Raw genomic sequence first — 121,896 nt, forward strand, 5'->3', positions numbered from 1 at the left:
ATTGTTGGCGCCGTGACCCCAGTCGGGCGAGTGGGTGAGCCTGATGAGGCCTCAGCTCGTGCGCGTGGAGGTGAGCCCCCCACGGGGCCAGCAGCAGAGCTCTGGGCTCGGATGTGCTGTGGCTCGTGCAGGGCGGGGGTGCCCAGATCAGGGCAGGCGGGCTTGCTCGGGGAGGCGTGTACGCAGGCGTACCGGCAGATGCAGGAGGCCTCGGGCCGCGGGAGGGCTGACCCGGTCATCAGCTGGAGCCAGCCTGGCCTCACGCCCAGAGAGCAGCTGGGGCTCAAGGCCTGAAGAGCTTCTGGCTCCAGTAGGAGGGGCTGCCCGGAGGCCCAGGTGCAGCAGGAAGGTTGTCACACAGCCAGAGGCACCTGGCAGGCCACCAGGCCCCTCGCCTGGGGCTTCACTGGGCCCACTCACTGCCTCTCCATTCCTGGGCGACTTCCTGAGACCAGCATCCAGGCTTCGAGGGTCCATCTCCAAGCCCTCTGGTCACCTGCTCTCACCACCAGGCCTGCCTCAACCTCCTTTAGCACCCCACCAGCCTTACCACACCACCACCGCTGCCCACACCCCAAAGTCTTGCTTTTTCACGGTACACCTTAGTGGTGCAACTGAAATATTGGTTCCTCCTCCTTCCAGGACAGGGAGAGCTTAATTTCCTGACTGTGTTATAAGGCAGGGGATAATTACATCCCATTCTTCTAGCACAGAAAAGATAAGATTTTTTTGTTTCCTATTAAAACAGGCTGAATATTTATATTCTGCCATAATTTCAATGCATCACCTTCTAAGGAGTGAGCTGTGGCCCCTGCCTTGAGATTCTGATCAACCAGCAGCAAGGAGTCAAGGAGAGCGCCCTCTGGTGAGGGAACTAGGGGACAGTTAGGGTGGCAGCAAGCAGTGCCAAAAGATGTCCGGATAGCAGCCTGGGGGCGGGACTACTGTGTCCTAGGACAGTCACTGGAGAATCAGGGTTTGGGCTGGGCGGAGATGGGACTGCAGAAAGACTGGAGCATCGTAAGAGCAAGCTGGCAGGAGAGGGGACATCCGGGTGGTCTGGAACCAGCTGGTGCTTCAGGGCCATTTCCCAGGAGCCCTTTGACTGGTCTGAGGGGGCTGGCTTGGAGGACTTGGAAAAAGGCAGGGATAGAAGGGCTACGGTAGTCCTAGGGAGCAGGATTCCCATCAACTGAGGGAGTCAGTCAGTGCTCCCTCGAGGCTCTGAATTCAAGCAATGATACCCAAAATTGGGACAGACCCAGAGCGCCCTGACAGGGAACGTGTAAACGCAAGGCACCCTCCTGGCCAGCAGCAAGCTGCTGCCCAAGTCCGCTGGTAGTGTAAGTGGAGTCTGGGATTTGGGGCACAGAGCAGCTGATGGACGATGGATGGAACACTCTTGTCGATGGTGGGCAGCTCAGAGAATCCTTTCTTCTCTGTATCCTCAGGGCACAGCTAGGCACCCTCTAGGAGTCTGCTGATTGGAGCAGACTTCTGGCAGTCTGTCTTTGACGCCTGCTCACCTCAAAACAGGCCTTGCCTTCTCTTTTAGTTCCTGCCTCTCAGAGGTCTGGCCTGAGTCCCCACCTGCCAAGCCCGGACAGGAGCTAGCTGTGTGTTTACGTGCTTGCTTGCTTGTGTTTCTTCCTTGCCTCCTTCCAAAAAGGATCTGAGATAACTTTCCACGATATGAACGAGATGGAAAGTGGATACGTGTAAAACTCAGGGTGTTGGATAACAGTTGGTCAGTTTCTTACAAACTAAATATATTCTTACCATATAATCCAGCAATCACAATCCTTGGTATTTACCCAGATGAGTTGGAAACATCCCCACACTAAAACCTGCACGCGGATGTTTATAGAAGCTTTACTCATAATTGCCAAAGGTTGAAAGCAAACAATATCCTTCAGTGGGTAAATGGACAAGCTGGGGTATATCCAGGCAATGGAATATTATTCAGCACTAAAAAGAAATAAGCTATCAAGCCATAAACAGACATGGCAGAAACTTAAATGCATATTACTAAGTGAAAGAAGCCAATCTGAAAAGGCTACATATTGTGTGATTCCAACTACATATATGACATCCTGGAAAAAGCAAAACTATGGAGACAGTAAAAAGATAAGTGGTTGCTAGGGCTTGGGGGGAGGGAGGGATAAGCAGGAGGAGAACAGAGGATTTTTAGGGTAGTGAAAACTACGCTGTATGATGCTATAATGTTAGAGACACGTCACTATTCATTTGTTAAAATTCATAGAATCCACCACAGCAAGAATAAACTGTAAACTATGGACTCTGGGTGATGAGGTGTGTGATGTGTGTTCATCATTTGTAACCAATGTACCCTCTGCGGTGGGATGCTGATAGAGGGGAGGCTGTGCATGTGTGGGGCAGGGGGTGTATGACAAACCTCTGTACCCTCCTCTCAGTTCTGCTTTGAACCTAAAACTGCTCTAAAAACAAAAATCGATTTTTTTAAAATCTGGGCAATGAAAAATACTAGTAAAGTGGAAAGGTAATGCCTGGGACATCCCTGGTGGCACAGTGATTACGAATCCGTCTGCCAGTGCAGGGGACATGGGTTCGAGCCCTGGCCCAGGAAGATCCCACATGCCGCGGAGCAACTAAGCCCATGCGCCACAGCTACTGAGCCTGCACCCTGGAACCCTCGAGCCACAACTACTGAGCCCGTGAGCCACAACTACTGAAGCCCGTGCGCCTAGAGCCCGTGCTCTGCAACGAGAAGCCACTGCAACGAGAAGCCACCGCAACGAGAAGCCCGCGCACCGCAACGAAGAGTAGCCCCCACTCGCCGCAACTAGAGAAAGCCCCCGCACAGCAACAAAGACCCAACGCAGTCAAATAATAAACAAATAAATAAAAATAAATAATAAGGAAAAAAAAGAAAGATAATGCCTGAAGGAAAGTTAATGGGTACATATTCAGTTACATATTCTGGTACATATTCTGTTTCCCTTCCCAGTCCTGTCCCCTTCAGTTACAAAATCAGGGCAAAGATTCCTAAGAGCAGAAATTGAGAAACCCAAGCAGTTAACATGTTTACTATACCAGGTAAAATAAAACAACTAGTCCTATATGCATCTGCATTTACAGATCTCAAAAATACAGAAGGTTGAGAAGAAAAGCAAGTTCGAAACATTGTTAACAAGAGAACAATAAAATATCTAAACACATTCTGTGAGGCTGCATGTTGCCTATGGAAGCACGCGGGATAAATTATGAAATCATGGCATGGGTGCATGCCAAATACATGACAGCAGTCGCCTCTCAGGAGCGCTGAAGGGGACAGGACTGAGAAGGGAAACAGAAGGGGCTTCAAATATTACCTGCAGTGTTTTATTTCAATAAAACAAGCAAACGAAAATGTCTGAAGTTAAATATCTGTTCCTTTAGGGTGTCAGAAATGTGAGAGTTATTATCCTTTGCACTTTGTATTTTTAAGAATTCAAAATAACTATTGCTAACTTCATCATAAAAAACTTTACCACATTCAAAATGGTAAGATCAAGCAAGCCAGTCAGAAGGCGGCTTTTCCTGGGGAAAATGTGTCTCCAGGCGCTCATAAACAGGGCACGTGGGATGCAGTCAGCAAGGGCCTCGATGACCAAGTGCTTTCAGTAAGCTCGGTGGCCAGTCCTTCCACATCCCTCGGGACAAACCAAAGGCATAAGAACAAAAGAACTAGAGAGAAAGGACCTGAGCTTGACCCCACCTGAGGCCATTTTAAATTATTTTATATGATACTTAAGAGAACCAGAGGGGCGGCCCTGACATCCATCCTCAAGGATCTGCAGGAACAGTGGCGACACTTCCTTAAAGTTCTCCGGGCCCGCAGGGCTGAGCTGCTCCACCTCCATCAATGGTCTCACTGCACACCCAGGCTCAGAGGCTGCCTTCTGTAACCATGAGGGACAAGGGGACTGCCAGCGACAGGATGATGACACGGCAGTTCACCCTGATTTGCCCAGGAAACGTCCCCTCTCTCTTGCCTAAAGAAAGCCCTTGTCCCCGTCATGTTGTTCTTTGTTCGACAGCAATTGCTAGGTCCACCCCGTGCCAGGCACAAGGCCAGGGACACTACCTTCCTAGACTTTGGGTCCCGGCATTGCCGAAACACTGTACTTGTAGGTGGCCCATGACACGCCACGCCAGCCCACACCTGCGTGTTTTGCAGAGGCTGCTTCAGTGGTCGGAAACATCCTTCCACAACTCCCACCAGGCTGACTCCTTCTCATGTTACATGACCCAGCTCAGGCATCACCGCCTCCAGGAAGTCTCCAGGGATTGCCTAGTGCTGGATTAGGTGCCCCTCATTCTGGTTTCTTCCCTCTAGTTTGTTGCATTTCCTCCAAGGAACCTGTTTACTAGGTTATTTCCTCCACTCAGCTGGACCTCAGGGGAAGAGGCCAGACCTTACTCATCCTGGCATCTCCTGAGCCTGGCACACAGCAGCCCTTAGTACTTACCCATAGAAGGGAACTCCATGAACAGACGCCTGCGCCCAGCCCTGCCTCGGAGAGCAGCTCACTGTCTATCTGTTGGGAGATGGTGTTAATAGAACAAATATCAGACATCGGGTGGGCTAAGTGCTCTCCCTGAGGTGTGCGAGGTGCCCAGAGGCAGAGGGGAACGGCAGCCTTGGCGGTCTAATACCCCTCCCCCATTTTCTGCTCATCAGTAAAAGCTGCTGAAAGTGAGCTTTGGGTCGCATCAGCCACCACTGCCGCGGGAGGATCCACAGGGGGAGGGAAAGAAGGGCACCGCCAGTGTCTCAGGAGAGCTTATAGTCCCACAGAGAATTCTTAAGAACACTTAGTGACGTTTAACTCCCTAGGTGACAGAGTCCAACTCGCAGATCATTTCCCTGCTGGGACCCTACTCTTATCCTGTTCCCCCCCTCAGGTTAACTTTGCATTCAGGGAGGTGACCCTGGCAAAGCACTTAAGTTCTATTAGCCTGTAATAGCCTAATAAATGCCTGTCATCCACTACCTGGAAATTTAGAGGAAAGTTGGGGTAATTTTTACCAATCTCTAAGTACCTCTAAGTAGGAAATTGGCTGACAAACCCATGCAGACATTCTAGAACGTCGTGTTCTTGTGTAATTTGGTCTCACTTTCTAGAACACTTATCCCTGTTGAGAACACGCTGTTGCTAGGTTACGACCAGTGAGTAAACACCCTGACTTTCTATTATTGTTTCATAGAATCCCAGCCCCTGTCACTTTATTAAAACGGCTCTGCTAAGGGCGCCCGTGATCTCCTAATCGGTCTCTCTAATGGACACTTTCTAGTCCCTCCCTTGCCAGACCTGTGGCCCACGAACTTGGGTATTTATCTCTGTGGCCTCTGGAACATTCCTTGGGCCTCTTTGCTCCTTCCCCTGTGCCCCTCCCCGCAGCCTGCCCCTTAAATGCGGCTGATCCCCAAGCTCCTCCACCACGGCCGGAATAGGGTGAACTGCAATTCTCAAGAGTGCAGGGCCTATGCCCGAGGTGGAGGGCCTCCTGCAATCTGCATCCCAGGCCCCCGGCTGGCCTCTTCCCTCTGATGCTGTCTCCCCAGGTACACTGGTCCAGGCCGCCCCATAAGCACAGGCCTACTGGGGCTTCTCCCCGAGCTTTTCCCCAGCCTCAGGCCCACGTGTCCACCTTCCTTCTGACGTCTCCACCAGGATGTCCTCGGCTCCCACAAAGCAACCTCCCTCACCTTCCCAGGAGATTGCATCCCCCATCTCAGTGAATAAGGTCACCTTTCTCCTTCAGTTACCCAAGGTAGGGAAGTGAAAGTCATCCCCCCACCAAAAAAAACCCACATCTCTATCACCTGGGCACGATGACTTCATGTATTTCTCCAAATCGCCCCCACTGTGACTGCCTTACATCAGACCCTCATCTCTCTCTCCTGGACTGCTGCAAAATTCACCTGGTCACTCTCCTTGCCTCCACCTGGATAACCCATCTCGCCCAGCCATCCAAGACTCAGTGCATTCCTGCCGTAATGAATAGCCTCATGCACAGCAATTTGCGCGTAGAATGAATTCCCCTCCAATGGAGGACAATTTGGCAATATTTGACAAAAATTTAAATGCAGACGCCCTTTGACTTAGCAATCCCACCTCAGGGAATTCATGCTCCGCACACATTCCTATGTATGAGGATATTAATTGCAGCCTTGTTTGTAATAGCGAGACACTGGAAACAACCTCAATGCCCATTCATGGGGTAAATGTTGAGTACAGCATGCTGGGTCCGTGGAACATTTTATAGCCAACGGAAAGACCATGGCAGCCCTATATGTGCTAATACAGGATGACTCACAGTGCAAAGAGTAGAACAGTGTTGTATCATGTGCTACCGCTGTGCTCAAAGGGGGGTATATCCATATACACTCATATTTGGATTCTGTCTGGAATAAAACACCAAAAAGGGACAGTGATTGCTTTTGAGATGAAGACTCGGGGATAAAGGCCAGGGGAGACTTGTCACTACATACTTTTTGCACCGTCAAAAATTCTTTACGCTGACCATGTTTTACCTTTTCAAATAAAAATACGTTCAACCCGTCTTGCACGCTGCAGTCAGCAACCTTTGCAAAGTGCAAATCTGATCACGTCACGCTCCCGCTTCAAACTCTTCAGGGGCTCTCCACGATGGGGTATCTGGGAGGGTCACAGTTGATACTTGTCCTAGAGTAATTAACATCTGTAAGGTATTTTTAGCACCTTTTCACTCTCAAAAGTGTCCTGAGTGGACGATACATTATATCCTTTCTCCATCGGTGACACTAAAGATATAGTCTACCCTCCATAACTGCAGTTGCACCTCTTCCTCATCTGGCCCATCTCCCCAGCCCCACCCGACAGTGGCCCCTGGGGTGCTTTTTAAACTCCAGAAACTATTTACTGAACGATTTACTGGTCCCCTGCACACAGGCTATTTTTAGCCCCCTTTGTACCCTCTACTGGGGAAACCTAGGTCCCCACCCAGCCCCAGGCACAGCCAGCCACTCGGCCCCCCAGACTCGGCCCCAGGCACCGCCTCCTGTCACTGCACTGTTCTGAAAGCCACACAGAGCCCGAAGCCTCCAGCACAACATGAAGCTTTTACGTTCCTGATTTCTCTGCTATTCTTGAGGGCTGCAACTGTGTCCTGTTTGAAATCGAAGAAAACGGTAAAGCACTGAATTCCAGCCCAGCTCCAGAGTCAGAAACACTTGATTTGAATCAGGAGTCTGCCACTTAGCTCTACATCCTTGGACCAGTTACTTCAACTCCCTGAGTTTTCCTTTCTTCACCTGTTTTTCCACTCAACCTCCAATTTTTTTTTTGAGATCTAGGAATGTGGATGCATGTAGTGCTAGTTGGTTTATTTCACCTGGTGTACTAAACACGTTAATTGAGCGAGTTTCTCTGTTTTCGCTCTTAGGAATCTCTGCCCTGACTAACTGAATATACACACAATAACTTTCCTGCGGGCATTGATCGAGTTTCTCTGTTTTCACTCTTAGGAATCTCTGCCCTGACTAACTGAATATACACACATTAACTTTCGTGCGGGCATTCTCTTTCTACTTTACCTATTTTTCTTTGCCCGGATTTTTTCATGTATCCACTTTTCATCTCATTTGTATTTGGGTACGCTGTCTCAAGCCCTTCTGGGGATGAGCAGGAAGGACACATAAGCAAGAAAGCACACTAACAACACCAGGCCAGAGCCCCCCCGGGGGAAGACCCAGAAGAAAAGGGGAGCCTGTCATGAGGTGAACAAGCATCAAACAACAGACAGCCAGAAACTGCTAGAATGGAGTCTCCCCACAGCGCTGCTGAGTGGCCCATGAACATACTTGAGCCTCAGTTTCCTCATCTGTAAAATGGGGACAACAAGGGTGCCTACTTCACAGAGTTGTTGTAAAGATGAAATAATTCAGGGAGTTCCCTGGCGGCTTAGTGGTTAGGATTCGGAGCTTTCACTGCAGGGAGCACAGGTTCGATGCCCGGTGGGGGAACTAAGATCCCACATGCCGTGTTGTGCGGCCAAAATAATAATAATAATAATTCATGAAAGACCTTACTACAGTGCCTGGCACATAGTAGGGACAATAAATGTTGGCAACACATGAACTGATACAGGATGTGGAAGCACTCTCAGAGCTCACCTAGAGACATCCAGCCCCCCTCACTCAGGACTCAGAAAGAAGTTACTGGAGCTGTCCTACCATGCTCGCAGGCTTTCCCCATGGAACTCTGACTCCCTCTAGGAAGATCACCTTCCTGCCTGGAAGACAGGACAACTGACCCGAGCTGGCATGTAGCCGGGTCCTGTCCGCATCGGACAAGCTTGTCCTCACTCGTGCCTGCTATCAAGAACCCAAAGGAGGGGCTTCCCTGGTGGCGCAGTGGTTGAGAATCTGCCTGCCAATGCAGAGGACACGGGTTTGAGCCCTGGTCTGGGAAGATCCCACATGCCGCGGAGCAGCTGGGCCCGTGAGCCACAACTACTGAGCCTGCGCGTCTGGAGCCTGTGCTCCGCAACAAGAGAGGCCGTGACAGTGAGAGGCCCGCGCACCGCGATGAAGAGTGGCCCCCGCTTGCCACAACTAGAGAAAGCCCTCGCACAGAAACGAAGACCCAACACAGTCAAAAATAAATAAATAAATATATAATAAAAATAAGTAAATTAAAAAAAAAAAAAAGAACCCAAAGGAGAAGGCATTCTGCAGGAAGAGGTGCTCAGGGATGTCAGAGGTTTTCTCTTCAAAAGAGAAAACCTGCCATTTTTAGAAGGCAGAAAGATTTTTAAGTGGTAGTTGAGAGAGTCCATTGAAAACCAAATTGTGCCCTCTTAGCGATGAGATATCTGCTCTTACATAGCCTGTGTGCACAGGGTCACAGGCTTTCGCAGACCTGATCAAGGCCGGGTTCTAATACTGGCGCTTCTGAGGCCAGTGCATCCCTGGGGCCTGGGGGTACAGAAGGCAGTGTTTCCATGGCCAGGGCCCATGTGGTCAGCAGACGGCTAAGTGGTCAAAGAAGGACGAAGTGAGGGCGAGCACTGAGCTCTGGGAGCAGAATCCAGCAGGGACTGCAGATCTCATGAGGGATGCACTAGAAAGAACGCAAGAGGCAGATGAATACCTCTTACTAGCAGCGGGACTTCAAACGTGGTATTTAACGTCTCTGAGCCTCTTATTTACTTACCTGTGCAGCAGGGGTGATGATAACCGTGTAGATTAAGAATACGGATGACAACGGGGTGGCACAGATTACAGTTACGTAGTACTGGGTTTCATCCCTCTCACAATACTTTTTAAATGCAGTCTTGCAACATCACAGAACTTTGAAAAATTGTGCGGGAGACACACTCTTACCCCTCACACAGCCCACCGTCTTTCTGGCTCCTAACTGTGTCAGTTGTCACTTTATTATCTCTCAGCTCCAAATTCACCCTGTTTGCCCACCTTGGGGATACGGGAGCTGGACCCTGGAGACATTTCCCCTTGCCAGCTGGTGCAAGGTTAGGCTCTGTCCCTAGAGGGCGCTGGAGGGACACTGCAAGGCCACGCGGGGGGAAAGGGCTTCTCTCCCGGCTCCCAGGCCGCCAGGAGGACTGGTGTGCGGCAGTCGTGGAGGCATTCCTTCTCCAGCAAACCTCGCCGCCACCCAGCAAGCCGCTTTCACTTTCGAGGACTAGCTCCAGCCTGCTCTCCCAGCCCAACAGCTTGGCCCTGGAGACCACTCTGGTCCCCATTCTGGCAGGTTTTGTGTTCCTGCAGGGGCCACGCCCTCTCCTAAAGGTCCCCATCTTGGGGACTCCAAGTCCATAGTCCCTTCCTTGTCTACTCCCCATCGGCCCCAGCGGGGGCAGCTGCTCCCCGCACCTGCTATTCCTGTGTGTGTGTGCCTTCGAGGACTCTTTTGCCCTTTTAGTGGTTGACCACATGGATTAGTGTCCTAGGGCTGCCATAACCAACTGGTGGCTTTAAACAACAGAAATGTATTCTCTCACGGTTCTGGAGACTAGAAGTCCAAAAGCAAGGTGTCCACCAGGGCTCAGTCCTTCTCGAGGCTCTGCGAGGACAGCCACCCAACACCTGTCTCGGCTTCTGGGGTTGCCAGCCATCCTCCGCATCCCTTGGCTTACAGCTGCATCACTCCATTCTCGGCCTCTGTCGTCAGATGGCGTTCTCCTGTGCATCTGCGTCCAAATTTCCCTCCTCCTATAAGGACACGAGCCATATTGGATTAGGGACCATCCTAATGACCTCATCTTAACTTGATTACATCTGCAAAGACCCTATTTCCAAATAAGGTCAGGCTCACAAGTACCATAGATTACGGCTTCAACACATCTTCTGGGGGGAGATACAATCCAACCGATAACACCCCCTTTTGCTAGCTGATCATTCTTTTTATGACATTTCCCCCGTGCAAATTACTGCTGTGGTCTCTGCTTCCTGACTCATTCAAGTCACCGTGCCTCTCATCTCTACCCCTCCAGCACCCTGACCCGCTCACTGCCTCTGCGCTCACCTGCTTGCAGCCCCATCCAGAAGGCAGCACACAAGACCATGTCACTTTGTTGCTTACAACCCTCCAGAGACTTCTTAGCCAGGATAAAATCCATGTTCTACCCCAGCTTTCTTTTTTTCTTTTTTTTTCTTTTTTTTTTGTTCTGCCCTCACTCATTCTATACCTACAGCTCCCTGCTCACTCACCATGCGCCAAGCCCACTGACCTAGTTTTAGGCCTCGAACCTGCCAACGCCATTCCCATCTCGGGGTCTTAGCTGTGCTGCTCCTTCGGCTGGGCCTGCTGTCACCCCCCCAAGACTTCGCCCACTGCCTCCTGGTTGTTCAGGCCTCTGCTCAGCATCTGCTCCAAGGAGAGGCCCCTTCTGAGCAGCTGGACCGTCCTCCTGGTCACCCTCTGCCACGTGGCCTCATTTGATAATCTTTCCCACATATATCTGTACCTAAGATCACTGTATTTGTTTGTTCTGTGTCTGTAAAATGTAAACCCCTGGGACGAGGACTCTGGCTTTGTCCTTGCCTACTGTCTCCAGCACCAAGTATGTGCCCAGCACACAGTAGGTGCTCAATAAATATCTGATGACTGACTACTGACATTTTAGAGTTTATTAGGACTGGAGTCTGAAGAATACTGTTATTACTCACCCAGTGTTTTCAAAAATCAGACTTTTACAAATAACAACAACCTAAGAGAAACTTTGCATTTTCTGTTTCCTTCTTAAAACTCAGCACCTTTGTCCTCTCTCCTCTGTGTTCTGGAAAATGCCGTATGGTCAGACCTGCAGCTGACTGAGGTCATATTCTGCTTTAGTGACTTTAGTGACCCTGTGTGACTTCCAGGCAGACAAGGCCCATCCTGCCAAGCAGAACTTCCACACAGGCCTGTCTAGAAGCAAGGCCAGAAACTAGAAGGTTCTCCGAGTACAGGTGCTGGTTTCTGAGAAGCAGCACTTTCAAGTACAGAGAAGATGGACAGTCGGTTGTGGCTAGGGCTTTGTTTCCCAATTTGTCACCTCTGTGTCCTTAGGGCCACACCTTTCACCCACGTCAATTATAGATCTCCTCCTGGAAATAAGTCCATATTCATCATCTGGGTCGGGTCAGAAGACCCTGCTTTGAGGGAAATGTACCCTGTCGAGAGATCACCTACAATCTTGCAGTGTTCCAACTGTGATAAATTTACTGCTAATTAAGCTGTTTTCTAATACAAGCCAACATAATCATTAAGAGAACAATCTTGATGGAATTAGCATTTGCTTAAACTCCTGGGAACTGTTCACAAGATACAAACCTACAAATGATTAAAGCAAATTGCCTGGAGGCTGCTTCCTCGGTTGGCGGGCTCCACCCAGATCAGCCTCCTGTATGAAACCTGAGAGGCTTCCAAATGGAGCTGTCTTGCCGGGAGGCTCGGCATGTGTGTCAGATCCCAGCAGACATGAATCCCAAGGAGATTCCATTCCTGCCTTCTCCACTTTGGGAGCTCAGGAGAAGCACATCCAAGTGGTGGGAGAGTGGCCAGTTCCGGGCAAAAGAGCCTCCGTGTGGACCTCGGCGCCCACCGTCACAGGAACTTTCTGAGCCTCTATTTTTCCTTTGTGAAATGGGGGTTCTAATCCCTACCTTCCTGGAGCATAAGGATTAGCGGTACGATAGGCAAAGTGCCTGGCACAGCGTGGGCTGCCGTCAGTGGCGCTGCTAGATCGGCATCTTTAGGGCCCGCGTAGGGGAGGGATCGAGGCCGCAGCCCAGCGGCCGCCCCGCTGTCCAGTCAGAACCCCCGCAGCCCCTTGCTCCTCACAACCCCATTCCTGGAACACAAGGTGGGCAGGGCAACCTGTTTGTTCTCAGCCTCCTCCCTGGCACCCAGAACCTGTGTGCGCGCTCTGGGACCTCCATAAACACCTGGAGAATGAACACGTGAGTGAACGAATGAGCAGCAGCTCCCAACACTAACCACCATCTTCGCTAACATGCCTCTCACCTCGAGAATTTTCTAGAGGGTCTCAGATGTCATCCCTGGGCCCCTCCGTTCCTGAGATCCATGCCAGTCTATCCAAGTGGTCCCCTTAGCTCTCCAGAGAAGCCCCGGTACAGTCTCTACCTCTCCAAACCCCTAGAGGTGATGACGTCCATGCCGGTAGAGCAGGTCTGGGCTCCCGGCAAAGACGGTCCATGACCTCTTGCCCTTCGGTCAGCATCCTTCAGGGTCTCAGGTGAAACTCAGAATAAAAGTCTAATTTTAAACATCCCTTTGCACAGATATAGAAATAGTATGAAATAAAACGCAAAATGCACGTGATTTCTGAGACAAAATGCAAGACTTCAAGGATATTCCTTGTTTGTCCTGCTCCAGCTCGGGCAGCTCTGCCCACACCTGTGCGTGCCTGTGACGTCAGGAAGCAGCAGGGGCTGCACGAACTTGCCCACCAGGCTGCCGGTTCAAATCCCAGGTCCGATACCCGGTAGCTGGGAGTCCTTGGGCAAGTTATGTAACCTCCCTGTGCCTGGGCTTCTGTGCCTATAAGATGAGGATAATAATTGTACCTGCCTCACCAGGTTGTCATGAGGGCTAAATGAGTCTGTATTTGTAAGACACTTCCAAGTGTTCCTTAAATCTTCATCTGTGCTTTCTGTCCCAACCTCACCCTGGCTTCATCTTATTTTTTCCTCTCCTCGTTTTATTTCTCTCCGATTACCGACTTTTCAAAAATCTTGTCATATTGAATTATCTTTACACACTGCCTCAAATACTTTGGGGAGCTAAGCAGGGCATAAATAAATAATATACGCTCTGTTCTCCTCTCTCTGCTGCGCTCCTCAGATATCTAGTAAGTCTTTATGAGAATGTCAGTCCTGGAGAGGGGGTTGTACCCAGCATGGGGGAGGGGGCAGCGTGCTGGTGGCAGAGCTAATGGAATAGGAGAGGGGGTGGGAGAGTGGTGACAGTCAGAACGGAAGCAAGGGGCAGAGCCAGGTCCTTAGCAGGCTGCCTCCAGAAGATTCTCCTTCTCAGCACCAAACCCAGGCAGGTTCGGTGTTCTACTGTTTAAGAGAGGCAGGGTCTCCTTGTTGTAAGGGGGACATATCATTATTAACCATTATTAATTTTTAAAGATGGGGAAACAGAGCCTCAGAGAGATGCTATCCTCTCTCCGTGCACACAGCTTGCTAGAGTGGGTGAAGGAGCAGGGCCTGGTGGGCTAGTTAGTCCCAGGTGGGTTTCCCTGGCCCTGCCTGCTACACCGAGGGCTTCTGTGCAAGACACACGTCCCTTCCTTGTTATATAGAGTAAGCCGTTTCTTTCTTTTTTTAATCCCCATAGAACACAAGTGGGAATAAAAAGGCACAATACTGAGAAAATGTGCTGGAATTAGATAGTGGTGATAGCTGTACAACCTTGTGAATATTAAAAAAACAAAACAAAAAAACACTGAATTGGACTCTTTTAAATGGTGGATTTTATGTCATGTGAGCTATATCTTAATTTTTTAAAAGCCTAAAAAAAATTTGTTTGAAATCGCAGAGCCCCAAGGCCCCAGTTCTATTCTAGACAAGCATGCTGCAGGCCTGATGTCAAGATAGTGTCCACAGCTGCAGTTGTAGGACGAGACAGCCTTAAAGGAGTGTGACCATCTGTAATTGAACTACAGGAGCCTTAGCTGATATCTGCTCCCTGGGAGAGAGACCCTCAAAAAAAGAGGGCTAGCTCCCCACTTCCATTCCATTAGTGACCAAAGTAATTTTAATTTATCAAAGAGACATATCAATGAGTTTAATGGTTTATTGAGTTCTTGGTGCTGGGGAAGAGCTAAGGTATTTGGGTACCAAAAAAGATGTAACTTTACCTCCCTGAAGGCAGCAGATGGAGGTGTGTCTTCAGCTGAGCTGGGTAAATGTGTCCTTCTTTCAGGCTCTAATTTGAGTCCCTGGGATACAGGATGACCCAAACACTGGTGAGAGTGGCCGCATCACCCCCCCTCAGAGGGCCCACAGCGCCTGCCCCAGTCCCCTTGGAGGGGATTCTGGTTTGTGGGACAGAAAGCTGACCCTCCAGCCAGGGTCTCCACTCCCCGGGGCAGAGCCGCTGGTCCTATTCAGAGTGGGCTGTTGAATTCGGTGTGGTTGACTGGGCCGGATGTGGTGACATAAATGCCTGGAGGGAAGGGGAACCCGGGCTTGGCCCCAGGTGATGCCGAGGTGCAGGTGAGGGGTAGAGAGAGGAGGAGGGGTGTGGACTGAGGGCTCGCCCTGAGCATCCTTTACCTCTGAGATGAGGGTTTGGGTTTTAGGGCCTCAGAAGTTCCTTCTACAGTAAAAGAAGACGATTTCTCCATCCCCACACACAGAAGTTTCCGGTTCAAGAATCTGGAGACTCCTCCTGAGTCTAGGCTAACTTCTCATCCAGCTGCCATGGTCCTAGATTGAAAGTTTTTTTAAAGAGACAGGCCTTTCTCTTCCAGCCCTGAGGGCAAGGTGAGGCCAACAGTGAGGGGCGTCTCCTCACCTCCAGGGTTGACACATCCAGCAGACAGCTCTCCAGGGTGTTAGTTCCTGGGGCCCTGTAACAAAGTACCACAGACTGAGGGGCTTAAACAACAGAGGCTGATGGTCTTGCGCTTCTGGAGCTAGAAGTCCAAGATCAAAGTGTCGGCAGGGTTGGTTGCTTCTGAGGGTCCCTCTTTATAAGGACACCAGTCATACTGAATTAGGAGCTCGCCTCCTCCAGGATGACCTCATCTTAACTAATTACATCTGCAATGACTCTACTTCCTAATAAGGTCACATTCTGATGCGCTGGGGGTTAGGACTTCAACCCATGAATTTGGTGGGGGGGGACATAATTCAACCCGTAACACCTGCTTGTGGGTTTCTGTTCTCAGCCCCCAAGTGTGCAGGCTGGAGAGCAGAGCCAGGCCCTGAGGTCCCCTCTGCCATCACTGTGGGTCTCTCCAATCAGTCTCACCTCTGAGGTAAACAGGACCAGAGGGGGACACCTGTTCTGTTCCCTTCGTGAGGAAAAGTCATGCTTACAAGTATCCATATTACTTATAAGGGCTTCACTGGTGGCACTGTGGTTAAGAATCCGCCTGCCAATGCAGGGGACACAGGTTCGAGCCCTGGTCCGGGAAGATCCCACATGCCGCGGAGCAACTAAGCCCGTTCGCCACAACTACTGAGCCTGCGCTCTGGAGCCCGTGAGCCACAACTACTGAGCCCACGCACCGCAACTACTGAAGCCTGCGCGCCTAGAGCCCGTGCTCTGCAACAAGAGAAGCTGCCGCAATGAGAAGCCCGCGCACCGCAACGAAGAGTAGCCCCCGCTTGCTGCAACTAGAGAAAGCCCGCCTGCAGCAACGAAGACCCAGCGCGGCCAAAAATATAAATAAATTTATTATTTAAAAAAATATATTACTTATAAGATGGGGGTGTCGCCTCTTTCCAAATGCCAGATTTGAGATGCTCCCTCTGTGCGAGAATTCGACCAGGCAAGGCAGGAGGCAAGACTTTGCTTCAGCTACTGCTGTCACTGTCCACACTGACAAATGGCCACTGTCACCTCATGCGGAACTCGAAGAAGTTCTGTCACAGAGAACCAGCCAAAACAGGAGGAAACAGGCCGAGGATCGAGTAACGCATTTCCCTCACCTGGGTTAATAGGATCATCTCAGGCTGGAACAGCACTTTACAGTTTCCAGGCAAGGTTGCAGCCCTTACTTAACTTGAGGGCTGAGGCTACGGTCCCGAGGAACGGTGACACTCGAGGGTGGAATCCAGGCCAGCGCTCTGCACCAATGTCCTCCCGGGTCCAAGTCAAACTTTGTTTAGGCTTAGTCCAAAACAAAATGGTTTGTTCACGAAAACAATGGCTTGATTTCGCTCCCCCAGAAAGGGATTCCAACGCACTTAGGAGCCCTACTTCCGGTTCCCCGCCCGCCTCCCGGCCTCCCGGGCCGCGGCGCTGCCCCCCGCCCGTCCGCAGCGCCACCTGCTGGGCGACGCCGGCCGCGCGGCTCCCCTCCCGCCGCTTCCGCCCCGGCCTGAGCCGCGGGCATCGAGAGCGCGGAGGACGCGGGGCTGCAAGAAACAAGCCCAGGAACGAAGCCCAGAAGGTGATGGGTGGGAACGTGGAGTCGCATTGGTTCACTGCGGGCCTGTAAGGTCAGGAACACGGGCCCTGGAGTCCGACGGTCTTGGATGTGCCGCCCGCCGCCCTCCCTTTCCAGCCCTGTGACCCTGAACCTTTCTTTGCTTGTCACGTCTAAAAGAAAAATAACGCGTCTCGGCTCACAGACTGCTTGTGCGGGCCGTAGGACCTCAGGCCTGCAGGTAAAATGTGAAGTGGCGGCTGACCCAGAATAAGTGCTCGAGAAACACAGAAGTATTGTTAATTTCATAAACACATGCTATAAAATCAGTTCATTCGACAGACATTTTTTGAGTGGCCGCTGTGTGCCGGCTGCTCAATGTCCAAAGGGAAGGGAAGAGCCTACCTCTCTGTGTTTATGAAACGAAGGACCCGGCAGACTCCCCTAGGCCACAGGAGCCCTGGTCTTTCATCCGGTCAAAACCTGTTCGCTCAGCACCTGGACTGTCCAGGCCCAAGGAGAGCACATCCCTCAGAGCCCCAGTCCGGAGGGGCCAGGGGCCAGTGGATGCCTGGGGCAGTACCACAGGGTGGTGCCTGCCAGAGGTCTGTGCCCGGACCCCCAGGAGGGAGGGAAGCCTTTCGGAGGAGGAGGCATACAAATCTAGAAGGTTCCAGAATGTTCTCTTTCCACTGAGAGTCTTTTTCTCTCCAAAGCACACAGCTGCGGGCAGCACCCGTGGCCCACATAGAAACAGAGCTTCCCTTTGATCCAGCTTGAGATTTTTATCTTTTTCATCTCTGCTCAGAAGTGGAGCCCGAATGGAAATGGAATTGCTCCCTCCTTTTGAAACCATGCAGCTGCCGCCGCCAGAAAAAAAAATTAAAATGCACTGGGGATTTTTCTTCAGCTCTGCATTGTGCTTACTGTATAAGCTGTTGGGATTCCGCAACAGTATTGAGAAAATTCATAATGCCGGGTTTAGATCTTCTTCAGACATTTGGGGGTTGCAGGAGGATGAGGAATTTATTTTAGAATTCTGTGTCTCTGTGGCATCATCAAAAGATAAGTGAAATACAGAGAAGCACTGGCGAGGGCTGGGAGAAAGGAACATTCTCTACCACGAGTGCCCGCGGCTTCTGATAACCAGACGGGGGCGGCCGCTCCAGGATCCTGGTACCCAGACTTCCGCTCCGAGACACTTTGTAGCTTCTAGCCCTGAGGACATGGTGTAACCTTTCCAGCCTTGATTTCTTTATCCACTTATTATCCTGGAGGGCCTGCTGTGCATCAGCACTCTGCCCAGGGAATGCTCACGGGCCTGAGTCACTGCCTTACCCTGCAGAAGCTCCAGACCGCCGTCACCGTGAGAAGGATGCATCACAATTCAAGGGGTCTGTGCTAAGTACACGGGCATTCGGGAAACTTCTGAGAAGGGGCTCAGGAAAGTTCTGAGCAGACTGCAGTCACCATTTACTTGACAGAAGTCAGGGAATGAGTCCTCCAAGGGCTCGTGAGGTCCCAGGGCCTTTGCCCTTGTCTGTGACATGTATTTCGCACCTGCAGGACTGATTGAAAACCCCCAGTGCGGTGGGATGCATGCAAGCTTGGAGAAATAACAGCAAAGAAGCCTTGAGAGACTGCCTCCCGGACATCCTGATCCCAGGAATCCCAAAGAGGGACAAGGTGGTGGCAGCTGTGTGGCGCACGGCAGTGGGGGGGGGGGGGGGGGAGTGGGCGGTAGGTGGGGAGGAGACCCTGAAACTCCCTCAGGCAGGAACCAGTCCGGACCAGATTGGGTCTGGAGGCCAAACTGACATCCGCCCCTCCTGTGAAGCTGGCCTGACCGCCGGGGCTGGGCTGGGTGGGCTGCAACCTCAGGTGTGCTCCCAAGGCTGCTTATTGAACCTGGTCAGCACCTGGTGACACATCCCGTCCAGGCTATGAAGAGGGCTGGCAGGGATCTAGCCCTGCCCTGTGTACAGGGCTGGCACATAAAACACCGTATTTGCAGCTGGAAGTGAGAGACTGTGGCCACGCTGCCGGAAGAGGCTTTCAGTCCAGAAGGAATTGGTCACCTTCTCCCCAGGCAGCGTGACTGGTGCAGCATATTCTCAGCACTCAGAGTGACTCTGCAGTGGTGGGAGAGCCCTTGCACATCAGCCAGGCCAGGGGTTTTCACCAGTCAAGAGGGTGCCCTTTACATAGACTACAATATAAACGGGGCCCCTGGAATTGGGCAGAGCTGTGGCCCCGGCCACAAGGTTCAAGGGAAGGCTGGGGGGGCGGGGCAGAGGGGGGTCACAGAGCCAATCAACTCGAAGCCTCTGTCCCCTCCTCATACTCCTCCTACTGCAGTAAATTCATCTATGGCTCCAAGTATTAAGTTGAAACTAACCCAGACGAACTGTTAAGTGAAAGGAATCGCAGAAAGAAAGAAATGGTCGAGGGATTCTTTCAGCAGGGGCCTGAAGCAGAGCGGAGGTCCCCGCACTTCCCCAATGGCCCTCCGAGTTTAACAGGTGGGAAGGACCACCTCGTGGCTCAGGGACAGGGAGAGGCTGGTTGACGCCTGTGCAGGACAGGGTCCTTAGTGACCAGAAGAAGGGAGCTGAGAGGTTAGCTGGGGAGAAATGAGATACTCTCCCGAAGGGCTGCTCTAAGTGGTTCATGCCCGGAGGAGGCCACCCCAGCCCATCCATTTACCTCTTGAAAAATCGGCCGAGGTAACACTGGGGACTGCACCGGAGTTCTAGTCTGCTCTGTGAAGTCTGTCTCTAAACTGAGGCTACTTCCTTGGACTATTTTCTCCATTTAACTGAATTTAGGTATCTTTCACAAATTTCTTTGCCTCCCTGGGCTGGATTTGGGATTTCAGAGTGAGCTCATGGATGCTCCTTCCAGAAAACAATCTGGAATAATCTAGTCTCTTAGGATGTGCTCCCTTGGCCTGCAAAGGAGGACATGGATGGCACGGCACAGCACGGGCACTTAGCGCCACCTGGTGATCCTTCTAATTATACTGGGGCGCCTCAGACAGGCGGCAGGTGAAGGCATTTGGACTTGATAGTGTAACCACTGGGCCACTGAAGTTTGATTTGTGTCACAGTTTCACCCGGCTTCTAATTCTCACAGGAATCCACAGCCAGGCTTTCGAGGTTACCTCCAAGTGAGATTCAACATTTAGTCACAAGGATGTACTGGCAGGGTAGAAAAAATGAAACATTCATTAAACTGCTTTGGACTTGTGTCATCAAGTCACACCACTTGGGATGTACTAGATAGTATTAATTTTTTTTAATTCTACAAATTATCTTGTGACGAGCCCTCCTGGATAGCATTACATTTTTTAAATTTAAGGCATTGATTCTGTTAAAAGTAAACATGTAAAATCCATCATAACCTTATAACCCTGCTTTGACAAGTCTTTGGGTTTAGTGTGTCCAGGAATAAAATAAGGAAGGGGCCTGGGCCTCTCTCAACCTCTGGAAGTCTCTGGAAAGCTCTGGAAAGTTCTGGGGAAGGATGGAATGGAAGAGAACCAGAAGAAGGTGAAGCAAGGAAGCACTTGTAATAGTTCAGGCCTGAGATGCTGGAACCTGAGCTGGGCTAGGATCTGTGTGGATGGAGAGGAGAGATGCTGCTTAGCTTTCAGGTTTGGCAGGATTTGGTGATTGATTCTGCGAAAGGAATAAAATGGTTTACAATTCCCTGCCTGCTAATGAGGGCAGATCCTGGTAACCACAGGACCTTTTGTTTGGAGAGCAGAAAGTCAACACCCTTGGTGTTAACGGCTTTTGGCAAAGTTCCCGGCAGTATCAGGCAGGGGAGGTGGGGGAATGAGAACTTGAAGAAACAGGACAGGGCCAAACTGCTCAACCAGGAAAGGGAGCAGGGATGTGAAACGTGGACATTCCAGAGGCTTCAGGAGCCAGTGGTCCTGGGGACCACCCCGGGGAGGGTCTCCACAGGACAGGGCCCTGGGTATCACGGGGCCCAGAAGACCCCTGGAGAGATTTGGTTCAGTCAGATGAGAGGCTTCAGGGAATTCTGAGACCTGCTGAGGTCAGCGCAGTAATGGGAACGGCCTGGGGACCCAGGCCCAGGACAGGGGAGGGAGGCGTCCAGGATGAACCCCCAGTTTCTCTCTCTGATGACCTGGCCCCTGAAGACCGAATTCTTGAGGAGGAGCCAGCTTGTTGGGGAGGTGATACAATCAGATGTCCCCAGATCACACCAACCTGTGGGTTTGAATGGACTTGTCCTATTATAACAGCAGAGTGCTGAGAATTCTCCCTGAGAATTTCCCCAGGGAGCTGCCGGCGCTGGGGGGACACTACCTGACCCGCAGAGCCAGAGCAGGAGGTCATTTTGCCTTTGTGCTCGTCCCTGAAGGAGGGATCTCCCAGGAGCATGCTTGTGCCCCCAGTTCTCAGAGGTCCCCATAAGAATCAGACCAGGGGAAAAACAGAGCAAGGCTGGGCCATACCCAGCATCGCCCTCCCCGGCAGTAACCACGTGTAAACGTGGCATTTCGCCTGTCCCCTCTCCTCCCAGGATGCCATCTGGATGTACGGGGGAGCCTCCTGTGTCCTGTGCAAGCGGGGGAGGGAGACGGAGCCTCAGTGATTTCTGCTGGGGGTGGGGAACCAGCACCTGCCCGTCCCAGCCCAGATTAGAGCAGGCTAACCGAAGACCCTGGAGTATTCTAAGGTCAGCCTCAGACAAGTCCCGGGCAAGCAGGGCATAAAAACAGTCCATGACCGATACTAGAGATCCAGCTGGAGATCAGGGAGATTTGGGGAGATTCAGAAAGGGGGGCCCTTGTCTCTGTCCTCAGGAAGCTCTCCTGAGACTTGCTAGAACAGCAATACCTAATAACTAAGGCTCAAACTCTGAAGTGACCACCATATTTTTCGGTTTTAGCTTTGCCTAGAAGCCCCACAAATTGTTTAGGAAGGTAAAGCCAGGCCAGAACATTAACCAAATGCCACTGGGTCGATATCCAAGCCTCCTGTTTGACTTGTTACAGGCCATAGAGGGTGGAGCTATTGCCCTGCCATGAAAGGCCTCCTTAGAGGAAAGACTCCCGGATGAGGAGCATATGCCCAGCTATCTCTGTTTGCTGAACTACGTTGAAAATCACTGATTATTGCCCTCAGCTAGGATTCTCACGGCCACAGAAACACTTACAATGCTGCAGAGGGAAAGCACTGACTTCTCCAGAAAGGCTTCTGCTTTCTGGATGTTTGCTTAACATCAGTTCAGATATTGCTGAGTAGGAGGTGATGCCCAGGTGCACAGCCAGAGGCCTCCCCTCAGGGGAATTGGGGACCTGGCCTTCCCTGATGCCTCTTTCTCTTCTCTCTGCCGCTTCCCAGGTATCATGCATTTATTCAGCACTCATTTATTGGGGACTCGCCTTGCAAGGGGTACTCTGTGCAGCCCCATGAGGAGTGATAGTTGATTGACTAAATCTTGCCCTCCACTTCTTACAGGGCAACGGTAGAGACGGAGGGAGCAAGACGAGGTGAGTTGGGGATGCGCTGATACTTCCAACTAAGAGGAAAGGCCAGGGGGAGTAGGCAGATTTCATCAAGGCTGTAAAGGATGGGCAATATTTCATCAACAGAAAAGTGAGAAAAGGGCATTCCAATCTGTGAATACATTTCCAACTCTGAATAAAATAAATCTCTGAAGGCTTTTTCAGAACATGGCCCTGAAATGCTTTGCCACTCTTCTCATTCAGAGATGGGTCCAGTCTCCTCCCCTTGGATCTGGGCCCTATGACTGCTCAACTAATGTCAGTTTCCTGGTCCAGGCCTTAAAGTGGCAGCTTCCTCTTCCTAACTCTTAAGATACTCACTCTTGAACCCAGCTTCCAGACCAGAAAGGAACCCCCAACTAGCCCATGCGAAAAGACACAGGGAGAGGCACCTGTAGGTGTTCTGGCCAAGAGCCCCGGCGGAGGTCCCAGCCAACAGCCAGGGTCAAGGTCCAGACACTGAGTGAGGCTGCAGGTGCTTCCAGCTCCCAGCCCCCGAGGCACCCTGGCTGCGGCCGTGCAAAGAACTGGCCTCTGGTAAAATGAGAATAGTGATTTCCAACCTGCAAGGTTTGTGTGAGGATTAAATGGAACAAAATATGTGATGTATCCCATCACCAGGGACAAATCAGCAGCAACAAATTTAGGGTCGGTGGCTTCCTGCAATATGACATGGGCTGGGGGCAGGAGGGACTGCAGAGAAACTGGGAAAACTCTCATCAAAGGGAGAAATAAGATTACGGTATGATTTTGGAGAAGAGTAGAGTTTAGGTAAAACTTAAGTGAAGCAGTGTATCAATAGGCTCAAAGCAAAACAGGATTTTGTATAAAAGGATCACCATCAGACCAGGGCTACAGAGTGGACTCAGGGTCCTATTTCCATAGAAACTACGAAGTTGAGATAAATATGTTCAATTGTGCCCAGAAAGCCCTGGGTTGGAAATAGAGGCGACTTCTCACTGTCACAATGACTCCGACCCTCCAGGCAAGACAGGGATGTTCTATACTTGCTGTATTGATCTCAGAACAGCAAAGCTTCTGATAATCTGTGCCTTTAGGGAACTGGATTTTTCAGCACTGCAGCCTTTTGTTGATTAACCAGCTTTTGCAGGTTCACATACGTGAATGCCAGGCACACTGCCTACATACAGTGAACGTTCAATAATGGTTTCCCCGTTTCCCCACCTTACCTCCTCTTCTCTCTCACTTTTCAGCCTAAGCTGCTTCTCTGGCCCAACCCCTGTGAGGGAAAAACCCCATAGGTGTCCAACCACCATGGCCATTGCGCCCGATAGGCAGAGGAAACTCCCCACGTGAGAGCCTCCATCTGATTCATGATAGCCCAAAGGCGTAAGCATCTCCAGCGCCCACAGATGGATGAAACGATAAATAAACTGTGGTCTATACATGTGACGGAATACTACTCAGCCTTGAAAAGGACAGAAATTGCAATATAGGCTATAATATGGATGGATCTTGAGGATGTTATGTTAAGTGAAATAAGCCAGACACAAAAGAACAAATGTATGTGTGATTCCACTTACATGAGATACCTAGAGTAATCAGATTCTGGGGCAAAATAGAAGGGTGGTTGCCAAGGGCTGGAGGAGAGGGGAATGGGCACAGACTTTCAGTTTGGGAAGATGAAAAAGTTCCAGAGATGGATGGCGGTGATGGTACAACAATGTGAATGTACCTAATGCCATTGATCCATACACCTAAAAGTGGTTAAAATGGTTAATTTTATGTTGTTTATATTTTACTACAGTTTTTAAAAAGCTTCTCCCCATTTTTCCTTACTGAGAACAAGACCCTGCTCTGCTATATTCTGAGCCTCAGAATGAATGAGAGGGACTTCCCTGGGGGCGCAGTGGTTAAGAATCCACCTGCCAATGCAGGGAACACGGGTTCAAGCCCTGGTCTGGGAAGATCCCTCATGCCACGGAGCAACTAACCCCATGCACCATAACTACTGAGCCCACGTGCCACAACTACTGAAGCCCGCGTGCCTAGAGCCTATGCTCAGCAACAAAGAGAAGCCACCACAATGAGAAGCCCACACACTGCAACGAAGCCCCAAAGCAGCCAAAAATAAATAAATAATTTTAAATAAATAAATACATAAATAAATAACAATTTTTAAAAAAGAATGAATGAGAAATTCAGACAGGAGCATCCCTAGGGAGAAGCCAGTGTACCCTGGAGGGGTCTGCCCCAGTCCTCTCCATTCTTACATTAGTCAAAGCAAAACTAAACTGTGTGACAAATTATTTCAAAATACAGTGGCCTAGAGCTGTAGGGTCTCCTTTGTCTCTAAAATAGCAGCTGCATGGCACTGGTCTTCACAGTCCTTCTGGACTCAGGTTCCTTGCCATCACTCTTCCACACTCCAAGGGCACTGCGGTGGTCTGCATGGTGGAAGCTGAGGTGCCCCACGGCTAAGTAGCAGCTGGCGAAGAGGGAAGGGAGTGCCAGGCTAAGTCGTTGAGACATCACCTGCCCTTTCATTCCGTTGGCAAAGGGCGTGGGCAAGTACAGGGCAGCCGGGCAGCCACGTACCCAGCTACAATTCTACCATGATGAAGGGAGAAGAGGACAGATTTTGGTGCTACACTAGCGGTCTCTACCAAGAGTGACTCTGAAACAAGAGTCACCCTCAACACTGGTGCTTGAGGAGAGTTCTTTGCTCCAATCCAGAAGGATGACGAGGATGTCTAGAACTCGGAATTAGTGCCTGGAGACCCTTGGACCCAAATGGAGGAGGTTTGCCGCCATAACTCTATCCATTCTATCATAACCGTGTCACCATCAGCTGTTAAGGGTGAGGCAAGTGGCTTGTTGCTAATAATAAAGTACACATGTCTGCAAACCGTTTACTATTTTATGTAGAGAGTAACCAGGTTAGCCTTTTAATGGCATCAGTGTCACTCGAGAAAAACCACATGGGCCTCCTGAGTGGGGGGGAAAGGCAGAGTGAGGCCCAGCAGCCTGGAGCTGTGTGACGTGTGTTTGCATACGTGAGTTTTACCCCTCAGGAACATCGGCAGGGCACTCCCAGCGTGAAGGGCTGGAAAGGCAAAGAAGTCTAAGAATAGGCAGCAAGATATAGGGGAAAGAGCATGAATCTGAGACTCAAGGAACTTGGGTTCTAGTCTTTGATCTGCCATTAACTAAGTCAAATGAGCGCATATCCCGAAAGCCTGTAATGTGCCAAGCACATGTGCAGAAATGTCCTTGGGAAGATCACGTGACGTCTCTCCCTGTTGGTCACTTCCACACCTGCCCCCATAAAATTAAAGGTTGAATTCAGTATCTGCTGAAACCTTCCTCAACTCTATGATATCCGATTCTGTGACATAAAACCTCACCCCCTGTGATCTCGGGGAGCGAAATGAATGGGACAAGAAGAAGAATTCACAGAGAAAAACCTCAGTCGCTGACACAGTCACCCTGCCAAGAATGCAGCTTGAATCTAATCACAAGAAAACAGCAGATAAGCCCAAATGGGGAAGGCTGTATCAAAATAAAGTGGGTCAGAGGGACTGTATCCTTTCAAAACATCGATGCCATAAAAGGCAAAGAAAAATCGTAGAAATACTCCAGATTAAAAGAGGTTCAAGAGGGACTTCCCTGGTGGTGCAGTGGTTAAGAATCCGCCTGCCAGTGCAGGGGACACGGGTTCGAGCCCTGGTCCGGGAAGATCCCACATGCCACAGAGCAACTAAGTCTGTGCACCGCAACTACTGAGCCTGAACTCTAGAGCCCACGAGCCACAACTACTGAGCCCACGTGCCACAACTACTGAAGCCCACGTGCCTAGAGCCCGTGCTCCGCAACAAGAGAAGCCACCGCAGTGAGAAGCCCATGCACCACAACGAAGAGTAGCCCCCGCTCGCCACAACTAGAGAAAGCCCAGCCAAAAAATTAATTGATTAATTATTTTTTTTAGAAAAAGGTTCAAGAGACATCACAACTTAATTAAACACCTGACCTTAGACTGGATCCCATTGGGGGGGGTGATTTTTTTTTAAAAAGGAGACATTAATGGGTCAACTAACAAAATGATATATTAGATGAAGTATTGTATCGATGTTAAATTGACTGAAGTTGATATCAGTTATTTGGCTGTGTAAGAGAATAACCACACACACACACAACACACACATACAAAGAGAACAACTTATAAAGCAAATTGGATAAAAGGTTAATAACAGGTGACTTTGGGAAAAGGGTATACGGGAACCTTTGTACTATTTTTATTCTTTATATATATATATTTAAATTTATTTATTTCACTTATTTTTAAGTTTTGGCTGCGTTGGGTCTTTGTTGCTACACGCGGGCTTTCTCTAGTTGTGGTGAGCAGGGGCTACTCTTCGTTGCGGTGCACAGGCTTCTTATTGCGGTGGTTTCTCTTGTTGTGGAGCACGGGCTCTAGGTGCACGGGCTTCAGTAGCTGTGGTGCGCGGGCTCAGTAGTTGTAGCGCGCAGGCTCAGTAGTTGCGGGCTAAGCACGGGCTTAGTTGCTCTGCGGCATGTGGGATCTTCCCGGACCAGGGCTTGAACCCGTGTCCCCTGCATTGGCAGGTGGATTCTTAACCACTGCGCCACCAGGGAAGCCCTTATTTTTATTCTTGCAACTTGTCTGTGAGTTTGAAGTTTTTTCCAAAGAAAAAGTTAATTTAAAATTTCTTTCTCAGTCCTTAAATATCTACCCAACTCTGGTCAGTATCAGAAATTCCCGCGCTTGGAAATATGTTCCTTTGATAACTTTAGAGGTGAGTTGTAGCGAGCACTCTCATAGACTGCGGGGAGAACTGTGAGCTGATTGAGGATCTGTCTGGAAGACAGTTTACCGATATAAATCAAGAGCCTTAAAATGATCATGGATGAGTGAACAGTTGTGAGATACAGCAAATACAGTAAAATATTATTGTAGAACTTGGGTGGGTGTGTGAGTGTTCCCTGGGAAATGCTTTTGACATTTCTGTATGTTTGAAATTTTTAATAATAAAACATTGGGAGGTGGAAGGGCTCATGATTCACTAAGGGTGAAGCCTGAGGAAATAGTCTGCTGATGCAATTTAAAAACCTGTGTTGCAGAATGCTTGTGATGGACACCAATGACCTCTCTTTTCCTGGAAGCTGCCCTTCTCTCTCAGTCATGAGAGAGGGTCTCCGTAGCCACGCTCCGTTCCTCTGGGCACTGTTGACTTAACTGGGCATTTAACCCACTCCTATCAGGTTTCTGTCTCCAGAAAGTTGGAATTTGGCTTATAAATTTGTGTTCATTCTTGGCTGGTCTGTTAAATGGGAAAAATGTCAGAATTTAAGAGTTATACTGTGGCTGTTATGGGATGAATTGTATCGCCTCAAAAATATGTTGCAGTTCAAACCAAGGACCTCAGAAATTATCTTATTTAGAAATAGGGTCTTTGCTGGTGTAATTAGTTAAGATGAGGTCATGCTGGAGTAAGGTGAGCCCTTAATCCAACACGACTGGTGTCCTTTTAAGAAGAGGAGAAGAGACACAGACAGACAGGGAGAGCTCATGTGACGATGGAGGCAGAGGCTGGAGCGATGCATCCCCAAGCCCGGGGACACGAAGGACTGCAGAAAACTTCAGAACTGGAAGATGCGAGGAGGGCTCCCCCTACAGGTCTCAGAGGGGGCACTGCCTTGCTGACTCCTTGATTTCAGACTTCGAGCCTCAGAACTGTGAAAAGATAAATTTCTCTTGTCTTAAATTTCTGGTCCTTTGTTATGGCGGCCCCCGGTGACTAGCGCAGTGGCCGTCCTCCGCCATGTGGACTGAATAGAAGAAGGAAGCAGACGCGTTAAGATATAGGGGAGGAGTGAGCTAGCGTCTCAGTCGAGGACATTCACTTTCTGCTTCCAGTCTCTTCCTGAAGACAGGCTACATCCCTCCCTCGGCTCTGAGACCCGCGCCTGCCCTTCACTTACAGAGCCCGTATTCTATTTCAGCCAGCTTGAGTCGCATGTTGCTTGTAACCAAGTTCTAATAACGAGAACCATGGTCAGTGCAGCCTCACTTATAACAGCAAAACAACAAGGGGAGCGGGGGGAGACCAACAGAATGGCTGACAACAGAGAACCAGTTAAATACATGGTGGTACGTTCATAAGAAAGGCTATTAAGCAGTCCATCAAAAATCACATTATTGAAGCTCATACACTCCTGCATTTTACACCTTTTTTCTTTAAACATTTTTTCTTTACACATTTTCCCCTTAAATGTGCTGCTGCCTCTGAATTACAGTGAGGTCCTTTTCCTCTGGGCGTAGAAAGTCATTCTTTTCGTCCCCAGATGTAGGAATTTAATTCCCCTCATTTCCCTTCACTCTAAGTTCAAGGCCACTGCCCTTTTTTGCCCCCTGGGAGCACCTGCGGCCACCACATTCTCCACAAGGAGAGGATGATGGAGTTTGTCACCTTCCAGGTGCAGAGCTGACACTATGTGTCTGGATAGCAATGGTGCTGAGACGGGCCCTTTTTAAGAAAGATGGCCCTCCATGACCCTTGTGCTCTCCGTTCCAATCTACCTGGTCCTCTTGGAGAAACAGAGGCAAGGTCATCACTCCCTGCTAAATATCGCAGAGCCCTGGCTGTCCTCCTGGGATGTGGAACGGACACAAGGCTCCCCACAGACACGCGCCCCTCCATGGAGCCTGCTGTACCTGCAGGCTTCCAAAAACGCACCGGCATGAGGGTTGCTCATTTCTTTTTTATTAAAATAAAACACATACTAGAGCCCTAATTATGCCAGGTACTGTCCCAGATGCTGTCACTGGCCCCCAGGAGCACTCAGCTGGCAGAGGGGCCAGACGAGAAAATGGCACATTATACTGTTCTGATCCAGAGAAGCCTTCTGGGGCCCAGAAGAATAACTTCTCTTTGTGTTTGTTTGATTATGGTGGTAAAATACACACAAAATAAAATTTACCATTTTAAGTACACTATTCAGTGGCATTAAGTACATTCACATTGTTGTGCAACCATCACCACCATCCATCTCCAGAAACTTTTCATCTCCCCAAACAGAAACTCTGTACCCGTTAAACAATCCCCATTACTCTGTCCTCTGGAAACTTCTGTTCTGCTTTTTCGTCTTTATGAATTTGACTAATCTAAGTACTTCATTGAAGTGGAATCATATAGCTTGTCTTTTTGTGTCTGGCTTATTTAATACATATAACTATTATACAGGTGTTAGCATAAGTGCTTTCAAGATTCATCCATATTATAGTGTGTATCAGAATTTTGTTCCTTTAGAAGGCTGAATAACACTCCATTGCATGGATATATCACATTTTATGTATCCATTCAACCATCCATGGACACTTGGGTCATTTCCGCCTTTTGACTACTGAGAATAATGCTGTAGTGAACAGTGGCATACGCTGTTTAAGAACATTGGCGTGTCTGTTTAAGTCTGTTTTCAATTCTTTGGGGTACATACCTAGGAGTGGAATTGCTGGGTCATATGGTAACTCTATGTTTAACTTTTTGAGGAACTGTCATACTGTTTTCCATAGCAGCTGCACCATTTTACATCCCTGCCAGAAGTGCACAAGGATTCCAATTTCTCCATGTTTTTGCCAACACTTGTCATTTTCTGGGTGTTTTTTGTTTTTTTTTTTTTCACAATAGCCATCCTAACAGATGTGAAGAGTAATGTCTGTGCTGAATTTGGAAGAATGGATAGAACTAATTAAGCAACAGTGGGGGGAGAAGAATGCCCACAGCAGAGCCAGCAGTGTGTGGGATGTCAGGACTTCATGAGAGTTCCAGGGACTGTGAGTAGAGTGGACAACTGGGGAGACCAGGGGGAGGCTGGGGCTCCAGGGAGAAACCAGACGTGGAGGGCCGTGGGGGCTGGGCCCAGGCAACGAGACACTCCCTAGAGCATCCGGAGCCCCAGGATAGCGTGGAGTGCGGTGCAAGGCCTAGAGGCATGCAAGCTCGGCGGGGATCTCCTGGTCCTCTTGTCACCTGTGGACCTTCAGGCACGATATTCCACCTACCCGACTTCCATGTCCTCCACTGAAAGTGGGGACACAGTTGTGATTTCATCACAGGATGGCTGCCAGGCTGTAACGAGACAATCCAAGTAAAAGAGTCACACAGCCTCTGACCCAGGGCACTCACTCCCTGAATGATAGCCACTATTATCAAGGGGAGCGAATTATCCTCATAGTAAAATGATGATGGTGCAGACATTTGAGGAAGGCACTGAGCATAACATGGTGTCAGCCCCAGCCGGGCCACCTGGAAGATAAGAGAGGACTAAGCCTCCCTCCTCAGCAAGCTCACGACCCCTGGCAGGAGGCTCTGAGCCAGGCCTCCTTACTGCACTTTGGAGCTGCAGAAGCCGGGTGAGAATCTGTGGTGGACTTTATAAATTTTCTGCCAAATGTTCCACTTACCCTCCCCACTTCCCTATGGGAAAATGATCCTTCACTGTTACCAAGTGAATTGTGTCGCCTCAAAATTCATATGTTGAAAAAAAAAAAAAAAAATTCATATGTTGAAGCCCTGGCCCTCAATGTGACTGTATTCGGAGATGCGGTCTTTAAGGAGGTAATTAAGGTTAAATGAAGTCATAAGGGTGGGGTCCTAAGCCAGTAGGACTGGTGTCCTTATGAGAGGGAGAGACACACGGAGGAAAGGCCCCCTGAGGACACAGACAGAAGACAACCTTTCTACAAGCCAAGGAGAGAGGCCTCAGAAGAAACCAACCCTGTGGCACTCGATCTTGGACTTCCAGCCTCCAGAATTGTGAGACTATAAATTCCTGTTGTTTAAGCCACTCAGTCTATGGTATTTTGTTATGGCAGCTCTAGAAAACTAATACAATCCCTCCTAGTTAAACTCATGTGCCCTGCTTGGTCCAATAAATGTGAAATGTGTGACTTCCAGACAGAAGATTTAAGAGCTTGTGTGTTGTTGTGTCAGGGACTCCTTTGACCTCAGCAACATTCCTGGTAGAGGCTACTCCAACACCTGGGTCCCAGAGTGAAGCTGATGTAGAGCAGAGCTGTAGACAACCCATGAGAGACAGGAAGGATGACTGAGAAATAAGCCTTTATTGTTTTAAGCCACTGACATGAGGGTTGTTTGTTACTGCAGCACCACCTAGCCCATCCTGACTGTTGTAGATGCTAAGATCCATAGCTCTGTGAGCTTGCATGATTTTTTTCACCTCTCTGAGCCTCTTCTTATATATAAAAGAGGCATGATAATACCTGCCTTGTAGGGTCATTATTCCTTCACTCAACACATATTCACTGAGGGCTGCTGGGTGTCAGCCCTGGGCCAGGCATGGTGGTACAGCAGAAGCAGCAAAGACACATAACCTGCCTTCACGGACTTCACAAATAAGACAAAAGGAAGTGAACAAATAAATAATTACAAACTGTGATAACCTCTTATGGTAGGCAGGATGAGGGACCCCCTAAAATGTCCATGTCCCAACCCCCAGAACTGGTGAATACGCTACATGACGTGGCAAAGGGGAATTCAGTTTGCTGATGGAATTAAGTGCTGCTGATCAGCTGACCCTAAAACAGGGAGATTGTCCTGGATTATCCGGATGGGCCCTGTAATCACAAGGGTCCTTAAAAGTGGGAGATGGGGACAGGAGAGAGGGAACAGAGAGAAGTGACATGAGAAGGACATGGCCTGACGTTGTTGGTTTTAAAGATGGAAGATGGTGTGGATTTTAAAGGTGTGGTCAGGAAGGGCCTCTGAAGACTTGAAGTGTAAGCGGATCCATGAAGGATGAAAAGGTGGGAAGAGTCGTTTGGGGGCAGATTTCATAAGTTAATGAAGGTCGTGAATTTAACCTCATGCTTGACTCCTAGGAAGCAACCGATGTATAGTGACTATGATTACAAGACATGTATGTGTACAGTTTTCAGAAAAAATCCAGCAGCTGAGAGAGAAGGCCATGCACTTTCCTGCCCCTGTGCCTTTGCTCATGCCATGCCCTCTGCCTGGAACACCTTTCTCTTCTTTCCCTGACTGGTAAGACCCTCCACGGGTATATATGTATGTATAACTGAATCGTCTTGCTGTACACCAGAAACTAACACAACATTGTAAATCAACTGTACTTTAGTAAAAAAAAAAAAAAAAAAGAAAGAAAGAAAAGAAAAAAAAAAAAAAGACCCTCCCCCGGTGTCACAGGAGGCAAAGTCAGATGGTATTCCAGTTCCTTCCTCAGGGCTTTCATTTCATTCACTTCTGAGCAAATGTAACACACACATGAGAATGTCCCCTAGAGGTACTTATTCTCATCCAGCCCCACGGCCTTCCTCTCCTCTCCTTTAAGGATGGAAAGGGTGCTACAGGAACTTGGGATTGACGGACAAGGGCAGACAAGCAATAATGACAATAACTGAGGTGCGGGGCTGGAAATTATAAGGAAATGAAAGGAAAAGAAATGTCCAGTTTATTCATCAACATCCCCACCCCTGCTTAAAAAAATTCTGGAGCAAGCACATACGAAGTTATCACCTATTACTTATTTATTATTATAATAATTATTATTAGCTATATGAAGCATGGTGGGAATTTGAGTTACTATTTCTGCTCATTGTACTAGAAAAAAATCAGGGTTTCTGGACAGTCCTCTCTTGCTCCTTAAATCATCTGTTTTATTCTTTTCTGGTCGGTGATCGAGCCTTTGAGGATAGAACAAGAAGAGGAGCCTTCTGTACTTCAACAATATTGCAACAATATTGCCTTTCTGTCTTTTCCGGGAACAGTGGCCCAGGGCCGATGTTTGATCAGCTCAGCCTCCAGCCAAAGTCAGCAGGACTTTTTGAAATTGTCTCCAATCTTTGTCACCCAACGCTGAACGCTCCATGCTTATTTGCTGAGCGCCCAAAGAGCCACACAGAATGTGGGCTCAAAGTTCTAGAATTCAAGAAATTTAGTTATGTAAAATGCTTTGATCTTTTGTTCTTAAAACTCACAGTGTTGATAAAAGTGAAGCTGTTGAGACTGGTCCCAGTCAACCTGCAACGGAGGGCTGGTCAGGTTTCTCCACGCACCACGCACTTCTCCACTTCTGTGCCTTTGGTCATGAACCTGCCCTCGCCTGGAACATCACCTTGCCACACCAGGAACCCTCTTCCACATCAGACTCCCTCAAGCAGAGCAAAGTGCTGGCTTATTCCATGATCCCAGACGACTTACTGTTTATACCTTGTATATACCTTCACTGTAGCTTTTTATTGACCTGCCTCCCTCATTGGACTGTGAGCTCCTTCGGGCGGGGAGCACCTCTTCATCACGTTAACATCCCCAGGACCTGCCACCGTGCCTGAAATAAGGGGATATTCAGTAAATATTTGTCGAGTGAATGAGTGAAGGAAGGAATGAGTGAAAGAGTGAGTGAACAGTGAATTTTCCTTTGTTTACACCTGTAACCAAAGCCTTCTTTGTACTTTAGCTTTTAGATTCAAAGCCCTAAGAAGAGCCAGAGGGACTTCCCTGGTGGTACAGTGGTGGGGAATCCACCTCCCAAAGAAGGGGACATGGGCTTGACTCCTGGTCCGGGACGATCCCACATGCCTCTGAGCAACTAAGCCCATGCGCCACAACTACTGAAGCCCGCGCGCCTAGAGCCCGTGCTCCGCAACAAGAGAAGCCACCGCAATGAGAAGCCCACACACCACAACGAAGAGTAGCCCCCGCTCGCCGCAACTAGAGAAAGCCCACGCGCAGCAACAGAGACCCAACACAGCCAAAAATTAATTAATTAATTAATTTAAAAAAAAAAAAGAAGAGCCAGAATGTCCTAGATGATAGCAAAGTGTACTGATAAACCTACCTTTTGATGGCTGAACCAGTGTTCTCTATATTCCCACACTTGGCCTTCAGTGCATAGCTGAGGGAAGCACCAACATACCTCACGCCATAGACTAACTGACTCTTTTTGTCTTAATGTACCACAATTCTCTTTGGTCCTGAGTAGTACTTATTAAGTGACCCCAGGCCTACTAAACAGTTTGTGGTTGTGAGATATATTGTTGGAGCTGAGATTTAAACTGTAATATAAACATACACTCGGGGCTTCCCTGGTGGCACAGTGGTTGAGAATCTGCCTGCTAATGCAGGGGACACGGGTTCGAGCCCTGGTCTGGGAGGATCCCGCGTGCCGCGGAGCGACTGGGCCCGTGAGCCACAACTACTGAGCCTGCGCGTCTGGAGCCTGTGCTCCACAACAAGAGAGGCCGCGATGGTGAGAGGCCCGCGCACCGCGATGAAGAGTGGCCCCCGCTTGCCACAGCTAGAGAAAGCCCTCGCACAGAAACGAAGACCCAACACAGCCATAAATAAATAAAAATAAATAAATTTTAAAAAAAAAGAAAAAACATACACTCAGCAACACCTTGAAAATACCTTGGGGCATTGACAGGGAAATGTGTGTCTGGTCTTTTAAATACCTCACTCTGTCAACCTGCCGATGTGATGTGGAAACGACCCAAGCGTCCATCAGGAGAAGAACATGTACACTGTGGGCTGTTTATACCATGGGGTACAACCAGGGTTAGGACTCGGCACTTTCACTGCTATGGCCCAGGTTCAATCCCTGGTTGGGGAACTGAGATTCTGCAAGCTGCAAGGCACGGCCAAAAAAACAAAACAACAAAAAACAGCGGGGTACAACGAGCCACGCCATGGATGAAGCTTACGAAGATAACGCTAGCTGAAAGAAGCCAGACACAAAACAGTGCGTGCTGATTGACCACGCTTGTATAAAGTGCCAAAACAGACAAGACTCACCTGTGATGATAATTCATGGTATTAGTTACCTTTTGGAGGGGGTATTAGGGGTTTTTCTGGGGTGCTGATTACATGGGATGTTTGCTTTACAAAAATGTCAAGGAACTCTTACCCTTGAAGATTTGTGCTCTTTTTTTAGCATATGTTTGTATTAGCCTGCTCAGAGTAACACAGACTGGGAGGCTAAAACAGCAGATGTTTATTGTCTCACACTTCTGGACACTGGAAGTCCAAAATCAAGGTGCTGGCAGGTTGCTTTCTCCTGAGGCCTCTCTCCTTGGCTTGTAGACGGCCGCCTTCTCACTGTGTCCTCACGTGGCCTCGTATGCATCTCTGGTATCTCTCCCTCTTCCTATGAGAACGCCAGTCCTATCGGGTTACAGCCCTGCCCCTATGACCTCACTTAACCTGAATTACCTCTCTAAAGATCCTATCTCCAAATTTAGTCATTTGGAGATTAAGGCTTTGCCATTATGGATTTGGGGGAGACACAATCCAGTCCATAACAAGGTTATATTTTAATAAAATGTTTACTTAAAGCAAAACAAAAGGCACAAACACAAACAAAAGAGTCCTTGGACTCCGAATCTTCCACAGGCAAGAGGCAGGCTTTGAAGGCTGGGCAGCCCCCTAGGAGATCAGGCTTCCTACCTCCCCCTTCAGATGTGAGTAGAAGACTAATCACCAGGAGAAGGCTCTGAGGACGGAGGGGGCCAGAGTTCCTCCCAGAGAGCAGAACTGGAACCTAATCAAGGAACCACCTTTCTCCAGTGTGGGAGCCTTACAATGTCCACCCATTAGGGTTTCAGAATTGCCCCAAACCAGGGACTTCTGTGTGTCTCCTATTCTCCTTTCTGAAAGGGAGCATTTATGATGATTATCCTGTCCTGTCCCAACAACATTCATTGGGAGTTTGGGGGTGGGGAGGATCCTCTTCTTTTTAGTTCATGAGCTCTACACCATGAGGACTCACATCCTGACACGGGGGATCAACACCTCACCCAGACACCCAGGACTTTGAGCTGGGTGCAGTGATGGACGCCCCTCCCCCTTGGGGAGGGACTAAGCATGCTTCACGCGTGGAGGAAGAGTAACGTGTATACACGGAGGTCCGAGGGTAGACTCCCGCAGAGATTGTCTTGATCCTAACCAATCCACCTTCTCTTCTTGGACACAGAGGACTATTTCCCAGACTCCTTTGTAGTTACGTTGGGGTCACATGGCTGGCTTCCAGCCAATGGAATGTGAGTGGAAGGATGCCACCAGGCCTGGCCAAAAGTACCTGCACAATCCTCCTCGTTCTCTCTTTGCTCTTTGGTCAGTCGGATGCAGAAGAGCCAATCAAGGACTCCAAGGAGGTTCTAGAACTGTGCTGTCCAATAGTTGCATGTGGCTGTCAATCACTTGAAACATGGCCCATCTAACATTAGATGTGGTGTAAGCGTAAAATATACACTGGGTTTCAAAGACTTAGTATGAAAAAAAGAATGTAAATAGCTCATTAATCATGTTTGTATGATTACATGTTGAAATGATAACGTTTGGGATATTTGGGGTTAAATTATATTATTAAAATTAATCTCGTTTTTTTACTTTTTCAATGTGGTTACTAGAAATTTTTTAAATTCTGTGTGTGGTCGTGGCTCACATTATATTTCTGTTGGGCAGCCCTGTTCTAGAACAGGGTTTCTCCACTTTGTCTTGCATTATCACCCCCCCTAAGGAGACTTTTAGACATCTCTTCTCCTAATTTCTTCTCTCCTATGAAGTCTGAAACATATAGATATACTGTTTATCTGTTTAAAAAAAATCAGGCATCTACATCGCTCAGTCTATATATGATCTTAATGTCTCACCATGTCACACAGCCCCCAGCACCACCCCTTCATCTGGCTTTTGTTGCCAGCTTCCTTTTCATGGTGTCAGTTCATCCCACTGTGCCCTCTTCACTCCCTTTGCTCTATGTGCCTTGAATGACTTTCTCCTCCTTCCAGACTCAGCTCTAGTGCCGCTTCCTCCAGGAAGCCCTACCAGTCTCCACTACCCCCAGACCCCATAAATGCTTTGGCCAGAATCAGAGCTGTTTTATGCATTAAGCACTACAGAGAAACAAACCATTAGTAATACAAAAAGAAAATGCTCGAGTCCGCTCTAAACGTCAGAGAGGAAATCACAGTGGAAAGATATTGAAGTCTTAGCCTGCTGTGCTTAAAATATTTCACTTTTGCACATTTTACAAAACACATGACCGTGTGAACTCATTGCTAGGGCCCCTCCCGGGTGAGGAAGTAAACCCTGTAAGTTAGGAGTTCTGAAGCTTAAGCCCCACAGGGTTTCTACAGAGAACTGAGTGCCTGTCTGTGAAAAGCTTTGCAGTCTTGTGCCCTGGTCGTGGGAACTTTTAAAGTAATTCAACAAAATAAATACTTGTTGAATTATGTTATATACAGTATGTGTTTAGCAAGTGTTTTATGACTGAATACTCGTTCGGCACAGGAAAAACTAATATGTCATTTGATAAGGTCGTAGATGCACTGAGGGCCCAAAGAAACTTACCCTCCCTAGGGACAAAGAGGATAAGGGTCGGGGCTGGGGGCGAACAAGGGATGAATGCGGGTTGGAAACGGACTCGTTATAAACAAGTGGGAAAAGAGAGAATCCTAAAGATCCGAAAGGTAAACCAAGTACTGTACTCCTGGAGAGAAAAGGACGTAAAGCCCAGGAGCGACCGTAGGGACGTGAGGAACACGCCGGACGGAGGGGCTGGCCTGCCCCGCCCCCAGCTAGTCCCTCCTTCCGTCGCTCTCCCCGCCCCCTCAAAACCCAAACCGGTAACCTCTACCCGGCTGCCTCCCATTGGCTATGCAAATGAAAGAAGTCTGTCGGGACCAATAAGCCGCGGCCACGGCTTGGGAGCGTCTTCCGGCCCGCCCCTGCCGCACCGCCCCGCGTTTGACTAGCGGGCCGAGGACTGGCCGTGGGGCGGCGCGGGTGCGGTACGGCGGAGGGGAGGCGGTGGCTGGACTACGCGGTGGCTGGACTACGCGGTGGCGCCGGCCCTCGGCATGGCTCGCCTGGTGCTTGGTAGGCGCAGGCCTCTTCGTCCGGGGGGGTGGCGGGGCACCCTGGGAGACCGGGAACCCCCATGGCGGGCCGCGGACGGGGGAGCGAGCGGATGCGTGGCCTTGGCCGGGCCCGCGCTGGCGCGGAGGGTCGCTGGCCCGGCCCACGCGGAGGACGCAGTAGGGGGAGCCCCTGGGGCGGTGGGGGAGCTCCGGGGACTGGGGCTGGTCTTGGCCGAAGCCCCCTGCGCGGGCCCTCGGGCAGAAGTGCGGGACGCGTGGGGAGGTGAGGGCGCCCTTGGCGGGGGCGACCTCTTCCCACCCGGGAGGAGCGTGTGCGCGAGCGCGGCCGGAGGCGGGAGCCCCGAGTCCGGGCTCGAAACCAGGGCGCTTGGGACAGCTCCGAGCCTGGGGCCGAGTGGCCGGTGCCGGGCTCCGGTGACGGGGCGGAGTGGAGCGGGCCGGCTGTGAGCGAAGGCCGGGAGCTGCCTTTGAGCCCTGAGACCGGCTATGGCTGATCCCTGGCCGAGGTTGGGTACTGGGGGGCCACCTAGAAGGGGGACCTTGTTCTGGGCCTCGCGTGTGTGCGGGAGAGTCACGGGCTCCTCACACCGAAAGTTGTCCTCACCACCTGTTTTATGGAGTTCCCGCTTCTAAAAAACCTGAAATATCAAAACCCGGTCCTGAAATAAATCAGGATAGTTTCCTTAAACGGCAACAGTACCTTCCTAAAGCGGGTCTTATGATGCAAGAGCACTTTAAATGCGGTTGCACTTTTAACAACTAAATTGAACCCAGACTTTCTGGACTTAGGTAAATGTCAGTTTTAGAGACTACAGTAGTGAGGTTGAGGATCCCGTTCCTTCCTGGGCTCCCCTTGGTCCCAGCCAAGGTGCTCCGACAGTGGAAACCTGAACACTGTGGATCCAGATAGCGGGGTTTGAGTCCCATCCCTCCGTCCCCCGCATCTGCTAGCTGTGTGACTGGGGGCTAGTTACTTAACCACTCTGGGCTAGTACTCCATAGGGTTGTTCTCAGGATTAAGGAGTTTATATATGTCTAAAGAGAGTAAACAAGGTAGAAATATTTGCCGTAATACCGTAGAGAGAATAGATGAGGGGAAAAGAACTTAGTTTCTGTTTAGTTGCCTGCAAGTGAATTCAGACAGGGCTGTGAAAGAGTGTATGATTCTTACAGTTAATTCATTATTATAATAAATGTAGTCAGCCTTTTGGGGCGCCCTCTCGGTTTCTAGATGAGTGCTTGGGGACCATGTACTCTTGCTAGCAGGTGTGGGACAGAGATGTTAGTGATGTGGATTTATAACATCCTTAATTACCTCGGAGGAATCATGGGAGGCCACAGATGGCAAAATCATCTGCTCACATAGATTCTAGACCCTTGGATGTTCCAGTTTCCCGTCGGTGCTCGTTATCAGCGAGTGGAATGGCCATGTGAATTTTAGAAACAGAACAGTATTGGTCAGCCTTGACCTACTTTATCATCTTAAGTGGGCTGAGGGGTTTTGTAGGGGTAGTTACTGACTACTTCTCTGCTGTTGGAATTTGTACATCTTCTAATGCTTTTCTGAGTAGCATGTTTGATTTCCTTCTAACCCTACTAGGTCTTAACTGCCTTTTAAGGAACTTAGGTCTTGAACCTTTACCAAGACATTTCCACTGACAGCCATTTATAAGGAGGGAATGCTCCTGTGAGAACCAGGCCACTTTATAGACAAGAAAACTCCAGCCCCATTACTAGGGGGGAAGAAAAAGCTCAAGTTCATGTTATACTGAGTGTCATTAGGCATGACCATCTTCGTACAGAAAGGAGGCACATTCCTGAGGTAGACAGTCCTGGTTCATCCTTTGATGACTCCGGCCTGCTTGCACAGCATGAGGAGAGTACATTCTTTATTGCTGGCCCTGATTGGCATGAGGAGGGAAAGAAGGTAATTCTCCTGCCACAGGCCATAGAGTGCCCCTCCTGGGGTTATACTCCTGTAGGCTCCAGTCCTTTGGTTAAAATTTGGGGTGGCATAGCAAGGTACTCTTTCTAATTATGTGGCCTTAGGCAAGTTACCTTTTCTGGTCTCCATGTCCTGTGCTAAAAACGGGCATGATGATACACACCACATCGAGTAAATGAGCTAATGGTACACAGTGTTGTATAAGTGTTGTTCTTAGTTAAGATGTCAGTTTTTGGAGGGTAGTTGGACAGATACATATATCAAAATGTTAGCCGTACCCCACTCCCCTTGTAAGCTTTTCTCCTAAAGAAATAATCATATTTATTTGAGGAGGGAAGAAGTATTAGAATTTTTAGCATTGGCCTGTTAATAGAAAAAAATGGGAACCATCAAACTATGTCAGTAGTGGATTAGGAACGTGATACAGCCATTAAAAATGGTTTCATGGGGGGTAATGGGTAATCCGTAATTACTTATGTAGAAAATGTAACTTATTTTGAGTGAAAAAAGGTTACAGAAGGGAATGTGTGTAGTAAGATCACATTTATATAAATTTTTAGGCCTCTGTATAGTGTAGAGATATGTTAGTTAAGAGTACCCACCAAAATATTAATAGTTCATTCTGGTGGGGCTGTTGATAGTTTTTCTTTTTTTGCTTTTCTCGTTTTTGAAACTTTCACAAGGAGCTCAGTATATTGAAAAACTAACAATTCATACAGATTTTTTTTTTTAAAGAAGATAAACGTCTTTAAACGTAGTACATCTCCATAGAGGATTTTCTAAGACCAGTCTTACTCTCAAGCTTACTCAGAATTAGGACTGTCTCTGCTTAGGTTCTTGATTTACTTGCTTTATTAAATACGTCAAACTCTGTAAACTTTCCTGCAGCAGTGAAGAGATTAAGCAGCGCCATCCAGTAGAAATGTAATGCCAGATTTGTACGTAATTTTAAATTTTCCAGTAGCCACATTTAAAAAGACAAAAAGAAGTAGGTGAGATTAATTTTAATATATGTTTATTTATCCAGTATATCTAAAATATCATCTCAAGAGGAAATCAATATCAGAAACATTAATGAGATAATTTACTTTTTTCCCCTACCAAGGCTTTGCGATTCGGTGTGCTTTTTACACCTACAGCGCACCTCAGTTTGGGGTAGCCATGTGTGGCCAGCGGCTGCCATGTTGCACAGCAGTTATCAAGGGAGCCTCACTTCGTTTGGCTTGACCTCCATCCACACTCACCCTTTCCCACCTCTTGAAATGGAAGAGGAGGTCATTCGGTTGCGAGCTACCCCCCCCCCCCCCCCCCCCCCGTCACTGACTCTGGGTTCCCTCCCCGCCTCCTAATTCAGGCGTTTTGTTACGTTATTCCCTGTACTTTAGCCTCTCCCACTCCGCATATTTCTTCACTATGTGCTCAGCTCACTCCCATCTTTAAAAAGAAAGCTTCCTTCTATCCCCCATTTGCTTACTGTCTCCTGCTCTTTCTAAGAAACTTGTTTAAAGAGTTATTGTATGATTTTCACCGGCTTGTCCCTTCCTGCTCTCTCCAGCCTTGTGCAGCCTGACTGCTGCTTGCTTTCACTACTGTACCTCAACTGCCCGGGACCCCGGTGACCTCTCTGTCATTACATCCAGTGGACAGTTTGCAGTCGTTCCTGCTTAACCTCCCAGTAGCCTTTGTTACTGTCGCTCATTCCGTCTTTCCCCTGGTTTATGTGAAACCACTCTCCTGATAATTCTCCATCCACTGTCCACATTGCAGCCAGAATACTCTTTGTAGAAAGCAAATCTGATCATACCCCCTGCATGATAACCCTTTAGTGGCTTCACATCACCCTTAGTAAGGTCCACAGTTAAGTTCCTGCAATACTAGTCACGTCTATCATTCAAATGCAGTGTTCTCGAACAGTGTAATTGTTATTCATGCCCGTGGCATACTGAACATTTTTATCTTGAACACTAAAAAGACAACATGGTTTAATGGGTAGAGCTTGGAAGTAGAAGTCAGGGAGCTGCTCTACCAGTTATATGTGTGACCACAGATGGGCCACTTGCTCTCTATCTGCCCTTGTTTCCTTAATTACAAAATAGGGATGATTCCCACGTTCTCGTTAGTAGTGCTGTGAAAAATCAAGTGGATCCAATGCATTTGAAAGTGATTTAAAAATTCAAAGTGCCTTGTAAGTATAAGGTGGAGGATTTAGCAGTAGGACAATTAACACCAGTACACACTTATTCCAGAAGAAGTTTACCATTGGGTTGTTCAAAAAGTTCCATTTGAAATCTTCCAAATTCTCTTTACAAAGTAAGCATGTGAAACTGTGACTAAGATGGCATATACACACATGCTTTCTTAGAAGACAGGTGAGTCTCTTATAATTCTTTGCATCAGGAGATTACAAGAAGGAAATTATATGGTCATCTTCACAGATGCTGAAAAGAAAGTAATAGAAATTTCTTTAATATCATTAAGTTTATCTGTTTCAACCCAAAAGCTAGCAAATGGGAAAATATACCTATTAAAGTAAAAAGCGTTCTGTTGTTTAGCATTATTCTGGAGATATTAGACAATGCAGTTAGAAAACAAATTATATATTTTATAAAATTTCGTATATAACATATATAATTTATGTTGTGTGTCTGTGTATACATACACAGACAATTTAAAGGAGGTAAAATTCTGATACTACCAATTCAGAAAACTTGGGTTTTTAAAATATTAGTTCAGAACTTGTTTTTCTATGTAATTGTTATAATCTGCATTTAAGTTCCCAGAGTAGCAACAAAAACACACTTGGTCCACAGTGTGGCTAAACTATGCTATTAATAATACAGACTCTCTATCCTTCCTTTATAACATTGTTCAAATGAACATTCTTTCGGAGCTCATCCTGCAACACTGTGAGTGCCTGATGATGTGCCATGGATAGTGTTAGTAGAAAGAAAAATATTTAAAAAACAATCATTGCCCTTAAGAGAGTCACAGTCTAGTAGGGGAGGCAAATAATTATTTTTCCCATCAATAAGCTTTAATAAAGATAGCGTGCTAATACTGCAACTGAATAACACAAGAAATACCATGTGGGTTATCCAAGGTCGCAGAGTTAGATGTAACTTCCCCATTTTCCAGTGCCCTTGCCCATAAAACGGTGATAATAGTACTGCCTCATAGAGTGTGGTTGTACAGAATGAAGGTGTTAGTATAGGAAAAGCACTAAGAAGAGTATTTAAATCTGGTCCCAAGGCAGCTCAAGAGATGAGGGTGTGGGCTGTCTGTTCCCTTGTTCAGCAGTGCACCAGGGGGGAGTAAAATTCCAGGGGCTCCAGCAGCAGCCAGGCTGGGGCTGGGAGCTGGGGAGAAGGGGGTTAGGAGAGAGGTGACCCAGGCTGTCCTCTGTGAAGGGCCTTGGTCAGTTGAAAAGGACTTTGGTGGCACAGGTTTCCTGTCAGAGCCTGAACCCTGATGTTGATGGTGTGCTTTTTGTTGTTACTCCAGGTCTGATGGGCTGTACCCTCTTTATAGCAGTTAACGGTCTGTATTCGTCTAGTGATGATGTAATCGAATTAACTCCATCAAACTTCAACCGAGAAGTTATTCAGAGTGATAGTTTGTGGCTTGTAGAATTCTATGCTCCATGGTAAGTATTATAAAATAGTTGTCAGTTATTTATGGTACTTTATAAAATTAAGAAAAATACTACATAAAAATGTAATTTTGGGCTTCCCTGGTGGCGCAGTGGTTGAGAATCTGCCTGCCAATGCAGGGGACATGGGTTCGAGCCCTGGTCTGGGAAGATCCCACATGCCGCGGAGCAGCTGGGCCCGTGAGCCACAATTACTGAGCCTGCGCGTCTGGAGCCGTGCTCCGTTACAAGAGAGGCGGCGATAGTGAGAGGCCCGCGCACCGCGATGAAGAGTGGCCCCCGCTTGCCACAACTAGAGAAAGCCCATGCACAGAAACGAAGACCCAACACAGCCAAAAAATAAATAAATAAATAAGCAAATCATTAAAAAAAAAAAAATGTAATTTTATTCAGCCATCTCGTTTACCTAGTTTACTGATTGTTTAAAAGAGGTAGAGGACACATCCATGTAATACTAATAAGAATAGATCTCATAATGGCAAAATATAAATAAAAGAGGTAGAGAAGAGGGAAACTGTTGATTGAGTCTGTTAAAGGGTGCAGAGATTGAGCCAGTGACAAAAAAAATGGTAGAAGTAGCTAATAGTTGCAAGAAAGAAGGAAGGAAAAAACCCGTATGATTTTAGGAAGATACATCTTTATGATGAGGTAAGTGGGGTGAAGATGGAAGGGAAATTGATTTTATGCAGAGAGAATATCGGGCAAAGGAAAGGGAACAACCAGTGGTTGACTCCATTTTGTTTCTTGAAGAGGGTTGCTTCCAAAAATATGTAATTAGAAAATTTGGTTTGATTTAAAAGCTCTTCTCTTGCCTTACATCTATTTCTGGGGGGAAAAAAAACAAACTTGTAATTACCATTGAAATTAATAGTGCCCAGTTTCATACAGCTGACCCTTGAGCAGCATAGGTGTGAACCGCGCAAGTCCACTTACATGTGGATTTTTTTTTTTTTTCCCAACAAATTTGTACTACAGTGTTACACAGTCCGCTGTTGGGTGAATCCATGGATACAGAGGGCTGACTGTAAAGTTACATGCGGATTTTCCACTGCAGAGGGTCAGCACTTCTAACCCCCATGTTATTCAAGGGTCATCTGTGCAGTCAAAATACAGTATTGTTTATGTGGTTAAAACCTTCAATGAAAACAAAACAAAAAACCAACAAATACACATGTATAAAATAAAGGCTATAGGATCACAAAGGAAACCTAAAATATTGGAATAACATTATTAAAATATCAAAATAAATCTTGATATGATTTTGTAGTACTCATTTACTGGAACGTAAATACCAACATCTAACAGCTAGCTACCATAATTCTGAACAGTGATGAACATAAATGATGTTTAAGGATACCTGCAACAACTATAGTGGTGATGAGAAAATAGCTGTGATTTTTATTTGTGACAGAGTCACAAGTACTAACCAACTATGATATGTTGTTAATGTTTATAACTGAAGGAAATCCTAAATTTCAATTACAGGTTAATGAAAATAGAGGATTTTTTTTTTCCCCATCAAAGTTCACAGAGCCCCTCAATTTTTATCCACCAGTCCTTTGGGGATTCATAGACCCCCAGGTGAAGAACCCTTGAGTTACAGGGTGTGCTGCTATATTTATATTTGTGGCATTTTGATGTCTTTACATTGCTTCACATTGGAATTGAAGGGGGTGTATATACTCTGACAATCTCTGATTTGACTCCTTATTTCATTAGAATAAATTGAAATTAAAGAGGCACAAAGTCCTGTAAAGTTTTGACTCCTGGACTTCTAAGTAGCTCACCTAAATAGCAAAACATACTGTATATGTAGTATCAGCATTTCAGGACGTTTTGCTGAAAGATCCTGACTTTTAAAATATTGGATTGGACTTCCCTGGTGGCCCAGTGGTTAAGAATCCACTTGCCAACGCAGGTGACACGGGTTCGAGCCCTGGTCTGGGAAGATCCCACATGCTGCGGAGCAACTAAGCCCGTGCGCCACAACTACTGAAGCCTGCACGCCTGGAGCCTGTGCTCCGCAACAAGAGAGGCCACGGCGGTGAGAAGCCTGTGCACCACAACGAAGAGCAGCCCCCGTTTGCCACAACTAGAGAAAGCCCGTGCGCAGCAATGAAGACCAATGCAGCCAAAAATAAATAAATAAAATAAAATATTGGATTAAGCTTAAGGCCCTATGAAAGGTGATGTTACATGGTGATTAAGAATGTGGGATCTGGAGCCAGGAAGACCTGTCAGGCAGCTTTGTCACTGGGTGGTATTGGGAGGGTTTCTTAACTTCTCAGGCTCTGTTTCATCATCTGTAAGATGAAAATGACAAAGCCTGCTTGCAGGGTGGTTGTGCTGATTAAATGAAATCCTGTACGAAGAGAGCTCATCGTGGTGCAGGCACGTGGCATTGGCTCATTAGGTCCTTAGAGACCTAATTAGAAGAAAATTTACTTTGTTTAAAAAAGGAAAAAGTCACCTATATAGATAAACTAGCTATGCTGTCTTCATACAATGGGTATTATACAATGATGAAAATAATACAGCTACCTATAACCTCGATGACTGATATAAACATAACAGATATCTGTATAATGTTTAAAAGCAGTTTTCTGTGTGTGTTATATTTCACGATAATTCTTTTCAAGTACTGGTACCTAAAAGATTAAGATTATTTTTCCTTGTGTTCATGTGTCTCTGTCTCTGTCACTCATTCGTGTTCTTTTTTCACCACCTTGCGGTATCAAGTGCTTTTCACTTGTTAGCCATACTAAATTGGGACTGCATGTGCATTTTTACCTCTACAAGCTGCTTGTGGGAGCCAAAGAACATGGAGATTTAGGCACTGGAGATCTGGGCTCTAAAACAGTTGCCTCATCTATAAAATGAAAAGTTTGGACTAGACCAGGGACTATCAAACCTTAATAGATTTAAGAATCACTAGTAGAACTTACTAAAATAGAGGTTCCTGAACCCCTTCTCTAGGAACTCTGGTTTCTTGGGGCCCAAGAACCTGCACTTTGCTAAGCCGTACAACTGGGACCACACGTGAGGCACATTTGACCAGATAAACACTGAAGTTTCCACTCAGGGAGAGAGTTATGAATGATAGTGTTTGTTTAAACTCTTTAAATACAGTTTAACTCAGCAGTAATTTGGAAGCTTTTTTTTTATGACATGAAAGAGGATCATAGTAAAATCAGGACAGTGAGTTCCTTCAGGTCACCGATCATGTTTATAGTGCTGTTCTCCCTGCAGGTCCCCACCCTCGGTGCATGTCACTCAGTAGACTGTTGGTGAATGTTTCTTGAATTGGGAATCAAAGACTTAACTGTTGCCTTCTTTGTGTTTTCACCCCCTGAAAGGTGTGGCCACTGCCAAAGGTTAACACCAGAATGGAAGAAAGTAGCAACTGCATTAAAAGTGAGTTTCTGAGATGTCCACATTCACCTGTGTATGTTAAAATAAGTTTAATTAAGCAAATGGGCTTAACGTACAATAGGAAGTTAATTTGCATATTGAAGCCCAATACTCTTGTTCTGGTGCCAAAATTATGTAGGGAGCAAAGGGATACTGTACATTCTAATTTTTATCTTGTCTACTTTTGTTAATTCTGTTTCCCAGTTAAATGGCATAAGTATGCTTAGTCGTGCTAATTCTGGGAGCTGCACAGTTTCCTCACAGGCTGACTTGCATGTTGCCCAGCTTTCCATTTAGGAATGGTTTCCCAGGCTAAAGTTCTCATTGATTGTTGGCAAATGGAACCTGGCCCTTTATTATCTTGTCTCTGAGTCTACATCATCAGATGATGGGTTCTTGTGGAATCTGCCCTGGTTGAAAGAAAAATAGATATTTCTTTTATGTTTCCACAGGATGTTGTAAAAGTTGGTGCAGTTGACGCAGATAAACATCAGTCCCTGGGAGGTCAATATGGTGTGCAGGGATTTCCTACCATTAAGATTTTTGGATCTAATAAAAACCAACCAGAAGATTATCAGGGTAAGGACTTTTCCTGATTACTTCATTCCATTGGTTGGAATTTTAGTTTGAGCAGGTAGGTAGAAAATAGAGAACCTGGGATTCCATAACCTGTTGGCCCTGCTACCTGCAAGTTTCTCACCCTCTTCGTGCCTGGATTTCCTTATCTGTCAAATGGTGTAGAATAATTCCTACCTCTTCTGGGTTGCTCTAAAGATTAAATACGTGTCAAACAGGTGAAAGTTTTTTTATTATTGTTTGTACTAGGTTAGGCCCACACGGGCTTAGCAATGGTAGAGTAATGATTTTTTGTGCTTCCCTTTTTTTCATTACAGTTTTTAAAAAATACTAGTTACTGGATATTTTATAGTTACTTAATATTTAATAAGTTTCTGTAATTACTTAATATTTGAAAAGATCTGCAAATGTTTTCTTGCTCTCATTGCTCGTCCCTTCACTGTGGGGCAGGTCTAGCATATCAGCGTGGAAAAAGAAGAGTCCTGTAATTTGAAAGTCAGTTTAAACTATTGCTATTACTGTGGAGTATTTTGCCCATGAATCTTTATGCCTTGTAAACATGTATAGCCTCTGAATATTAAAGCTATTATTTAGTCTTTTAAACTGTTGATAATAAAGAAGTACCACAGCTTCTCCATTTTATAGATAGTGGTAAATTGTATCTGCTGTGAGTCACTGAGGCAAGTGGGGAGAGGATTTTGGCTCAGACTCCCTGTTCTTTCACAGAATCGCCTGTTACTTAAGATGTCACAAACAGAGCATCATATTTAAGACAGCCAGAATTGCTAAGTTGAGCCATATCCAGGGTCCAATAAAAGTATTGGGCGTAATGTATTTAAAGTTTAAATTATGGCTCATTTGATCTTTTTTTAAAAAAGATTTTGTTACAAGGGGCATATAAGTGACTAAACTTAGAGTCTAAAATCTTAGGTTTTGCTTTATGTGAGAAGAACAAGTTTTCAGGGTTGGAGGGGGAGGAGAATCAGCATCACGATAAAAACAAAGTGACTATTGTCTTATCTGTACTTGGTGTCCTGCATTGCATCCAGTGGATTGAGAAAACATTCTCAGAAAAGGGAATGTGAAGGGAGCAGAGAAACTATAGAGTGAGCTTTGAAGACAACCTGGCCTGGGTTTAACTGCTGGCTAAACAGAATACCTAATCTCTCTGGATCTGCTTCTTGGTTGTAAAATGAGGATGTGAAAACCTATTTTAGGCTACTGGAAGTTTCACTGAAATAGTACGTGTAAAGCATGTAACTTGGTAAATGTCGGTGTAGTTGGTACCTCACCAAGATGGGGGTCAAAATACTTGGAGATGAGGCCTTAGACACATCATTTCTCCTAGACTTCCCAGCTCTAAAGTTCCATAAAATGATCAGTTTCATCTTTCTGACTAACCACCTGCTTTTCTGCTTTGGAATATAATTTGTTCATTTTGCTAACTTGTAAAAATGGAATGTTTAGAGCAGGGGTTAGCATTTGGCCTGCTGCTTGTTTTTGTAAATGAAGTTTTTCAAAACACAGTCACACTTGTTCATTCATATGGTCTATGCCTACTTTCACACTAAAACAGCAGAATTGAGTAGCTGCAACAGTGTGGCCTGCAGAGACGACAATAATTACTGCTTGGTCTTTTGCAGGAACAGTTTGCTCACCCTTGGTCTAGAGTTGAGAAAACCCTCTCTGTCTTTTTCCCTAGTGTATTTCTTTTTTTTTTTTTTTTCACTTTTTTTAAAAAATTTATTTAATTTATTTATTTGGCTGCGTTGGGTCTTCGTTGCGGTGCACAGGCTTCTCATTGCGGTGGCTTCTCTTGTTACGGAGCCCGGGCTCTAGGCGCACGGGCTTCAGTAGTTGTGGCACGTGGGCTCAGTAGTTGTGGCTCGTGGGCTCTAGAGCACAGGCTCAGTAGTTGTGGCGCACGGGCTTAGTTGCTCCGTGGCATGTGGGATCTTCCTGGACCAGAGATCAAACCCGTGTCCCCTGCATTGGCAAGTGGATTCTTAACCACTCTGCCACCAGGGAAGTCCCCCTAGTGTTTTTCTTGATTTGGTATATTTCCAGGTGGAGATTGGTGGTGGAAGGGGCACTGGTTCGGAAAGTGGAGGTGTCTGCAGTAGATAAGGAGCAGGAGGCTGTTTTTATGTTGAGGTCTTGCCTTTCTGTCTTAGGAAGTGACATACTTGGTAATCTCAGCCAGGATGTAGTACAGGATGATCTGAACACACTGCGAATGCCTCTGTTCTGTATTTTCTTTCTAACGTCAAGTCTGAAGCGTTCTCAGAAGTTTCTATCTCTTCCTGGGCAGTTTGATTAGAAAACTATTTTTAAGAAAGGAGAAGAAAGAAGAAACTTTCTAAAAACATTTTGTTAGTTTTGCCTTTAAACTCTGAAGACAGTCTCAAGGCATATATTATCCATAGTCTTCTGAGTCAGTTAATAGTCCCCTGACTTCTTCTTGAGCACATAGTTTTTGGTAAACTTCCAAAGGCTATTGTCACTATCTTTAATACGGGGCTTGTTATTTCCTATATTAGGAGTAAGTTCAGCCACAGAACCTAAAAGCCCAAAATAAGTGTTTTAAGCAAGGTAGAAAACAGTGGATTGCTTTCTAGTTTCTTAGCTTCGAACCCCTCGTATCCTACTTATTATCTCATAGAAATAGTTTTTCCATTTGCCTCATTTGGTGCTTTGTGTTTAGAAATTTCCCCTGCTCTCTTAACTAGATAACCTTCTTTTTCATCTGTGTACATGTTATACATTCAGTAAACGTTTGTGAACTGTTCTCAATAGTAGATGGTATTTATGGGTGGACAGAATGTCCTCGTTCACACTAATAACCTAACACTGAACAAGAGGAATTAGTTTTCCCAGTGTAAAGTGTAGCAGGAAATACATTCTGGAAGAAACTGGCTCTGTCTTAAAGATACACGTGGTGTTAGGTCTGTTTGAACATCAGATGAAGCTGGCAGGTATGTAAAGGTTCAAGTCTTCAGGTAGCATCAGATGTAGGCTCCCAGCCCGCCCACCCCCGCTCACCTGATGGCCTGTGTCTTCCCGTAGGTGGCAGAACTGGTGAAGCCATCGTAGACTCTGCTCTCAGTGCTCTGCGCCAGCTCGTAAAGGACCGCCTTGGGGGCAGGAGTGGTGGATATAGTTCTGGAAAACAAGTAAGGCTGTGTATAATGTCAGTTTTTAATGTGGCATGATTTTGAAGCCTGACTGTAAACTCCACGTAGAAGATAATTATTTCTTAAAATGTTTTAAATTGGTGGACTTCCAGTTAAAAAATCATAGGAGGTTGAGTCAAGCGACTCCAAAAGGGAGTCAGACACCCAGCCTACTGGTGTGGCCCTTCAGAATCGCCGTAGCCAGTCCTAGGGCATCCGCCACAGCCGCAGGCCAGGAACCATGCCCCGAGATGGCTTCCTTGGCCCAGGGCCGAAGTACAAGAGTTTGGCCTACAGTGGGAGAAAGAGCCCTAGGCCGTGGGAGTTGGAATCTGGCTTCCGTGGCGTTTGTAGTTCCAAAGTGGAGAGAGGGAGACCAGCTCTCCTCCAGGTCAACTTTGGGCAAACGTGGATGAAATTTGGATGACCTCTTGGCCCGTGTCTGTGGCAATCAGGCTGAAATCCCTGGGCATCTTTACATAAGTGGATAGGGAAGAAGATTCCTGTTCTCTGGATTGGTATTATAGATTCCCGTGTATGAAGTGTGATGTTTAACCATGATGTAGTTATGTTCTTGCGAAAAGGCGTTGAACTCTTCTGGTAACGCACAGGCACACCTCGTTGTATTGCACTTCTCAGATCATTGCATTGTTTACAAAGTGAAGGTTTGTGGCAACCTTGCGTCGAGCAAGCCTCTTGGTGCCATTTTTCCAACAGCATTTGCTCACTGTGTCACATTTTGGTGATTCTTGCAATATTTCAAAGTTTTTCATTATATTTATGGTGATCTTGATCGGTGATCTTTTGATGTTACTATTACAAAAAGATTATGACTTGCTAAAGGCTCAGATAAGGGTTAGCATTTTTCAGCACTGAAGTATTTTTTAATTATTGTATGGTCATTGTCTTTTAGATATAATGCTATTGCACACTTTAATAGACTACAGTATAGTGTAAACATAACCTTTATGTGCACCAGGAAACCAAAACATTCATGTGAGTTGCTTTATTGCGATGCTCACTTTATTGCAGTGGTCTGGAACCAAGCCCGCAGTATCTCCAAGGTCTGCCTGCATGTGTAGACACAGCCCTTCACTCTTAGGAGACCAGTAAGACTAGCTTCTTTATGCAGACTCAGAGCTTACCAGAGATTTCATGATTTTGCCTTTTATTTCAAACTTAGACATTTAATGAGCACAGTTGTCTCTCCTACCCCCGTGGCTTTTGGCCCAGGCAACAGAAAGCATTATATCGATTCTGACTGCTTTGTAGGTTTAGTACTGAAGAAAATTCTTTGAAAAGATAAAAGGATTAAATGTTATTTTTAGCTTTCTTAAATGGTAGGGACTTTATGAAGAGGTACTAACTGGATATCCTGGGATGAACCAGCACTGTTCTGAATTAGAATAGTGTTATTAAGGTGGTTCTTTGAGCCATGTTGAGGTTTCTCTTAATGAAGATAGCAGGGGTGGAGTTCAGATACATGTTACATGTTACACTGAGTGTACTGGTAATTGTTTGAAAGTAAATACTGTTTGCCAAGTAAAAAGAATAATATTAAGGAATGTCCCCAATCTGAGTAAAATAGTTTTCAGTTGAAAGAAGAATTCAAAACTTTAAGTTGTAGAAATGATTATTGTTATACATATATTTAGAATAGGATTAGTGTTCTTTTTGGCCAAATTGTAACTTAAGATTTAATGTCACAAATGACAGGGTAGAAGTGACAGTTCAAGTAAGAAGGACGTGATTGAGCTGACAGACGACACCTTTGATAAGAGTGTTCTTGACAGTGAAGATGTTTGGATGGTTGAGTTTTATGCCCCTTGGTGTGGACACTGCAAAAAGTAAGTGCTTTGTACCAGGTACTTTTTTAAGTCAGGTGCTTTTAGTCTGTCCACGTGGCTCACTTTGAAAGAGCTGAACCAGGTCATAGGTAACCTCCAGGATCTTCTCCCCAAAAGCTCCGGCTCTGAATGAATGTTAAACATCGGCATTAGGGCCGAGGGTTTCCTCTGTCATATTTTCAGTGATTAACAGGGAGCTGGCATCCAGATTTGGGGAGGCGTGGTGGACAAAGGACCAGGAAATGAATGTGAAGGGGGCATCATGCCTTTCGTAAAGCTACACACAGAGTGTTTCCCAAGTGTGATTTAACCAGATTGGGCAGAAATGCACACACCAGTTAAAGGATTTGTGCTTACAGTTAAAATACACTTTTAAAGTGCAGGTATTTTTCTACAGTCTAGAGCCAGAATGGGCTGCGGCAGCTACAGAGGTAAAAGAGCAAACGAAAGGAAAAGTGAAACTCGCAGCTGTGGACGCCACCGTTAACCAGGTTCTAGCCAGCCGATACGAGGTGCGTGTGCTTACCAGGCTGATGTCTTTGTGAGACGCCCTGTGTTTTCACCTGCTACACCGTCTAGTACTCCTGGGCTCTCTAGGAGGGGGAGGGGGGAGGCTAGCCGTTTTGTAATGACGAAATTAAATCATTTCACTGTTGTAACAAGTAAATCTGGCACTCAAGACTGTTGGGGGTTTTTTAGTCTTGTTTGTTTTGTTTTCAGTATCGCACTACCTGTGTGTTTAATGTGAGCCCGAGCTTTCGCAAGTTATTTGTACAGCTTTTGAAGTTGGTTCATTTGTTCTAGAGCACATAGACTGTGTTAAGTATATATTCAGGGTTTGAATAAGGTTCAGCTAAGCCTGGCAGTGAGTCTGTTAAAACCCCTTGATTAACAGACCTCTGTGTGCTGTCCCTTACACGTCGATGCAGGCTAGGGAATATTTTTGTTACATTAAATTACCTATAAGGTAGTTTTAGAAACCATAAAGATCTTATTTCTTATGAAATGGTAATTTGATTTGTACTGTGATATTTTTTAATAGATTAGGGGATTTCCTACAATCAAGATATTTCAGAAAGGCGAGTCTCCTGTGGATTATGACGGGGGGCGGACGAGATCCGACATCGTTTCCCGGGCCCTTGATTTGTTTTCTGATAACGCCCCGCCTCCTCAGCTCCTTGAGGTAATTACACCTCTTCAGTCACTTGTATGTAGTAAGGGAAGCTTCTCCGCCTGATGATAGAGGACACTAAGGCAGTAATAGCTTGCTGTCTTTTCAAATAAGCTCTTTCTCTTCTCTTTTAAAATGCTCTCTTTAGAGTGTTTTTGTACTTTCAGATGGGGAAAACTTGTCTGAAAATGGCTGCCTTTCATAAGTTTTAGTACCAAAATAATCGCAGTGTGAGCAAAAGTGTACCTTAGCGTCTTAAAAATAGAACGAATCCATTCTTTCATTTATCGTTCTCAAAACAGTAGTTAACATTTATTGAGCACCTGACCATGTGACAAGCACCGTTCTGGTACTTTTATGTGGATTTTTCTCATTTAATTCTCGTATGAACACTTAGAGGTAGATACTGTTTTTAATCTCCATTTTAAATATGGGGACACAGAGAGCCTCAAATTCATGTAAATATATAATACACGTAAATGTGTCTTTTTTATCTGTCTAAACGACTAAATGTCATAGCCATGCCCAGGCGTTCTGACCGTGAGTATATACAAATGCCTCACCACCGCCGCGGATAGATGGCCGAGGGATAAAAGCGGAAATCTTCACAGAACCTTCTCGTGGTGTTTCTGTAACGCACACAGAAGTGTTATTTGGGAAGAGCCTCATCTGGCTCTTGAAGTGCTTTGCTCTGAACGAGAGTGCCTGTGCTCGCGCAGGCTTACCTCTGGGTTTTGTGTCACGTGGCCTTCCAACCCCCTTGTCTTCTGGGCCCCCAGATCCTCAACGAGGACATCGCCAAGAGGACGTGCGAGGAGCACCAGCTCTGTGTCGTGGCCGTGCTGCCCCATATCCTCGACACAGGTGAGGCGCGCCGCTTCCCACGCGCTGTTGTCTGTTCCGTGCTCTGCGAACACTTAATTCACAGATGGATTTCACCCATTCCTTTATTTTTACCTTAAAATTTTTTTGTCCGTTTACATCAGGAGCTGCAGGCAGAAATTCTTATTTGGAAGTTCTTCTGAAGTTGGCAGACAAATACAAAAAGAAAATCTGGGGGTAAGTTATCAAACTGTCTCAGTGTCGTCGGGTGGGAGGGTGTAGAGCTGCTTGGAAGCGGCTCCCTCTGTGTTTTCTGTAGGCTCCATTCCTGTGCTCACTTGGGCATGTTTTTTTATTTAGGATATAAAAACACTGACCACCTAGGAGGAAGTGAAGTCATGCAGGACTCTTATTTATAACACACTTATTTGTGCCCCAGCACACTTTTTCTTAGAGGAATCGTGTTCTGATGGTGGCTGGGTTCTAGGCTAGCAGGCAAAACACCATTAGTGACAGAGCTCCATTCTAGCACAGCCTTGAAGGCTAGGTAAAGAAAGCAGAAGCAGAGGTGTGTTTCTTTACCCTCTTCTGAGTGAGGGCCGGACGCAGGCAAATGTTTAAAACAAAGCTTGTCTCTATTTCCATTGTTATTAGTAATCTTTTTGCTCCATGCCGTCCGTATCCGCTGCTGTCCCAGGTACCACATGTCCCTGCTGTCCCTCTCGCAGTGGCCTCACACCGCCTGCGTTAGTCCAGCAAATGTTTACTGTGTGCCTGCAGAAGGCTGCGTGCCCAAGTTCCGTATTCTTCTCCCTTGTACGAGTGGAGGGAAGAGTTTTTTTGGTTTGTTTTTTGAGGGTTTTCTCCTTTTTTTTTTTTTTTTGGCCTCGCTGCGGGGCATGCGGGGTCTTACCCTGACCAGGGATCGGACGGCACAGGAAGTCCCAAGGGAAGAGATGTGGTTGAGCATTTTTATATGTATTAAATAATGGCATATCCTTAACTTTTAAAAAGAAGTTGTTACACTGCTAAAGAATGTGCTTAATAACCCAAACGATGTTGGTAGGATTTCAGGTGACAGAGAAAATTCATCAGGTTTGTTGGACGGTATTTTGGGGACTGAGGGAAAAAACAGTCCTAGAGATAGACCAGTCCCCAGGGGGACTTCTGGGGTTAGGGTCTAGGGAACATAGGAGAGGAACTGTAGTTACTTCAGAGCGCATCTAGAACACATTTTAAAAACTAATCTTTAATTTTTCATTTATTTTTTCACCTATTCCATTCAAAAGATGTGTAATCTTTTGTTCTTTAATTGTTAGTCAGGTTCTGACTAACTCAGAAGGGATCTTTGCCCTAGAAACCAATCTGCTTTTCTAGGTGGCTGTGGACAGAAGCCGGAGCACAGTCTGAACTTGAGAATGCGCTGGGGATCGGAGGGTTTGGGTACCCTGCCATGGCAGCTATTAACGCACGCAAGATGAAATTTGCTCTTCTGAAGGGATCGTTCAGTGAGCAAGGCATTAATGAGTTTCTCAGGTAATTTCTTGCTTCTTTGAGTTGTTTTTGTTTTGTCTGTTTGTTTGGTTCTATTGTGGTAATTGGTTCCAAACTAGATTTATATAGACTAGGCAATAAATGGAGTAGTTTTGTATTTCACATTTCGGAGAATTAACGTTTATAAATTAGAGCTTTGCAGTCACGTTCCTGTGCCACGGAAGTCTTCTACTTAGTGAGTGATACTAGCACATTCCTCCTCTCGGGCCACCTTGCCTTCTGTGCACTTGGCATTGGGCTTGTCCTCACTCTCATAAAGGTCTCATATGGGCTGCAAGCAGTCCCGTCTCACCCACTCCCGCCCTAGGATGCTTTGTACCCCTGACTTCAGGGGATAGAGTTTCCACCCCTGGGCATTGGATTTAGAATGTAGTTATTTGAAAATGAGTGCGCTTACTGAAGTGACTCCAAAACGTGCAAACAATATGATAGGTTCTCAAACTCAAAACCCAATTTACAAAGCTCACTAAGCTGCCCTGCTGTTCAACTCATCCTAAAACTGACTTAGTCATCATTTAGGCAAATACAAAATGTTAACCCGTACTTTTTCTCAGATTTGTGGTAATTTGATTAATGCCTCTTCCCCATTAACTGTGAGTTCCACAAAGGTTGAATCTTTTACACAAAACTTTACCCCTAGTCACCACTGTAGAGCCTGGCTGGTAATAAGCTCTTGTAAATATTTATGAATGAACGCTTGACTTCTTGTCTCTGGAACAGTTTCAGTTAGGAAAGGCATCCCTACCCTCAGGGACATTAGCAGGAAGACCGCTCATCAAGTGTGCCTCATCCTTTTTCAACAGCTAATTCCAATCTAGAAAACCTTAGAGGAGTGTAGGAGAGTAGTAAGTAACCTTGAGATTAAGCCTCTGGACTCACGTAAAGTACAGAGGAGGTAAATGCTTCCAGGAACAATAGCATGTTGTAAACTTGAGACAGTGACTTGTGCTTGAGATCGTACAGGTCACTGGTTCTCAAACTTTGTGTCTTGGAGTTAACAGAAAACCTCAGATTACCAGTGGAGAAAAGTCTGCGGTAATGAATAGGAAGGAAACAAAATGTGGCAGTACGCTTGTTTCTAGCCACATGTGAGTCTTCTTTTCTAAGAAGACGGAACTTGTACGGAGCGTGTCACTGGTGAGGAGACTCCTTCCAGCTGGCCGGGGTGGGGCCTGGCGGAGAGCTGGCGGGTGCACCTGCTTGGTGGCGAGAGGCACCAGCGTGCGTCCTTGAAAAACCACACACCTGCCACGTTCTGCGTGGCTATTGGGAAACCAAGGACAAACACCATCAGTGCGTATACACAGGTTGTCAGACAACCCATAGAAGTTAATGGTAACAGTGAAGCTAAACTAACAATTTATAAATGTAGGGGCGGCAATTGAACACTATGGTCAACCCAAGGTGACATTAGTGGTTTCTGCATCTTTCCTTAAGAATGTCATGTTATGGGAGTTCCCTGGTGGTCTAGTGGTTAAGATTCCGGGCTTTCACTGCCATGACCTGGGTTCAGTCCCTGGGCGGGGAACTGAGATCCTGCAAGCTGCATGGTGTGGCCAAAAAAAAAAAAAAAAAAAAAAAGTCATGTTATGTTCTGTTGGAGTAGCAGCCAGAAAAGGTAAGTATATAATTGTGCATTATGCCCCCAGAAGTGAAAAAGGGCTTGAGTCATATATTGGCTTGGCCAGAAAGTTCATTCACGTTTTTCCGTAAGATGTCAAGCGAACTTTCTGGCCAACCCAGTATATGCGTTTGTGGCCGTTCAGTTTGAAGGCGGTGGCCATGCTTCTCCAGGCTTTCTTAGTTAGAAGAGAGATCTGTTAGCATTTAGCCTAAAAGGAAGATGGAGCCAGAGGGCAAGTGTGTAACTGAGCAATTAAAAAACCTTTTTTGTTTTTTTTTTAAATGATGATTGAACGCTCTGCCCTCAAGGTTTTGTTCCTTTTTGAAGGTTTGACATCTTTCCTCTAGTCTGTTTGCTTCTGCCGCTGACATTATTAAGTAGGAAGCTAGAGGCTGATGTACGGAGATAATAAATAACCTGATTAAGGACACAAAACTAGTAAGAAGTAGAACCGCTGACTTTTTATTACATACATGGGTTTGTATTTCCCACATACACCAGAGCTGGGATTGTCCTGTGCCTTTCCCTAGTCAATTGAGCCATTCTGGCGGAGGTAGTAGCCTGTGTGTGACACAGGTCTGACTTATTGTGCTGAGTACCTCTGTTCTACCCATACAGCACAGTTCATGGAATGGTGGTGAAGTGGGTTTTTACATATTTATAATCCTGTTCTTTGAATGTCACTGGTATGTGTACATCAAGGTTGCTCACCGTGGGCACTCTCAGCCGTCTGGGCCAGGTAGTTGTTTGTCCTGTGCCTTATAGGATGTTTAGTAGCATCCCTGGCCTCTACCCCCGGATGCCAGCAGCATACACACACTCACACACACACACACACTCACACACACACACACACTCTCACACACACACACACTCAGTGATTTTTGAGTTGGGACAATCAAAAATGTCTTCAGACGTTGCCAAATGTCCCCTGGGGGCAAAATTGCCCTCAATTTCAGAACCACTGATAGACATTGTAAAACATGCGAAGTAGCCAAAAGCAATGGATAAAATTACCCAGTTTTCCCACCATGCAAAGTAACTATTGTCAGACACATACAGGAAACTTGATATCCTGTTTGTTTTTCTTTTACCCATATTCTTTTTTTTTAATCAAAGTATAATTAATTGACAAATGTGTTAGTTTCAAATGTACAGCAGAGTGATTGTTATGCATATACTTATCTATATATCTATATATGTATTCTTTTCCTAATTCTTTTTTCCGTCATAGGTTATTACAAGATATTGCGTATAGTTCCCTGTGCTATACAGTAGGACCTTGTTGTGTATCTATTTTATATATAGTGGTGTGTAAATGTTAATCCCAAACTCCTAATTCGAAGCACCCTTCACCGAGGATATTTGGAGGCTCCTTTTATAAAGAAGCCTTGCTCACAGTCTGGTGATCGCCTCTACATCCTTCCAGGGAAATGTTTATCAATACCTGCCAAAGTCAAAACCTAACACACAGTTTCATGGTACAACTCTTCTGTCTGAAAGCTTGACATGTGTGACAATTGCCACCATCACCTATAGATCATTGAGGGGGCCTGTGGTGTCTGTGGGCTGGTTCTAAGTGCCTCTGCTTCCTGTTAGAAATCTGAGAAAAGGATTTCAGTTTTAAGGTACCATCTTTCAAAAAGCCTTTCTAAAGTTAGTGTGGAATTTTGTTAATCAGGTGTTAGTGTTGGTCTAGACCATGTTCTGGGTCAACTTTGATCGTTTTTACATACTTAAGTTGTATTTTAGCAAGATATGTTTGCTATTTTTTTTAAATTTTTGGTAGTACCTGGCTTTCCCTACTGCCAAGGCCTTAGTCAGGAATGTCATTATATTGTTACCTGGTTACATTGTTGTCCCTGATTGAAAAGATAATACTGTTCATGAAGTGCTTTTCCGGGAGAGAGAGGTGAGAACTGCCTCTATGCAAACATAGTAGGGAGTAGGGAAATCGGTATTTTTGAAAAGTTGTTTCTTCATCCGCATCAGCAGTCCATTGTTAACACCCGTGCTCTGCTCATTTTCCCCTAAGGGAGCTGTCTTTCGGGCGTGGATCTACAGCACCCGTAGGAGGTGGGGCTTTCCCTGCCATCAGCACCAGAGAGCCCTGGGACGGCAAGGACGGCGAGGTGAGTCCCGGGACCGAGCTGTGTGTGAACAGGACTCGCTGTCGGGGCTTTGGTCCAGCCCCTTACTTTCCCAATCCCTGTGCATCTTTGCTGCTTGTAAACAAGACCTTTCCATCAGACCTAAGCCTTGATGTGAGCATAAACCTGAAGAATCAACCTCATGGGCCTTTCGGGGTGTTCTTTGTCTCAAGACCCTTCATCCCATCCTCCCTGTTACAAAGTGCTACATGGCATAGGATATTCGTGACAGAGACAACCGAGATAAATTTCAGTGAGGTTGCTTTCCTGACTATTACCTGTAAAGTGAACATTTAACGTAGAATTCATTAACTTTGAGAGAAGTACAAAATTATAGCTTTGAAATTAGCATTTATTCCGGTACACTTCTGCCCACCCCCCTCAAAAGGACCAGTTAAATAGCTGTTAGTTTTCTATCTATATAATAATAGGCAAAGTTAAAAGCAGGAGCTGGACTGGGGAGAAACTTGTGACCAGAGCACCTCTGGAAATTTAGTGCTCTGTAAGATGAGATGTCAGACTTTCAGGGTCGCCCCGTCTGTGGTTCTGCATAGACCCTGCAGGGCCTGATGGTGGTTTTCTGTTTTACAGCTTCCCGTGGAAGACGACATTGACCTGAGTGACGTGGAGCTCGATGACCTGGAGAAAGATGAGTTATGAGAGGCGCCGCACAGACTCCGGTTTTCTTTTCTTGGGAGCGAATTTTCCAGCAGTGAAGGAACATTCTTTCCAATCAGATGAATCTGCCAGTGGCCTTTTTAACCAAGAAGTAACACTGATTGGTCATTTGAAAACACTGCAGCAGTGAACTTTTGCGTCTCAAGAAAACAATGAAAAATTCTGTGAATTGTCGTAGCCGGTGAATTGGGTTGTATTCTGTCAGATAATACTTTGAAGAAAACTGATGGGCTGTTGAAGCATCTTTCCCTCCCTCTGACTGCTGCTTGAATGTTCTTGGAGGCTGTTTCTTACAAGTTTTTTAATGTGATCCTTTCATTTGAATATTAATGGCTTTTTTCCATTAAAGAATAAAACTATTTTGGACAATGCCAATAAATGTATGAAATTAGTGTCCACATCGTAAGTTCAGTAAATTAGTCTTATGAAGGGATGACCTTGATGTCTCTCCTCCCTATAAACCTGTGGTTCACATGACACCATCTGGATGCCTGCCACCACAGATTTTACACGTGTCCTGCAAGGCTGAGTTTCAAGTGTAAGTGTGAAACGTAAAGCGAGCTTATATAGAAGGATGGAAAACAGTGGTTTGTCAAGTGAGAACTGCATTCCACGCCCACTATTTTGTCTTTGGGCCATCACCAGCGACTACTAGGGTATACAGCTGGTTACACAGTTAGCCCAAGGTTTTGAATACGCTATTATTAAACCCTCACAAAATGTCCATTAAGATGTGAAATAAGCGGCAGGTGAGCAATTTATAGGAAGTCCCCATTTATGTAAAACATTCAGAAAAGTGAAGTTTTGCATTATGTTAGAATGTAAATGAAGAGACAATTCAAAGGATTGAGAACATTTCTTTATTGTAACTTAAAAAAAATAAATACAACTGTAACTAATTTTTGTGAGCAATTTCTCTAAAAATTTAAATTCTGTAGGATACTTGAACTCTTCTCTGGCTAAAGGAAAGAAGCGTCTGTGGTAATTTGCACAAATATGCCAGTTCAGCGGTGCCGGCTCATGTTTCTAGTCAAGAAGACCAAGGTCGATGTGGAAATAGACATAAGGAAAGTAGTCTTGGTTGCTGAGTTGCAATCCAGGGATCTCCACGGATGCCTACAAAAGACATGGTCATGTTCTAAGTGCATAAACTCGTTTCTTGTTTTACTTTTCTGTTTGAGGAAAGCTCTCTGGGCATTGACTGTATTTTCTGCCCCCCAGTCTGCCCCCTACCCCAAACACACACACAGCCTCTTGTTAAACTTTCACCTTTGTGCAGTGTAGATTTTCCTAACAGTCTGGCAGGTACCGCTTTTGGAAAGTACCTCCCATGTGGAGAGGCTGACCTTACTGTGGAAAGGCAGCCCTTTCTGGATAATATACCTACATCCAATATACTTGTGGCTGCGACTTCATCCAGATGTCTGAAGACGGAGTTCAGAACCTCTCTTAAACGTTTGGTGGATGACTTCTTATGAGGCTGGAGGAGAACCGCCTGGAAGTTCACTGGCAATCCATACCTGTTCAAAGTGTAGAGGAGTTACTGCAAATATGGGTAAAATGAACCTGACGCTGTAGTAAGAATGAAAAACGAGGCAACATAGCTCAGGAAAAGAAAACTCGAGTGGAATGTCTGGGGTCAGAAGTGAGACTAATTGCTAGATCTTTGTGCATGGAAAAATCTCTAGAATATGCTCACCCACTTCTGATATAGTGACAGTTTTTTGACTATAAAGAGCCAAGGGGTCTCCGGGGTGTGTGTGATCATCAGGTGGTGAGGGGTCAAGTTGAAGGGAGGCTGTTTTGACTAAATATTCTGACTCCAGAGCCTTTGTCTAAAACCCAGCTTAGCTGACATACTTTTCTCCACTGAAAAAACCAGCACACGCACACACACGCAAATCTAGTTTATCAAGATTGTGAATTCCTTTTGCTGAGTTTTGGGTGGACAGAAAGGATTTTAAATGGACTCTGTATGCACGAGTACCTTTGAAACCACTTGCTGGCAGCTATTCCTGTGGTGGTATCTCAAAACACTTAAAATATTTACACTGAGTACTACATAAACGGTAAACATGCATTTTGTGATTCTCAGTGTTTTTAAAATAAATAATATATACTACCCGGGAGCAAACGCTTGGATGTTCAATACTTACCACCTGTGCTTCACGCCCGAGCCCAGCATGTGAAAGCTGGCCTTAAGATGCCCTTTTACTGCCTGACCTGTTAGTATTACTTAGTTTTAATTTCACAGTCAATGCCCATAAACTAGCCCCTGGCTTTCCCGTCCTCATTTCTGGCTGCTAATGGTGCAAAGTGTTCACTAAAGTCCTGAGGTCTCCTAGTAGATCTGCAGAAAGGTGAAGTAATACGTGAAAGGGCCATTTGTAATTGCTTCACTGTAACCAAGCATAAGACGTACCTAGTCCCGTTGCCTTAGAACACTGGCTGAGCGGGGCCCTGCCAAACCCAAGAGGCAAGGGCCACAGAGGCCGGCAGATGCTGGCAGGGCTGGCGGGGGCACTTGGGCTAGATGGTGGGTGAGAGGATGGCCCAGCTGACCGCCCTCATTCCTTCTTTGTTCCTTGTCACCAAAGCTCTGGTCACCCAGAGGACAATGAGCAGAGGGTCGTCGTGCTTCCGGAGCCCCCATCGCCCGGACGAGCAGCTACCCTCGCCCTGCCTTCCCTCCTGAACTTCCTCCCCGAGCTCCCAGTGCCCTGGAAGCCCACCCCACACCCTCGACCTCACCAGCGCAGCTCTACCCGCTTACTACAGGGAAGTCTGCAGCATTCTCAAAGGGCGATGGTCACCAATCTCGCAGCCCAGGCAACATGTATGCCAGGAGATGGCATTCCAGCTCCCAGATGCAGCTGCTAGACCATCACTCTGCTACCCAGACACAGAACCTGCCTCTGCCACCCTCCGATCTGGGCATCCCACCGCATTCATCACCAGGTTGCTCTGGAAGGATAACCTCCTGAACAAGGACCCCGTCTTTGAGCTCTCCTCCCGAGCAGCCTGTGAGCTCCTTGCAGGCAGAGGTCCGCGTCTGTCTTGCTCACTCACGTATCCCCAGTGCACGGCGGATAACAGGCACCCCATCCGTCCTGGCTGAATGAATGCTCCCCGCCCCCTCGTCCAGCCTCCGCGCCCTGGACCCCTTTCTCAGCCCACCCCCCTCTTGGTCTCAGGGTTTGCACATTCTTCCCAGACCCTTCCAGTCCTTTCCCTGCTAGCCCTCCCTCCAGGTCAGTATAAGTGACCACCTCCTCATCCTGCTCAGAACGTGCCTTCCAGGAACGGCGGGTCGGCTCTCCCTGCTCCTTTCTCCTCCAGGCCATCCCCCTGCTGCCCCCTCCCAGACGCCTCAGTAGAGGAGCCTCCTTCCCCTGCGGCCCCCCCGGTGGGGAGCCCTCCACCTGCACCCTCCGAGCTGAGAATACTGCAGCCACCACCCTCCCCTGTAACATGGCACCATCGTGCCGTTTAAAATAAAAATTCCCTCAACTCCCTCCCGCTCTCACCGCACATCCGAGAGCACCCAATGTCCCGTGTCACCCAAGCACCCTTCAGCCACTACGCTCAAGCTGCCCACACCAGTGACCTCCCAGCGGCCCCATCCCGGAGGCAGCCAAAGCCTTCGCCTTCTGTTCCCTGACTCACCCATCTCTCCCTCCTCCGGCCTCTGACATCCACACAGGCTTCTCTGCTTCCACTCCTTAAATGCTGGTACATTCCCTCTAAGCGACTCTCTGTAGGTGAACCCATCCACACACAGCAATCATCACTGGTGATTCCCTAATATCCATTCCCCACTAGACCTCTCCCAAGATCCAGACTAATGACCCAGCTACCGGCTTCTCCGGTCTCACCATGGCCCCACCACTCACCCAGGGCCCGTTTCCATTCTCACCTTGGGTGATTTGAGCCCCTGATTCACTTCACCCTGAGAATGAACCAGCACTTCCTCAGTTGAGGGCCGGTCCACTTCTCTTTGATTCAGGCCACAAACGTGGGGCACTTCCTCTCTGTCTGACTCTGGGCTGGGTGACAGGCAGAGAGGCCAAGTCACCCCAGCCTTCCCCTCCAGCTCTCAGGGTAGGGAAAAAGGACAAAACCAGCTCTGAGAAAAGACACAGCAACAAGTGCGAACCGGGGGAAAAGACCTATGCGGGGTCGGAGGATCAAGAAACAGGCCAACTTTACCCGTCTGCTCTAATCAACTTGTTAGTTTAACATCTATTTTCTTAGCTTATGCTCTCTCCGTACGATGGAATATGAAAAAGCCATTAAGAAGGAGCGAGTATCTCTATGCATACTGATAAGACTATAATGCAAAGCAGATGAAAAAAGCAAGTTGCAGAACATTAAGTATAAATGATGACATTTAGGGGATGAGAAGAGTCTTGAAACCATTAACTGGGATGATCTATGGGCAGTGGGATGGCGAGGAACTTACTTTCCACAGTACATTATTTCTGAACTTGAATTTTTTTTTTTTACAGTGTTCATGTATTACAACTATTCAGGAGAAATAAAAAGTACAGTTTTTTAAAATGTCATACATTGATAGTTTTGAAAAGAATTATTTTTGCATATACTCAGTTTTACCAAGCTTAAACAAGATATTAGGGACATCCATCTCGATCTCTCACTTGAGCAAAATGGGCATCCTGTAAGGATGGGCAGGCTTTGCCACACTGGGCCTGAGAACCACTGATTTTCAAGGTGAGCAGGGACAGACTGGGGCCCGTCTATCCTGTCGATGGCTGGAACACTCTGGGTTATCTTGAGTGTGCCCTTCAGCCCAGTGCCACAATCCTTGCCATTACAGGGGTCTGAGACGGTTGAGAGGATGAGAAGCCACCATCAGACCCGGTGTGTATTTGGACAAAACCACACTGGCAGCCACGTGCAGGATGAACGGGAGGCAGGGGACCAAGCAGCAACTGGGGCGGGAGATGGTGGAAGAGAAGGCAAAGGCAGGATGGAGGGGTGTCAGGGGTGCGAGAGGTGCAGGGAGGGGGGAAGGACGTGAGGATGAGGGAGCGGAGGTGTCCAAGCGGGCCCTGAAGTTTGGGGAAGGACCTGAGGCCACTGGTAGAAACGGGCATCAGGAGGAAGGGAGCGGGAGGGAAGGTGAGTCAGGAATCCAGGGAAGCCGGTCGGGAAGTGAACGGCAGCAGAGACCTAGGAAGCCTGGGCAGCAGAGAGAGAGAGCAGGGCAGTCAGCCTGGCGGAAGGGGCCCAGCAAGACCAACCAGAGGGGCCGAGGGGCACTGGAGCCTGCAGGCCAGAGCAGGCCAAGCTTTGGGAGAAGGGGGCAGCGGCCGTGAGCAGTGTTGCCAAGATCCCCCATAGTTCAGGACACAGGATGTGTTCAAACACGGTAGAAAACAGGCTTCAACAAATATTTCCTGTTTGATTCCATTTTTGTAAACATTTTGTAAAAATTATGCATATCTGCGGAATCAAAAAGGAAATGATACAAATGAACCTATTTACAAAACAGAAACAGACTCACAGACTTAGAGGATGAATTTATGGTTACCAGGGGGGAAGGGTGGGAGGAAGGGATAGTTAGGGAGTTTGGGATTGACATGTACACACCGCTATATTTTAAAGGGATAACCAACAAGGACCTACTGTATAGCACAGGGAACTCTGCTCGATGCTATGTGGCAGCCTGGATGGGAGGGGAGTTGGGGGGAGAATGGATACGTGTATATGTATGGTTGAGTCCCTTTGCTGTGCACCTGAAACTATCATCACAACATCGTTAATCGGCTATAGTCCAATATAAAATAAAAAGTTTTAAAAAGTTATGCATATCTGCAAATTTAAAGAAACAAACCCCCAAAATCTGAAGGATGCTAGCACACCAGCATGTTAGCAGTGTTTCCTCTGGGTGCTTTTTATTCACTCTTTGGGATTACCTATAGTTTCTACAAAATAGTGAACCTATTTTGCATTTGTTTTAAAAAAAAAAAAAAGGTAAAATAAGTTTAGCTGTTGTTGGTTCGGTTTGGTTTGGGTTTTACTTTTTGTGCTGCCTTGAGGGTTAGGCCTCAAAGGTCAAGGATGGAGACGGTCGGTGCTGGTGTTTCTTCCAGGAGCCACTGGCCCCTGGTGGGCTGCACAGCGGGGGTGGGCGGAGCAGGACACCAGCCCCATGACTGGCAGGAAAGGGACAGAGCACCGGAGAGCAGGGGCCCTCAGGACTCAGGGAAGGTTTATTTGACTGAGGAAACCCTAAGCCTGTTGCCAAGAGCCAGGAGTTGCAGAGGAAGAGGGCAGGAAAGCCAGGGCGTGTCCCAGAGGAGGCTGGAGGGGCCAGAAGGGGGTGGCAGAGCCCAGGTGGCCCCAGAGCTGGCTACGCCCGACCTCCCACCGCAGGACAGCCCAGGGCGGCATCTCGTCCACGCACCTGAGCACAGACTCCACAAACACCCTCAGTGCCTTGATGTGGATCCAGGCAATAAAGGCTTCGCTGAAGTTCACCTTGAGCCATCGCAGCAGCGGGCCCTGCAGGGACAGGAGTGCGGTGACCCCTCCCGGCCACTCCACCCGACGCCCGGCCAACAAAGGACGTGGGTTTTGACAGAGCAAGCCCCGAGCCGAGAAGAAACGCCCAGGGGCCAGCAGAAGCAGCAAGTCGGTCGGACGAGGCCAGGGTGAGGCCCAGGCCCACGTTCTCCAGGGCACCTGGCGCTGGGGCAGCTCAGCGGGCCAACCAGCCGGCACACGCATGGGGCCATCACCAACCGGGCCGCGGGGGGCCAGGCGGCCCCTGACCTCGGGGCTTTCAGCAAGCAGCCAGAAAGCTTCTGGCTGACACTGCACCGCCAAGGAGCCCCCCTTCTCGAAGGCTCCACCCCAAGTCCCGGCATCATCCACCAGCCGCCACTTCCAGGGCGTTCCTCACAGCCCCGCTGCACGTGGCCACAGCCGCCATCGCTAATGCTGGTATGGCTGGTCCTCCTGGGATGCCCACAAAGGTCAGGGGTGGGTCAGGGGCGGGCACCCAGGGGAAGAGAGCTGAGCTGCCCGACCACCATCCCCCAGCCAGGACCTGCCCCATCACCAGCTCCAGCCACCGCCAGCCAGGACAAAGGCACCCTGGCCAGCAAGCACCAATCATTGCTGGGGGAGGGGGAGGGGGAGGGGCAGCTCCCAAGAGACCCTGCAGATTAGGAGGAAGGCATGATTCTGGAATCCCTGAATTTAAGACCTCAAAAGCCATAGTAGATAACAGGAAACGCAAGGATTTGTTTTCTCCAAAGATGCCTGCGCGGGCGAGGACATGCGAGCCGGGGAACCCCAGGGCTCCCGGGGGGTTGCTTACCTCACCCTCGCCCTCACTCTCTCTCTCTCTGTCGTTCTGCCCCGCAGCGGGCCTATCAGGGTTCCCTAGCGGGGTTACCTTAACCTTGTGGTCCCGGAAGGTGGATGATCCCTTTTTAAGAGCAACACAGGAAGTTTGCTAAAGGCACAGAAATGATTTATTAATCTTTCAGCAAACATGCATCACAAACAAACAGAAATCACTCTCACGGCCTGAAAAGCATCTGAGGGCAGGCTCAGGCGTGCCAGTCCACCCTCGGGACTTGCGTGCTGGTTGGACTGGAGGTGCGCCGGTGCCGTTGGCACGCCCCCTCCAGTGCGGGGGTGTTAACGTCCTCGGGTTCCAGATTCCAGGGGCAGAGCCCACAGCCCCTCCCTCGGCCTGGCCTGGCCTCGGCCAGGAGCTCCCCCTCCCTGGAACGTCTGTGGAACCAGCTCCACCTTCCGGGCTGTCTGGGCTGAGTCAGGGTGTCTCTCCCAAGTCCAGCTCACAGTAGCCTCCTTGGCCGTCAGGATGCACTTAAGCATGTTACACGCAGAAAACTGGTCAGGTGTGCTGTTAGGACACATTCGACCCTTTATCATCTTTCTCTGCAGACAGGTGCAAAAAGCGGGAAAATCCCATCCTGTGCTCTCAAAGGGAACTGACACCCAGGACCTAGGTAATGAAAGGACGGACGCAAGATGCTGGTCCTATGCACCTCCAAAAAGGCTAAAGGGGGAAAGAGATTCTTAAGAAGCCAGGGTAGGGCTGACCCCAGCTGACCCCTGCTCGCTGGCGCCCAGCAAAAGCCTCGCAGGGAACTACAAGTTTCCAAGTTAGTTTGTCCTTCGGAGCTCCGCTTCCCCTCCACAGAGACCGGGCAGGGCTCCCCAGGACAACCAGGGAGCGGAAATCTACACCACGCGAAAACATGCCAGCGAGCAACCTGAGACAGAGGCGCAGGCGTTGGGCTCGGGTGTATCACCTTGATCCCCAGGGGGTCTGTGCCAGCGCGGAGGTGGGTGCCAAAGGCTCGCCCTGGTCACCTGTGAAAGGTGCCACCATCTAGCTCCCTCCAGAGACACCGTGGGGGGCTCGGGCCAGGAGTAAAGCAAGCGGGGAAAGGGCTCAGCTACAGAGAAGGCTGGAACCTTCTTGGGATATTAGGGTTCTGGGCGAGCTCAGGTGCAGGAGGAAACCCTTCGGATCTCAGCTCTTGCTGGTGAGCACCGTTCCTGCCTGGTGAGTCGGGTCCGAGGCCGGGCGCATAGGGCTCCAGCTCAGTCCTTAGTCTCAGGAAGGGCCCCGGAGCCTTGGCCCAAGCCCGACAGATTGTGGATCTAAGAAGCGTGTGTTCCCTTGGCGTGCACACACATGTCCACACACTATGTGTGTGTGTGTGCGTGCGCGTGCCTTTCTCCTCGGGGAGAGAAGGGCTGAAATCCCTCACAGGCAGTTTTATATGATCAGTTCCCATTTCCTCCTCAGAGGGGGATGGGTCCATCCAGTGGGGCTCTGGGGACCCCATTTCCGGGGCCCCGTGGCTGGTTCTCACTCCTGACGGGGCCAGGTGTCTGCAGTCCCTGTGCAAAGGCCATGGACCCAGGAAGGTCAGGCGGGAGGCACAGAATCCCCCAGCCCGAGGCAGGAGGAGGCCCGGGGCACAGGCACAGCCCCACGGGGGGCACTGGCTCTTCACCCAAACACACACTCACAGCTTCATGTTTACACACCAACTTTCCTCACCCCTCCCTTCCTCTCTACTCTAGAGGCTGAACTGGAAGTTTCTCTGAGAACCCTCCCTGGGGGGACTGTAGGGCAGGGGACCTGAAAACATCCCCCCCTGGCTCAGCCCCGCTCTGAGCTGCAGGATGCTGAGTCCCGAAGGTGCCCATTTTACAGAGCGACTCTCTCAAGGCTACACCATTCACATTGCAAAAATGAAAATCTGTTTTTCTCTCTTGAGCTCAGCTGCCCTCACATATGAGAAGGTCCTGAGTGGCTGTGGCTGGAAGTCTCTAGGGTAAGCACCCACTCTTTGCTGAAAGCCTCGGGGAGGTACACACAGGTGCTGGTGACGGGGGTGTCACAGCACACCTGGACATCGCACGGACCAGGGCTTTGGGTGGCGGCTGGCTGCACTGTCCAAGGCGGCGGCCCTGCCACTCTCAGCACAGGCGGCCCTGCCCAGAGCCCTGACAGCCTTGCTCGACCCCAGGGGGCAGGTGGGTCCTGTCCCAGGGCCAGTGCTCATTCACCTCTCAGAGCCTTTCTCCTCCACAGAATGGAGCTGAGAGTTCCTTCCCGGAGGGCAGTGCCGGGCTCGGTGAGATCTCCTACAGCAGGGCTCACAGCTCATGTGTCACCTCCAGGTTACCGGCGCTTGTCACCCTCCCCCAGACCCTGTCTGGCAGCCCCAGGAGTGTGCACGGGGCAAGTAGGGACGTCGGGCGTGGGGTGTTGGGACTAGGCGGGGCCCTTCTGCTCCAGGCCTTGGGTGCGCGGGCGGGGACCACCCAACGCCTTCAAGAAAATCCTCCGGGCCTGTATCATAGACTCACGTATTGTTGCTTCTTATCCGACAGCAATCTGGTCATCTCTTCCCTTTCCCTTTTAATTTCTTTTTCATCATAGTAAAATTCACGGACAGTGAACCTTAAGATAAGCAAACGAGAGGCTTTCGCTAAGAAGCTTCCAGTCAGAGCAGAGACCCGCCGCCAGTGGAGACAAACCAAACCCGGGGAAACCCACCAAGGCCAGCCCTTACTTATTCTCTTTGGCTTTGGTTTTGAAATCGTCAATCACTTTTCGAAACAGAGTCACGGTGAAGAGGCCGCCCTCGTTGTCCTCAGCTATCAGCCTGTGGGAGAGAAGCGTTTGTTCACTGGACCCACCAGCAGGCCCCGGAGCTGGGCCGAAGGAGCCTGTCCTCTCCCCGGAGGGGTGGCTCGCTGCAGGGGGAGCCTGGTGGCCCTGGCGGCAGCGAGGGTGGAGGAAGCGAGGGCGTCCCTTCCTGGTGCCTAACTTCTGGCTGCGTGTGTCAGCTGCCGGCGCCTTCCCGGCGTCTCCTGCTACTTCCACTTGCCCTCCAGGCTAGGGCTCCGGGGTGACCTAAACGCCGGAGACTTGCTCGGATCTGGGGTGGGCTCCAGGCCATGAACCGGCCGAGAGCAAGCCGCACGCAGGGCTTAGTCACCTGGCGTGCCGAGCGGGGCGCGCCGCCTCTCACGCGCTGTGGTTGTAACGAAGCAGAGGGCAAAGTTCCAGCTGGTGGAAACCATCCCACGATGGGCATTTCACGTCCGACGTCACAATGTTCTAATTAGACGTGGTCTCCCTGGCACACCTTGACGTAGGACCACTGCGGTTGCTGTCCTCAGTATGGGGGTCACTGGGGCCCGTGGTCTGAGCGTCTTTGAGTCCCGCTGGCCAGATGACCTGACAATGGGAGCCCTTGGGCCCAAGCAGGGTCTCGGGTCACCTTTCCTGCTTCTCCGAGCCCACACCCCTAGGGGCTGACCCCGGTTCCAGAAACCTTTCCAGAGTAATCTCAGCAGACTCTCAGGTGCCCCCTGACAATGAAGGGCCTGCGGGTTCTGGTCTGAGAAGTCAAGCCACCTCCTGAAGCAGCCTCTCCTGGCAGGAGTTCCCAGCACTTGGCCATGGAGAGCCAGCATTGGAGAGCAGTGAACGCTCCTGCCAAGCAGGCCAGCGTCGAGGGCCAGCTCCTCTGCCGGCCTGTACGCCCTCCTCCTCCTTCTGCCCCGGCAGCCTCCCCTGGTGACCTCGGGCTGTGACTGTCCTGCGCCCTGCACCCTTCAGTTTAGCTCCTGATTGCTATCTCCCGTGAGTCTGTGACCCTGGGAGAGCCAGCAGGCGTCCCAGGCCAGAGGCCTCTGGGCTGGGATGGGAGTGGGCAGGGCTGCCCAAGACTCACTGAGAAATCATTTAAAGTGCAAGCTATTTCAGGCACGGGAGAAGGTACAGAGAATAAATACCCTTGTATCCTCCACCCAGCTTAAGACATAAAACAATTTTCATACAATAGAAGCCCCACATGCCCTCCCCAACCTCATTCTAATCCCACCTCTAGGTCACCGCTGTGCTGAGTTTGGCGTTTCTCATCCTCAAACACCCATAATTCCGTGCACCTGCATTTCCCAAGTCACATACAGTTTAGTCTTGTCTATTTTTAGATTTTAAATAAATGGCTTCGTGCTGTGTGTCCCCTTCTGCAACTTGCTTTCCGCTTAACATGACAGAGTGAGATTTATCCTTGCTCGTGCCCGTAACGCTAAACTGTTGATTTTCCCAGCTGTGTGGTATTCATGGTTCAAATATGTTCCTCTGTCCCTTCTGCTGTCACTTTTCCAGCCCTCAATGGCCGCTCCTGCTCTGACCCCAGCAGGCCACACGTCGAGACTCTTTTCCTCCCCTGCTTGTGCTCTGCGGCCATCACAGCCAGGCTCTTGCTTGACCCTCAGGTGGGGAAGAATCCAGGCCAAGCTGAGAATGCAGAGCAGAGCACAGCGCAGGCCCTGCATGCCCTGAGGGCCACAAGGTAGTCAGGGAGGGCTTCCCGGAGGAGGGGGCAAGGAAGCAGGGTTCTGAAAGATGGAGGGAGTCTGGCATGTGGCTGAGTGTGTGGCTATGAAGGCACAAGTGTGGAGGGCTGAAGGCCCTTGTGCCCTTGGGGCATGTTTGGTGGCTAGGTGTCCCAGAGCACCCACACATGCCCCACACCCACCCCAGGCCCTGGGGCCAAGCCGAGGTCTCACTTACTTCGTCGACCGTGGGACCACCATGTCCGAGAGGGATTCGTAGGTTTTTTGCCATTGTGCATAGCTTGGTCTGTGAGAATACAGAATCGTTCAGTGATTTTTTTGCAGTAAAGATCGTGGGGTGTCCTGAGAGTCCAGGAAGCTGCATGGCCCTTTCCCTGAGGGACTGAGAGGAGCAGGGCTAGGGGCCAGACAGCGCCCCAAACATCCCCGGAGGCCCTGCCATGGGCTTTGGGACCCCTGTCCCCAGCCCCATCTGGGGCTTAGCCTCCCCATGAGGCCCCAGGCACCATGGAGGGGCCATGAGAAGGACTCAGAGGAGATGCCTGCTGGGAGCGCTAATCTTGGCCCTGTGCGAGCCTGGGCAAACCAGTTGACCTCTCTGGCCGCAGGACCAGGGACTAGTAACAGCCCCCGCCCGACCCCAGGCTTGTTGTGAGGGAAACGAGCTCCAGTGTGTGGCATCGGGCACACAGCAGATGCCCAAGAAATGACCACCTCTGTCACCATTACCGCCACAAGCACTGTCACCTGCTCCCCTGACCACCCCACAGCTGCCATTTAGGGCTCCAGGATCTGGCCCTGCGGGACTCCCGCTTCATCTCTGCTGGGCGGGACGAGTTTCCTTCTGTGATCACCAACCCAGATGGAGACCCCACACCACTCACCTTCCTGGTCCACTTACTTGGGAACAATGACCAGAAGTGTGACCAGATACTCAGAATCCAACACAAAGTCTTCTTTGCTCACAATGTCGCTCAGTGTCCGAGTGAAGAGGTTCCCCCTGCATCCACGTGGGACAAAGGGGTTGTGACCAGCAGAAAAGCACACAGAGGCATCCCACAGACCCCCGGCACGTTCGCGACACGCAGGTGTTGGGACAGCAGGGGCAGCAGGGGACAGCAAGGCTCAGGACGCTTCCTGGGGAGGGGGAGGGGCCCTGGGCTAAGTGTCCCCCGGCTCTGTGTCTGGGCGCCCAGAACTGCTGTGCCTGGCAGGACCCCAGGTCCTACCACCAGTCACCCGAGCTGAATCCAACACCTCGGTCAGCTGCACTGCCCCGGAGCAAGCCACCGGCTGTTGGGAGGGGATCGCTGGCGACAGGCAGTTTATGTTACCCAAGTGGAACACAGCGGTCGGCTCACGCCACCACCTGGGCCACTCCGGGCAGAGACAGGCCCAGAAGAGGGCTCCATTTCACTTGACACACCTTACAGGTCCAGCAGCCAGGGGACATTCACCTGAAATAGCTTTGTACGTGTGTCCAGTGGAACCTGTCTCATCAAGGTCATGGTATTTTTAGCACAGGGATCAAGGCTATTGTATCAGCAAATGGGCCAAAACACAACTACTGAGACGGTCTGTAGCGTCAGCATGTAGGCCATGAGGTTAAATACCCAAGTGCCCGTTGCTTCCCAAGGAAAGAGTTCTCGAGCCCTTAGTCAAGACCGAAGCTTTAGGTAAAAAGCCGTCCCACAGGGCTCTCCAGACTGCACCGCCCGGAACCCACACGCCCTCTTCCCCATGCCGACCAGCCATCACTGATAAGGCCCTTAGGGTCCCTCTCCAAAGGCACCCTGCGGTGCCCGTCTGTCCCAGACTCCTTACGTTACCAGAACTTATCTGTCCGGTTTACACCTGTACCCCTTGTGCAAAGCAGACTTTCCATAAATATTTGTTGAGTGAATAACTGTGAGCTCTCCAAGCGCAGAAAGGATATTTTATTCTGCTTTGTATCTTTAGGGCCTAGCATAAGGCCTGAGTATAGTGGGTACTTAATAAACACTGATCCGAAGAAGAAAAAGAGAAACATCAGAGGGAGGTAGAGACTGTCTGGCCCTCTTCACCCTCCCCTGCTTCACTCCGTGTATGTTCAATCAACCACTGTTACTGTTGGCCCTCCCTGCCCAGCACGTAACTCCTGAAGAGGCAGGAGTGCCTCTGTGTCTGTCTGTCCGTCTGGCTGGCTGGCTGGCTGTCTCTCTCTCTCAGACACAGACACCCAGCTCACCCAGTGATCTGAAAGGCCCGTGCTTGGACGCTGCCCTGGCCAGGCCCTGAGGCCGCGAGGAGCGCGGAACCCGAATACTCACGTGGATTTCTTCTCCAGGTTCTCCAGATTTGTCTTCAGAACGCTGTAGGCGGCCGTTCGGGACTTCAGGTCCGTCTCAATCTGTGCCAGTTGCTATTTGGAAAAGCAAAAGAGTTTAAAGAGTTGGTTGAACTTTTCAAAATTGCCGCAAATTGCTCCTGGTGCACTTAAGGAAAACACTGCACCCTGCCCGTTTGCCGGGATGGCTTACGTTTTTCTCGCCTCTGCTCTCCCAGGCCTTCCAGCATTTGACCCTACAGTGAGCTCACCCCGGGAGGCAGGGAAGGGATTATTAACGTCCCCACTTTGCCAACAGTGGGCTCGAGATATAAATGGCTTTTCTAGGATCACTCAGCAAGCTGAGTCTTGTCCCGATTTCAAGCCCATCTCGTACTCTCAGGGCCCCCAGGGCCCCAACTCCACGTGCTCTCAGGCTCTGCTAGAGGTCAGCTCGGGCTGACCCCCATCCCGGCTTCTCGGGGGACCCGCTGTAGCCCAGCCCTGACCAGCACCCAGGTCTCCAGGCTCAGCTGTGCCCCACTGCAGCCCCTTCCTGTTCTGTGTAGGTAGGAAGGCTCTTTTCAGTTTGGAGGCAGGTCACCAGCCTGACGTTAGGGAGATCCCCCTGTTCTGGAAGTTTCAGGAGCACGTCCGGGATGCCCTCCTGCGGTGGGCAGGGAAATGAGACAACTGAGGCCCAAGGCTCAGCTCTCCAGGTGCCTGGCCTCAGGTGCCCCACCTGCTCAGCCGGGGTGATAACTCACCCACAGCAGTGAGAAAAATGCTCACCGGGCCCAATTCAACGGAAGCGCTCACAGCACAGCAGCTGTTACGACGATCACTGCAAATCAGTATCTCGAGGTCACTGAAGCCAGCGGCTCAGAGACAGCGGCGAACCCCTCTTGCACGTGGGAACTGTGGGGATTTTCTGGCTCACACTTTAACAGCAGGGTCCACGAACACAGAACTGGTCCGACAAAGCACGGCACCCACACCACGGACTACTGTTCCAGCGACACGGTGGCTGAGGGCTGGCCCCGCGGCTCTTGGGAGACTGTGCCCGTTTCCTCCAGGCCACGCCGGGAGGAGACACACTCAGGGGCGCCTCACTGGTGGCCCGCCCTCGGCTGCGGAGGGGACATTTACATCGCACCAACAGACACAACAGACCAGCACACCACTGCTGCTATGGGAATATCTCAGGAATCACTACACAGAAAAAGGAGGCGATCTGTAGGATATGAGCAATTCTGAGTTGAAATATATATACTTTTAATATAGATGAGAGGATCCACTTTAAACTTGTAAACATTTGTTCCCTTTAGGGAGATTAAAGGGAGTGGCAGGGCTTCCCTGGTGGCGCAGTGGTTGAGAATCTGCCTGCCAATGCGGGGGACACGGGTTCGAGGCCTGGTCTGGGAAGATCCCACATGCCGCGGAGCAACTAGGCCCGTGAGCCACAATTACTGAGCCTGCGCGTCTGGAGCCTGTGCTCCGCAACAGGAGAGGCCGCGATGATGAGAGGCCCGCACACCACGATGAAGAGTGGCCCCCGCTTGCCACAACTAGAGAAAGCCCTCGCACAGAAACGAAGACCCAACACAGCCAAAAATAAATAAATAAATAAATAAAAATAAAAATTAAAAAAAAAGGGAGTGGCAGTTGGAGGGGAGGGGACGTGTAGGTGATGTGTGGGGGCCTTTAACGCTTTCATCTTTCCATTTTGATTGTTTGATTTTTAAAATAAGATTTATAATTTTTTTTTTTTTTTTTACAATTTTTAGAACCTTTTTACCTTGAAATGATTATCGATTCACAGGAAATTGCAAGAATAGTACACAGAGATCCCATGTACCCGTCTCACCCATTGGTAACATCTCACATAACAATACAACAGCGTAACCAGGAAATTGACATGGCTACAAGCCACAGATCTTGATTTTTAAAATAAGATTTATACATTTGAATTTTTTTAAAAGGAAAAAGAAATCAAACAAAAAATCCTGTGTCATCTTTATTCTTCTGATTTTACCACAAGCCAATGAAAAACTACAGAGTTGTGTTTAGAAACCAGCAAAACAATGAGAGGAACTAGGACTTGGGAACCCGTCAGGCCCGAATTTGAATGCCAGTTCCAGCTCTGGCTGTGTGACGTGGTGTCAGCTCCTGAACCTCTCTGAGCTCAGTGCCATGGAATTACCGTGAGCTGCTACAGTCTTCAGAGCAGGTCACCCAGAAAGGTGAGCCCTTTCTTCAACAGACTGAGCCCCTCAAGGGCAGGCTGGGTCTGGGTCCTCTCTGCAATTCTGGGCAGCGCGGCCGGCACAAGGCAGTGCTTCGAGAACATTCCAGAACCAAACGTTCCCAGTCCTGCTCCTTCTGGCATGCGGCTGGCATGCACTTCCCACCACTGAGGGCAGGTGCGCCAGGCAGAGCCTTGAGACCCCGTGAACCTCCCTGCACAGCACCCAGGGATGCTTCAGGTGGTGGAGACGCCAGCGGCCGGTGCCCGAGTGGGCTGGCAGGGAGCAGGCCCCCGCCGAGCACCGTGCACATGCGTGCGGTAGGCAAAGAAACTGCTATGTTGTGCCGGTGAGATTCAGGAGCCTTTCTGAAACCACACTGCGACCCAGCCCGTGGAGACGGACACAGCCAGGGGCTGCGTCCCCATCCTCGCTCCTCTTCATTAGGGGAGGCAGGTGGGCTCAGTTCCCAGCTGTCGGGAGGGTCTGGGGCCCAGCCCTGTGAGTGTCAGCACAGGGCGCCTCCCAGGTGGGGAGACCTGTTCGGACACCTAGAAGACACTGGTCACTTTCGGAGAAGGGAGTTCCTCTGACTAGGACGTCTCTAGTTAACAGATTCAGATCTCCCACTGCGGGGAACAGGCCTGAGCCAGCGCTGAGGGCAGCGCTCGAGTGCTCCTGGGGCAGGACGGGGTGAGGGAGCCAATATCCGGAGCCTCTGCCCGGCTGGCCTCAAAGAGCTGACTCCTGGCAGTGGAGCCAACCCAGGGCTTCCTTGGGAAGTGATGCCAGGCATACAGCCCAACCAAGACCTGCATCCCCATCCCAGGGCAATACTTCAACACCTGCAGGTGCTGAGGGACGCCACGCAACCTCTCAGCCAGCTTCCCCATCTGAAAGCAGAGGAAGGCGACACCTGCCCCATAGGGGTGACGTGGGAAGTACAAGCCCAGCATGGTTCCAGGCACACAGGGAGCGCTTTCCAAACCACTGCCCTCCTCCCCACCCTGCTTTCCTGCCAAAGTCACTCTTTGGGTCCCCCGGACTAGAGAGAAGCCAGGTACTGTCCTCTACAACTGCTCTGCCCCCCCCCATCAGCTGACGCCCCGATGCACTCTGGGACCCCTCCTCACTGCCTGCATCCCCGGGACAGCCATGCCGGCGAGCGCTGTCCCCAGTGGACGTTTGGCACAGCCCTGGCCATGCTGCCTGGCTCGGCCTGGCCTCACCAGAGCAGGGCGGGGAGCGGCCAGTCCCACAAACTACTGTGTGCTTCCAGCTTGGGGGTGGAGGGGCACAGCACCCTCCTGGATGCCACACCTGGCCCAGGTGCTCTGGGAGCCCCTCCTCGAAGGGCCTTCCAGAATCACTGCTCAGTCACCCCAGGAGGGGCTGGGACCTCTGTGACGTAAAGGGTGCCCGATGAGCCGCACTCAGATTCCGGAGCCTTCTGGTCCCACCCGTGCTCCCAGAGACACAGGCCGGGCGCCAGCCTGCCAGCAGGAGATGCACAGGACTGCAAGGTGGGCAGGGGGGGGCGTCCCAGCAGTCCATCGCCTTCACCTGACCCGCCCAGACACACCTGGGCGCTTCTGTCGCCCTGAGACAACAGGAAGGCTTTGCTCCCGGTCTGGCTGAGATGCTCCCCAGCCACCCAGCCACAGGAGACGTGACGCATTAGGGGCTCTGTGCCTCCTGGAGGGAGCGGAGGGACAGTGGCCATAACCATCGGGCTAAATCTCAGACTCTCCACCAGCGCCCGCCCGCAGGGGGACCAACAGGAGTCAACACGCCGCAAGACACCCGCGGTGTCCCCAGAGGGCTCCGCCTTGGTGCTTTTATCAACGAAGCAGAAGCTGGAGGCCCCGCTCACCGGGACAGTGCAATCATGGCGGCAGCACTCACTGGCCTCCCCAATGTCACCGGGGGTGGGACCCCAAGAGTTGCCTCCCAGGAGTTAGGGCTCTTAAGCCAAACTCTCCACGGAAGCAGATAGTTTTTGTTAAGTAAACAATCACCGTCGGGGTGGGGAGAGTCAGGGTGGGGCTGACCTCTCCATCAGCATCTTTCAAAGGGGAGCGCGGTGAACGGGCAGCGGGGTCTGGGGTCAGAACACCAGGGGCTCAGAGCCCCCGTCGAGGGGAGTGTCCTGTAGGACGAAGCCACCCTGCCCAGTGGCAGATTTGGAAGAGGTGTAGGGAGGACCGGTGGTCACCAACCTGTTTCCAGGGCTGCCCTGAAACCCAAAGGCGTCTGACCTTGCCCGGCGCATGGAAGGCCACAGCTCAGGGCCCAGTCAGGGCTGGCGGGAGCCAGAGGGGAAGGGACCCCACCCAGGGCCACTGGGCAGGGCGAGAACCCACCCAGCCTCCCGCCTCTGGAAAGTCCCTCCTGGCTTCGCCAGGGTGCAAACGCCGTGTAGCTTCACCCCAGATGGTCAGTGACGCCGGTCACAGCAGTGTGACGTCCCCCAAGAGAAGGCCCTTCTCTTACCTTTGCCAGAGTGTCTGCTATGCTCACCAGCGGCTGCTTCGCAGGATACTTGGCCATGTCCCATTCGAAGTGGGTCACAAAGGACGTTAAGTCAGCTGGAAGAACATAAACACGTTGCAACAGACAGCGGACTTCCCGTCTCTCCTGAGACCCAGGCAGGCCAAGCGTCCCCACTGAAACCAAGGAGGCAATGAGAGAAACGGGAGGACAGACTCAGGGCGCCCTCCCCCTCCGGGAGAGCAGATGCTCCCCACGGGAGCAGAGGCCCAGGCGACCGCGGGTGGCCCTACCGTCAGGATGCTGCAGAGGTGCGCTCCCGCACCCGAACTCGAACTCAGACGGCTGCCCCAGAGCCCCGCGTGTGAGAGGCCCTGCTCTCCCAGGGGGTGGCCACGAAGTCGGAGGTATTCTGCGGCACCAGACGAATCCCCTGCCTTTTCCAGATGGTTCGACCACACTCCCAGCTGAGTTATAAGTTCGAGGTACCCCAGAGGTACCCCAGAGAGCCCCAAGCCAACCCCCGAAGGCCCCACAGCCACCATGGGTGCCACCTGCCCTGCAGATGACCATCTCCCTGCCTCTCCCCCGTCCCGGGGCTAGACATAGGCCAGGTCCTCACACGCGTCTGTTTCAACGAAGGCATTTTCAACGTTAGCGAAATACTGGAGTTAGTGAAGGTGGTTTTTACCACCTGGTACGGACATGCATTTGTCAGGGTATGTTCTTTACATAAAAGTGTATAGTGAGTGGAACAAATCAGTGTTTTCTCAAATTTTCTTTTCTCTCTTAATTTCTCCAAAAGCAAGCCTAAACCTGCGTGCTCAGGGTGTTTGTGACTGTCTCTCACCAGCCGCGGGTGGAGGAAGGGGCTGGGAGGTCAGCCAGAGGCGCTTGGGGGCCCTGGGGCGTGTCAGTAACCAAACCTCTTTGCACCTCAGCCTCCTGACCTGAGAAATGGGAGCGCGAAGGGGTGTCCGCGCACCTCCTGAGGGCCCTCTCTCCTCAGGTGAGCTCCAGGCACAGTGAAAGGGTGCGACCCGGGGGCCAGCTGCAGGCTACACCCCGGTCCATTACCCCTTCAGTGCAGGACGCGCTAAGGGGGCCCCCAGGATTCCATGAACCCCAGCAAGATGGGCCTTGCTATCCTGGGCTCTCACCCCAGGTTATGTGGACGCCGGCCCTTCACGCCGGGACTGGTCACTGCCCCCTCAGCATTCAGTCGCCGTGACTGAAGGCCAGCTCACTGCCGTGCTGGGGACAGCAGACCGTAGCCCCCTCGCCTTCGAGGTGCTCCCTGTTTGCTCGGGACACGAGTCGAACGTGACACAACGGTGAGCAGCGTAACACAAGGCTGGCAGGGGCTGAGGAAGGAGGGGGAGAGCCCTGTCCTGGGGGGGCTCCGAGGGCTTCATGGGGACCCCGTATTCACGCAGGGACGGAATGGGACAGAGTCTGCCACGTGGCCAGTGAAGGAGGACGCTGGGCGCCAGGCGGGGTGCAATGGTGAGCATCGCGTGCGGGGCATGAGGTCCCCCGGGTCAAGCTGACGGAGCAGGGAGTGTGGACGGAGGGGGAACAGGAAGGCCAGGCCGGGTCAGGAAGGTCACGTCTGCACCTTCTCCTGTGGCGCTACAGACACCACGCCCACTCCCTGAGGCCCTCACACGCGCCCGGAGTGGGACACGCGTCACTCCAACCTCAACAGCACTGCGGAGAGGTCACCAAGAGGTCAGGACCCAGCCGGGCGAGGACACCGGTGCCCCGAGGAGCCTTCTCCGGGGCTTTGAGGGAGAGAGAAGGGAAAGCTAAGAGGGGCCCCTGCCCGGGGAGCAGAGGCAGGGGGCCAACAACAGCACGCAGGGGCAGTTACCCACGGGGCACGAAGGAGGGTCGGGGCACAGCGGGGCTTCCAGGCTGGGTGATGGGTGCAAGGAGGGCATGTTCCCTCCGCCAGGCAGTGGGGAGGCGGCAGCCTGGGACAGAGCAGAGGCGAGCGGAGCCGGGCTCAGCTTGGGACCAGCTAAGTCGGATATCCGGGTCAGTTACGTTCCCACACGGCAGGTGGAAATGAAGTGGGGCTTGGAGGAGGGAAGGGGCCTGCGGGAGGGAGGTCAGCAGGATGATAATGCCGGTGATGACCATTACAGTAGCTGACGCCGGCTGGTGCTCTACCCTGGCCTGACGCATGAGTTATTTCAGTTCATTTACCCTTCAACCCTGTCCAATATTATTATTATCTCCGTTTCAGAGATGAGGAAACTCTGGCACAGAGTAAGTCGTGTAACGTCCACCAGAAAAGGAGACAAGGAACATAGAGGCCAGGGAGGGCCACGCTCCTTCCCCGCCCCAGCCTCGGGCAGGCGCGGCCACACTCTGGGGGGACAGGGAAGCCGCCGTTGTCGGCACCTTCGCAAGAACCACACTCCGATACCTCTGGTCTCCTGACTTAGAGGGTCCTTCAGATTCCAGCGGCATTGGGATTGACAAGAGGGCCTCTGAGGCAACAAGGGTGGGGCCCTGACCCAGGTGGACCAGTGCCCTTATAAGGAGACACCAAAGAGCCCCCCCGTCCCCCGTGCTCCCACTAAGCAAGGGTCGTGTGAACACACAGGGAAGGGAGCAGGTTCTCACCAGGAACCATACCTGCCATCACCTTGACCTTGAATTTCCAGCCTCCAGAGCTGTGAGAGATAAACATCTGTGGTTTAAGCCTCCAGTCTGCAGTATTTTGATATGGCAGCCTGAGCTAATACAGATTTTGGTATTGATTTGGTATTAATATGGATTTGGGGATTGCTACACTAGGGCAGGGAAATGACTTTGTAGGAAGGATCCAGGCCTCGGAGGAACTGAATTGAGGTCTGGATGATGGCAGAGGTGCAGTCAGAGGCAGAACTGACCGTCACAAAGGACTCCTCGTGTGCCAGCAGTCACCCGGATCCTGCTACTGGACCCTACTGTGGGCCAGGCCCTGGGCAAGCACAACGGTCACACACCTCCCATGCGGTCACATGCTGCCCGGTGGGAGCCATTGCCCAACACACAGGCCAGGGAACAGCCCGCCCTAGGTAGGTGCCAGGCAGATGTGTGCTCTAGAGACTCCTGCCTCTGCCACCCCCAGACCCCATGGGCACACCACCACCCAAGCTAAGCCACCCCCGACGCCTCACTCTCTCTCTCACTGCTGCTCTTGTCCTAAACATCAGTCTGGAGACCAACTCCTGAAAGCCTGCCCAACCCTCCCTCCCCCTGCTGGCCTGAGCCCTGGGATGCTCGCCAGCCCCATCACGCTAATGATGCGGCACGATCGCCCTTGATTCCCTGGCTCTTTCAGCCTCCTTGAGGGCAGGTGATAATCGCTGTGTCCCCAGAGCCTGTGACAGTGCCCAGCAGGGAGCAAGTGCTTCATATGAGAATCTGCCTAATAACCCTGATTATTGTACTAACACTATCCGGGTTGCTTAGAAGAGGTACATTTCAGACAAGGTCTCGTGTCCATGCATTTTCACAAACTCCAGGCTTTTACGGCACTCAGACCGAAGAGAACGCGTCCCCCTTTTCCACTAGAATGCCTGTAATTCCTTTAAGACTCAGCGCCCCTCCTCGTGGAGACTCCTAAGCACTTGGTCTCCATCACAGCGCGTCAGGCCCTGTGGGTCGGATCCCCCGGCCACGAGCTCCTGGAGGACAACCATCTCTGGATGCCCAGCACCCAGCACAGTGCCTGGTACTCGACGGCCAGGCACGAGCGTCTGATGAATGAGGAGGTGAGATAAGGAGACGGTGAAGGTCTCCCCGCAGAAGCCTCCAGAAACCTCTGGCTTGTGACTGTGACTCCTTCCTCCTCCTCCTCCTCCTCCGACACCTCCTCTTCCAGGTGGGGAGCACCAACCCCAGCTCCAGGCACTGCCCCTCCCCCCAGCCCCAGCTCACGCATCCAAGGGCCTAGCCCTCTCCGCCTGAGGACGGTCCTCAGCCTTAGAAAGCGGCAGCCCTGGGCCCTCCTGGGCAGCCAGTCCCACAGCCTCGTCTCCGCCTGCTCCGGAAATGACAGGCTCGCCTCCCCTCCCCTCTCCCTAGCTGAAGTCCGGAAGCCTGGTCTCGAGGGAGCAGCGTGGGGCTTGGATCAAGGGCCCGTGAGGTCAGACCAGGGCCCAGGCAGGCTCACTTTGAATCAAAACACGCTGTACACAGGCGGCTGCCCTTGAGCAACAACGATGTCATCTAAGAACCAAAACAAGGCCTTCCCGGCAGCAGCAGAAACAATGACCTGTGACCACACAGGCAGCGGCCTGCTGCCCGGGCAGCCAGATGGGCCTTCGGATGGCGATGGCTCTGGCTCTGCGCACTCAGCCTCTGCTGCAATCAGACGCATCTGTGTCCTTCCACGCTCCAAGCGCAGCAAGAGGCAGAGAACCAACAAGAACAAAAGGTGCCCGGGCAGAGCAGAGAGCCGTAAAGGGATTAACTCCATTGACAGGTGAGAAAACCAAGACCCAGGGAGGTGACCTGCCAAGGTCACAAAGGACCAAGTCTGACCGTTCCAAGGCCAGTGCTGCCGGCCCTCCAGGAAACAACAGCCCAGAAGACTTGGGTGCACCCTCAGCGACATCACATTAAAATCCCACCTGCTGGGGGCAACACTGAGTTTCTCCAGTTAATTCTCTCAATCACTAGTTCCCTGGTGCTCTGCAGAAGAAAAATATTTCCCCATCCGGATAATATCAGGAAAGCCTGAGCCAAACTGTTTCAAAGGTCTCTTGACTGCAGTAGTTTTCAGAGCCTTTACTACACTACCGTGCACGATGAATGTTCAGGAGCCGGCCATGAGCACTGCCCTAGCGTCCTTGACCTTTGTTTGCACAGGGCTGGGGTACGGGACCAGCTTTGGAGGCTTTAGTCTGGAAGTTGTGGGCACCCAACTCCCAGGAGGCCTAGAGATAATGAAACACATACGAACAAATGAAGCTGAATTCCCCCCTCCTGAGAGGAGAAGCAGCAGCTCTTAGAGTCGTGCCATTTGCACTGGGAATGGATACGATGTAATAACAACATTTAATTTTAATTGAGGTGAATTTTGAGTAGAATGTAAGCATTTTGATCATTATTGTAATGTGAGCTCAAATCCTAGAATCCTCAAGACCAGGTTTTTATGTAGAAAAGTAGCTCTAGGCCCTAAGTCTGTGCTTCAGTCTAGGGCCCTATGAGTTACCTGCTGGGAAGTAAGATCAGTTCATCAGTTGAACAAAATAATTTGTTTGATTAGCCTCGGCAAGAAATCTCAGTGTAACTAACAGATTGCATTTGGGAAGGCATTTTGGTGACTTCTCCTCTGTAAAGATTTGTATTCGTCCTAAGAGGATTTGCTGGCTTCAATTCCACCAGTCTGAGCAGGCTGGAGAAAAACCAAAGCAAACGACACCTTCTAACAGGGAAACCAGAAATGGCCTGTTTGGGCATAGGGACTCTCCCAGGAGGGGCCTGAGAGAAGAAGGCTCCCTGTATGCGGGAACCCCATCAAGGCCATACAAAGCTAAGCCTGGCATTTAAGTCGTCAGGGTCCACAAATCAGCCAGCCCCCAAAAACAGGCAGGAGGACGCTAGGGACAGCCATCAAGGCAAGAAGCGAACCACAAGCCAAAAGATGCCCAAGTTGATCTTGAACTCCAGGGTCAAGGCATTCACCACTCCAGGAGGCATGCAATGTTGCTGTTCGAGGCAAGGGAGATGCAAGGAAGAGGGGGGAGGGAAAAAACAGTCGCCATCTGTGTTATTTGGATATCGTGACCACGCTACGAGATTGTCACTTGAGAAATCCATCGTCACCTGATCACCGTATCCCTACAACCAGACTGAGATTCCACCTTCCCGGGGACATGCGGGTGGCACACTGAGCACACACACAACAAACAACGCACAACCTACTCTTCAAACATTTCATTTTTTCCTTCAAACCTGCAACGTAATAAGGTGGAGTTATTAGACTGCATTAACATACAAAACGAAGTTCAGATTTGGGAGTACGAACATTTCCATTTATCAGTTAAAACAAGCAAATAAAAAGCTTTCGAATGTTCCCAGGAGGGAATTCCCTGGCGGTTCAGTGGTTAGGACTCCATGCTTCCACTGTAGGGGGCACAAGTTCGATCCCTGGTCGGGGAGTTAAGACCCCACATGCCACACGGTGGCCGAAAAAAAAGAAATGTTCCCAGAAGGGAAAAAACTTTAATTTATATGTAATAAATGATATAAATAAATATTAAATATAGAATATATGTTCTCATTTTCAGTATACTTATGCATAGAGTAATAGGTTTAATTATCTCTACAGATGCTGAAACACCTAATTCTAAGGTTTCCAAAGCCTCAAAGTTTTTGTCTTGCACATTTTAAGTGCCCTCAAATTGTCTGTATATTAATTCATGGACCAAAACATCCTTGGAATCTAAAGATTTATCCTGTTCGCATAGGGGAGACAGAATGCCAAATGCAAACATGCTACCCAAAGTGTTTTTGGTCAATCTCTCCTCTACCTCCTGGGAACAACTAAAGAATTCAGTCTGAGGCATTCCCAGCAATGAAGGCATTTTTCAGCCTCGTTTGGGGAAAGGGATAAATCGGTTGGGGGGTGGGGATGGAATACTCCCTGCGGGATAAAGTGGAGGCTGATAGACAAGGTGGGTGAGCCAACCAACCATTAAACCTCATTGAACCCATTTTCATTTCAAGTTTCATTGAGGAGTTCAGCTACAGGTAAGAAATGCCAGATGCTTTAGAAATGAGACAGCAGGATTATAAGCTTGTAAAGGCGCACGTCATCCAAACAGCGGTGCCGATGTGTCAGTTGGGAGCTTCCGTGGTACCTGTATCATTTCAGCCGCTACTGTGTGGCCACATCTGAGGCCACTGATGGACCAGAATGAGCTGGGAAAGCACCGTCATAAACGCACTTCAGGAACCTACCTCCATTGGCCAGAAGGTTCTCCTGGACCTTCCCCTTTGCATCTTCCATCACTTCCACCACACTCTGGGCCATTCGCTTTATGAGGCTTTGGGGAAAGAACAAAAAGCCAGTTAGAGTAGGAAACTGCCCTCAGAATACTCTCACACTCTGCTGGCGGGAAAAGGACCAGGGTCACCCTTTGGGAGAACAATCCAGCAATATGCATGAAGAGACGTAAAATGCTAACCAGTATTTAAACCAGTGTTTCCACTTCTGGGAAACTATCTTAAGGAAACAGGACAAACAGAAAAAGCTTTCTGAATAAAAAGATGTTCTTTGCAGTAACGTTGCTGACAGCGAAAAACTGGAAGCCACTGGAAGGTCTGACAATAGCGGATTGTTTAAGTGAAGGACGGTATACCCAGCTGAGGGGTTATTAGCAGCCACTGAAAATAGGTTTACAAAGAATTTCTAATACCGTGGAACAAGGCGTGCATTATAATGTTACATGGAAAAAAAACAAGATACAGACTTGTACAGACAGTATGGCTGCAGCTATGTGAAAATGTTGTTCCTACTTTACATATTTTCTATTCTAATCCAGTGTTGCTTTTATAATTAGAAAATTAAAACTTTCTAAGTCTTCAGAAAACATACTGAAGGCTCAAGAAAGTATGAGAAAGGAAAGGAAAGTATGAGATTTGAGGCAGAAGGGCTCAAGTTCACTGTGGCTCTGCCAAATGTATGACTCTGGCCAAATTTATTTAATCTCTTTGAGCCTCAGTTCTCTTCTCTGTAAAATGGGATGATACCCATTTTGCGGGATTGTTATAAATATTAATAGAACTAATCAGGCAGGAGTGTCTGGTGGCAAAGAGTGTCCACTCCTGGAGGCCCATCAGTTAGAAGTCCAGCTGGCAGCAGGCCAACCAGGATCAAAGTCTAAAAGCTCTGATGACCTACATCTTTGCCTCAGGCCCTCTCTCCTCATTCTCCTGGCTCCCAGGAGGGGGCAGGTGTTTGCAGGGAGGAGGATGAGGTCACTGAATTCCAAATGCAGAACACGGTTTTCTGCTGATGCAGGCACTGGCCATGTGGCCACTCAGAGCTTGGAGCCGAGGGGCCTAGGGCCCAACACAGAAAACTGAGGCAGAGGGCACTGAAAGGCCCCAGATTAAAGAAAGAGAGGGAGAGAGGGAAAGACAGAGAGGGAAGGAAAAAATGACGGAGTAGGCAGGGAGAGCAACTTGTTTTCATATCTAACTAATGTATGTTCATGACCATAAACTGAAAAACACAAGTATAAAGTAATTAACAAAAAATGAAGGGGCTTTCCTGGTGGTGCAGTGGTTGGGAATCTGCCTGCCAATGCAGGGGCACGGGTTCGAGCCCTGGTCTGGGAAGATCCCACATGCCATGGAGCAACCGAGCCCATGTGCCACAACTACTGAGCCTGCGCGTCTGGAGCCTGTGCTCCGCAACAGGAGAGGCCGTGACAGTGAGAGGCCCGCGCACCGCGATGAAGAGTGGCCCCCGCTCGCCGCAACTAGAGAAAGCCCGCGCGCAGCAACGAAGACCCAACGCAGCCAAAATTAAATATAATTAATTAATTAATTAATTATTTTAAAAAAATGAACAACCACACTCTCCCACCCAAAAGGAAACACGTGCTTTGCATTTTGGCCTATTTCCAAATACTTAACACTTCCACAGTTTATATTAAGTTGAGGTTTTCTTTTGTTTACCAAGTTCTCTATCACTGTTATTGAATCATCACAAAAATTCTCGAAGAGGTTATCATCCCATTTTACAGCTGGGAGACTGTGGCCCAGAGGAGTAATTTGCCTCCCAACTACCCAGTCTGTCTGTGGACCCCAAGGTTCTGGGCCACCTGGGCTCAAATCTCCACAAATGTGTTGGCATTTCTTAGGATAGTAGTTCTGCATCTTACTAATGATAACTGGGGCAAGTTACCTAGCTAATCTCATTCCGTTTCCTTGGCAAAATGGGGGTGATGCTCTTCATCTCACAGAGTTTGGTGCAATGCATATCAAGAACCAGGCCCCCGGGAGTTTGTGGTAGGTACCTTCAGATGAGCTCTCGGCAGCCTGATGGAGGCGTCTGGGCTCTCTGCCCTCTGGCTCCCCAGTAGATTCGATAGGAGATGGTGAGGCCAGGTGTAGGGGGTGCAAATCTGGTTCCCTCCCAGTTCCAGTAACCTATCTCTCCTCATCTCCTATAGCCTAGGGGTGTGGTAACCTCTCTGCCTCTACCTGGGTTCCTGTACCATTCCTTGTGCTTCTCAAAAGCCCTCATACAACTATATGCTCCTTTATGAATAGACCTTTCTCAAATCATCCTAATTGGAGTATGTCTTCTGTTATTTGTTAGAACCCTGACCCTATAAATTCATTCGTTCATTCACTCATTCATTTAGCAAATTCCAGACATTAATCCACTGTGTGCCAAGCACTGATTAGAGTGCTGTGAACCTAGATGCTATGCACAAAACAGCCCCTGCTCTCAGAGAGCTTCTTTCTAATGCTGTCAAGGGCTCCTCTTTATCATTATTATAGCGACACATGCAGGTTGCTGTCTCTTATTACCATATCCTCTGTCATCTTTTGAGTAATTTCTTTACATGAAGGAATTAGTAACTGCAGCCCCAATGGCAATGCCTGAAGCACAGCAGCTGTTCAGGAAATGTTTGCTGAATGAATAAACGAATGTCATAGCACCTAAATAACACACATGCTTCCTTCCTAATTGACCTAAAAGCAGAACTCCCTTGTCATTCTGTTAATGACTCTTTGCTGTTCCCAATTCTAGCCTCCAAGAAATGTTTAACTATAACAAGCATGGCGGCACACCTGCCCCTAGGTGTGTACACCACCATGGAACATCTCAGAATAGCACGGTCTGACGAAACTTAATTGCTGGAAAAATTGCTTGTTGCACGTAACAAAACTTCCCTGACTTACTGTGATCATTAACTACAGTCATCCGTGAATTGTGGTATGACAAAATCAGAACATTTTTCTCATTGAAAGGAATCTAAGAGTCTAGATACTGTTTTAAATTTACTTTTTTCACTTTACAGTTCATTGTGAAAACCTTTACACGTCACGGTAGAGCTTCCTCATTCCTTTCATTGACTGCATAGCATTTCATTGCAAGGTTGTATCATAACTAATTCTCTCGATTGAACATTTAGGTTGTTTACGCTTTGAATGATTTTGCAACAAAACGCATATTTTGCCCATTTGTGCAGGCACGTATGTAGGATAAATTGCAGAAGAGTAACTACTGGAATACAGGGTGGGAGCATTTGCAATTTTAACAGATAAGGCCAAATTATCCGCCAAGTATACAGAGCCAGTGCACCCTCCCACCAACAATGGATGAGAGTGCCTGCCTCCTAAATCCTTGCCAACATGACGGACTATGGAGCTTTTTAATCCCTGCCAATCCGATAGCTGAAAAGTTCTATCTCACTGCTGCTCCGACTTGCATCTGTTTGATCATCGATGAGGCTGGACATCTTTTGATAGGTTTATTAGACTCTACCGATGGCTATTTTCATCTGGTAATAGGGTGTTCATATCTTTCACTGGTTTCTCGTCATTTTTTTTAAAAAAACATCGATTTGTAAGGGCTCTTAGGTGTTTTGGGGACTCAATTCTTGAGACGCTCTTTTGAGCTAGGTAACACCCCCACTTCGAAGATGAAAAAATTAAGACTTAAAGAGCTAAAAGTCACCCTACACTGAGTTATAAGTGTCAGAGCAGAAGTTGAGCCCAGATCTACATGACTTCAAAGCCATGCTCTTCAGTGCTTGGTCTAAACTAAACTCTGGCTCTCTCCTCTAACACAAAAGTTTATACTAACCTACAAGGTAAGATATAGAAATCATATTTTTAATTAAAAAAGCAAATTGCAGATGGTGTGTAACCTTGATTGGGGTTTGGTTACACTGAGGCTCCCAACAAAATTCATCAACCTGTTCATTCAAGATGTACACATTTCACTGTGTGTACATTTTACCTCATTAAAAAAAATTTTTTGATGGCCAACAGGCACATGAAAACATGCTCAATATCACTAATTATTTGAGAATTGCAAATCAAAACTACAATGAGTTATCACTCACACTGGTCAGAATGACCATCATGAAAAAGTCTACAAATAATAAATGCTGGAGAGGGTGTGGAGAAAAAGGAAACTTCCTACACTGTTGGTGGGAATGTAAATTGATACAGTCACTGTGCAGAACAGTATGGAGGTTCCTTAAAAGACTAAAAATAGAGTTACCATATGATCTAGCAATCCCTCTCCTGGGCATATATCCAAATAAAACTCTAGTTAGAAAAGATACATGCACCCCAATGTTCATAGCAGCACTGTGTACAATAGCCAAAACATGGAAACAAACCCAAATGTCCATCAACAGATGACTGAATAAAGAAGATGTGGTACATATATACAATGGAATATTACTCAGCCATGAAAAAGAATGAAATAATGCCTTTTGCAGCAACATGGATGGACCTAGAGATTATCATATAAAGTGAAGTAAGTCAGATAAAGATTTATATGTGAAATCTAAAAAAATGATACAAATGAACTTATTTATGAAACAGAAACCGACTCACAGACATAGAAAACAAACATGGTTACCAAAGGGGACAACGGGGGGGGAGGAGAAAGATAAATTAGGAGTTTGGGATTAATATATACTTACTACTATACATAAAATAGATAAACAACATGGACCTACTGTATAACACAGGGAACTATATTCAATATCTTATTGGATAACATATAATCACCATTATAATAACCTATAATGGAAAGGAATCTGAAAAAGAATATATATATATATATATAAAACTGAATCACTTTGCTGTACACCTGAAACTAACACAACATTGTAAATTAACATTCAATTTTTAAAAATTGTAAAAGAAAAAATTTTTTTTACAACAGATACTACCTTTTTTTTTTTTTTTTTTTTTTTTGGCCACACAGCATGTGGGATCTTAGTTTCCTGACCAAGGATCAAACCCATGCCCCCTGCATTGGAAGTGCAGAGTCTTAACCACTGGACCACCAGGGAAGTCCAACAGATACTATCTTAATCAAGTGACCAAAGTTCAAATCACCAGTAATGGGAAAGATGAACAACATGTTTCTCCTGATATGATGCACTGAGAAGAACATCACTTCACTTCTGGGATATTCCTGCCAAAAGTACGTAACCTGAATCTAATCATGAGGAAACGTCAGATGAGTTCAAATTAAGGAGCAGTTTACAAAATAACTGACCTGTGCTCGTCAAAGAACTCAATGTCATAAAAGTCAAAGAAAGTCTGAATAACTGTTCCAGTTTAAATGAGGTTAATGAGACATGACAATTGTGAAAAACATCTCAATGTTTACCATTATCTAAGAAAAATATGAGATTTTCTTTTGTTATAAAGGACACTATTGAGATAACTGGTGATATCCAACTAAAATCAGTAGACTAAATAATATGACTGTATTCCTGATTTTGATCATTGTAGTAGGGGATAATGTTAGTGACGGTCCTTGTTTTTAGAAAATATATATTAAAGTATCTAGAAGTAACGGGACATCACATCTGCAACTCACTGCCAGGAGACTTCAGAAAAAGTGAGTGAGAGAAGATAAACGTGGTAAAGGGAATATGGAAATTCTTTGAATAGCCTAGCAACTTTGCTGGAACTTTGAAATTAGCTCAGAATAAAACATCAAAAAATATTTAAGCATGTACAGTATATAATCCCACTTTAAAAAATTATATGTCAGTGTACATCTAAATGAGAATCCTGAAAGAAAAGACACCAAACTGTTAACACTGGTTACCTTTGTGTGTACAAGAACAGCACTTTTCCCTTTCCATGTACTTCTGTAATGTCGTGAAACCGAAAAGAAATTCTGGAGCTGGAAAGTACAATAACTGAAATAAAAAATTCACTGGCGGGATTTAAAGGCAGTTTTGAGCAGGAAGAAGAAAGACTCGGCGAATTGAGGACAGGACATTGGAAATTATTGAGTCTGAGGAACAGAAATAAAGAGATAGAAGAAAAGTGAACAGAGCCTAAGGAACCTGTGGGACACCATCAAGTAGACCAACATATGCATTGTGGTAGTCCCAGAAAAAGAAGAGAAAGGAGCAGAGAGAATATTTGAAGAAATAAGGATAAAGCTGAAGGACTTATACTTCTTGATTTCAAAACTTACTACAAACCTACAGTAATCAAAACAGTGTGGTACTAGCATAGACATACATATAGACCAATGGAATAGAACAGAGACCCCAGAAATAAACTCTCACATATATGATCAAACAATTTTTCACAAAGGTGCCAACAGCATTCAATGGGGAAAGGACAATTATTTCAACAAACAGTGCTGGGAAAACTGAATACCCACATGTAAAAGAATGAAGTTAATTTAAACCCTTACCTAACACCATATATAAAAATTAACTCAAAATGGATCAAAGACCTAAATGTAAGACCTGAAACCATAAAATGCTTGGAGTAAACCACAAGGCAAAAACTTAATGATATTGGATTAGGCAATGATTTCTTCAATATGACACCGAAAGCACAGGCAAAAAAAGAAAAAAAAATACAAGTTGGACTTGATGAAAAATTTTAAACTTAGTGCATCAAAAACATTATCAACAGAATAAAAAGGCATCTCACAGCATGAGAGAAAAAAATTGCAAACCATCTGATAAGGGATTAATATTCAGAATATATAGAGAATCCCTAAAAATCACAACATAAAAACAAACAACTTCATTCAAAAATGGGCATAGGACTTGAATAGACATTTCTCCAAAGGAGATATACAAATGGCCAACAAGCACTGAAAAGGGCTCAAAATCACCAGTCAACACTGATGGTGAGGAGGCCTGGTAAAATGCTTGGCAGAGTAACAAAAAATCACCCGTAAACATCAGGATAAAAGCTTAACCTCACTTGCTGTGATAAAGCATTTTTCACTTACCAGATGGGCACAGTAAAAAGATTTATAATTTCAGCACTGGCAAATACTCTAGGAAACGGGAATACCAATGTCCTGTTGACATGGCGTGTCAAATGAACAGCTTTACAAGACAGTTATTTTCAGAATATCAATCAAACGTTTTTAACACACAGATATTTTTGCCCAGCAATTCTACTTCTAGGAATTGGCCCTTCTGATACACTGGCTCCTGCGCAAAAAACCGTATACTCAAGGATGTGGGCTGTGGCGTGGTCTGTAATTGCAGAAGACAGGAAGTCATCTCAATAGGGGAATAGTTATCAATATCAATAGTTATCAATAGGGGACCCAGCTGATATAATGGATCACCAAGGAATCTCTAAAAAACAATGAGGCAGAGGGACTTCCCTGGCGGTCCATTGATTAAGACTCAGCACTCCCACTGCAGGGGGAGCGGGTTCGATCCCTGATTGGGGAACTGAGATCCCGCATGCCACGTCGCATGGCCAAAAAATTAAAAACAAACTAACAAACAAAAAGCAATGAGGGAGGTCTCTCACAGATTGCCATGAAAGGTTGTACATCACGGAATAAAAGGAAAAAAGGCAAATAATAAACAGTATCTATAGTTATGACCACATTTTTGTAAAAAGCAAAAGACATAAAAACTCAAACTTGTATTATGTATAGAAAAGTCTATACAGATTCGCAATAAATTGCGGAAATGGTGTCCTTTGGGGAGTGGGACTGCAGAGGTGGAATTTGGACTTAAAAAAACCAGCATGATTATGTATTAATAATAAAATGACCAATAATGGTCTTGCAAATACACAAAGCAAGAAGCTAATAAAGGAATAAGTCAAAAGCATGCTACCTGGGCACAGCCCGTTAAGATTTCTTTCAAATGAACTGCTGATACCCTGGCAGTCATCTGGGGAGCCCCCAGGGGAGAATGAGTAAGATGGGGGCGGGGGAGGCATCACCCGGGTGTGAGGCGGGGCAGGTAGGGAACTGAGAAGGGAGGAGGCCTTCAGGAGCTGAGCAGGCAGAATCCGGAGACCTGGAATGGCAGGGATAAGAGTCAGGAAAGACGGAGATGCCTGTGGCCCAGTAGGTGACAGAAACACCCTGTCCTCCCTTTCTACAAATACTCTGGGGCACCTTGAGCACTGCTGATTTCTGCACCCTGGGCTCCAAGGGGGCCCCGAATTCCTGCTGCCCCTTGGGGTATATGATGGCTCCAGAGCTAAGAGCACAGCTAGGCAGGTGTTCCTGAGATCTCTGTGTCTACCGCCTCTCCTCCTGCAATCTCATCTGGCCGTCTGGCGTGCAGGGCCTCAGGGCTTTTCCAGGCCCAGGTCTGTGGGTGGGAAGGAGCAGTCGGGGCAGGAAGCCTGCCCCGCACTAGGTGGAAGCGGAGGAGGGGGCTGATCCCCGCTCACCTGAGTCCACCTACCCCAGGGCTCAAGCACAGAGGAGGTGCTTCCTAAATGGTGTCTCCACGCAAAACTGTGCGCAGCAAATCATCCCTGTGGGCCACACTTCCATCAGGGCGCTCCGCCTCAGCTGGGCGATCTGTACCCACCTGCCTCTCCCCCTGCTCTGTGGGAAGGGCTGGGTCTCCTATACCCAGTTCTCTCATAAAGAGATCACGGCTCTCAGGTTCCGAGGTCCTGAGCGCAAGTCTATGGGACATGAAAGAGGGCATCCCCCCTCCCCTGGGATTTCTGGATAATTCAGGCAGAGCAGACTAAGGTGGGTCTGGTTTTCAGAAAGGACCCCAAGCCTTGGGGGGAGGGCCAACAGGTGACAGGGAGGGAAGAGGGAGTTTCCATAGGGTCTGAAGCAAGGGTAACAGTGGCTCCATCAAGTGAGCTGCCCTCGGTCCTCAGAAGGGCCCTTGGCACAGATACATCTGAATCCTCAGGACAAAGGAGGAGGAGAAGCCCCCAGGAGCTGAGGAAACAGATTCAGGGAGGCCAAGAAAATCCCCCTGGCCCTGGCCCTTTGCTGGTGGCCGCAGCCTCAGCTAGTACCAGTCCTGTACCCCTGCCTCTAAAGCAAGTCTCCATCCTCCACACCAGCTGCTGGCAGCGCACCTGGGATTGACGTGCCCCGCTATGGGGGACCCAAACCCAAGTCCCTCTCTCAGCGCTAACTGGCCTCAGAGTCAAGGTAAAGGTGCCACCACAGGCCCAGCCTCCCTCTGCAGCCACACGGCGGCCCTGAGCAGTCAGGTCCAGAAGCTTCCACACAGGTAGGCAGTCTGCTCCCCACCGCTCCTCTGGTGACTCAGGAGCCCCTGGGCACCTCACCCACTCCTTTGTCTCTCTGCTTCCTCCTCAGCCAAGGGACATGTCCCGCAGCAAAGTCATCAGGAAAATGTGAGGAGAGCAATTCAGTGACTTTCGTTTTAGAAAAACAAGATGCAGTGAGGTCCCTGGGAAGTCCCTGCTCTGGGGACTCTGGCCCCATTTACAGCTTACTTTGAATTCTGCCCTGGATTCTCAGAAACTCTGTTTCAGAAATAGACAAATATTTCCACCTTTAGAGGAATGCCACTCAGTTAAGTCATCCCGCCCCCTGCCACCGTCACTCAGAACAGAATTGGTTCTGGCCAGGTTGGCTTTGTGCAGCTTAACTTGCCCATAACACAGCATAGAAATTCTTGGTCCTCTCCAAAAAGCCAACCTGCCGGGACTTCCCTGGCGGTCCAGTGGTTAGGACTCTGTGCTTCCACTGCAGGGGGCACGGGTTCGATCCCTGGTTGGAGAACTAAGAACCCACATGCCGCTGCCAAGATTAAAAAAAAAAAAAGCCAACCTACCCTCAGAGAAAATTTGCCCCCTAGTGGAACGTGGAGGAGAGGAAGGCTACTTGTTCTGAAGTGGTACTGAAATGCTCCGGGGTCTTTTAGGAATAACCGGGCAGTTAGCTCCCTAAGCATCAGCACACATTTGTCTACGCTCTGGAGAGTTTGCCAAAAGTCAACCCACCAAGCAGCCCGGTCACCACGCCCAACGGCAGGGGCCCCAGGGCTCACAGGTGAAGGGTGCCACCAGAGTGGTACCACCCGCAGCCTTCCCAGGGGATGGAGGGGTCAAGGCCAGAAATGGCAGATCACAAAATGGGATGACAGGTGACTCAGGAACACCCGAAAGTGTGCTTGCTCGTGCTGGTGATCCAAGAAACCCGCATTCACACAATCATACATCATTTCCATTTTGCCAGGGACACGGACAACGTTTTTCAAAGGCACTGAATCGATGGGGGTCTGATGAAACAGCACGTTCTTGTGACCTCGTTGGAAAACAACTTACCAATGTGTACAAGCAACTTTAAATATTTCTACATCCTTTGAACCTGTAATTTCACTTTCGGAAGTGCAACTTTAGGAGGTAACCACAAATGAAGACAAAGATTTATGCTGAGATGCTAATTAGGGTGTTAATTATAGTAGAATCATCTGTGTTTTATTGCCATAAAAAATAAAACGAAACAAGCCCAGCCCCACCATTAAAAAATCTTTAACATTACTTTAGAGCCATGGAAGTATGACCATAACATAATTTGCCCACCCAGAATCATCACATGGGGTCACAGCTGGAAGGGCCTTCAGGGACCAAGGCAAGGTGGGGACTTGCCTGAGGTCACACAGCTCCTTGGGAGCTGACGAGGACAAAAACAAGGCCTCTAGGACAGCTTGACGCTCCTTGGGAGGGGACGGCCATGGGTACAAATCATCCTTTGGGGATGATGGCGACATTCTGGAATTAGGCAGTGGCAATGGCTGGGCTACTTTGTAAATATACTAGAGACAAATGAATTTTATACATTAAGGGGATGAATACTACAGTGTTGAATTATATCTCAATTTTATAAAAAAATGTCTCAGCCTTTTTCTTGGCTTCGAGGGTGGAGACCCAGCGTGGAGAATGCCAAGGTCTGGTTTGGTCATTTATGCTGGATGTCGCCACCTCCCCCAAAGTTCCTTGGCTCTACCCCCTTTTTTCCCATCACCACTATATTTTACAGTTACCAGAAATCTGTCCAAGCCCTGCCCTGGGTCGCTGTCCCAGGCAGGTCATGCCATCTTTGTCCAGGTTTCCTTCAACAGCCTCCTGTGTGCTTTCCTTGCCCCTCCCAATCTGGCCTCCTCCTGCCCCTCCCTCCCATGGCAGCCAGAGGGATCTCTAAAAATACACATTTTAGCATGCCATCGTATTGCTTCAACTCTAGCACTGGTTTCCCAAGAAGTTCAAATATTGACGTTCCAACTCCTCAGCAGAGTTTACAAGGAACACCCCTCCCTGTCCGGCCTCCTCTTTCTCCACCCTCTTCTCCTCCCTTGCCCTTCCCAGGCCAGCCTTCTGAAGCTACCTGGACGCTACTCACCCTTTATAACAGCCCAAGTGCCCCCTCTTCAAGGCAAGTCAACCCTAACAAATGTTGTACAACTGAGAGTCGGAGAACATCTCCACCCACAACACGTTGCTTCCTCTGCTGCACACCTGAAACTAACACAGCATTGTAAATCAACTGTACCCCAATTTAAAAAAAAAAAAGCAACTACCATTAAAAAAAAAATTGTTGCTTCCCGCACTCAGCAAAAACATACTGTATCCGTTATGCGCCAGGCGATGTTATGGGAAACAGCAGTGAACAAACACACCACAGTTGTTGCCTCCAGGGGGCTTTACACCAGGACCCTCCCTCCATCACATAAATTATCACTCTGCTAAGGTGCTGGTTTCCTCATCTGGTCACCACTAAACAAACAGATCTCTGAAAACTCATTAATTGAACTATCATCAGCTCAAGCGAAAATATAGTGGCTCCTAGAAAACACACAGACGCCCAGCAAATCCTGGCTGGCTAGCTGGATAAGTGCCTTAGGATGTGAAGCAAGAAATCAGTCCAATGCTCCTCAGAGCCCCCATGGTCCCCAGTCTCTCCTGCTTCACTCACGTGCCACCGATAGGATCCAGACGTTTGCTTTACTCTGCTGCCTCATCTCCCAGAATGTGAACTTTTCAAAGAATGGGCATTTCTTTAAAAAAATAAATCAGTATTCCTGAGAATTCCTGGCGGTCCAGTGATTAGGACTCCGCGCTTCCATTGCAGGGGGACAGGGTTCAATCCCTGGTCAGGGAACTAAGATCCCGCGGGCCGCAGCGCGGCCAAAAAAAAAAAATCAGTATCCCTTATGTCTACAAAATAGCAATACTCAATGCAGCTGTAATATCAAGCTTAGTCCATGGCAAGGGGGCCATGCCCTGGGACCCCATGCTTTAGAGGGTCCTAATCTGGCCCTCATCCAAGCCACTACCATCCCACAGGGTCAGGAAGCAATGCAAAGGTTTGAGGGTCAAAGGGGAGGTATGCACTCACACTTTGGGTACCAAGAGCCTAGCTGCCTCAAGGAATAGGTATTTACCCAAGAGAAATGAAAACTATGTCAATACAAAAAACGGTACATGGATATTCATAACAACTTAAATAGTCCAAAACTGGAAACCATCTAAATGTCCTCCAATGGGTGAATAAATTGTGGCTTACCCATAAAATGGAATATTACTCGGCAGTAAAAAAAAAAAAAAAAAAAAAGACTATTAATATACACACCACAACATCGATAAATCTCAAATAATGATACAGGATGGAAAAACCAAACCAAAAAAATAGAGTACATACTATATCATTCCATTTATATAAAAGTACTAGGACTTCCCTGGTGGCGCAGTGGTTGAGAATCTGCCTGCCAATGCAGGGGACATGGGTTTGAGCCCTGGTCTGGGAAGATCCCACATGCCGCGGAGCAACTAAGCCCGTGCACCACAACTACTGGGCCAGCGCTCTAGAGCCTGCAAGCCACAACTACTGAAGCCTGAAAGCCACAACTACTGAAGCCCACACGCCTAGAGCCTGTGCTCCACAACAGGAGAAGCCACTGCAATGAGAAGCCTGCACACTGCAATGAAGAGAAGCCCCCCACTCCACACAACTTAGAGAAAGCCCGCACACAGCCACGAAGACGCAACGCAGCCAAAAATAAATAAATAAATAAATTTATATTAAAAAAAAGAGTTCTTAAAACACATGCAGACTCTTATAGTGACAGAAAGCAGATTAGTGTTGAATAAGTGGCACAAGGAACTTCTGGGGGTAACAGATGTGTTCTATCTTGACTGTGGTGATGGTTTCACTGATGTATATATGTCAAAACTCATCATTCGAAATGTACACTTTAAAAATTTGCCATTTGTTGTATGTCATTTACGTCTAAATAAAGCCGTTTAAAAAAAAAAAAGCCAACACTACACTGACGTACCATTTCTTACCTATCAGGTTCATAAAAACCCCCAAATTTGACAGCATACTTGATTAGAAAGATTGTAGGAAAATGGGGACTCCTTAATTTCATTGCTAGTGGAAATGCAAAATGGTCAGAGAAATCTGACAACATCCATTAAAACTACAAAGGCATATGACCCTGGGATCCAGCAATTTGCTTCTGAGAATTCATCCTGCAGATACACCTGCACAATTATATGTGCAAAGGAATGATGCTGGAGCAAGATTACACCCTGCAGCACTGTTGGTAACGGCCTCCTTCCCCATAAAAGTAAACAAGCCAAGTGTCCACCTCTAGGGCTGGTTAATAAACTATGATACCTCCCCCATGTGGAATGCAAGGTAGCTTAAAACCCAGACGGCTCTCTATGTACTGACAGGAAAAATCTCCCAGGATATATTAAGTGAAAAAGAAGCAAGATGCTAAACATGTGGATTACTACTTTGTATTTGAAAAGGGGAGAAATAAGAATCTGTGTTGGAATTTGCCTGTATTTGCATAAAGAAGGACCAGAAATGTATCCAAGCGATTCATACAAGCAGCTTCCTAAGTGGGGGCTGAGGAGGGAGTTGGATGGGGAGAGCATAAGGGAAACTTCTCATGTGGAGCCTTTTATATTGTTTTTATCTTTGATGCATGTGAATGTATTACCTGTTCACAAACAAACAAACAAAAAACCACACACATACACACACACAAAAAAAAACAAATAAAAAAACTTTGTTATAAGCTTTTAAGTATAAATTTAGAATCCCTGGCCTTAAGACATAACTTCTAGAAGTATGTTAGGATCCAACGGGCTAATAGCTGTGTAAGTGCTATTACTAACACCGGTCCTCAAAGTCGGAAGCCCACCTGCCTCAGGATCACCCAGAGGTCCCATTTAAAATGCAGATTCCTAGGCCCTACCCCGACCGGACCCAATCAGCATCCCTGGAGGTGGTGCCCCAGGACCTGTACATTTTTTAAGCTCCCCAGGAGATGGTACAGGTGCTAGAAGAGGAGACCCACTACTGTGAGATGGACGTGTACCAGAAAATATTCAGTAATTCAGCACACACTCTGAGCCAGGCACTGCTCTAGGAGCTGCGCCCAGAAATACCGTCCCTGCTTCTACAAGACACACACAAAGACAAACAAGGACAGTGTTAAACAGGGGAGTGTGGAAGGCAGAGAACTAAAATAGGGTGCCCTAGAGGGGCTCGGCTGGCTGCGAGCCCCCAGAAGGCCTCTGGAGGGGGTGACATTCCAACTGAGATGCGATGACGACAGGGAGCCCACCCTTCAAAGGGGAGGTGGCAGGTGGGGGGCCTGGGCCAGGAGTTTGGTGCAAAAGTACAGAACGAGAAGAAGGTGGTTTGGATGAAGGCAGAGGAGTGGACGGAAACGGGACAGGTTTGGGAGGCGGAGGCCACGGGGCTCGGTCCTCACTGGGGTCTCAAGTGGAGGGTCAGGAAGGAGGGGCCCAGACTGTTTGCTCGGTACCTGGGCCCCGGGAGCCTTTGACTGAGGTGGGAAAGACCACGTAAGAGGAGAATGGAAATATATAAGCTGTCCGTTGAGCATGTTATTAACTTCGGACATAAAGCCAATGCCAAAAAAGAACCATTTAAAGCTGCCCCTTAAGCCTCTGAAAATAAGTCTAAGTGGCTGCCATCTACGTAAGGCGTGAAGAGTGCTGTGTGGACAGGACTGGGCTGAGGTCTGGAGAACAGTGGAGCCGTGGCTCCCAGGAGCTGATCCAGGTCTAAAATGGAAGGGGGGGCTTCCCTGGTGGTCCAGTGGTAAAGAATCCGTCTTCCAATTCAGGGGATGGGGGTTTGATCCCTGGTCGGGGAGATAAGACCCCACACACCGCAGGGCAACTCAGCCTGCGCACCACAACTACTGAGCTCGTACGTCTCAACTAGAGAAGAGAAAACCCGCACACCACAGCTACAGAGAAGCCCACAGGGCGCAACAAAGACCTGACGCAGCCAAAAAAATAAAGAAAATAAATAAATAAAAAGGAAGGGCCTGATACTAAATTTAACCTCCAAAGAATCACTCTGTGAGTTTCACAATGTTGCCTGAGGCTGGCGCTGGCCGGTTGCCTCCTGCACAGAAATCAACACCCCCTCCTTCCCTGCAGGTGGGACTTCTGCCTTGGTGAAAACTGCTGGCAGCTGGTTGGGGGCTGTCAAAGCAGAGACTAGCCCAGCAGGGCTTGAAGGAGGGGATGAAGGCAGGGCGGGCGGAAGAGAAGTTAACCGCCATCTGCCAGGAAGGGAGAGAAGCAGGGGGACCAGTGAAGGCCTGACACACATCAGCTATGACCCTGCACAGTGAGTGACTTAACTCTGAGAACATCAATGTTCTCATCTAGAACGTGGGGATATTCACCCAGCTCCTGGCACTGTGGTGAAGATCGCATGAGGAAATAGAGAAATGGAAGGCGCCTAATACAGTGCCTAGCATACAACGGGCAATCAAAGAATGGCCCCTAGCAAAACAGGAACGTGACAACCAGCACATGGTGTGGACTCAAGACAGGGAACAATATAACAGAGACTCTAGAGACCATCAAGGGGCAACCCTCAGTGGAGTCATAACTGTCACAGACCTTTATGATCCAGCAGTAAGAGCAGCAAAGTGCATCAAGATTAGAAACATGGACCCAGCAGATATGAAAATCATTGATGCTGTGGGTCCAACAGACAATATATCAACTCTATACAATGAAAACAAGAGACCACACCCATCTCAGGCACCCATGTAACACTTAGAAAAAGCAGCAAAGAAAATTTCGAATTCCCAAAGGTAGAAATAGCACTTATTTTATTCTCTAACAACAAAGCAATAAAATTAGAAGTGAAAAACGAAACAACAAAAAATCTCAACAGTCCAGAAATTTTAAAAAGCATTTAAAAACTTGCAGAACATCTAGAAAAAAATGATAATGAAAATTCCAAAAGTTACATAATATGCCGAGAAAAATCCATTACCTTAAACATTACAGAATGAAACAAAAAAGAACATAAATGAACGCAGCACGTAACACAGTTATGTTTCACAGAAAAGAGCAGGAAAATGAACACAAGCAAAGCAAGAGGAAGGAAACTAAGATAAATGTAGAAATGTGAAAATTAGAAATCAGAAAAGTGTAAAATTGATTTTAAAAAATTGAGAAAAAAAGCTGCTTCTCTTAAAATAGGTGAAACTGCTGGGTAGCCTAATCAAAGAAAACACACACACACACACACACACACACACACACACACACACACAATGAGAAATTAGAAGAGACAATTATAAAACTCACAACAATATCGAACTCAATGTGAATAACTTGGAAAAGTTGATGGTAATAAATTATTTTCTAGGAAAATGAAATTTACCAAAATCCATACACCTCTTCTCCCAAAGAGAAAACCAAGAGAATACTGGAAAGTTTTGTGAATAGAACTACTCCCAAAAATGCAGCAAGCCCCAATACGTCACAATGACATATTTTAAACTGTCCAGAAACGGATCAACCCAGTACCATTTAAAGCAGCTGTTCTCAGCTCGGTGCTTTGTGACCACCTAGAGGGGTGGGATAGGGAAGGTGGGAGGGAGACGCAAGAGGGAGGGGATATGGGGATGTATGTATACATATAGCTGATTCACTTTGTTATACAGCAGAAACTAACACAACGTTGTAAAGCAATTATACTCCAATTAAGATGTTAAAAAGAAAAAACTAAACTAAAATGAAGCAGCTGTTCTCAATCACGGTGCCAGGACAAACAGCAGCATTAGCATCGCCTGAGAACTTGCAGAAATGCAGATTCTCAGGCCCCACGTCAGACCTACTGCATCAGAAATTCTGGAGGGGGCCCAGAAACCTGTTTTACCAAATCTTCCAGATGACTTGACTCACACACTTTGAGAGCCCCTGTTTGACCGTGCCATGCCAAGGGCGGTCTGCTGCAGCCCCAGTATCACTGGGAGCCTGGGAAAATGCAGAATCCCAGGCTCAGCCCAGACATACTGAGTCAGACTCTGCATTTTGTCAAGACCCCCAGGAGACTCACGTGTGTGTTTGAGAAGCACTGTCTAGAGCTCTAGCCCAGTGCTGTGCAATGGAAATAGAACTGGACCACACATACAAAAATTTCTAGTAGCCACATTTTAAAAAGTAAAACAACTAAATTAATTTTAATAACATATTTTATGTAAGTAACCCAATATCCCAAATATTATTATTTTAACAGGTAACCAACATAAAAATATATTAATGAGATATTTTACATCCTTTTTTTTTTGTACGTACAAGTTCTTCAAAATCTGATGGGTATTTTAAACTTCACACATCTCGATTCAAACTAGCCATATCTCAAGTGCTTAGAAGTCCCATGTGGTCAGTTGATGTCATTTTGAACAGTGTAGAGAGAATGGAGAAAAAAGGAAAGCTTCCAAATTCTTCTTACAAAGCCACCACTTTTCTTACGCTAATAGGCTTTTTAATCGTGTGCTGTCACACAATAGACCAATTTTAATACTGCGGTTAAGAATGAGGACTGTGGCAGAAACTAACACACCATTGTAAAGCAATTCTACCCAAAAAAGATGTTAAAAAAAAAATCAAAGGGTTACATTTCAGGAGACAAAGCTTGAGCTGGAATAAAGGAATGAGATTCAAAAAGGAAAAAAAAAAAAAGGAATGAGGACTCTGCAGCCAGACTCCCTGGCCTCTAACTTTAGCTTCATCAGTTATTGAAATCCCTGGGCTGTTCACAGAGTAGGCATTCAATAAATGTTAACTATCATTATGTTATGATAACATTATGATGTTAGTATTATTGTTATTCATGATTACTGATGCAAAATCTTACAACATTAGCAAACAGAGTTCAACATCCCAAGTAGGTTTTCTCCTTGGAATGCAAGGATGATTCAATAATTATGATATCTATTAATAAATATACCATATTAAGGTCAAGGAAAAAAAAAAGAAACGACATAGGACCAATTCATTTTATGCCACAAAAGGAATTTGAAAAAAATTACAATACTTATTCCAGATAAACTCTTAGTAAAACAGAAACAGATACTTTCTTAGCATGATAATAGTATATTTAAAAACAAGAGCTCAATGATAGTTAATGGTGAGCTACTAAAATTATCCAAATTAAAGGCAGGAACAAGAATACGATGTCCACTACCATCACTGACAAATTAAACATTTTTCTGGGCTACTACCCTCTGCAATTAAGCAAGAAAACAAAATGAGAGAAAAGCAGGAAAAACTGTCATTTACAGACAATATGATCACATGCCTAAAAACCTTAGAAAATAAGCTGAAAAATCATTAGAAACAAGGAAATTCCTAAGTTGTCACATCATTAAGTTAATGTGAAAAATCCCTATTTACAAACAATAAGCATTTAAAGAAAAGATCTCATGTACAATAGCAACAAAATAAAAACTGTAACACTTGGGAAAAAATAAGATACTTTGCAGAACTTTCTGAATAGACCATTAAAGCTTTACCAGAGGAACAAAGAAAAAGAACTAAGTCAATTGAAAGATGAACTGTGCTCATGGAAACACTCAAAGTTTTAAGAATGTTAATCTCCGCTAATTTCAGTGCAATCCGAAATGAATCATGAATAGGATCTTTGCAAATCTGTTTGTGCTAAGTAGATAACTCGAAATTAAATGTGTAAATATTGGGTTGGATCATGAATGTGCATGCGTGTGTGTGTGTGTATGTGTGTGTGTGTTTCATTTCGTCTTTTTTCACCAGGGAAGGAACCACACAAAACCCTAATAATGGCTACCTATGGGGAGAGCGACTGGGGTGAAAGTGGAACTTTCAATTTTCTTTTTGTACCTTTTTATACCATTTGATTTTTTTTAATGTGTAAATATATTATTTTTAAAGTGTCAACAATAATTATCTGAACAATGAATAAAACACAAGTAAAACACTTTTCAAGATCTGTATTAAAAAACACTACTAAGCGTCCTGTTGGTGCTGGTGGGAGCCACTGAGAGGAAGGGTAGGCACAGATGGACACTGGGTGAATTAGTGAATCTGGTTCAAGGGTCTATTCCCCCTCCACTGCCCCAGCCCACCCAGCTCTTTCTAGGAACTTCTCTCTGGGCATGTTTCCTCATCTGGAACATGAAGGAGTTCGATTAGATAGATTTCTAAGGACCCGTTCAGCTCTAATATTCCAGGATTCTTTCTTCCGTTCATTCATTCAGCTGGTCTTCTGGAGCTTACAGTCTAGCTGGGAAGACAGACAGTCATCAAACGATCCCACAAGAAAATGTACGAGGCCACCATGGAGGGTGTTATGAAGAAGGGGGTGCCCTCAGTTATCCTAGGAGAGGGTCAATCAGCAAGTCTGAAGGCAGGGGGTGGGGGTGAGAGGAGAGTCTGGGGGAGCTGAACAGGATTAGCAGGCGATAACAGGGGCGAGTGGGGTATAGGGAAAGTCAGTCATTCCAGAGAGCAGGAGGTCAGCGCACACACAGCGGGACTGCCAAGCAGCCCTGAGGACTCAGCAGCACACAGCGTCAACAGGCGTTCGACTGATACTTCCCCAGTGAATCTAAACTGCGTCAATGCAGGTAATCTCATCCTGATATTCTTGCAGTGACAGAGAAGGGAAGCTTGGGTAATTTTTTTTAATTATATTTTTGCTTCTCTTTAGAATGCCCTTAGAAGAACCGACTTCCTAAGACTTGCATCACTAAGCAGACAGCCACACTGGCATATGGAATCTTTGATCAGCCAACCCTCAGTCAACTTCACGGAGCCACGTGGATAAAGAAAAGCCACCAGCTATTCCGCAAGCCAGGTAATGCACTCAGGGGCAGCTGACAGTCACCAAAGTACCAGAGAAACTCATGAGGTGCCTCTGACAGCCCAAGCGCCAGTGAAATGTAATATTTTAACCAGCACTGCAAAACAGGCTAAGATACTGGGAAGGACTCAAATGTAGAAGGGAAAAAAAAAAGGGAGGGAGGGCTCTTCTAAAGGTAAAATCATTTGGTTTCTCAAAAGTTCGTTAATTACAGTGCAAATACAGAGTAAATTACCAAAGACAGCATGGGGGAATAAATCAAAAACAAAAGGAACGCTCCAGTAAGCAAAAGCTGCCTTCCAGCTACGTGGAAAAACACTCTAGTGCACCGAGTAAATAAATAATAAAAGGATGTGGAAACAATACACCTTGAAAACTCCTGATCCTTCTCTGTTCTCCTGGCCAGTAGCAGTGCTGACAAGTTTATGCTGCCCCAGTTACATACCCAGCTAGCATTTATTTATCCAATAACACCTGCGTACTTTTAACTGAAGCTGACCTCTGTATTTTATTAGTGTATCCCATTATTCTACCCCAAGCTCCAGCATTAACCCCCAAACAAAAGTTATCTGACCCCTAGACTAGATAAATGCTAGAAATAAGAATTTCAGGGTGTTCAGACCACACCGCTTTTCTTCTCCCCCTGAGAGGAAGGCTCTTGGGAATATACACCCACAAGGAAAAAATAAAACAATGCACAGTGATTTTCATTCTTCCATACCGCACCCTGTTTAAAAAAAAACAAAAAGTCTTTAATTCATTCAGGTGTTATCTGTTTCACAATTACAGCCTTAATTTAGCTTACTCATGCATTTTCTTAAACACAAGTAACTTGTGCAACCTATAGGTACCGGACAAAACACAAATGCTTACTGAAAAAAACAAAGAAACAAACAAAAAAGGAAAGTGGAAGTGATAATAATCCAAGATCACAGAATTTTATTAGAGGTAGAGGGGGCTTTGGTGAATAAGAAAGAGGTTAAGGACTTGCACCAGGGAAGAAAATTGGTAGCAAAGAAAGGTATAGAAAAATGAAAATGCTGGCTAGCTGTCATTTCTGCAGCAGGCCTGAGAACAATTCACACTTTTTTTTTTTTTTTTTAACAATTCACTTCCCTGAAGCCAGCACTGCTGCACCTCACTGCATAGCCTCGTCCTGTGGTTTGTCAGGGCTGCCAAGGAAAGGCATCTCCAGCCCAGGACAGTGGGCTGGCCTCCACGGTATCTGTTAGACCCACCTCCCCATGGGGCAGAGCAGCCTAAGAAAGGAGCTGATATTTAGGGATCAAGCCACTTTTTCTTGGATGTTAGTTTCTCATAGAACACTTCCTGGGATTTGCTCATTCTTGATTCAACATGATTTCACTCCCCTTCATTCTTCCCTGAAAGCACAGAGATGATCGCTACTGTCCCATTTCACAGGTGAGAAAGGTGAAGGTTAGTTTTCTTTCTCGAGGACTGTGAGCTGCAAACTGCTTGGTGATTAGGATTGCCTCTATGTGGTTAGTCCAACATCCCACATTGAGCAAAATGTTACTAACAAAGGATTCTTTTTATTCTTAGGCGATGGGTGGCTGAACAGCAACTGGAACACAGAAAACTTAATTTCTAGCCCATGGCACCAAGCTGCAGATTAGGAACCTCAGAGTATGATCGCTAGAACTCCTAATTACACAATTTCCACAAAAATGCATCAGAAAAGGCAGCACCATGCACATCACCATTCCACTGAGAAGGTAAAAAGCACATGTCCACAGGCCCTGAAAATAGGAAACCCTCTACAGAGGCTCAGGCAGTCAAACCCTGGTCGCCCCTGGTCATGCAGATTGGTAGGTATATGCCTTGGCCCCTGAAGACTCTTTCCTCACCTATCTCACCTGTATTTTTCTTAAAACCAAGTGAAAACACTTGTTAAACAAGTTTCATCTTCACCAAGACAAGGAAGTATTAAAATCTACCTAAAAGGTAAATTATGGCAAATCCATATGGTATAACATTACAGTGGACTAGTTAACGGTTAGATCCAAAGAACAAGATATGAAGGGAAAAGCAAGTTACAAAATATGTGTAATATGGGGACTTCCCTGGTGGCACAGTGTTTGAGAATCCGCCTGCCAATGCAGGGGACGTGGGTTCTAGCCCTGGTCCGGGAAGATCCCACATGCCGCAGAGCAACTAACCCCGTGCGCCACAACTGCCGAGCCTGCGCTCTAGAGCCCGCGAGCCACAACTACTGAAGCCCGCGTGCCTAGAGCCCGTGCTCCAAAACAAGAGAAGTCACTGCAATGAGAAGCCCGCGCACCGCAAGGAAGAGTAGCACCCGCTCGTCGCAACTGGAGAAAGCCTGCACGCAGCAACAAAGATCCAACACAGCCAAATAAATAAATTAATTACATTTTAAAAAAAAGATTAAAAAAATTTTTTTAAATGTTTAAAATGCAATTACGGACTGACATGAAACTATCTCTAAGAAATGTGATTAAGGGGAAAAAGCAAGGTGCAGAATATATGCTATCATTTGTATAAAATTATTTTTAAGAATATGTTCATATTTATTTGTACATGTACAGGCTGTCTCTGGAAGGCTCTCCTAAAAATTATAATAACATTGCCTTAAAAGAGGGAAAATGAGGGGACAGGAAACTGAAAAATAGGTGGGAAGAAAAACAATTTTCACTGGATAGCTTTCCTTTGTACTCTGAATTTTTTACTACATGCATATGTTCCTACAAAAACAAAACCAAACAAAAAACTTAAAAAGCCTTGGGGGGAAAACTGCACCAACTGTTTTTCTAAGTGTTTCAGTACCTCATGCCATCTTATGCCGTAGCCCTCTTCATTTTGAAGGCAGCCCCCTAAGAAAAACTCTGCCTCAGCAAACAAAACTACGCAAGGGACCCCATGTGCAGCTATGGACCTGGCACCCTCACGGAGACCTGCCCTGGCTCTTCCTGTGACTCCAGGACCGGGTTTAGGCAAGTATGGCCTCACCCAAAGCAAGAGCACTGTGTCCTCTGACAACAATGTCAAATTCTCACTTGTATGTAGTAAATAAGAAATATTTTACCTTTCAGCAAAGATATCGAGTTTCCCCAACTCATCAGAGAGGCCAACAAGGGAATCCAAGGTCCCCACCTAGAAAGATCGGAGAGAAGTTAGATGCTCAGGCTTTGTAGCTGGCGGGGGTGGGGGGGGCATGGAGTTTCAACTATAGTGCAGGGAATTCTTCTATCTTGACTCAGTTGTCCTTGGTCAATGGTGAAACTGGAAACTGAGAAGAGTTCTCAAGGGAAATCGGTGGATTTTGGATGATGATTATTATTACTATTATTATTTTTTTGGCCAACAGGATAAACTGTCATTTCTGCCGTAGAAAGGAGTGACTATGTGTCGTGGTCTACCCTCAGCTTATTTTCGTCTAAGCATGGCAATCCGCTCTACAGGGGATTAATCCCCACAGCCAAGGAAGCAATGAAACAGAAAGCAAGTCAAGGAAGTCATCATTTCTGAAAGCCTTTCTTCTCCAAGGTAGTCCAGACAATCCCTATCTCTGGTCCTCTCTGCCGTTACTAACAATGATCTTGCTGTGGCAAGGGCAGCTTTTCCTCCTGCTCCCATTCATTCATGAAAGTCCTTTTCTTTACAGATTACTTATGACGAGCTGTTTCTTGTGGAAATTATTACTGTGTCCAAAATTGTATTTAAAGGTCTACTCACAGAATCAGAAGGAAGAAGTTTGTTATCACATTATCAACCACCCATCAGATGCTGAAAAGTAATCAGGGAACTATGAAGTCTGGATATTCCTAGTAAGTGTTGTTTCTTTTCAGACAACTTAATTTTAAGCAACATTTGGCAGAAGTCATGTCTTTTTTTAATCTTTGTACCCTCGGGTCTGGCACAGCGCTTCACACGTAGTAAGCAGTGAGTGGATGCTTAATTTACTAACCTTCACAGTATCTGACCCTGGACAAACAATGGCAGGTTTGAAAAATCAGCAAGATGTGGGTTCAGAACCCAGTGTTGCCACTTACCAGCTCCACAACCCCGGTCTCCTTTCTCAGCCCATCCTGATCTATAAAGTGGGAGTTGTGAGGATTCAGGAAGATGCGCTAAAAGAGCCTGGCCCCCAGCATACCGCTCCATAAACACTAGCAAATGTAGTAGCATCATTAACGACTATGCAAAAAAGCCAGAGGGGCGAACTGAGGTTTGAAAGAGGATTACACCTCAGTTTACTAGAAGAGCCACCTCTGGGCGTTTAGCACCATCCCTCCAGAATCCATGACATATTTGTAGGGCAGAGAGACTGCCTTAGGCTTCTTCCCCTTGGAGGAAGCATGGCAAAAAGTTCATTCTTTTTGAAGTAAGAAGATTGCACATATCTTGCTCCTCTTCCATGTTTGTTTCATTTTAAAATCTCTTTCTGGGACTTCCCTGGTGCTCCAGTGGCTAAGACTCCGCGTTCCCAATGCAGTGGGCCTGGGTTCGATCCCTGGTCAGAGAACTAGATCCCACATGCCACAGCTAGGAGTTTGCATGCCACAGCTATGAGTTCGCATGCTGCAACTAAAGATCCCGCGTGCTGCAACTAAGATCCGGCGCAGCCACATAAATATTTTAAAAATAAATAAATAAAATAAAATCTCTTTCTGCCATCTGCCCAGTTGTCACTAAATCTCCTTCCTTCTCTCTCCACCAGAACCAGAGGGATGCTGGATTGCCTGCCCTGCTCCCAGTTCAAGAACACAATCAAGGATGAACCTCTTGGACTTTCCTGGTGTCGCAGCGGTTAAGAACCTACCTGCCAATGCAGGGGACACGGGTTCGAGCCCTGGTCCGGGAAGATCCCACATGCCACGGAGCAACTAAGCCCATGTACCACAACTTCTGAGCCTGCGCTTTAGAGCCCGAGAGCCACAACTACTGAGCCTGCGTGCCACAACTACTGAAGCCTGTGCGCCTAGAGCCTGTGCTCCACAACAAGAGAAGCCACTGCAATGAGAAGCCCGAGCACTGCAATGAAGAGTAGCCCCCGCTCGCTGCAACTAGAGAAAGCCCACGAGCAGCCAAAAATTTTTTAAAAAAAGGATGAACCTCTCCAAGCCTGCACATTTAAAGTATATTGTTGGTCTTCTTAAATGTTGAAGATAAAACAGGAAGAATCTGAGAACTCAATGAGGACCCAAGTGTGTTTAAGACACTCTTTCCACTTTTTGAAGACACTGCTAGCCGCACCCTTGTCTCCCTCTCATTCTGTCCTGTGGCTCTAAGTCCACAAGCATCACAGTTAATTTGGGGCTATTCGTGAAGTCCCATCCAGACCAGTCCCCCCGTCCAGCTTCACAGGCAGGCTGATCCTCAGCACTGGTGCCGTTCGTTGCCCTGTTGTTTTCTCCTTGGCTTTCCAGAAGACACCCACCCCACCCCAGCCCATCACCTCCTTCCTCCTCCTGGGGTATTTTACCTTGAAATCAGGAATCGTGAATTTGGTGTTATAAGACAGGTTTGACTTGGAGGTTACTGTATTCATCCTCTCCAGCGCTTGTAAATTTTCCTTATCTCCAGGGGCAGAAATTAACCAAAACTCGGACATGTTTCCAGTCTTCTTTTATCCAGTTACTGACCAGAACCACAGCAACATACACAGACAGAAACAGGAGAGAAGTGTCAAATATCTCTACCTGTTCACCATGCCCTTCCCTCAGAATTAATCCTCTCCACTCTTCCCATTTCTCGTTCCTTCGCCCTTTGACCTTCCAGTTCAGATTCTACAGTTCCAAGGACAGCCATCTGCCCAAAGCTTATCTCCACTTGGAAAGCCCTCAGGTCTTCGTAAAGACTCCCAAGGACCCTCCTCCCCAGGGTGGTTCTGACTGGTTTTGAGGAGAGAAGGAGGAGGGGAGTGTGACTGCTGTCCCTCCTACTTCAGCGAAAAACCCATTCCTGGCATCATAAAATGGGGGCCAGTAAGCTGGACTTGGGCACCTTCTGGACTGTTTCTCTCCCTTCCAGGCTGCATCTCCAGGGATGTAGGATTGGGGGGTTAGAGGGATGGTGAGGCAGGAACCAGACAAGGAGGCACTTCCACAATGGGCAGGTCGGGCAAAGCCAGATCTTAACTGACCAACCTTGAGATTGGAGCTAGCTTTACAACGACTTCAGAAGAACCCCTTTCTTTATAAAATAAGGAGGGGAGAGGGAAGGTAAGGGGGCTATTAGAGTCGTTTTTCCACAAGACTAGGTGTCTATTCTGCAGAGGTGGGTAACGCGCTGGGTCCGGCTGGGACTTTCTGTCCAGCTTCTAAAGTCGATTAGCCATGCTTATTCAAACGTGTACACACCCACACCTCTCTCCCCTCGGCCTGTTTCTCCCTTCCATCGCTTCCCAAAACGTCTCCGGGTGGCTACGAAAAAACCAGGATAATAGCCAGAGACCCAGCGTGCAAGCTCTCCTTGTTGACCCCCGTCTCACGCCACTCCAAGGCAATCTTAGTCCCTCCTAACCCTGCGCACGCCGAACGCAGTTCCTTTTGCACTCGACCGCTGACGGCCTGGGGACAAACTGGCCCTGCGCAGAACCTGGGGAGATGCCACCTGCCCGGCCCCCGGGAGGGCGCAGCAGAGACGCCGGTTCCCCGGTTCCCACGGAGAAGGCTCGGCCCTGGACGGCGCCCCTGGGCCGAGGCGAAGCGGGGACCAAAGCGACGCGGGCGGCTCGAGCTGGGCCCCCGGTTGCGACGCGCGACCTCTCCCCACGCCGCCTCGGGCCCCCGACCCGCCGCGCGTCCTTACCGGGAGCCCGCGGGCCTCGCGGGCTGGGGGCGGGCTGGCGCGGGCCCGGAGCGCACGGCCGGCTCCCGGGAGGCAGCGGCTTCTGCGCGACGCCCCGCCCCGAGCTTTTATCCGAGCCGGAGGCGGCCGCCCCGCTGGACATTTGCATACCGGGCCGCCCGCCTCCAGCCGCCGCCGGGCAGGGGGCGCCCGCCGGGCCCCTTCGGCCGCTGTGCCACGCGAGAGGCAGGCGGATCCAGCCCTTCGCGACTTGGCCAAGATCCCCGAGCCCCGACCGGCTGGGCTGGGTCCCGGCGGGATTCTGGGGAGCATCGGACGGGGCCCCCAACCCCACGACGGAGCAGAGCGGACGACCGAGAGAAGCGGGGGAGGCGAAGCACTCGGCACCCGGACACCGCCGCCTCGAGTCTCTCCACCTCCACCCCATCCCCAGCCAGTGACAGGGAACAGGGTCTCAAGGGGAATCACCGAGAGACAGAACTGACCTGTGGAAAGTGACGCAACAGGTTCACATATGTTTTGGAACACACACCTGGGCAGAGGAATTATCTTCCTGTTGACGTGGGCGTGAGCTTGTCCTTGGTTGCCAAGGAAACTCTCCACTGCAGGATACGCCCACCTCACCTTACCCTCTTCCTAATCACCTTGACTTACTATCTGGCACCACGGTGTGAGTTTATGATCCGTGCTGTTTGGAAGAGAGGGAAACCCCAGAAATTAACATGTGAGTGTTAAAAAAAAAAAAGATACCTCTAAGAATTCATTTTCTCTGGAGTCAAGGAGGAAACTTTAGTGCATCCTTCTCCGTGGATGGTATTTTCAGTGATTTCTGGGAAAGATTAAAATCTCAGAATTATTCTTTAGGGGGCAGGGGGTGTTGAAGAAGTTTTGGTTGCTACCCTGAGAATGGGGTCCCCCTTACTGTATGAAACTAGCCAGATGGGCAACCTATTATCAGGAATGCTTTTAGATCTTTGGAAAGAGGTGTAAGGTGCCCTGTGCTGGGATGGGAGGCCCCAGATGCAGGACAGAAAGGTGACTTTTAAGGTCACAGCAGGATCGCTCTGCAATCCTACTGTGGATTTGGGATTGGCAGATTGGAACTCCCTGCACCTGCGCTCTGCCTCATCACGATTGGGACACTCAAGTGCATTAGTCAGTCCTTGCAATATCTTCCTGAGGGAGGGCACCTGAAACTGAGGGATGAGGAAATCCAGTGTGTGCAGGAAGGCTAAGTGGCAATTCCAGGGAAGTAGCGGCCCGGTCAGACATTGACGTGGGGTCTCCAATTTTGGACTTCATCTGGAAATGCCATTCTTTCCAGCCAGGGAAAACAGGATCCTAGAGCTGGGAGCAGACCTCTTTTATGAACAAGAGTGGCGATGCCCACAGATGTTGCTTGAATTGTCAGGTGTCACGCAACTGATAAATGGCAGAGCTATGAGTGGAACTCAGGCCTCTGATCCAAATCCTGTGTCCTTCCCACTGCTCCCAGCAAGCCTGCAGGCCTGGGTCCTAACTCTAAGAACCTGTGCTTTCCATTTCAGTCCACGTTTTTCTAGCCTTCCTTGTTCAGAAACCTGGCTTCCCAGAGACTGGGCAACACGTTTAGAAGCGTCCCCAACTTTGCTTATGAAACCTCTTCTTTCTATAAATATGGTTTCCTCTTACAAGCATTTTTCATGAAATAAGACTCCGACACAAAATAACTCCTGGACATCTGATTAAGAAAAGAATAAGAACTGTAGTGTTCCTTGTCTTACTTAAAAATCTACAGTCTTTCTGGTCTTTCACCTCTTAAGTTTCTTCTTAAGTATTGGAATTTACAATAGCTCATATCTACCGCTTTAGGGGTCGATATCAGCTATCCTACCCTTAAGTCTGCTTGACTTTTTTTCAAATAACCTCTTTTTTTCCCACTTATAAGTAATTCTATGCATCTTATAAAAATTTGCAGAACATAGAAGAGTATAAAGAAGAAAGTAAAAATCACCTGTACTTCCACGATCTGAAAATAACCACTGTTAACATTCAAATTGCCTTTGTTATTTTTTAATGTATATTCATATGTACAAATATGGACTTCTGGCATGACTGAGATTACATGCTATACATAAAGTTTGGCATCCTGCTATGGATTGCTTTTTTTTTTTTTTTTTTGGCTGCATTGGGTCTTTGTTGCTGCGCGCGGGCTTTCTCTAGTTGCGGCAAGCGGGGGCTACTCTTCATTGCAGTGCGCGGGCTTCTCATTAAGGTGGCTTCTCTTGTTACGGAGCACGGGCTCTAGGCGCATGGGCTTCAGTAGTTGTGGCATGCGGGCTCAGTAGTTGTGGCTCGCAGGCTCTAGAGCGCAGGCTCAGTAGCTGTGGCGCACGGGCTTAGCTGCTCTGCGGCATGTGGGATCTTCCCGGACCAAGGCTCGAACCCGTGTCTCTTGCATTGGCAGGCAGATTCTTAACCACTGCACCACCAGGGAAGCCCCTGGATTGCTTTTTAAAGATCAAAAAAAAAAATTATCATTCTATTTTATCAGTAAAGGATAATCCAATGTCATCAGCAATTTACCACAGCTCAGAACTTGAGTCAGATACATTTGATTTCAAAGGCAAATAAAGAGATCTTGTTGGACAACTTACACCTTGAAGAAAAAAAAAGAGAGAGAGGGAGAGACAAAAACAACACTGTCTTGCCCCAGGGCTTTTTGACTTGCAGTTTTCAAAGAGAGTATATGTACTTATCAGTTTTGAACTGATGTGTTATTCTCTTTATTTCCCTATAAAGTGAGACCAATCTTTAAAACAAAGAAAGAGGGAGGCATCAACCAAAAGTTGTGGAGCTCGATCCTTTAGGCTATTAGGAGAATATAAAGCAGCATTCCCACCCCATATAGAACAAAAGCGGTTTCCTTCCATGTATCAGCCTGAAGCAGCATTTAAGGCCCATATTCAGTGTCTCCACCCCTCCCAGAGTCTCTGAAAGCTGCAGCTAAGTTTAAATGCCTTGACCACCACTTATAAAATACCCCCAGGTTATGAAAAAAACGTTCGTTCATGGACACAATCCTGTAAGAACCCAGGTCATAAAGAATGCTATTTCTTCCTGGAAATATAGGCTGAGGAGGAAATGCCATCAGCCCTGAATCATCTCTAGCTTATTATGAATTTGGCTTCAGCTAGATATTCCAGAAATATTTGTGCCGCCGGCACTGGCTGTGCACTGAGCCAGCTGAAGTCTGTGCAAGATGGGACAGTCCCATCAGGTTTGGGAAGCAGAAGGACGAGGCTGGCCTAGTTGGTCTGTTGTCCACCGGCCTCTCCCAGGTGGTACCCTTTCAGACCTCTTCACTACTTCATGGAGACAGCCCTTTCCAAAGATGCTGTCCCCAAATTAGCGCAGACACATAATTCCACCTACGATCAGCTCAGGTGGATTTTTCTAGGCTTTGCTGAGAAGGACCCAAGGAAGTTTTTCTGGAGGGACAGGTCTCTAGTAGAGAGAAATGTAAGCCGAATTGTCCCTTGAGTGTCCACCTGGTGTTGTAGAAACAGATTAGGCTTTAGAATCAGATAATCGGATTAGCTGCTTAACCTTGCTGAGCTGCAGGGTTCCTATCTGAAAAAAGGAGGGCAATTATGCTCAACTTTCAGGCCTGTTCTGAGGATAAGAGAGAATAGCATCTGAGGCACCAAAGTCAGAGCCTGGGAACCAGCTGTGCTCAGTAAAGGTTCCTTTCCCCTCTCACTCCCTCTCCTTTCTTAGACGGTCTTTATGGTTTTACACTTTACGTTTGGTACATTATTATAATCCCTTGTTATCGCCCGGTATCTTTCTCCAAGGGTCCAAAGTACTTTGATCTACATTTTGTCATCTGGCCAATACCCTTGTGATTTAAGGACAGTGTCCTGATGGTGTTCATTTTTTTCTTGGAGAAAATAAGACGGAGGAATTCTCATGATTCATTTGCTCAAGTGCATAGAGATAAGGAGAAGGCTTCTCTGTTCATTTCATTTAACAAGTTTTTTTGTTTGTTTTTGGGTTTTTTTGTTTGTTTTCTTTTGGTTTTTTTTTTTTTTTTTTCCAGTATCTTCCAGCCTCTGGAGTTTGCAAAAATAAATCAGAGTTTTCAGACTTGTGGTAGAGCAAAGCAAATATGGTTAACAGAATTATGAGCAGTCCCAACTCACGAAGGTTTGAATATAAAACACTGAGCAGGATGTGATACACGCATAAAAATTAGATATAAACATTCAGGAAATGCCATGATCCTCATTTCACAGATGCGGAAACAAGCCCATTAAGTGAGCTGATTGAGAGCACAGTTAATGGTAGGCCTCAGATTTGAACTTCATTCTTCTCAATATTGCACAACAATATCTAAACTACTGCTCTACTACCTGGTCCAAAGAACCAGCTACTGGCACACTACGTGGAGTTAAATTCCTGGCTTTCCCACTCATCAGCCAAGTGAACTTGCAGTTACTTGGGTTCAGAGGGCTGTAAAATGGGGATAATAATAGTTCCTGTTTAATAAGGTTTTTCTGGGCTTCCCTAGTGGCGCAGTGGTTAAGAATCCACCTGCCAATGCAGGAGACACGGGTTCGATCCCTGGTCCGGGAAGATCCCACATGCCGCGGAGCAACTAAGCCCGTGCGCCACAACTACTGAGCCCGCGCGCCTAGAGCACGTACTCCGCAACAAGAGAAGCCATCGCAATGAGAAGCCCACGCACCGCAATGAAGAGTAGCCCCCACCTGCATCAGCTGGAGAAAGCCTGCGCGCAGCCATGAAGACCCAATGCAGCCAAAAATAAAAAAATAAAGTAAGATTTTTCTGGGGATTAAATGATATGGCACAGCGACCGGTCCCTATTAAGTCATCAGTCAAAGTATGCTCTGAGTATCAGCCACCTTAAAAACTTCACTCTTCTCTGCTTCTTTTTCTCCTTTTGTTTCTCATTTCTAAGTTCCTTTTTCCCCTCCCAGGGTTCTTTTGGAAGATACTGATCCTGCCCAGTTATAAACACGTGACCTGTCTGTCACTCATGCATTCAGCTCTTCAAACATGTCTTTGATGTAGTTAAGCTGGGAAGAAGGAGAGGGCAGCAAGTGCTTGGCGAGGAGTCTCCAGCAAAGAGAACCCATAGGCGCTTCGAGCTCTGCTTTGGAGTTGAGAGGATCTGACCTCAAGTCTCAAGTTCTGTCGTGTATCAGCTGTGCCCTTTCCAAATACAAGCTCCCATAGTCCAGTTTCCTCACCAATAAAATGGGGAAGTCAAGGTCTTGTTAGAGAATTACAATAAAAGTGGAATGAGATAAGGCATGCAAGATGTCCAAACGTGCCTGATGCTCGCTCGTACTCGTCTTTTCACCCTAGATTATAGCCTCCGGGAAGGCAGGGACCACACCTACTTCATTCACTGTCAAGTTCTTAGTGCTGAATAGATGTGAATACTTTTTGGATCACCTGAAGCAAGGAACCTAAAAGCTGGAGACTGCCTGGCAGATCCCGGGAAGCTGAGTGAGAATTCTTTCGCTCTTCTAGACCTATTCTGTTTTAGAAGTTTTAAGCAGTTTCAAAAGGTCATGAAGATATAAGACTGTATGTAAGGATTGGCTATGTATGTTAAATGTGTGTGACACCCATGGTCATTCAATTATGTTTATAGGGCTGAAAATTGGAGACAATATCTATGCCGGACAAAAGGGATTGGACAAGTTACTAATGGTATAATCATGCTGTTGTTAAAAATGTTTTAGAGGAATATTAAATGACGTATGAAATAATCATAAAATTTTAAGTGGAAAATCCAAAATTAAGGTACCAGTGTTGTAAGAAATCATGTATAAATAGAATAAGTACATAGTATATATCTATTTTAAAAGGGAACACAAATACATCAAGAAGTTGCTGGAAAGTGGGATTACAGATGTTCTCTTTTCCTTTGACCTTTACAGTTTCAGCTTTTTCATAATACAAGTGACTCTTAAAGTAAAAACAAAATACCTAATAATATTAAAATTGACAACCATCCAGAGAACCAGATGCCAATTACTAAAGAGCAATAATGTCTCTACATTTTCCACATCCTATTCCTGGCTCTGAAATCTTCCATTCTGTCACTGCTTCTACCCAACTCTTTTTTTTTTTTCTTAATTTATGTATTTATTTGGCAGCACCGAGTCTTAGTTGCAGCATGCAGGATCTTTAGTTGTGGCATGTGGGTTCTAGTTCCCTGACCAGGGATCAAACCCCGCCCCCAGCATTGGGAGTGCGAAGTCTTAACCACTGACCACCAGGGAAGTCCTGCTTCTGCCCAACTCTTAAGCTCAAAAAGAGAGACTGCTTTCTTTTTCTTTGTTTCTTTCTCCTTGACCTAATATTCACTTCTGCATCTGAATATTCCCATCCTTTGTTCTTGGAAATGCAGAACTTTATTGATATTTTGCTCCAGGAGGCCAAGTGTTTAAAGCAAAGTTATAGAACTTTTTATCAGCTACATAGTCGTGTTTGAAATTATTCAAACTTGCATTATGATTAGTTATTTATTTGTCTCCTTACTGCTAAATTTTAAGTGCCTTGAATTACCTTTACCTGCCTGGATTAATTTTTTGTCTTCCGCCTCTTCAAGGGACCTAGATCAGGCCTGGCATATAGCAAACATTCAAAGGTTTAGATATTGAATTAAGCAAATATTTGTTGCAACCAAAAAGGGCTCTTCTAGCTTTATTACAACCTGTACAACCTTTTAAAAACATGAAGTAGAATGTTTTCTTGTGTTCTATACCACTTTTCCGTCCTTCTTTTAAGTAGCTGCCTAATAACCCATCCAAAGTATGCCCTACGCGTTCTACCTCCAAAATGTATCTTGAAGAACCTACTGTATAGCACAGGGAACTCTACTCATACTCTATAGTGGGCTATATGAGAAAATAATCTAAAAAAAGAATGGATATATGTATATGTATAACTGATGCACTTTGCTGTACACCTGAAACTAACACAACATTGTAATTCAATTATACTCCAATAAAAGTTTTAAAAATAAATAAATTAAAGAAAAAACAAACAAAATGTATCTTGGGGGCTTCCCTGGTGGCGCAGTGGTTAAGAATCCACCTCCCAATGCAGTGGACACGGGTTCGAGCCCTGGTCTGGGAAGATCCCACATGCCGCAGAGCAACTAAGCCCGTGCGCCACAACTACTGAGCCTGCGCTCTAGAGCCTGCGAGCCACAACTACTGAGCCCGTGTGCCACAACTACTGAAGCCCGCGTGCCTAGAGCCCGTGCTCCGCAGCAGGAGAAGCCACTGCAATGAGAAGCCCGCGCACCACAACGAAGACTAGCCCCCGCTCACCGCAACGAGAGAAAAGCCCGCATGCAAAAATAAATAAATAAATAATGTATCTTGAATCTGCCCACTTTTTCTTCTTTCTTTTGACTCTTCTAGGTCATTATCACATTTACTTCCATCTCCTGTAGTGGGTGGAATAGTATTCTCCCCGCCTCCCCACACCCCCAGTCTCAGAAAGGACCTTATTTGGAAAAAGGGTCTTTGCAGATGTAATTAGTTAAGGATATCCAGATGACATCCTAGTGGATGTATTAGAAGAGGAGAAGACACAGGGACACATGAGGAAGAAGACCACGTGGAGACAGGCAGAGATTGGACTGATGCAGCTGCAAGTCAGGGGACGCCCAGGACTGCTGGGAGCCCCCAGAAGCTAGGAAGGGGCAAGGAAGGATTCCTCGCTAGAGCCTTCGGAGTGAGCATGGCCCTGCTGGTACCTGGATTTCGAGCTTCTAGGCTCCAGAGCTGTGAAAAGAACACATCTCTTGCTGAAGCCTCCCAGTTTGTGGTACTTGGCTAAGGCAGCCCTAGGAAACTAATACGTCTGCCTACAACCCAGAGTGGTAGTTTGCAACACATATCAGATCAGCTCACTCATCTGCTTAAAATCCTCCAGTCATTTCCCTTTGCTCTTAAATAAACCCCAAAGCCCCCATCGTGGCCTACAGATTGGTCCTAACTTCAGTTGGTTTAGACATACCACCCACCACCTCGCTTTTTATAGTGACCTATGGACCCCAAGCCACTCCCTCTCATTCCTCAAAGATTTTAGTTCCTCACTCACTGTCACTCCATCTCTACTCATGTCTTTTTTTTTTAATTGAAGTATAGTTGATTTACAGTATTGTGTTAGTTTCAGGTATACAGCACAGCAATTCAGTTATATATATATATATGTATATATGTATGTATATATATATATTCTTCTTCAGATTCTTTCCCTTTATAGGTTATTACAAAATATTG

The 121,896-nt window shown here is 47.8% G+C and overlaps 2 protein-coding genes across 4 annotated transcripts; one reads left to right on the plus strand and one right to left on the minus strand.

The window, feature by feature from the left end:
* Window positions 1-37,930: 37,930 nt before the first annotated feature.
* PDIA6 (protein disulfide isomerase family A member 6) lies at window positions 37,931-61,069 on the plus strand. The gene is made up of 13 exons (XM_082425861.1): window positions 37,931-38,088; window positions 43,537-43,678; window positions 47,041-47,098; window positions 47,548-47,674; window positions 50,738-50,844; window positions 52,561-52,691; window positions 53,089-53,203; window positions 53,734-53,874; window positions 54,642-54,726; window positions 54,849-54,921; window positions 56,062-56,220; window positions 59,898-59,994; window positions 60,604-61,069. Exons 1-13 carry the CDS (start codon window positions 38,070-38,072, stop codon window positions 60,670-60,672), a joined length of 1,323 nt encoding a protein of 440 aa, XP_082281987.1. The 5' UTR covers window positions 37,931-38,069; the 3' UTR covers window positions 60,673-61,069.
* A 462-nt stretch (window positions 61,070-61,531) lies between these two features.
* On the minus strand, window positions 61,532-114,132 carry ATP6V1C2 (ATPase H+ transporting V1 subunit C2). 3 transcript variants are annotated; one of them, XM_082425863.1, is made up of 14 exons: window positions 114,067-114,132; window positions 112,254-112,408; window positions 109,854-109,921; window positions 86,593-86,678; window positions 79,630-79,724; window positions 74,895-74,986; window positions 73,487-73,585; window positions 72,803-72,871; window positions 70,788-70,880; window positions 70,582-70,675; window positions 68,039-68,176; window positions 67,121-67,218; window positions 62,078-62,210; window positions 61,532-61,806 (listed from the first exon to the last, which is right to left on the minus strand). In XM_082425863.1, the coding sequence occupies exons 2-14, from the start codon at window positions 112,380-112,382 to the stop codon at window positions 61,717-61,719; spliced, it is 1,284 nt and encodes a 427-aa protein (XP_082281989.1). In that variant the 5' UTR covers window positions 112,383-112,408; window positions 114,067-114,132; the 3' UTR covers window positions 61,532-61,716. The 3 variants fall into 3 exon arrangements, with proteins under 3 accessions (XP_082281989.1, XP_082281988.1, XP_082281990.1); XM_082425862.1 differs by lacking the exon at window positions 114,067-114,132 and adding an exon at window positions 113,582-113,670; XM_082425864.1 differs by lacking the exons at window positions 68,039-68,176; window positions 114,067-114,132 and adding an exon at window positions 113,582-113,670.
* Between the last annotated feature and the right edge of the window lie 7,764 nt (window positions 114,133-121,896).

The sequence above is a fragment of the Balaenoptera physalus genome (assembly GCF_965194825.1).
Source record: "Balaenoptera physalus genome assembly, chromosome: 15".
Classification (NCBI taxonomy): Eukaryota; Metazoa; Chordata; class Mammalia; order Artiodactyla; family Balaenopteridae; genus Balaenoptera; species Balaenoptera physalus.

What these genes read in the sequence shown, in the direction of transcription:
- ATP6V1C2 (XM_082425863.1), bottom strand. Translation starts at nt 112,382, where the DNA reads ATGTCCGAGTTTTGGTTAATTTCTGCCCCTGGAGATAAGGAAAATTTA. An exon ending in GAACCTTCTGGCCAATGGAG is followed by an intron (nt 79,725 to 86,592) that starts GTAGGTTCCTGA and finishes ATGTTCTTCCAG; the next exon opens with CTGACTTAACGTCCTTTGTG. An exon ending in TTTGTGGAGTCTGTGCTCAG is followed by an intron (nt 62,211 to 67,120) that starts GTGCGTGGACGA and finishes CACTTTGAACAG; the next exon opens with GTATGGATTGCCAGTGAACT.
- PDIA6 (XM_082425861.1), top strand. An exon ending in AAGTAGCAACTGCATTAAAA is followed by an intron (nt 47,099 to 47,547) that starts GTGAGTTTCTGA and finishes ATGTTTCCACAG; the next exon opens with GATGTTGTAAAAGTTGGTGC. An exon ending in GCCCCATATCCTCGACACAG is followed by an intron (nt 54,727 to 54,848) that starts GTGAGGCGCGCC and finishes CGTTTACATCAG; the next exon opens with GAGCTGCAGGCAGAAATTCT.